Below are 123,023 nucleotides of genomic sequence, written 5' to 3' on the forward strand. Positions count from 1 at the left end.
GACCCGGGCTGGTGGGACCAACTTGGGCTGGTGGGACCGACCCGGGCTGGTGGGACCGACCCGGGCTGGTGGGACTGACCCGGGCTTGCGAGACCGCGTGCACCTCGCTGGGCAGCAGGGCTCGGCGGGATTCTGCTCCATGCTTACCCGCTCCTTGAGCCTCCTTTCCAGCTCCTGCAGGTGGTCCGTTCTCAAAATTGGTCTTTTTTTTAACTGTTTAGCTGCTTTTGCGGCTCCAGGATTTTATGGATGGAAAGCTGAAAGTAATTAGTGCCCCTCCCCCGCTTCCTGTTGGGAAAAGGAAGAAAAAAGCACACACAAGAGCAAACCCAAAACTTCCTGCCCTGCTTAATAATCAAGTAATGAGTCCAACTCGGCTGGGAAAGTCAGTTTATACTGGGCGAGCTCTTAATTAAAGAAGGGCCGAGCAGCAGCTCTGCTCACTTTTACAGCCACACACATCTTCCTGCTCCGTAACAGCCCCTGGGAGAGGCACAGGGAGCCGGGCGCCAGCGGGCTGGAGGGGGGATGAGTGCTGGGGGGCACACGCTTTTATTCCCTGGTTAAAAGCAATGCCCCGGAGATGGCACCAAGAAAATGCGGGGGAGAGAACGACAAAACCCCAGCCCCCAAGGGAGGCATGTGGCAAGACTGTGGTGTCCCTGAAGCACCCCAGATTTGGAGGTGGCTGGGAAGGTGCAAGGCAGGTGTTTTGGGGCACTGGGATGGTTTCATTATGGAAATCCGAGAGGCAGGTACCTGGGGCATCCCGGAGCACCTGTCCCTCGGTCCCCTCACAACTGTGGGCACGCAGGGGACAGCCCCACCTGCACTGGTAGAAGGGCTCTGCAGAATGTGCCACCTCCACTGCCCCCCACCCACATCAGGTCACCCATCTGGAGGCTTGGCTCACTGAGGTGCCATCCCCAGGGAGGCTCGGGAGCCCAGCAAGAGCTGGAGGCACCCCCACCGCCCCAGTGGAGCAATCCCCTATGCTGCAGCATGGACCTGCTCCCCAGGGAGTGCTGGGGGCCACGGCCAGGCTCTGGGAGCTCCAGTAGCCCCACGGGGAAGCCAGCACCCACCCAGGCAGGCTGGGAAGGATGCGGGGCCAGGGAGATCCACTGCACGCCAGCCCCCCACCAGCCCACATCACCACACAGCTGCCCCTTGCCCAGCCCCAACCCTTCGGCAGGAACTGACTCAGCCTGCCTTTTCCGACTTTTCCTCCTCGGAGAGGCTCTGCAGATCCCCTCACCCTTCACCTGCAGCCAGGAGCGCAGGGTGGGAGCTTGAGAGCTGAGCCCAGCACCCCAGTCCCCACAACTCACTGCTGCACATTCCCCCTAAGCACCCACAAAACCCTACTATAAATTAACCATTTTATTGAATATCAATAAACTGTATATAATTATATAAAAAGTTTCATCAGTACAAAATTGTGGCACAAAAATATAAATACCAGTGTACCTTTGAAATGTAAACATCCTCTTTGTAATGATTCCATGAAAAACAATGTCCAAAGAAAGATGCATTCAGGAGGCACCTGTCAATACCCATAAATAGGGCTTTTGGCACACACCTGTCGATGGGCAGCCTTGGGACAGGCCACCATTGTATCAGCTGACAAGTGCCTGCTATTAGTCACAGCTCTCTTGAAAAGCAGTTGTTAAGAGTCATATTAACAGGTGCTTGAGTGCATAGCTGCTCTGTAAACAGGGTTGGTGTTTGAAATGGCTACCCATGCCTTTTATGGACACTGTTAATCTCGCAGGCATTGCAAATTGTCATTGTGCTGGGGAGAAGCAGCTGCTTCACAACTACTGGGATACTGTATTATTGCATAGTTACACCTTCTACAGGCGGCATATATACACTCGGGGTTGGGGGTGTGTGTGTTAACATTTTGTCCTTCATTACAAAAATATTGGTTCTTAAAAGTTACCAAGTGGTTACGGTAAAAAAAAAAACAAAAAACAAAACAACAAAAACCAAACAACGTAAAAAAAAACCCCAACCCCCCCCAAGCTACATGGTCACAATGTTTGATAGGAGCGGTGGGGCCGGGGTGCAGGTCCAGCCCTGCAAGGTGCCGAGTGCCTCCGGCAAGGGGGTGCACCTGCTGAGGGGCTGTGGCAGCAGCGGGTCAGGCTCAGGGCTGCGGCGCCCGAGCCTCACACACTCGCTTTGCACCGGGGTCCAATCCTGCACCCTCAGACGCTGGGCTCGGAGAAGGATCAGGCCTTCACATTGCACAGGAGGCACCGAACAAGGAGTGTGAGGGCCTTGAGGGCCAGAGTAGCTGGGTCCAGCCCGGTGCACACTGCGATGGTGATGGAGGAAACTAACTCCTACAGAAACTAGTTATAATATAGGTATTGGCGAGGTGAGAGGCCGGGGGGCGTGGGGTCCTCAGCGAGAGCCGGAGCAGCCCGTCTCCTCGTGCTTGTGGAGCAGCGACATACGGGAGAAAGTCCGGGAGCAGGTTTTGCATTGGTACTTCTTTACATCTGAATGGGTCTGCAGGTGGGCTCGGAGATTAGAGCGGTCAGCAAAGGCCCGGTTGCAGTGTGTACAGGAAAAGGGCTTTTCACCTATGGGACAAAGAGAAACGCTCCCAATTAACCAGTGCATCAACACATAGGGAATATCAAAGAAAGAGCCATTCATTAGCCTAAGTTTGTGAAGAACACAGTGAAAAGAAGTGCTGGCTGTTATTGTTTGGAGGGAAAGCCGGGAGAGGTCTGTACAGCATTCACTTTGGGGAAAGCGCGGACTTGGGAATTTCCTACTCCCAGAAAAGCCTCCCCGGTGAACCACAGAAAATTAATGCTGGAAACATCTGCGAGCAGCAATGCAGTCGCACATACAAACGAAGACATGATACTCATCTCCTGCCTGGAGCCAAAGCGAAGCGTTTGCAGAGAGGCAGGAAAGCCAAGCACTATGTGTTAATTATATCATAGCAGGCAGCGGCTGAAAGGCGCCAGCGCCAGGGTGAGTATAGCTATTTCCTAACCCCGCGCTCCCCCTTCTCCTGCCCGGCTCGCACTGAAAAGCCTGGCCAGGGTGAATTCCTCCCAGAAAGCCTCTGTTGGAGGAAACAAATGCGTATGCTCAATTTGGAAAGCACAATTAAGTCTTCCCAGCTTCCTTCAGCCATCATCTTTAGTACGTTAAGAGGGTGTGAAATCAGTGCCAAGTAACAATTACACTATCCCCGCAGCCCCACAAAGGATGCTCAGGAGATTCATTGTACGGGCGGCCGTGGCAGCAGGGTGGGCTGCAGCTGCGGCACCCGGACCCGCATCAACAGGTGCGGGGGGTGGCCGGCCCCGCACCCCCAGCACCTGCCCAGAGGCCATGCCGAGCCTTGCTGTGGTGCATCCCGGCAGCGAGTGAGCCCTGAGCTGGGCTCATCGCTGCCGAGTGGGGCGGTGGGTTGGAGGCCACGGTGGTGGGCAGCCGGGTCTGGACAGCCTGGCTGGGAGCCCTCAGTGTGGGCAGAGAGGGATGCTTTGGGCATCAGGGAGTGCTGCGGCTGTCTCATAGCCCCAGTTTATGAAACTGGGGTGAAGTGTGCGCCGTCACACTGTGGCCCTGGGGCTGGCTCACGGGCAGACACAGCACTAACAGCAGCGGCACAGATTTCCGAGCAGAGCCTTGACCCTGTGCTCGGTTCCAGCCAAGAGGATATTTAAAGGACATTTTAGAGAGATGTGCCAAGGGGGTTTGGGAAGCTCTTATCTTCCCAGATAACACCCGGCCTGCCCATTCGCTGGGGGCCTCGGAGCTGGGAAGCGGGAGGCGATAAGGGAGGGAGGGAGAGGGGCGAGAGCCGGCATTACCGGTGTGCGTCCGGATGTGGCCCTGCAGCAGCCAGGGCCGGGAGAAGGCCTTGCCACACATCTTGCAGACGCAGGGCAGCGTGTGGCTCCGGATGTGCATCTTGAGAGCCCCCAGGCTCACGTACTCCTTCTCGCAGTACTTGCAGCTGAAGGATTTCCTGGCCTGGGCGTCGCAGTGCAATTGCTTGTGCTTGGAGAGCCCGGCGAAGGTGGAGTAAGCCTTGGCACACTGGGCGCAGCGGAAGCGCTCGGCGGCGGCGGGGGCCGAGGCTGGGCTGGGGGGCCCCGAGCTCTTGCCTTCATCCTCCTCGCTGGAGAGCGCGGTCAGGTCCAGGGCGGGGGTCGTGCCGCCTGCCGCCTCGCTGCCCGGGCCGCCCGGGAAGAGGCTGGAGAGCAGCCCCGCATCCCACACCAGCGGTGGGTAGTAGGCGCCGGGGCCGAGCACCTCGGGCGGGGGGATGACGGGCAGCGGGCACGTCTCGTACAGCAGCGGGGCGGCCAGCACTGCGGGAGGCGGCGGCACTCAGCGGGGGCCCGATGCTCCCCGTGGGAACGGGGGCGAGGGGGCCCTGACCCAACCCCACGGGGCTCCGCAGGGCTGCAGGGTGCCCGGCCCAGCCCACCCCCGGGGGACTCCGCACCACCTTGGGGCAACGGGACCCGACCCCAAGCCACTCCGTGGGAGCCCCACGCTCCACCCGGGGCCGGAGGGGCAAAGGGACCCCAGCCCGTCCCGGGGCAAAGGAGACCCGAGCCCACACCGCGGGGGCCCGGCGCCCCTGCCCACGCTGCTGCGAGGGATGGGGCGAAGGGGACCGCGCCCCTTCCCACCCCCATCACGGGGGAGCCCGGCGTCTCCGCCCGCCCCGAGGTACCAGGGCCGGCTCCCCATCGCGGGACACGGGAGAGCCCTCACCCCGTCTCTACCCGGGACACACAAAACCGAGAAACACCCCCCGCGAGAAGTCCGCCACCCACTCGCTGCCGCGTGGGGACACCGGGACCCCCGCACCGCCCCACGTGCGCGGCCCGTCCCGCCGCGCCCCGCCACGCACCGGCCTGGCTCTCCAGCTCGCTGTAGTTGGGCTTCTTGCTGGCCGAGAAGTGCTTCTTCACCAGGAACGAGCGCGGCATCTTGCAGCCCCGGTGCCGCCGCCCGCTGCGGGGCCGCCGCGCCGCCGCGCCCGCTAATATGGGCCCGGGTCCGGGGGGGCGGCGCGGGGGCGGGGCGGGCGGCGCGGGGCGGCCCCCGGGTCCCGCAGCCAATGGGCCGGGCGGGGCGGGGGCCCGGCAGGTGCCGGCCCCGCTCCCGGGGGTGCCCCCGGGGCTGCGCTCCGGCGGGGCGGCCCCGCTGCCCGCCCGGTGCCCGCGCCGCTGGCGGTGCTGCCGGCGCTGATGGTGGCTTCCTTCCCTCCGGAGCGCTCCCCGTGCCGCGCTGCGGCGGGAGGCAGGGCAAGGAGCCGTGCGACTGACCCGCGGCCCCGGTGGCCGGGCCGGGCCGGCCTGCAGCAGCGGGGCTGGGGGAAGACGCCGTGCCGGGGGGCATGGCCGGGCCCCCCACGCGTGGCGGCCGCGGGGGATGCGGTGCGGGTCAGCACAAACCTGCGCCGCTGCCGCAGGGACGGGTGGGACGCAGCCCGGCGCAGGGAACACGCTTCGCCCCGGGTTATTAATCTTCTGAGGAGAGGCGATGGCTTGCGAGGAGCGGGAGGGATGCAGCACAGCCCTTGCTGACTCCTTCCCCCAGGCAGCGGCCAGAAGCACCTGCCCAGACAGGCTTCTCCCTTCTGCTGGGCAGGTTGCAGGCAGCGCAGCCTCCCCCACCAAGCTGCCCTCTGGTTTTCTTCCCTCCTGCCTTCCCCTGACTCCCCGCGGGCACGGCAGTGTGGGTCGAAGAGCCCCAATGGGTCACACGCTCCCTTTGGCTTCCCGCTCCCCCGGGGACACGCACCCATGGAAGGTGCCCAGGCTTTGCTACCAGGTGTTTGGGGCGCAGTGGGCAAAGCTGGAGCGGTCCGGTCCTCCTCCCTCGAAAGCCCACCCTGGGCTTCCAGCTCGCCCCATCCCTCCCGCTCATGTGGGGATTTCCCTGCTGGAAGGGCTCAGGGCATGGGTCCAGCCACCTGCTGTAGGAGCGGTGCTCAGCTCCAGGCCAAGACAGCTGCCGGCGGCTGCTGGAGGAGGAGGAATGGGACCTGCTGGGAATGCCTCCTCGCTCTCAGCCAGTGTCTGGCTCTGCCAGCTGAAAAGGGGCCCGTGATGCTGGGCCACTCGTGACTCAGCCGTCACACACCACTCGCCAGCCCTTGCTGACCACACGTTACTGTTTAGCCACAACCCACATGAAATGCAGAAGTGGGGAGCAAAGCTTTCCACCGGTACAGCTGCAGCACAGGGGGCTGAGCTCACTGTCAGTCTTTCCTCAGGGCAGGAACAGCTTGGAAAGCTTGTCCTCCTAGCCACACGCAGTCCTGCGGACACAAGACACATTTTCAAACTCTTCCCCTGCGGCCACGAGCTCTGGAGCTGGATCCATCCCTCCTTTGCTGCAGTCGCCTGTAGCTTTCAGCAGGTGTTTATCTGACCTGGGTCAGCCTGAAGGTCAGGGGAAAATGTGCTCCTGAAGGCCTTGGGGGATGCTAATCTCAGAGGCCAGGTCCACCCCATTTCTCACAGGGGTCCAGAGGTGCAGCACCCCGCAGTGCAGGGGGAAGGAGCCTGGGTGCTACCGCAGGTGCCTCCCCGGGCCCCTCATCTGTGCCCCCCCGCACTCCTCCACCTGCCACGGATGTGGTTACGCTGGGGACACTTGTACGAGGAACCCAACTAGGCAGTTTTCTTTCAAGAAGCAAAGCCTGCTCCTCTCTCCTTTCTGAAATGTTAATAATCAGATCTGTTCCAACCACCACGCGTGGAAAAAACCTGCATGTGCTAGAGGAAAAACTGAGATCAAGGGGAGAAAGCAACCTGACCTCCTGTGCTGGTGAGCCAGAGTGCTACGGGATGGAGAGCAGGAGACCAGAGGCAAGGGGAAGCTCAGCAATGATTCACAGGCTGGAAATGGCAGTGGCTTCTAGCCGTCCCACCCTGCACCAGCGCACTGGGCTCTGGCAGCAGCTGAGCCACGGGTGCTCAGAGCTGCCCTGCCACCTGCCCGTGGCACAGATCCACTCCCAGGCCCACAGGGGCTGGCCCAGGGAGCTCACAGGCACACTCTATCCACCTCCAGAGCGCAAATCCGCCGCAAATTCTTTTTACCTTTCTCGGCCCCATGGCTACATGAAACATCTCAAATATCCTGCCACAGAACAAAGCTCCTGCTGCCAAGGGGGACTGGGATGGAGCGAAGAGAAGTTCTGGCCACGAGGTGTGGGAATGAGGTGTGCACCCTCACTGCAAGACTGGAGAAGCTGCGTGAAACCCACCGCTGGCCCCTGAGCCCTGTGGAGGAGGAGGAGGACCAGCACCGGGCCGGGAGGTTCTCTCCAAAATGCAAGACCTCCCTCTGCTGTCGGCTCACACCGTGCCTGCCACCGCTCCAGCCACTGGGGTTTATTCCCCCTACGCTCAAGTTATGGAAGGGAACTGGTTGCATGGGGGCACTAAAACAGCTCCCAGAAGCTCCACTGGGTTATTTTTTTTAAGTCCAGTGTCTGAGTCCTAGGTAAAGACCGAACAAATGCAAGGACTAGAAGACAGACCCAAGCCTGCAGCAACCACGCTTATTTTCACTACGTGTTGAATATTTTCCGGAGTTTTGGGGAAGGAGCAGGGAAGGAAAAGGAAGTTTTCTTAGTGGTTTCAACAGTCCTCATTTCTATTACCAGGAGAGTAATGTAGTTTACTCATAAAAAATTGAGGTGCTTTTGAAGAATGAAGCACGGACCAACGCAGCTGTGACGTGAAGCATGTGACAAGTGCATGTTCCCTACAACTGCCTGACAGGGGCTGTAGGCAGGTGAGGGTCAGTCTCACCTCCCAGGTAACAACCGAGAGGACAAGAGGCAATGGCTTCAAGTTGTGCCACAGGAGGTTTAGACTGGCCGTTAGGAAAAATGTCTTCACTGAAAGGGTGGTCCAGCATTGGAACAGGCTGCCCAGGGAGGTGGTGGAGTCACCATCCCTGGAGGTGTTTAAGAAACATAAATGCAGTGCTTAGGGACATGGGTTAGTGGTGGACTTGGCAGTGCTGGGTTAATGGCTGGACTTGATGATCTTAAAGGTCTTTTCCAACCTAAATGATTCTATGAAGCTCTGCATTAGAAGAACAAACAAAACCCCAACCCCAAAACAAGCGAATGCCTTGTTGTCACTCTTAGTTTATTTAAACCAAAGAAAAGCTTTAGGACTGTGAGCCCATCCCTCATCTGCTTTTCTGTGACAGTATAGCCTTGGTACTGCATGAGACGTTAATCCTTCTTATGCTAGTCTTACCAGTGACCATCCAGTATAGCTGGCCAAAGGCCTCAATGCAAATTCGCTGTGCCTTTGCCAATCAGGTGACATGAGGACCCAGAATATACCATTAATGTTCCATTACAGATGGGATCCTTTACCTCATCCCCCCCCGCAGCGTAAGGAAACTGGGGTGTGTGTAGCATGTGGCGTTACTGCTGTAATTCCAGATGAAGCAATGCTTTTGTGTTAGGTAATTAAAGCTGACAACAATTTATCAGACCTATTAGGCTTAATCTTTAACTAGAGACAGATTAATTTAAAAAACAGTTCAACTGCAAGCTTGTCTCTTCCCACTCTGTCCCTCTCCCTCTGAGCTAATTGTCCTCCTAAGGCTGACTCCTCGTGCCAGACACGGAGAATTTCACAGGTCTGAGGTGGCCCAATTACATTATCACCAACAATGGGCACTTGGGATCTGCTGTGGCTACAGTATCAGCTGCTGACAAGGTGCGAGCAGCTCTGGCAGAGTCCTCCACTCTTCTGCAGTAACATTCCACTGGATTTAGAAGCCCAGACTAGCTTGTTCCATAATAAGGTTTTTTTTCATCATGAGTTTCTGCATACAAAGGAGATGAATCAAGCCTATACACAGAACACATTCACCTCTCAACAGAATGTCTTTTTAAATCAACCGGCAAGTATCCGTAAGACATACCACAGCATGTGTAAACACCTTTGCTTTTGTTAAATTGACGAAGTCAGCAGCACAGAGACACAAAACTTTTCAGCAGCTAGAGTAAGTGGAAGCCTATGGCTGGGTTTACCTCCCAAGTGGTTCTAAGGATGCTCTCCGCAGCATAGAAAGCAGTGCTGCGAACCCCACTGTTACTGGGGTAGCAGGTGCCGGAACACGGCTTCTTATTCATACACTGACATAATTAAAGTTAAAGTAGAATTAGCATGCGTTTTCCAGTCAGTATTTTTGGCCTATACCTTCTATCAAGTTCTTCCAAGTAATCAATTGATGCAGATCAAACCCAAGTTGTACAGTCCAGGGGCAGGTCTGTGCAGCTAGGGTACTCTGCACAAGCGTTTTCTGACCAGCCATCGCTGCAAGCCAGCCTTCACCTCCTCATTTGAAGCTACCTAAACGGAGGACGACACAAAGGTATAAACATCCCAAATTTCACAGCTAGAAGAGTTAAAAGCTAAGGGGGCTTTACAGATTTCAACAGAAAAGCCCTGCTGGATAGTCGCACTTCCAGGACTTAGTAAGCAACTCTAGGGTGGTTTGTTTCTGAGGCATGTAAAAGTATTCAGGCACCAGACCGCACCTGCAGTATTCTGGCCAGCTCTAGCAGAGCTCAATCTGAACTTAATCTGAACTATTTTTTCATAACCTGCATGGGTCCACTGTTTGAAAGATTATAAACGAAGTTGCAACTAATCCGTACAGAATATTTAATGGAAGCCAGAAGTTCAAGTCCCTGCAGCTGCTCCCTGCAGCGCCCCACAGCCAGCAAGAAGTGTTTTTAAGGAGGCGCTGAAATGAAATATACAGACCATGAGGAAGAAATGACAGGAGTTGACATGAAGATAGGATTTTATAAATTAAATGACCTTTATTTGTAGTTGTCTTCAAAATTCAAGAACATGACAAAGTAATTGCTCGGAAGCTTCTAACTGCTTTTTAAAACATTTTATCAGAATTGCATGGAAGTGCACTTAGAATAGGAGCAGAAATCTAGAGAGTCAATGGGTATCACCCAAACTGTGTTCTAGCCAGAACCCAGAAATCCCCATCCAACCACTAATACATTTTAATGACTTTGCAGATCGAGCATTAAAAATAATCAAACCCAAACACAGTACTTCTTCCACAGTACCATGAGATTTCCTTCTCCCGCCCGCCCCACCCCAAGGCTGAGCTTCCAGTCACCAAGCAGACACTTGAGGATGAGTCTGTAACAGCCCATACCAAGTTGGGGAAAACATACTAAAACCAAGTTCAACTTCAACGTTAGAGGTCTGGCTGACATAACGGGGCATGTTTCATTGTTTTAAGTATAAGGCTATGCTGCAGTCTGCCGAGTGCAGTGATACTAAGTTTACTGCTCAAATATATTAATTAGTATTCAATTCTGTGGCGGTGCAGGTCCACTGCTCCAATTAATCATGCTTAAATTAGACTAGACATCTCAACACTACTGTGATTTACAAGTTCTGTTCAGATGTCTTAGATCATTAGATCTCAGCATCTTGACTGTGCAGTTAATGAGAATGTTAAACTGAAAAGGAATCTCTATAGTAAAGGCATAGACTTGAATACAGAGTATCCATTTACCACGTGCTGGAATTGTCATCCTGCTTTCTTGGTTATATTTTACTTCTCCTTTGAAAGCTATACCTGCGTACTATACACATAATATTATATGGAAAACAATCTAAGTACGGCTTCAGCTACTTTAGCAATATTTAAATGAAGAACAGGAATTCAAAATAGCTGTTCAAATCTGTAACGCAGAAACTATGCAAGTGCTATGAATTATTGGTTAGTTTTGCTACCAGGTTGCCTTGAGAGATGGGAAAACTAGGAATATATATATATACGAAAATTTTAGTTCAAATAGAAAGCAGAGGTATTGAAAAAAACTTCTGAATTCCCCTATCAGCATAAGGCTTAAAATCACTAGAAAATCAGTTTCAAAAACACCAGTTCAATCATAAAGCCAGCAAATACAATTCATATTTGCTAAAATAGTTTAAAAATGATGCATTTTAACTAAGACCAACATTAAAGTTTATTTTCCAGGCTAGAAATTACGGAAGAAAGTAATAATCATGCATAGAAGTAAAATATTTTGAACTAGTTGCTTACACAGGTGCAAAGATTGGCTAAGGAAGTTTGTAGTTTGAAGACTCATACTGAAGACATGTTTTCCATATAGTTGAGACGCTGCCTATAAGAATTTAAACACTGGGAAACATCATGAAATCACAGGCATTATAGGTCACTTTAAATGAGAGCTGGTCTGACAATTACGGTTAGCACCTAGAGGTCTCACTAAAGGAAAACAGCTACAAATACACCTCTCATACTATCATTTAAGATATGTAACTGAGATAGGGAAGATATAGTTATTAACTAGTTCAGGACATTCCATTTGGAATGTTTTTAAGACAGTCAAATGAACACAACTGCAGTAGAAACCAAGAAATAGGTATAAGTAAACAGATTTGTCTCCTCCATGTTGATCTACAATCAAGCTGTGTGTTGAAGCAAGTAAGAAAATCAGGCTGACAGGGTTAAACGGCATAGAGCATGTTAACAAAAGATTAAGTGGTACAGAAATACCAAACCAGGATTTGAAACCAAGATAGGGATTAAAGTATTCCGTATTTCAGGATGCCTGAGTTAATCTTGGGATGTACAGGGAGACATGCGAGGATGCTGGGCATTTCCCCCTCATGGAAGCTTGGTTTTACAGTTAATCTTCTAGTTGGTTCATTTATCCCGTAAGGAACGCATCAAAACCTGTGCCATCATATCATCTTCATCAGCATCATAATCCTATGGACAAAGAGTACAGAAATTCCTTTACTGCAACAGCCGTGCTGGTTAATACAACACCAGATAAGAACAGAAAAAAAGCTGTTTTTTCTCTTGACTTGCCAATAATCTAATTTCTCTCACGATACTATCTGCATGGATGAGATGTCACAGTAGTGGCTAAGTAAAAAATGTTGGGCTTTTAAGAATCATCAGGATGTATTCCAAAGGTGAGGAAACACATACCACAAAAGTATCATACGAAAAGCGATGTCGCCTTTGAAGGTGCTCCATGAAGTTAGCACTCCTGTAATTTGGATCTCCCCATGGCATTGAGGCACAAATTGGGCAAACCTTCAAGAAAAACCCAAAAAAGCCAATTAAGCCCCAGTGGTTAAGTGCTTTAACATTTACAGTAGGAAGTGCAGGACAGAGACAGTATGGAAGACTGAAATTTGAGGTTTATGACAACTAGTATTCTATATGCAAAATTATGTCAGATATTTTGCTGGGACACTTAATACAAAAGCCTCAAATAACCCTCAATAATTTTGTCTTAGGTCTCTGAAACGGAAAGGCTTAGCCTTCTCCCTACATTCTGAGAATCAGAATTCACTACAGCTGTTTGCTTTACAAAAGTTCAGCCTTTATTTCTCAGTAACAGAAAAGTTTTCTTGATCTCCTTTGTAAAGATCACTTCACTCCAAGAGGAAAAAGTAACTTTTTTCTAAATAATTTGGAATTCAAAAAACCTTCTAGAAAAATGGAAGTTTCAAATACAGCTCCATGTTGCACAATTCCTCTTACACGAAGAGGGAGTATCAGCAGATAAAGATTACTAGAGTGATATACTATTTTTTGCAAGCATTTTTCCCAATGGTTTATATTATCTTCTTGCTGAAAATAGCAGAGGAGAAAATTAAATGTCTTTTTTCAAATTATATTTTATTAATTTGATGTTTGTTACTGTGCATAATTAACTTTCAATGTCTACCATTTTTCAAATATGAAAGAAGGATGTGACCTAGCTGCAATAGGAATAAACTAGTCACCTCCAGAGAACGTATCGAAAACCAACATCAAAATTATGTAAAAGTTAAATGCATGAACAGCTGTCATTGTTTAATCCCAGCTGGCAACTAAGCACCACACAGCAACTCGCTCACTCTCCTTGCCCTAGCGGAATTGGGGAGAGAAGACTAAGAGCAAAAAAACTTGTGGGTTGCTATAAAGACGATTTAATGGGACAGAAAAGAAAGAAAATAATAATAATAATGATAAAAGAATTAGAATATACAAAGCAAGTGATGCACAATGCAGTTGCTCACCACTCACCAACTGATGCCCAGCCAGTTCCTGAGCAGCGGCCCCCGGCCAGCTTTCCCCCCCAGTTTATATACTGACCATGACGTCATATGGTACGGAACATCCCTTTGGCCAGTTTGGGTCAGCTGTCCTGGCTGTGTCCCCTCCCAGCTTCTTGTGCCCCCCAGCCTCCTCGCTGGCAGGGCACGAGAAGCTGAAAAATCCTTGACTTAGTATAAACACTGCTTAGCAACAACTAAAAATATCAGTGCGTTATCAACATTACTCTCATCCAAAATCCAAAACACAGCACTGTACCAGCTACTAGGAAGAAAATTCACTCTATCCCAGCCAAAACCAGGACAACAGCATTCCCACATTTGACTTCAACAGGAATAATTATAAATATGTACTTAACTTCAAGAGTAAGTCTCTAATTCATTGTTTCAAAGGGATTTAAGACTAGACTTCATTGCAATTCTTGCACCAAGACTTTTTATTACCACTTGTTTTGCATCCATGCTGTGCAATGTTTTGCAGTGTTCAACTAGTCCTTCTTGATCAAAGTTTTTCTCGCTGCAGTAGGGACAAGGAAAGGTAAAGCGATTTGGGAAGTTCCTGGTTGGGGGGAGAAAAGAGATTACTTATTGTAAGAAAGTTAAAAGTAAAAACTTTAGGATTCAATACTTGAAAGTTGTCTTACTAGCTCTTAAGAATATAAATTACTCAAAGCAATAATCTTATTCTATGCAATTAAGACAGGCTAATTTTAACCCTCAACTTGTAATCCCTAACAATATTTTAAGTAACTCTGAATATCATCCATATTTACACAGAAAGATAGTTCTGTAAATGTTATGAGTGTAATTTATCACTACTTTTTAAATGCACAGGATAACACCCAGTGCACTACAATGCAGATGAATGCACTACAGTCAATGCTGACTTCCCTTCATTATCAGTTACTAAAATCAAGAGCCAGAAAGAAAGGTTTTATTTAAAAAATAGTTACTTTTACCGAGTACCCTGATCTTAAAGACGTCTTGTGCATACTTGCCTGTGCACAGTCATTTGCAGGATTAAGGCTTAGTTTTTAATTATGTGAAAGGATTAAAACAATTAACACACAAACTGAACAAAGAGGTAAAGCCTGCTTTTACTTAATTTTTTTTTGTGTGTGACACAAAAAAGGACAAGTATTTCCAGAGAAGAGCTAGTTACCTGGTGTTGTGAAGTGGTTCTTTAGTTACGGCTTTCACACCTTCCATTATATAATTCTGGTACTTTGAACAAGAAGCTGCATGGCTACGCATCTTTGAGAGATACATCTGCACCGGCAACAATTGCATAGCAAGGTTAATTTAAACTATTTGCAGTTACTTCCACATTTTTAAGCAGAAGCAGTAAAAAAGTAAAACAGAGCACATTTCTGCAGACAGTGTTAAAGCAGGAAAACCCAAACACTTCAGCTGGCAAGGCAGAAAGCTTTGAGATTATAGATTAGTTAACCCGTAATTTTGCTGCCTGTAATATTTTACAAATACAACACTGTTCAGAAAAGCTCACTTTTCTTAACCTATACTATAGTACAAAAAAAAAGAAACCTTTGGGTAAAGCTAGTTTACCTAGTCACTGAGGAGAAGAGACAGTGTATGGAAAATAATTTGGCTTTTAGTAAAGATTTTGGTGGAGACTGATTGCTAATTTACAATAAGGAAATCTGTAATTCAAGGCCCTACAGTTTCCTGTCTGCTAGAATGAAGATACTACCCAAAAATAAAAAGTGAAATTAAGTGTAATGCTACCCCCCCTTCGTGTGTCTAACTATCCTTTTCTTGTTGTTTTGCCATCTGCTGATATGTTCTTTGCATTCAATTAATGCTAAGAAGCTCAACTTTACAAAGAGAAAGATAGTATCTGTATGGCATCCTTCCTGTTACTCAACATGCAGGACACTAACAAACAATAAGTCTATGGAATATAGCACCCATATAAGACAACTTTGACTCATAACTATTTCAAATGAAGCAAATAAATTTCTATTTAAGAGCCAAGAGATCGCTATCTAAAACCCACATCCACTGTTTCATTACAATGTTCCTCCCACAGAGACATGCTCACAGAAGCAGCTTCAGAAGCAATATTTTGCTATAATTTTAAAATCAGTATCTTTCATTTGAAATTCACTTTCTGAACAGGTACCAATAAAAACCTGTGGCAAAAATGTCAACACTTGGGTGCTACTTATATAAATTAGCACTTATCAGAACAAACATTTTGACCTGATGCTGCAGAAAGCTGAAGAGCAAGCACTTTATTTCCCTCTAAGCAGTATGGCTGAGCAGGCACACTTCATGCACTTAGTTTCCAAATACTTTCATACTTTTTTATTGCAGCCATTGCAAGTGGTTTCTGTTGTTTCAATTTGCTTTTCCAAGTCCAGAGCTCTGCTACCAGGTGACAGGGTACTGCGGCAGACCCCACAAACCGGCTTTTTCGGCTTAAGACATTCCTGCAGGCACGGAGTGCAAAAGCTAGGATGCGAGAAAAACAGTGGGTGGTGAGAACAGCCCCGCTGGACACACAGCGTAACCATCCAGAGCCCTTCCAATTCTTCTGCCCTAAGCAATAAAGGAGTCTCAAGAAATTATATCTAATACAAGAGCAGCCTGTTGACATTTGTGCATGAAGGGAGGAGTCTAGCTCATCATGCTCGGTGTTCTTAGCTTTTGGACAGCGCTCTGCTCCCTTGGTTTGCACACCCTCCAGAAGGGAAAGATACTGAAAGTGAAAGAATATTAGGTTTTTCCCCTGCCGATTAGGGTTGGTTGGGTTTTTTTCCCCCTTTCGTTTTTCAGGAAAGCTCCAGGCCACCGGTATGGCGCTGCTGAAAAGCGGAAGGGCCCGCGGGGGCCCCCTCTCCTCAGGCAGCGCCGATTCATCCCCCGGCCCCCAGCGGGATCCAGCCCGGCCGCACAACCAGCAGCCCTGCCTACCTCGCCCCCGGAGTGGAGAAAGGGGAGCTCTAGGGGTAACCGAGCCATGGCCCCTCACCAAGGCCTCGCTGCCCCCGCCGAGGAAGCCGCCTGCGGGCCCAGGCCTAGGTCCAGCTGCCCTCCCACCGAGGGCTCCAGGGCCCCAAACCACCGCCACCGCAGGCCCGGCCTGGCCCCGCCCCGCGCCGCCAGCAGTCGCTCACACGTGTCCGCAGGGCACCCGCACCGGGCTCTCGTACACCTCCAGGCACACGGGGCAGGTGAAACGTGACAGCGGGTCGTGCCGCCGCTCCGGGGACCGGGAGGAGCCACCGCCACCGGCCACCGCCATCTTCCCGCCGCCGCGCCCCGCCCCGCCCCGCCCGCCAACGGGGGAGCGGCCCGTGCGCAGGCGCAGCACCGCCCCAGGGCGTGTCCGCACTGTGGGCGTGGCTTCCCGCTGGTGGGTGGCCTGGCGCTGCCGCGCCCCGGGGCGCCAACCCGTCTGCCCGCGGAGCTGGCACAGTGCTGCCCGGCGGGACCGGGCGACGGGCATGGGAACGGAAGGGTTTCACCGGCAGCCCAGCGCCATGGCGGCAGCGGGCGGGGGGGTGCCTGGCGGCGGGCTAACGCCAAGCCCGGTCCGTGCCCAGCCGCCGCAGTGCTGGCCGGGGTGCCCCGCCGGCGGCGGGACGCAGCGCTGTCCTCTCCCTCGTTTGCTTCTAGGGCTGTTCTGGCTTTAGAAAAACTACTGACTTTTCAAGGAAGTAGCCACACGGCCCCTCACCGTCGTTTCTAACGCAGCACACAAGCTATCGATAGGAGAGCAAAGATTTAACGATCGATCTTTGTTACTGCCGGTGCATAGCACGTCCCCCAGGCACGGCCGCTCCGTGCCCCGGTTACGCTCCTTGCCCCGCAGGCCGGCTGGCAGGCTCCTCGTGCGCTTCGCCCCCAGGCTCCAGCCGGCAGCGGGGCCTTCCTGGCGCTGGGGCGCCACCGGGCCCAGCCCCCGGCCCCAGCCGTGCGCAGCTCCTGGGGCAGGAGCTAGCCGAATCCCGCCGCAGCCCAGCGCGCTCCCGCTCCCGAACGCACACGCCGCCTCCACGCTCCCACACGGAGCCGCCGCGGCCGCGCGTGGGACGGGGCAGCGCAGAGCAGGCCCGCGGGGCAGGAGGGGCCCGGGTGCTGCCCGCCCTGGCTGCCCTCGCACCAAGCGATCCTGGCAGTCGCGGCCCGCGCCTCTTCCTCCCCGCCCGCCCCACGGGCCCGCGGCTCAGCCCCAGTGGTCCGGCCCGGGAGCTGGGTCCAGCCCGGGGGCGGCTCAGCCCCGCAGCCGGGCGGGCCCTGAGGAGGCCGCCCCGCCCCACCGACGTCACGCGGCGGAAGTGCATCCCAACGGCAGGAGGCGGTGCCCCGCCCACGCCATCTACTTCCGGGGCGCCGCTGTCAGCCGCCCCTCCCGCTGGCCGCCGGCAGCCCCCGGGCTGGTGCCGGGAGGCCGAGCTGTGAGGGCGGGCGTGCTGCGCCGCTGGGCAGCCGGCAGCTCTTCCGGGGGGGGGTGGGGTGGCCCCTACTGGGACGTCGCGGGAGCGTGTGAGGGGCCGAGGGGTCCGCGGTCCGTATCCGGGTCACCGGGCGCTTCCGGCAGAGCGGCGGCGGGTCCCGGGCGGCAGGCGCGGCCTGGCGCGGAGCGGTGAGGGACGGGCTCGGCCGGCGCGGGGGGGGGCTCTGCCCGGCCGGGTCCCCCGGCGCAGTGCTGGCCGCTGAGGGCCCGGGGTGGTGGGTTGCCGGGGCGGGGCGACGGGCGCTGCGCCTCTCTGCGGCGGGGCGCTGGGGGCAGCCCCGGCGGGGCCGGCTCGGGGTGCCGTGGCCGGTGAGTGCCGCTGGCGCTGGGGAAGCGCAGGCGGCTCTCGGGGCCGTGCCTGCGGCTCCTGGCAGCGGCTGGCCCCCTCCCGCTCTCCCAGCCGGACCGGGCGTCTCTGCAACAAGTGTCTGTGGGAGAACCAGGGTGCGGAGCGGCTCGGAGCCGGTTTGCGTTGGCGTGTCGTTTGCTGCCTCCCCCTCGGCTCACGGGCTGGATTTCCCCGGCCGTGCGGGGTGCTCTCGGGCTATTAAATAGCCTTTGTCGTCGGGATAATTTCCTTTTCAAGTCTTTGGTGCAAGCCTGACGTTTCTGGTCTCCTTGGCGTGGGGCAGGGGAAGGCTGTACCTGCCCGGTGTTCCTCCCCTGCTTCCATAAAGGCTTTTGCATGACAGTGCCCTGCCAGGCAGCCCCGGGTGGGCAGAGTGGTTGGTTCCCTCAGCGGAGGTTTTGACCCAGGAGGTGGACAGAAACGTTTTCTTGTCTTACCAGCAAAAACTGGACTCTGATCAGAACTATTCATGCATCTCCAATGAAATCACGAGGGTTTTGGTCAGTCATTTGCAGCAAAACGGCCTTGTTCCATCTGTTCTATCAGCCAGTGTGCTTCTTAAAACTATATTTATCTGTACCTGCTCGCATGCTGAGGTTTTTCTTGAGCCTTGTAACCATGGTTGTTAGCTGTTCGGAGCCTGCCTGGTACTGGATGGGCTGCCTGGGGCAGGGATGTTTTGCTTCTGGAAGATCTGGTGCAGAGGAGCAGCTCAGTGAAGGCTTGCTGGGGTGCTTGCTTTGTCGTGTTTTGCTTTTTGGCTGTGTGAACTCTGCTTTGTGTACAAACTGCAAGTCAAAATCAGAGTTAGCAGTGGCTTTGCAGTGTCACAGTCCGCAGGGCTTTGATGAAGGACTTTTCTTTCATTTGGGGACTTTCCTAATCCTGACGTCTCATATGTGTAACCAAGCACTTTTGTTTAGTAGTTATTAACAGTGGGGGTGGAAGAACTGTAATACATAATCCTTGTCAGCACAGGATCATTCCCTGTCCTGGGGGTGTATAACTGATGTGCCAGACAAAGATCCTTCTCTGAAATTGTCTTGTGGAGCTCTTCTTGCTGAGGAACAGACGTTTTGTTGTCTTTGTCCGCAGACTTAATCTTGCACAACTTAAGGAGGAAAGATCTTGGGAAGAGAGAGGGGTTCACTCCTGTCCCTTATGCTCAGATGTTAATTTAGAACTCTGCACTTCCTGTGATTCACAGCTTGTCTCTTGACATCAGTGCAAATTCTGATCGTGGGGAAACTGGGAACAGCGTGCCTTTGAGCAGAAATTGAACTGCTAGTTAACTTTTCCCACTTGGTGTTGCTATTAAGCACACCCTTTCATCAAGTATTATTAACTGCTAGGCTGTTGATTGTTTGTTTGTTTGTTTTCCTGGCCTATTGGTTGTTGGTTTGTAGTGGTGGGTATTTTTGTGGTCCCCCTCCCATGTATTTTGTATTATGGCTCCTTTCATTCAGTTAATTTTGCTCTTAACAGTGATTTTAACTGGAGTGTGTGGGGGCATTGATCAGTATTCTAGCAGCTGAAATTAGTATTGGGTGGAAAGTCTTTTCTAAAGAGCCGTTTCAGACTGACTACAGCCAAAGCAGTACATTGATTTCTCCTGCCTCCCCTCCACTTGATTCACAGTTGGGAAGTCCGTAAGGGCTGGATTGTGTTTTTACTTAAAAAACCAAAGCGCATTGTGTGCTTTTTGATCACAAGCTCCTCGGGCAGAGAGGATGGAAATGGAGTCTGTTGGCCTGTTAATTACCTTGGGTTTGGTAAAGTAGCATTAGAAGCTTCTTTTGTCACCAGCTTTTTCTATGAGCTCAGTGAAGTGAAAATGTAGAGCAGTATATACATAAAAACAGCTATCCCCGCAAACAAAAGTGTACATGATGTAAAAACAGAAATTATTTTGCTCTGTTCTAATAAAGCAGCTAAAAATGGCAGGTGTAGCTTTTTTCTGAAATGATGAAAATCTTCTTTGCAGCTGCCAGCATTCAGCTGAAACTTTGGCTGTAGTTTGCAGCAATCAGGGAAGTGTGTTCTCTGTGAGACGGCTGCAGAGCTCTCCCAGCACAGTGATGGCCTGGGTGTGCCATCAGGTGTAATGTGAGTGGCAGTCAAAAGCCTAGAAAATGTTAGAAATAGAAAGGCAAAGTAAATTAATTTGCTCAGTCTAGGGGCAGTCCTGTGCCACTAGAGGAAAAAAAATAAAAGTAGATGCTTTCCCAAGTTGAGTGAAGTAAAACTTCTTTGTTTTTAAAATCTTTATTTCGTTGTGCAGGGAAAAAGAATTAGAATAATGTTTGTGCTAAGTTGTTTGATCTGAAAGGGCAAAATAAAATGCGGAGGAGAGACCCTAAAAACTCATGCTTCTCCTTTCATTTTTTTTGTTGTGAGTTACTTTTGCCTTGATTCCTTGAGCCAAGGAACACTCAGTCTGAGCTTGAGCCTGCCCCAGGTTTATTGTATCAAACTCTCAGTGCCTTCCTCGATGTGGGTTTGTTATGCTGTTTTACGTGGATAACTGGAAGAGGAATTCAGAATGACAGTGAAAAGCAGGACAGCAGCACTTCTGTAGGCTCTTGTTCTTTTTCGGAAACCTAAAGAGGCTGTTCTGGGAGCTGGTGTTCTGTGAACCATTTCGTAGAATCCTGTGAAGGAGATAGATGCTGTGGACATCTGGGATTTATGCAACTGTGATGACTTGTCTTTGTTTTCAATTTTTATTCCAGAAGAGTTGCCATTACTGAAGATTCTTAATGCCAGATAATCAACCTGCGGCTGAATAACCATGAAAGAGACGAGGTAGCTGCCCAAGTGTGAGACAAAAACTGATTTCAATGGATACAAAATATAAAGACGATTTATTTAGGAAATATGTACAGTTCCATGAATGCAAACTGAATGCTTCTGACAACAAGCAGCGTCCTATTAATGATGAGTATTTGCGAGTGGCAGCGGCAGCCTTACTTTGCCTTCCCAAAATTGATCCGTTTTATAGATTCCGGTTGATAAAATTTTATGAGATGGCTGAAAACTCACTGAGATCTGTGAAATCCTCAAGTTTACATTCTCTCCATAATGCATTCGGCATGCTCGAGACAGTTGGAATTAATCTCTTTCTTTACCCCTGGAAAAAGGAGTTCAGAAATATTAAGGTAAGACACTTCGTGTGGCCATAGAGAGAGCATGATTTATTTTTCTTTGTTTTAATACATTTCATGCATTTCCTTTAAAGACTTCTTTTTTCCACCTATTAGCATGGTTGTATATCTTTGTCTACATACAGCTGGTAAACAGAAGTCATAGGAACATTTCTATGTAAAATAAGTGAAGTTTGTGCTGGTGAGAGTATCCGGAGAACAGAAGTATGAATACCGTCAGCATTTATAATTTGACCATAAAGTAGAGAAAGAGCCTATTTAAGGTTCTTGTTCAGCCTACCCTGCTGCAGTGTCTTAATTTCTACTTGGAGATGCTTTCACTAGGGTTGAGCGGTCAAGTTGTGTTTAAGCTCACTCAAAGTTTGATTTTTGTCTTGCAACAGCTATTAATGGAGCACAGGTGCTAACAACCATTGCATGCTTTAGAGTGGATGCTTTGCTGAGGTTCCCACACGTTGTATGATGATGGTAAAGGAACTTCTCTGAAGGAATTGTTTCCAGAATCTCTTACCTGTTTTTTGGTTCTCAATTAACAAAGTTTTGATTTTAATGTACTTTCAAATTATTTACCTGCAAGGATCTCAGAGGGAAAAGTAGGAACTTATATATTGCTCAGCTTGGGTGCTGGAAGCCAGATAATGGGTTCTCTGCTGTTGATTTCTCTATTTTATCTTTTACTTGTTCTTATATGCTAATACAAAATCACTGCAGTGTTTCAGTAATGAATGCAGCAGATGACCTACAAGAATAGTTTTGAGACTTGAAAGCTGGATAAAAACACTGCTGGTATAGGTGTCTGAAGTCACTTGCAGGTTGTGTGCACCAGTGATGGGTATTTTTGTTGGTTTTTTTTTCTTAAAGAGACAGTATTTCACTATTTAGCAGAGTATTTGAACGTTATTAGAACATTTGAGAGTTCTCCCAACACCCCAAGGGGGAAATTAGCTTCTTTCAAGATCCCTCCATAAATCTTTGTGCTTAAGTTCTGCCCTTTGAAATGCTGGCTGATCCACCAAGGATATCTCTTGACGCACTGCTGATACTGACTTTGGTTAAGTACTATGGATCCAGTACCTGCTCTGTACAGAGATGGGATGGGCAGGCTATTCTTGTCTGCAATCCAAACCAGTTTGAACTAGCTTAAGAACATATCTCGGGTATGCCACGTGAGAAGGATAAACTCCTATCTTTGTTTTCGGGGCTTTTTTAGTGGAAGTTCTTGACCTAATATAAAATTAAATAAAACGGATGTTTGAAACTGTATGGTAATGGTACACAAAAACCATACACACCTCAAGTGTATTTAAAGCTGGACTGAAGAGGACTTTGGTACTCCCGCAGTAATTCTGAGTTCCTGTTATCTCTAGCAAGCCCCTTGTCCAGGGGCAATACATGAAATCTCTGCCTTTTTACCTTCCATAGTAGACTTGCTTGTACACGCATAAAAGTTAATGCCAGTGTACAGCATAGTGGATTTAAATCAACAGGGAGGACATTATGCTAATCAGCATCTCAATTTGAATGAAAACTCTCCTACTTTGAATTTGCCTCGTGAGGAATTTCCATCTGCTGAACAGGAGGGATGCAGAAATGGAGTCGTCTTGCCATAGGAGTTGCATGTGTTCACTGTTGTTATTATTCTATTTAATTATATATTATCTGTCAATTATCTGAGCATCTAGTCCACCACTGAATTTGTAACCTAGTTTTCCTTTTATTCCCCCCTCCCTCCCCTTAGACCTACACTGGACCCTTTGTTTATTATGTAAAGTCTGCTCTAACTGAAGATGACGTAAGGCAGATTTTGAACTACATGGGCTATGTCCAAGAACTGGGAACAATGTATAAGCTCAAAGAGCAGGTTGAAGCCATTCAAGTGAAAATGGTTTCATTTGAACTCTTTTTGGCCAAAGTGGAATGTGAGCAGCTTCTTGAAATTCACTTGCAAGTGAAGGATAAAGGTTATTCAGAGATTGATGTCATAAATGAACGAAAAAATAGCAATGAAGATGTTAGAGGCTGCTCAGAGGCCATGAAACGGCGTGTAGAGTGCAAAGAAAACTTAAACACTTCCATGGCACGAATGGTACTGCAGAAATCGGCTAGTGAAAGGGCCTCTAAAGATTATTTCAAGCCAAAGGTGAGCAAGCCTTCTAAATCAGTGGACACATATGATAATTATTGGGAAAGTAAGAAGCCACCTTTGATGAGCTCACTGAGTCTCAGGAAAGAACCAATTTTAGTTGATGCAGAAGATGACATTAAAGATGAAATTATCCGTCCATCACCCTCTCTTCTGACAATGTCAAGCTCCCCACATGGGTGTTCAGATGAATTCTTGCCAACTTCATCTCATCACAATGGCATGCTAAGAACAAATGTCCCTTACAGCTCCTATTTTTCTGCTCAAGAGGACTTAGATTTATATACTGATCCTGATTCTAGAAGTATGTTAAATTTTAAAAGACAAGAAGCTATTAAGCCTGATGTATGGCTGTTAAAAAACGATGCCAACCCTGTTTACCACAAACGCACCCACCTAGCCAAAGAGACAGCTTCCCTCAAGTGCCAAAACTGTGGTGTACCTTGTGGCACTTCTGTTTGCCAAAAGTGTGACAATCTGTTCAACTCTAGGCAGGACTACCCAGCAGTGAAACAGAGCGCCTATTCAATCAAACCACTTCCAAATGATGGCTTGTCTCCTGCGTCTGCTTTAAGGGAGAAATCTCAGTACACGTCACAGACTCAGAGTCAAGAGAGAGCTGCTCAATTCAGTTCAAAATCCAAACCTTCAGGCACCTCGCGCTGTGGCTTTTGTAACCGATCCGGAGCTGCAAACACTTGCACGTTTTGCTCAAAAGTCTCATGTGACACTTGCCTCAATGCTTACTATTACGATCCCTGCTGTAGAAAAAGCGAGCTTCACAGATTCATGCCTAACAATCAGTTAAACTATAAATCGTCCCAGTTGTCCCATGTAGTTTATAGATAAGCTCGATTAGTCGGTTTTGGAGGGGAAAGAAAGGGGGAGGGGAAAGGGCTATCCTAACTAATGTTCTGACACCACTGATAAGAAAATACACTGACCTCTTACCAAATCGACACGTCCAAATATTTGGAACCATGGTTCAGTGATCAGGTGCCAGTTCTTGATTTTTGTGGCTTCACAGATGCTGCAGATACATTAGATTTCATGCTGCTATAATTTAGGTAACTCCTAAATGATCATTACTTTTCAATTTAAATGGGGGAGAAGAGCACATTTTTCTTTAAAACTTGGCAGCTGTTGTATTTTAGAAAAGTGACATCACACCTTTCTATTACATTGCAGTCATCTCCTTGCCCAAATAAAACCATGCAAGGCTTGAAAATTAAGTCTGAAAATTAAGATTCTCATTTTCTATGAGCAATGAAGCTACTGCCAATTTTTGATAAAGTATGACTTCAAAATGTGCAAGAAATATGTGAATGGCTTCTTTTGCCAACAAGGACTATTTTTTGAAGTGTGTCTGCATTTCTTGCTCTCCAAAATGCAAACACCACAGCATCTCTTCCTTTCATCTTCATGTTTCTTCCTTCTCCCCTTATCTCCCAGTTGTTTATCTCAAGCTTATATAATCTGAATCTGGGTAATACGTGCTTTATTTTCTGGTGTTGCCAATATCATCCTACTGGTTTTTACTGTATGGTATTTTAAAAAGGTGAACCTGTATTCATGTCATTTAAATTATGCCTAGGGTGTCGTCCTTTCAGATGAGTACAGATTTTCTTTACTTTGTGTTGCACATGTATTAAGTACTGTTCTTTGTACTGTAAATAGGTAATTTGGAAACAGTTTATTTTTAATAAATATTTAATATGTTGAGTTCTTAAAAGTGGTATAATCATTATAACTATGAAGTCTCTCTGGGTTATTTGTTCAGGTGACTTTTTGTTTTTCCTTGTACTGTATTTCATAGCTTATTATAATCACTGTGGTAGACTGATATTCTTGGCTCTGATCAATTTTTGGTTTTTATCTGACTTCTTTTTTTTCCCCGCCCCCCCCCCCCCCCCCCCCCCGATAAGGCTACCATTAGTCTAAGTGGAGTCTTGTCTAAGAATTGCAGGATTTTGGTTCTCGGTGCATGCTTTTCCTTTGTGGTTATGGAAATTGTAAGTATAAATGTTATGCTTGCTTCCAAATTCACTGCAAAATCTGTAGTGTAGTCCAGCAAGTAAAGCACTGGCCTGGTTAAAAATCAGAGCTCATTTGTGACTCCTGTTAAAGTAAACCCATCAGTTATGGATGTGAATCAGATAATAATATTTATCTGTATTACTGTAGCACGTAGGAACCCTAGCTGACAACCAGGACTCCGTTGTGCTAGGCTCTGTACAGTTTGACCCCCAAACAACACATGATTATGAATAGTCTTTAGATTTTTATGAAAAGGAAACCCACAAGAATCCTTCTAACTTCCTTATTCCAACTAGCTAGTTAGAACAAAGTATCAGGCAACCTAATCTGACGTGCAGAATTAAATGTGTTTAAAATATCTGTAAAGAATTCTAGCTGAGATGTGAACTATGTAGTCCACTTTGCACTAAAATTATTCACTTAGGGGTTTTTTAAACACTGTTAGAGTCTAGGCTTCTAAACTTAAATGTCCGTTGATCCCTGTGTGATCGAAACATGCATGAATGATCATCGTTCGTCTTACATTTTTTGGGTGGGGGGAGGGCTTGAGGTAGGTAGAGGGGAAACTATATAGGCTAATGTTGTAAAATAGCTAAAATAATTTTAGCCATAAATGGGTGTCGGAAGTATTACGGAAATAAGATGAAACCAGAGTCTTACAGAGGGCTGAGAACAATAAGTTACTGTACAGTTTGCACTAAGAAACAAAGTGAATGGCGTGTTTAGCAATCAGGGAAATTTCTGAATCAAGCGACTGCAACTGAACATAATGTTATAGGCAAGTCTTGCCTTGCTGACCCTGAAGGTTGGGGTGAATATTGTTTAGGTGAATGATTTTAAGGTTTTCAAAATCTTGTATGTTTTTTATAAATATATATATATATAAATATGACACAAATGTAGATACATTATGTATATAGTGAAGAATTTAAAAACAATTTTACTATTAAAATACAGTCTAAGGGTGGTTTTCTTTTCGGTGGTTATTTTGTTTTTGTTCATCTTCTGAAGTGTCATGCCTGTTTGGCTGCTATACAGTGTATCTTCTAGTTCACTAGTTCAATTTCCATATGGCTACTCACACTACAGTGAATAACTAAAACTGTGATGCCACGTAATTTTTACGGTGAACATAGCAGGGACTATACTTGCTTTGAAAACGAAAAGTCCTGTGTATATATGTCATGGAATACTGTAGTACAAAACTGTGTTGAATTGAAGTGATACCATGCTCTATTTTTGTGTATCTTACTGTATGAAGTTGCTGTGATTGATACAGTAAAATATATGCTAATTTAAAATGCAGGTGTTTTGCATCTGATTTGTTTAAATCAATTTGTTTTGAAGGAATTGAAAAATAAAGAGGCCTTTAAGAAAAGGCTTAACTCTTTTCTTAAAGTTGAGTGCATGTAGCTGTCTGTTTCACAACTGCGTTTTGCATGCAGAAATGAGTTTAGTGCACAAAGGTAGTCTTGGGGGCAAAATGGGTAAGAGTGTATGTATCATGAGCCTCAGCTTTATGAAATCGGCTGTGCTGCTTGCAGAATGCAGAGCTTTTTACAAAAAGGTTTATTTTCAAGTCTAAGCAGCATGACTCAGTTTGTTCGGTAAGAGCATGTAAGCCAATATGTCAGCAATCTGCAGCAGACAGACTAACGTGGGGTGGAGAGCAGGTTTCATGTGCAATGTGAAGCTAACCTACATTGATTTTCAGCCTTGACTCTTGATATATGCGCTTTTTCTAACCAGCTTCCTGATGTAAGCCGCATCTCACAGAAGTTGTGTGATACTACTGATGTACTTCTTGGCACTTGAGTTAGGCCTTCTGGCTCCTTTTTCATCCTGCTAGCTCTGGAGCAGGATAATCTCAAGTTCCAAACTAGATGGTTTTGTTTGTTTGTTTGTTCCTTGTGTTAAAGCATGTCAGGTGAACGCTTAAATGCCTGAAGTGGCATTTCTGCAAGCCCTCTAATCCTATGAACTGTTGAGGTTACTGAAGTATCAGGGATGATCATAAAAATCTGGCTCAAGGTAACTAAAATATTCTTGCAGCAAATCTTATCTTACATCAGCACAAGAAGCATAGCGGTGTATTTCTGGTACATATAAAATAAGACTTCATACTGTCCTACTGTCTTGACATCTCAGATTACAGACCTGTATGTGTGTCTGCCATGTCTTTTGCTCTCAGCAGAAGTTCAAAGGTTCAGTACACTGTCAAGCAGTTCGGATTTGATGGTTTGAACTGACAGCTCCTTACATTTATTTTTTTTCTGGAAGATTCTGTGGATTATTGGATTATAGGTGTTTAGTACGTGTTGCTAATTTTGCTATAGAATCTTTTTAGGGGAAAAGGTTCACCTTTCCAGTATTTGTTTAGAAACAGGAGCTAATCTGAGCATGGTGATAGTTGATATGTTGCCAGAGTGAGGAAAAAAAGCAGGAGGTGACTGCAAGTTAAGGTAACGTGTTGATGTACCTGGTTTGGCTCCAGTTTAGTTAGTTCTCTGAAATCAGTGGGAGTTAATTAGGACTCTTAGCATGGCCATTACTGTGGTATCAAAGCAGCAACTGAGTTGGGCTACGAATGTTCCTGTTATTTGTGAAGGGTGTTCCATGCTTCTGAAAAGCACGGGATGTGGTCATGTTTGTCTAAAGATTGTAAGCGTGTAAATGTCATAGGGCTCATGTACAAAATCAAGTAAAATTGGACATTGCAGCTACTTTCAATTACTTTTTTTTTTCTACAGTTGATCATATTCTCCTAGAAAATGTTTTCTGTAACTTGCCAGTTTGAAAATGTAGGGGCAGGGAATCAGTAACTAAGTAGCTTTCTGGTTTTGTACTCCTACACCCCTGCTGTGAAAAACAAACTCTGAGGGCAACCTTTTGCTTTGAGCCACCGTGTGAAAATGAACAGACTAGTGCATCAGATCTTCTTAGACAGTGCCTAGAGGAAGGCAAAAGGTTGGAATATGTGATACGGCAGCAGCTCTTTAAAATCCTGCAGACATGCCACATAATTGAAGCTCTTCCATCTGAGGAGAGGTGTAGGAGAGCCAGAGAGCAGCTGCTTTGTTTGACAGGCTTGCTGTACAGATTTCAATGTGCTAATGTGTGGAAAGCAAGGCTGTTCCTTGCAGCACTGAAAGCTCTCTGCGTTGAAAATACCTTCGCCTATCTTTTTATACTGTCTAGTGGGGTCCTTGGTTTGGACCAGAATCTAGAGCCCTGCGACAAGGTAACCGGTGTGGCACTAGAGCTGGACGGTGAGCTGATGGGCAGGCCCCTGCAGCCAGACTCTGTGCCGGTCAGAAAAGGCAATTATAACACCAGGCTGTCCACGCGGAGCTGTGGGGATGTTTGACCTGTAACCAGGAATTTACAACACGTAGCAGTGCCCAAAGTGGAGCAATCCTTATAATTCCTTGTTTTCCCCCTCTTGCGCTGCTTTTGCTGCTTTCACAGGGTGAAACAGGGTATGAGAGCTCAGTCATTGCTATGAGTTGTTGCTTTTTTGGAAACAGCTGCTTTGCTGCCCTGACCTCTGCAAAAGAAAGGATCTCATCTCCTTAGGAGTCCCTGCAAGCAGGGGAGACCCTGCCATGCTCAGGGACGGTGGGTGCTGCCAGTTGGTTTCTGCCATTTTGTAAGGCAGAGTTGCTCCAAGCTTTTTCAAATGCATGCAAAATGCTTCCCTTATCTGGGCCATGCTGCCGCGGATCCCTTCTGGGAGAACTGGGTTTGCTGTTCCCTTGCCCAGAGGAACCAGCAGGCTCAGAGGCTGTGATTACTGCTGGTCTGCCACTACAATCAGCTGCTTCTCCTCCCAGTCCTCCCTCAGCTGGCAGCAGTGGGTCTGGCTTTCCACTGCAGTAGCAGAAGCAAAGGGGCTATGGAAATCTTCCTGACACCCATCAGCTTCCTGTGTTGCCTGTGCTTAAAGCCAGGCATGGACTTCTACTGAACTTGGAAAGGCTTTGTGCAGAAAAGAAGTGGGCAGGTGGAAATGTTCCAGATAAAAATGAAACAACCCTGCTCTGATTTTTTTCTCCTCTTTTTTTTTCTTTTTTTTTTTCCCCACCTTAGCATCAAGAAGAAATTTCTCTTCCAGTGTTCAGAGTTTGGGAGGCACTGAAGTCATATTGCAGGGAACTTCAGATGAGGTTAGAGGTTGTTGTAATTACTGATACTTCTTACTTGTGGGATCCTTTCTTAGGGCTGCAGATCCTGAGTATAAGTGGTGGTGGTCCTAATACTGCTGTTCAGGCTGGGCTCTCTCGTAGCAGTTACCACTTTGAGATGGGGGTGTGAAATACCTTCTGGCTTGGGTAATACCACCCATTTGTTTTTCCTCTCTTATACTGGACTTTTAGTTAATTCTGAATTGTGCAGTTCACTGCATTGAAGACAATGTCAAAGCTCCAAGTAGCTGTAAGTAGTGCAGGATCAGACCTGCAGTATGTGGCTGACAACTTGCATGTGGCAGCTGCTTCTGCTGTTGTGGGTGTGGGGCTGTCATGCTTCCTGCTTTAGAAATCATTCTTATGATAGTCATACTGTTCTGAGATTTTTTTTTCATCATCAACCTGCTTTAAAAAAAGAAAAAGAAAAATCAACCCACAACTGCTCATCAACTCCTTAGTGAAAAATGTTGCTTTTCCCCAGAGTAAGTAGAATCTGTTTCGTACCTTTGTGTGCAAGGTGCTCTGATTTAACTGCCTTACCCTGAAACTCTCACAGACCAGCTTTCCTAAAGCATGGCCGGTACTGGTAAACCGTCTTCACCGAAGCAGTGATCTTTACACATCTCTCCATCACTGCACATACGTAAATCTGCACTTTACCTTCCAGTTAGGCAAGACTGAGCTTCTGTAGTGACCCAGTTGTGAGTGCTTGCCAGTGGCATCTGTAAACCCCGAATTCTAATAAATGCACTGTTAATCAAAATAAATGCTACCAACCAGCAAGTCTAAAAAGGAGCAGCCTGTTTGCATGTCTTGGTGCACTTATGCTAACTAGCATATTTATGGAGAACCTTCCCACAAGGCAGCTCTGTGATGGAGAGGAGAGGCCTCTTCCTCTCCTGTGTGGTCTGCTGTGTGTGTACCTTGCACCGCCGGGAGCGGTGGGTGTGCATGTGGTCCCACAGCGGGGCCACCGAAGCTGGTAGAAGTTCACTGACTAATAAGAAGAATCTGTGTGGTCCTTAAAGGGTACAGGGGAACCTTGTTAGATACCCACGTTAGCACAGGGTTGGAAGATCTCCTGAAGAGCTGAATCCTGGCATGAAGATTCCCTCTGCGTCCCTAGGAGAAGTATGGCTGGGTGGGAATGCTGAATGCAACCCTTGGGAACAACTACATAACTGTTCCGTGGCAGTTTCTGACGCTGGAAGCCAGCAGACACCTGACAGCACTTTGCCAGCTTGGTTGGAGCATGTAGGTGGGGTTGTCCAGCTCTAAAGTGATGGGGTTTTTGTTTGGCTGGGGTTTTTGGACTTACTTTCCATTACAGCCAAGCATGCAGCGGAGCCTGTAGTTGTTACTGACGTGGCGAGGGTTGTGTGGCCACCCCAGGGAGCTGGTGGAAGGAATCGGCAGAGTGCCAGCGGCGGCTCGCCCTGTGCCTGGCAGCACCAGTGCCCAAGGAGGAGGGCAGCTGTGTGCAGGTTTGCGGGTTGCCTCGGTGGCAGAAGCAGGAGAAGGCAAGGACGTCATCTGCCACATCACCTGTTCAAACCCTGTTTCCTCAGGCTGTGTTTCTGGGGTTAGCTGTAAGCCTTTCTGTCCTGGGGGGTCAGCTCAGCACCGCTGTGGAACACCTCCCCAGGAGCTCGGTTTCCCTTGGGAAGAGCTGGTGGAGGCGGCTCGTTTATCTGTCCTGGGATGTGCGCTGAGGGGAGAGTGCTGTTTCCATCTCTTTTTCCTTTATGCTTGGTTCCTGGCCCTAAAAATGCAAACCTGTTCTACTATCTTTTCATGCAGTATTAAATGAGAAGATATATTCTTATAGCTGTAACAAGCCTGTTTTATAAGCTGGCTTTGGGCCACCTCAGCAGAAATCAGTGGGCTGTATGCATATGCTCTGCCTCTCCTGTTTAGTGGAGAGTGGGGAGAGGGGCTTTATTCCCCACGCTCCGCCTCTCACTCTGGGAGAAGTAGAGCCCCTCTTAGGGTAGCTACCGTTAAATCTTTTGCTATGATTAAATTCTCTTATTCTCAAGCCCTTAAGGAAAGAAGGTTCTGTGAGAGGTATTCCTCATGCCAGGAAGGGGAGAGAGCATGCATGTACGTTTTCTGCTGTGCTGTGAAGTCATGTGCAGCAGCTATAGATGGCACTCTGGTATTGGTTACTGGTGCCTGGTCGGTTTGGTGCTGGGAGGACGGAGCACAGTGAGACACCGTCTTGGGAGAGTAAGATCCATTTGGCCAGCTTCTGAGAGAAGATTTCTGTGTAGCTTCTGCAGCGAACACATGGTGTGAGCAAGGCTATAGTTAAGGGTGGGAAGGGTAGAAATTAAGGAATAAGATGAAGCCTAGTGGTGGAACAGCATCATATTATACAAATACTGTTTCCTGCTATACATATTTTTATAGACAGTGCTTCCACGTAGATGATCTGGCATTTTGGGTCATGTGTTGATAAGGATTTAAGGAAACTTTGTTCCTTAAGGAGATGTTTTATTCAGGGTCTGCCCAGGCTTTCCCTGCCCTAAGAACTGGTGCTGGAGGCCGTGGTGCCCTGCAGTGCCTGTACTGCTGGGGGGTCTGGCTGGCCTGGTGCTGCTCCAGGACGGAGCTGGGGAGGTGTTAGCTGTGCAGAGCATGCAGTGAGGCTCTCTCCCACTCCTAGATCTCCAGTGAGAATTTCTCTCAGGAGAATTTCCTGAGAGCACAAAACTTCTGCATGTAAATCAGTAATGTAAATACAATTCAGAATGGGTGAGTCCTTGGAGGGTAGAAGGAGGTGTTTGCTCTGTGTGTGGCCCTTGTCCTGCTGGGGAGGGTCTGTATCTTTGGAGTTTGTTCAAACTTGAAAGGTGCTTTATGTGCACAGTCAATCTCGGGGATCCCTTTCTATCCCTTTCGTACTCCTGCATTTCAATATTCAGGTAGAGAAGCACTGATTAATTTGAAGTGCATTCTCTGCTCCACAGATCGCTGCCAGGCTCTGTGAAGTCTGCCATGTCCAGGTTTTCAGACCTGCTGTTTGCTTGGACTCTAGTTACTTCTGCCTGTTTCAGGAATCAGTCTGATTCACTTTCCATTGCAACTCACAAAGTCTTGGACTATTTAGAGGCATATCAAAAATTAAAAGGATCTCTTCTAGCAGCCTCAAAGCCTGTGGTGTTTGAATCTTTGATGTGAAGGTTTCTCCTGCTTGGAGAGTAGTTCATTTTAATGCTGTGAAATAGTGCGTGATAACTTTGCTGCTATATAACTACAGTGAGCATTATGGCTGCTTAATAAAATGATGCTCCTGTCTTCCTTTCCTACTGAACTTCCTTTCATAACGAAAGAGGGAAGGTGCAGTATTCAGATACTAGTTACTCACACCTAAAACTTTAGGCACAAATTTTTTTTTAGTGTAGTTCTACTGCCCGCAGCAGGAGCTGAATTCAGTAACTTTCTGATTCAGTGCTCACTGCTTAAAATACAGCCTGTTAAATGTTGCATTAGCCTAGACAGCTTTGGAACCTGGTGTCTGTCTGGGCTTGCTCTGCAGAGAATTTGGTAAGCAGAAGTGGGGTTGAGACATGAAGACGTGGTGTGTAGCCATCATTCTACTTGGGTTGAGCTCAATACAATGGAAAGCTGAGAAAGAAAACAACCTGTTTTCCGTGAAGTCATTTTTGAGATGTGTTAAAACAACTGTAAAGTCTGAAAACATGATTTGGGGAAAAGAAAGATGAGAAATCCTGGGAAGCAACATAAAGCTGCAGAAGTGCAAAACCTACAGGGCTTTGCCATCAAGAACTCTACCTGCTAGGAATGATCAAACCCAAATGTTCCTTGTTGTAGTACAGGCACAGGGTATAATCACTGTATTTTGTTCCTTGTCTTTTCCTGGGTTTGTAGTCTCAGGGCAGGTTGTAGGCATCTTCTGCTACTTTTCAGTGCTTGATTTAAAAATCCTCTTTTTTTCCTTTCATTGTCCTTCCTTCTTCTTTTCAACAGGCTCAAAGCCTGTTGGCAAAATGACTTTTACTGAGCTCAAGTAGCACGCTCACATGTCTTGGGAGTGAATGTAGGTTTGACACTGATTTGATTCTGGTTTTTTTGCCTGCAGCTTATCACTCAAGCTCTCCAATGAAGGACTTTATTTTCTCAGTCAAATATTTTCCATTTGACTAGGTGATAGCTAGGGGCAGTGATTTTCCTGTCAGTGCTCAGCGCTGTGGATTTTCTGTTCGGAAATCGTATGGCCATCTGAGAAGTAGTCTTAAAAACAACCATGCATTTGTTCAGAGTGACAGGATAAAATGAAGTGATGGGGTATTTTTATTTCCGTGGCACTTAAATCTTGTCTTTTTTTCCCCAGCAAAGCTTGAAGTCATAGGGAGGTTCATTCATTGTCAGCAGACACCTTCCCTGTCAAGCTGAAAGTCATGTCCCAGTTTCTCCATTTGTACTCCCTGGAACATGGTGCTTGTGAAAAGCACCAGCTGAGCTGCTGGGAATGTCCGGATTTCACCCACCTCCCTGATGGGCTGTAGCTATAAGTTTTTTTTTTTTCCCCCTGATGCATTAAAGTTATGATACCCCCCGGCAGCTTTGCCCCAGAAGCAGCTTTGTGAAGGAGAGCCTGATTTCCAGTCTGCTTAGTCAACAGTGCTCCCATCACCAGCAAACACAGAGGTTTTTAAGTGGGTTTATGATTAGGGAAAATTGTGTACTAGAAACCTGACTGGGACACCAAACTAGCCTATGTACCGGTCACCATGATGCTGCCTTGTAATCGTGACCGACACAGCTTTATGTTCAAAACAAAGCCTGGCACCACAATGTTTGTGCTGGTTTTATGCTGGTAGAGGACTGCAGAGGAATGAAGCTGGGTTAATTAGCATTGATAATATACAGCTGTGGGCTGGCTTCAGGGGCGGTGGGTTGGCTGACGTAGATAAGGTGCAGCTGTGGCTGGTTCTGTTAAGTGGTTGGGCAGCCGAGGAAGAAAGAGGAGGAAGAAGCAGAGAGAAGAGAGCACCCTGGGTGAGGAGAGAGGAGGAGAAGGCAGCAGAGGGGCTGGCATGAAGAGTGTGCTGGTATGAGATGGTAAAAGACCTTGTTGCAGCCGGCCAGTTTGCGACAGAGGACCACTGATTACAATGTAGTTAAACCTGATCTGTACGACAGGAGAGGAACTGAGGGTACAGAATTAATACTAGATAAAACCACAGGTGTGAAAGGCTCATTAAAAACTGTCAAGCCATGGAGTAAAGAAATGTGGGAAAGAAATTACACCGATGCCAAAGAGCAGTATGAGTAGGAAGATAAGGGGAGAAAGTTACTAGCCTGACAGTCCTTCAGAGGGGAGGAGAAAAAATTGGCTTAAAAATTAAACCTTGATAACGAAGCAGTATCTAATGACTCTACACGCAAAAGTGACTTTTCCTTGAAATACTGGTTTTATATTCTAATGCAGAAAATCTAGGTAGTAGCAAAGGAAACTGAGAGATTTCAAAGGGAATATTAATTAGGAACAATTTGAAAGTCCAGCCAAAGATCTATTTAAATTGATGCATTTCTAATGGAAATTTATCTGCCATGTGTCTTCCTAAAATAAAATAACTTGTTAAGATACTAAATCGGCATGTGTTCGAAGTAGACTTTGAACATGAGAAAATAATAAAACAAAAATTAGAGAAATTCTCTCCGGCGTGTGAAATAGCTGGTCTGGTGAAAGGGCGGGGTGTGGGGCTGGATGGCTTCATGCCAGAGAGCCCGGCGTGCAGCCCTTCCCAGCAGTGCTGCTCCCGGCGCTGGGAAGCCTACAGCAGGGCTCGATAGAAGTTCTCATGTCTTTCCATGATGTTTTGAGCAACAAAATACTGATTCTTTTGCAGCTTGTTAAGAAATGAGCTAGCATAAGGTGTACACTGAGGAGAGTGGTCCCTCGCAGCGTTCTTGTCAGACTAGTAGCTAACTTCCATTTCTTATGGGGAGAGCAATAGGGCTGGGAAAACCACAAGTACATGGCTTTCAAAGAGGACAGGAGATGATATTTGGGGCATCTGTGTGTGATATGGGACTGGGAAGGAAGGATCAGCATTTTTCTCATTAGATGTTTGCCTCTTGCCTTGATTTTACATTAGAACCCTTTGTCAGCCACTAGATGTTGTTCCTTTGGTGTCGCTTAGAGCTGTGTTTGATTTATGCCAATTGAGAATCTAGTCCATAACTCCTAAGGATGAAGCCTTATACACCACTACAGAGGTTGTATTTCTTGTCAGGTCATTTCGCATGTGTGGATCCTTTTAAAAAACCAGATCACACAGATCTCCATGCACTTCCATTTGCGTATGTTGGAATGTGCTTGATTTGTCATATGGCCCTGCAGCATTTGCAAACTGAAGCGTGATGTACAGCATCCTTGTGCAATGGAGACCCAAGCTCCCTTGGGGACCTCTGGAAGAGTTAAAAATATTGAGAAGATACCGAGAAAATTGTTAATGAAATAGAGAGCCTTGTGGAAGAGTTTAGTGAAGTGACAGACCTAAGAGGATTTTCAAATACTACATTTTTCCTTTCCTGGACCACCCCCGAATTCTTGGCACCAGTGCACCTTAGTGCCAGTGGGATTCTGCTCCTGTGTGCATGTATCGAAGGCCGTGAATGGTCTACCAGTGCTCAGTGCACCAGTTCTAATTTGCAAGGCAAATGCGAGACATTCTGAATGTTGATGGATCTGTCTGCACGTTTGCAGAAAATGAGACTTATAGGCCTAATGTGCTCAATTTTTCATAGGAGCTTAAAAGTGTGACAGTCTTTTCAGTTTTGTTGGGAAAAGCAGGTAGGTATGTGGCATAAAGGAGACGCTACAGTCAGAGGACACAAGAAATGGCTGAGCTAGTAAGTGCTCTTTGATCTCAGCACACCTGTTCCCTTTGAGATAGCTTCGTGAAACACACAGACCCTTTGCACCATCCCCACAGCTCAGCCCTCGTCACTGCTGTGAAATAGCCACGAGCTGGAAGAGTTCCCTATGTGCTGCTGTTTAAAGGCAACTGTCAGGTATCCCCTGTTGTGACCAGGGTGACTGCAGTCTCTGCAGATGGTTCTTGGCTGAGCTGAGTGCTTCCTACTTATATGTGGGTTTATACCTTTTGCTTTCCAGGCTTTTGTCTGATCCTAGGAAAGTAACCCAAGGCATGTGCTAACCCCTGGCTCCCGGCCTCAGAGCCTGCTTCAGGACCTTCAGCTTGTTGCTTCACAGATGTTTGTCCCACACCCGTCTCCTTCGGTCTCTTCACTGAAGTTTGACTGCTGAGAAACTATGGCAAGGGGTGAGATGAGCTCTTCATGGCAGGGGAAGGTGGAGAAGGAGCACCCTGGTTACCGTGCTGGCTGTTTCCTCCTGGTGGTGATGATGTCGGGTGGGATCCGGCCCCCAGACTGCTGCTGGGGATGCTTTGCGGTATCCTGTCCGGGGCTGTGGAGCTGAGTGGGCTGGCTTAGAGAGAGAGCCAGGGAGAGGATCTTGGAAGTTAAGGGTTAAACTCTGGCCAGCTGGACTTCAAGTAGCAAGCAACATTCAAAGCACAGCGGACAAGTGGGATGTGAGAAGCCAGAATGTGCAGGCACTGGGAATTGTGGGTGGCACCGAAAAGCCAAATACAAGAACAGAAACATGTATTTTAATATATATTTCCATTACAGTCACAAGCACAAATTGTGAGTGGGGAAGTGCATCTCAAGAGCAACATATGTGTTATCTCATGCCTCCATCTAAGTATACAAGCATGAGATTAATGTCTATTTAACATAAAGCTGAAAGTTTGGTGTACAGATGGTAGGAAGTTGGGCAACAGCACGCATAGCTTGTAGCATAGATCTGTCTTAAATGAATGCCGTCACCTAGCGTTGTTTCTCGCAGAATGTTACCCTTTGAATCTGTCCCTAACCCACTTGCAAAGATGCTGAGCTGCCTCTACAGCACACCAGTACTCAGGAAATTATAGGCCAGTGAGTCTGACCTCAGTTGGGTTAGGTAAGAGTCTAGTGACGAGAACATGAAGCAGTAGGAGAAACAGAAGTTGATAAAAATCAGCCAGTATGGCTAAATCTTGTCAGACAAATGTAGTGGGGTTTCTTCCTCCCCCAGCTTTTAAGGTGATGGTGCAGTGAGCAGAGTTGCATGCAGGAAGCGATGGACATAGACATCAGTGAGACACGACACAGTGAGGCACAGCAGGCTGAGGGTAGGGTTAGCAGGTACAAAATGTGCCTGGCATGCTGCAAAACTCAGTGCATGCAGATTTCACAGCTATGCGCAGACAGGTAATTAGCAGAATCTCGTACCATGCTGTCTGTGAAATAAATACTATTAATGCTGTTTGCAGGTGGGGAGACAAGAGGCCCAGTGAGATGACGTGATTTACCAAAAAGGAGAGCAAAAGAACTGGAAGTAATGCTTTCCAGATTAATTGCATTAGTGTGATGTGCTGTGACTGTTTTGGTACATCCCTGCTCAAGCCAAATAACTGTGGGGTGCTGGGAGAAGGGATGAGGCTTTACAGAGACCCTCACTCTAGTTCAGGCAGGTTTGCTTCAGAATTTTCTTCTGTCTGTTTGTGACGATTGTCTTTATGAATCTCACCAAGCCTATCTTGAAAGCGAACTTAATCTTTCAGTCTGCTGTTACTGAGGTCAAATGTTAGGAGCATGCTTTTAGGGAAGTATCTTTGACTTTGTTGATTATGTTGTAGCTCTGTCTTTTCTAAAGCTTAGGACACTGCCTTATGAAGGCAATTGAAATCAGCACTTTTATTCTCTGCTCTCCATTTGCTCTCTGAAATTAAATGCTCTTGTGGTCTGAGTGAAAGCCAAGAGTGGTAGTATGCAACGCTTCAGCTGCAGCTGGCTGGCTTGGAGACCTCTCAACTGGTGTTCACAAATTTTATGCCAAGTGAGGACAATAATGCTTCACTTTAAATGCCCTCCTCATGCACGGCAGTGGAGCTGGGAAGTGACTTACAAAGTATCTGCTCTGTTTTAGTCCTTTGAGCCCTCTCTGAAGGGGCATAAAACAGCCACTTGAGCAGAATCTGAAGCCTTCTCTTCAGTTCCCCACTTTTTATTTAGTGGATCAGTTCTGTGTTTTCCATTGTATTTAAAATTAGTCTACTTGTAGATCCCTGTTTTTAGCTGAAATTATCCCCAAATTGTCCTTCATGGGCTCTGTTCCTTTGCAAATGATCCTCTTAACTCATCACTGCTTATTTTTATAGACCTTTCCTTGTAATATACGTGATGATTCTGTGAGATACTGATCTATTGCTTACTGAAGACCATAAATTTCTTTCAACGGTTTTTTTTTTGTTGTTGATTGTCCTGAATGAATTTTGCCTGGCAGCTGCCAATATTCCTTTAAAATTTCCTGTGGCAGACCTGACTAAAACATCAGTGTGCTGGTACCTTTGGGGTTTCATACTCCCAGTCGTGGACTAGCAAGTGATGTCAGTGTTATCCATTCTGTTGAGTGCTTACTGGTAAATGGGTTTAATAGTAGGGTTTTCACAAGGGGTTAAATACCAGCTGACGGAGGTTTTATTTCTAATGTAAGGAAGCACAGCTCAGGATTTATACTGACCTAACTCTTCATCTCAGTTACGGCCACCAAAGCTTTGTATCACGCCAAGAGCTGCAGAAAGTTCATGGTCAGTGTTGCATGGAGGAGGTACTAAGGCAGAGTTTCGGTGACTTGCCCGAACTTACAGAACAGTTCAGTAGCAGAGCCTGGAGCTGCTCCTGCAGATGTACGTAGCGAGGTCTGTAGCTTGCTGTGCAACGGGCGGGACAGTACAGAGGCTGGGAGAAATGGGAAAATGGCTTCCCAATACAGGCTGGGGAATGCTGGAAAAAGGGTTTATCCAATAGTTCTGTGGGGGCAATAAATGTTAGTGGGAACGTGATGGAGTGCATCCTCTAACTCTGGGAATTATGAGGGAAATCAATGGCAAGACCATGTTTTCAGTGCCTGTATAGCTTCAGAAATGAAGGCTCCACCTTGGCTTTGGCTGGTGGGCAGTGAAGTGTTGCTCACCATCTGATCTCTGTGGACTTCTGTGCCTTGAAAAACAAACAACTTTTTACTGTCCTTTGAGACAGGATGTTTTAAGGGTGCAATTTGTCTGGAGACTGGGAGAGGTATTTAGGAGCAGGGACTTGCAGAGGTCTACGCCAGCCATATTGCAGTGGGTAGGTCATTAGCTCGCTGCCAGCCTTGGTTTCTTTGTGTCTGATCAATGCGGGCACTTATTTTGGTTGCACCGCAGCATCGGTGTGTGAGTAGGTAAGTAATTGTTCAGAATGCCTTGTTTAGCCTCACATGGCCTTTTTTGCTCATACAAAGTGCTGACAAAGGTGCGAGTCCTCCTAAGGGTTACAGTTTCCTTCAGCTCCCACCTGAAGCTTCTCCGTTAGCTCACACAGATTCGGGCTGCAGTTGTGCTGATGGCTGTGTACAGAGAACATCAAAAAAGGGCAGAAGTGAATCCCTAGCAAGGATGTTGTGCAAGATTCACCCTCTGGTTCTGATACTGCGCAGCGTTGTGCTTTGTACGTGACTGGCAAAGTGGGTAAGTGTGCCCATCTGCACATCAAGACCTTTCTACCCTACCTGTGGCCATTCAGTTGCTGCCCCTCGTGCTCCAAATAGAGCTGTCTCTTAGGGAACTCCCCTTTCTTTAGCTGCTGGTGCTGGCCTGCACGGTGGAGATAGTGTTTGCATCTGGTACTGAGCCTTTTGCTGCCTGCAGATATCCTCGGTATCAGACACAGCTGTTTGGACAGTTCTCTGAGTCATTAATCCAGGCGAGTATTGAGATAGTTTTCTCCCGATTGTCTCTGCACTCCCTTGTCCCGTGAATACATCCACAGACTAATTTTTTATTCAACTCAAGGACGAGGCTCCTTTCAGCTCCCTGACAATGCAGGATGCAGCAGCGTTTGGCTTGGGCAGCGCTGCGCAGCTGGCTGACTCGTATTCCTCGTGACTGCCCCTGTCCTGGGAAAGAGACCCTTTCATGGGGCTGTGCCATTTGTACTCGCTCTCACAAGATTTGTGACTCTGTCCCCTTTCGCACAGGAGTTTGAATTTCCATCTGCTCACATGCTGTAGTGGCCTGCCTGGGCTGCCTGCTCCTGCAGATGTTCACTCTGCCTCCTCGTGCTGTCTCCCCAAGCCTCCTGTTTCACAGGTGAGCAACTGTGGGGCATAACAGCTCTAATTCCTCCTCTCCATCCCATTACCCTGCTGCTCACCTGCTTGGGAGATGATGGAAAGGGCTCATGTCTGAAACACCGTGAAGGGCAAAACCACCCCCAGAGTCTCCATCTTGCCCAACCAACACAAAGTGATTATTCAAGCCTCTCTCTCGTGAATAGTTTTAATATCATGGTTTTTTGAGCAAAATATCCTCAGACCTGTTTTGCCACTTGAGCCCTGTATCCCTGCTCCCTGTCACTTTATTTTTGCCCGTCCCAGCTTGATTATTGATGAGACCAATTTGCAGTATGTCCAGCTTTATTCAGCAGGAACAAACTAGCGTAGAAGAGAGAAAGGTATTCCCATCCTCTTTTGTAGGAGATTGAACAATGTGCTTCCCAATCTCTGCACACGTGTTCTGTCATTGATTCATGTTTCTGCGGACAACTGTCATTTGCATACAAACAACTGTGGTTCTTCCAGGCTTTGCTACACCTCAGACTGCAGCTGGGCTTCATGTTCACGCTATGGGACATGTTCCCAATCTGTATCTGTCACTGCTGCTTAATGAAGAAGCTAAACATAGTCTCTCTTGCAGGCTCTGCTAATGGTGCAATTTTAATTTGCATGTTTCTGACTGGTTTTTTTTTTGTTTAGGGTATGATAACTAAAAATTAAACTTTCAGAACAGATCTCTAGCTAGCGATGCCAACACATTTTGCAGATTTAAATTACGCCTCACGACGTCTCTGCAGTCTGCTTTCTTCTGAGATGGGAAACTGAGGCAAGCAGAGGTGACCAAGGAAACTGAGAGTCCTAATGCTGGAAGCAAATCTATTGCTGCCAGTACAGAGTCACTGGGCACGGTCCGGTTAACATCTCTGTGTGGCAGCCAGGGGCTGGTCTGAGTTACCAAGTTGAAAGCTCTGGAAAATCTAGTTGTAGTGATTTAAGGCAATCCTATCCATGACTGTCTGCTCTGTTTCTCTGCCTGACATGAATGTCACTGCAGCAGGGACTGCAGGAAACAGTGTACTCCTCTACATCAGCCCCTCCAGTCCAAGCCTTGTGTTTCAACAGTTACAAACCTTCCTTTAGCTGAAACACTAGTTCAAGCATGGTAGAACTTCCTATTTCTTGGCTTAGTGCTGAGGGTCTTCTCGTTTCAGAGGTTTCTGTAAAACTTTGTTCCTAGAAGTCATTGGAATGGAAATGAAACGTTTCACTGGACATTCAGATGTACCACTGCTGCCATGGTATGTGCAAATGATGCATATGCACAGTTACCTGCTCCTGACATCCAGGTTCAGCGTGTTAAAATGATGTTAATGTTCAAACTCAATAATTTTATGCTGAGGGGGAATGATATTTTCATGTGCTGCTCAGTTATCTGAGTTCCTAACATTGCTGGATGTTAGTAAGTGTTGTACTTAAGTGTTGCCTCCTTACAGTTTTCTGATAGAAATGCCTGTCCCTTTTTAAAACTGAAATATGTGATCAGAAGCGTTGTGTAGGTTTAAGTTCAAGGTGTAGGCTGCACCTTTCATTGCCTGTAAAGGTCACTCATGTAAGTAGGAATTTGTAAGCAATGTTATCTGCCAGCAATACAAATTTCATGGACATTTTGCCTGGATAATTACCTGTGTGGATGCTGTATTCGGTACTGCCATCGCCAGAGACCTTTAAAGTAGGGGTAACCACATATTTTCATAAAAAGGAAGAGTAACACCACAGCTTAAGACTGAGAAGGCAGAAAATTGTGATTCAGGACTTAGCCTGAGCCAAGGAGATCATTAGAGATTAATTCAGTGCCAATACTAATCAGGAACAGGCCACTTAGGAAGTCCATGGATTTCAGGATAGTCTGTCTCATGATTGACTGCAATGATGTGGAGTCTGTCCTGCCTCTTGGTCCATCAGTGGTGGAAGTGCTCACAGAGGGTACTAGATAACCTCATCTAATTTTAAGATAAAGCATTTGTACCACCAGTGCACTAAAATGCAATAAATTCACAAAGTGCTTCCCAGCTGTGCTGCTGTAGAAATCCTAAATGGAAATCTGAACTCCATCAGCCCTTCACTTCTAAAAACCAAAATAGATAAATACATTAAAAGGACCAATAACCGTTTGGGAATGTTGGGGGTCTGTGCAGTAGAACTGGCACTTGCTGCCTCAGCGATGGATCAATAACAAGGAAAAGCCTAATAGCATTTTTATGTAGCTGAAGCAGCTTGTGGGTGCACGTAGCATATCCACAGAGCTTTCCCTTCACAGGGCAGAAGCCAAAATCTCACCCTTGGTCATTAGGGCAGCCATCACAAACTGGAAGGGCTGCTTGATTCCTTCTCCAAGCAGCCTGTCTGGCTGCAGCTTACTCTCAGACCTGTCACCAGTGCCAACACGACCATCTTGCCATGAGATGCAGACTGGTTTGGCTGTGGGATGGCAGATGTTTGTGCTCACCAGCAGCATCGACCCAAGGAGCTGGCTGGGGCCTCCTGAGCCTGGGCTGAATTCCAGGCTGAGCGTGGAGAATTGCTACGAGTTGCTCACTGAAAACAGTAAGGATGAGGCCCTAGGGGCACTTCGTGGGGATGTAACTCAGGCCTGGTTGAAGGCATCATCCCTGCGTGACAGTGAGTGTTTTACTTTGTTTACGTGGCCTTCGGTGGAGGAAGAGCAAGATATGAACAAGGGTGTAAAAATCTGAGCTTTAGGGGCAAGTTGCCAGGTTCGTGCTGCCTTCTTAGGGACCCTGGCTTAGTTAGATCTGCCTGTGGGCATGGCAGGTGGTCTAGACTTTTGTGTTATTGAGGAAATTAGTGGCTAATTAAAAATTCTTTAGTTAGATTAGTACCAGATGTTTCACAAAGCACTGTTATAAACATCTGTCCAGCTGCCTTAGTAAAATCTAGTTAGATAATGCAGAGTCCTGCTGGTCTTCAGTTTGAGAAAATATACTTGACAAAGTTTTAGTTTTTGGATCAGATCTATGGAAATATTTAAAGATTTATCAGATTAATAGGCCTTTACAATAACTCCAGAAGCACGCTTCTACTTCATGAGTAGAAGTAGTGTCTTTTTAAACACGGCAGCAGCCTCTGAAGATGGATGACAGCTCTCAGTTTGATTGTCAATTATGTGTTTATACTCTATTTGACAGATGATTTTTTCGTGGTGATTTACTCTTCTTCATAATTAGATGTAGCAATTAGAATATCTTAATATATTATGCTGGCATTTTCTTCTAATGGTGCTGTAGCCGGATGGCCTGTCAGACACCTGTTCCACAGCAGAGCAGGCATGCGAATTAACTCTCCGCCACACTGATCTGTTTCTTCTTCTCCTCCACCCCGAATCATTTTAGTCTCCTGGTATCAGGGAACTTCCACTGTTCTCTCAGGATATTCCCTATCCCCAGCTGATGTTTGTTTGTCTTACCTTTATCGAAGTTACTTCCTTACAGATCTGATAAGCTGGCTTGCTATCTTTAGCTGGGCAGCAGCATCCCTCCTCCTTTGCCTCAGAAAACATGCTCTGCCATGTCCCTTTGGTACCTCCAGGAAGGCTTTTCAGATCACCATCAATGCAAAAAAAAATAGCCAGAGAACTGAGCACCCAGCAACACCGGCAGCACTGGCCATGGCCGTGTATCCTCTTGTCCTTGGCTTCTTAAAAACAGCTTTTCCTGCTCGCTATCACAAACCATGTACCGCAGTAAGGACAAGAGTTCCCAGCCAGAGATTGCCGCTGGCATCAGGGTTGATATGCAGAAGAGAGGCATGGCTGGGTGTCTGTTTGCAATGTACAATAATTAGACAAGTAAATTAAGTGTAAAGGCACATCTCTGTAATGAATGCTTGTGTGTCAAAATGCCCTATCTGCGCAGAAAAGGTTATAACATTTGCACGCACAAAGTAGGTGCACAATTATGTAGTTTAAACAACTGAATGCACTGTTGTGCTTACAAATTCTTGCATTTAGTGTCTTCCAGCACAAGGACACAACCACAGGGAACAAAGCCCAAACAGAGCCGAACTAATGGTTCTTAGAGTCTCATCTCCTCCTTATCTCCAACACTATCGGAGTTGTGCTGCTAGCATTTTAATGGGGTGCTCCCAGGAAAGGGTCCCGTATCTGGTGGCGAGCTGGCAGTTTCTAAAAGGCACAGGGATATGGGTTTCAGGTTACTTCTCACCATCTGGGCTTAAGAAATGCTGAGCTGAGGCTGGGCAAGGACACCGTGCTGCAAAGCACCTCTGAGGGGTGGCAGCTGGGCTGCACTGTCCCTTCCTCACCTGGTGCCAAAGTGATACCCCCATCCTCAGCGGGCCAGCTGGGGGGCAGGCGAAGCCAGCCCCATGGGGGGAGAGCTGTGTGCTGAGGGAGCAGAGACCTGCCCGGCAAGGCTGAAAGGCTGAGCAAGCAGCAGTGAATATAGCATTTCTGTATGGTGTAGCTGCAAAACAAGGCGGCTTTTATAGGTCTTTGTCACTGTGTGTAGAGCTGGTGGAAAGCTTTAGGAGGTGAACCGTGTTACTCTCTGCTTGTAACATGACTTGCTGGGTTCCTCTGGACAGGAGGACGTAGCATCTTTACACAAGTGTGTGCATGTGCATTTTCTTCCCCTACCAGCTTCCCTTGGCTGAAGAAGAACCCAGATACCCATTTGGAAGAGCCGTGGTAATTTTATTTTGGTTTTTTGTTTTTTTTTTTTTTCATTTTCAAGTTTGTTGAAAGAAAAAGAGCCCATAAGCTTCATTTCAAAGGTGGAAGCTAGAAAGCTTACCCCTAGGTGTGGAGGCTGGTGGTGTTAACATGGAGCTTCTACCAGCTGCTGCAGTGTCCTGGTGACTGATGGGTGAGCAGGGGAGTTCCCGTGTCCCTGTGCTCACTACTGTTCCCCTCAGTTTTGTGCAATTATGCTGCAATTTCTTAAGCACTTGTGTGTTTAATTACATGAAAAAACTTCTTTGATTTGATTAGTACAGACTTTGAAAAGAATCTGGAGAAAGTATCTTCTAACAGCGAAGCTGTTCTTCTCAGGAGAACACAATTAAATGGGCATTGAGAGACTTAAACCCTGGTCTTTTTTGGAGGCATAGCTGGAACCAAGACCTTAGACCAACAGGTTCTGCTGTACAAAGTTGCCTCACCTGATGCAAATGGGCTGCAGTGGCTTGGGAGCAAAGCCGAGTACTTACAGTCTTGAGATGGAGCTGGAGTCTTCAGGAGGTGGCCAAAGATGAATCAAAACCTTTTGGATAGCCTTCTCCTGTGGCCCACAGGGCAGAGAGGGAGAGACAGAGAAAAAGGAAACAGGATTCCAGTCCCCACGCTGGGATTCATGTTGGTGTTGAAAGGGAGCAGGGCGCTCTGGGTCGCCTGCCTCATCACAGGCTGTGACCTGCTTGGCAAGGCTCTCCCACTTTAGGCTCTCCTGACTGGCAGCCAGAGGTCTTAATTCTGGGACAGGTGACATTGTGTAGGTTTGACATACCTCTCCTGTTGCTTTTGTAATGCCTCCACTGTCCTGTGGTCATGTGCTGTCAATTGGGTCCCTGTTCCTTTTGTGTGTCCCCCAAATTCAAATGTGCATTCTTTCTTTGTTTTGGGTTTTTTTTTTTTTTGGGGGGGGGGTTGTTTGGTTGGGGTTTTTTGGTGTTTTTTTTTGGGGGGGGGGCAGGAAGAGGGAGGAAGAAGGGAGAGCTTAGAAAACAAAATTAGATGCTTAAGATAACAAAGGCTATACCAAAAACTCAAGGATTCACAGCAAAGAATTATGCTTCAGGTCAATTTTCATTTCTAGAGATCAACCTGTTGGTTAAATCCCAGATCAAAAGTACTCCTTTTACAGACACACTCCGTGCCTCGACCATTGCCGTAAAAAAGTGATGTTGAAGGAGCGTGGTAGGTCTGGGTTTAAGTGCAGCTCACTGTGTGCTTGGGCTTGAAGAAAAAAACCTGTTCCATGAACGGCCGACCTTATGAAGTCATTTCCTGCAGGTTTGGTTTTCTGTCCCGTCACCTCTGTAATCCCTGGCTCCTCCATCTCTCTCTCAAAATCTCTCGCAGACAAGAAGGGAGGCAGCAAGCAGGGCTCTGTGGGCACTGCTTGATCAGCCACCTGCCCCATGGCATCTCCACTGAGCTGTCTCACCTCCTCAGCCAGCTCCCGTGGGTCTTTCCTCACTGCACAAAGCAGGTGGGAACTAAATTATCTCCAGGACTTCAATCCCTCTTCCAAATCTGGGTGAGAGCGGCTGACGAATGGAGTGCTGTTGGGGAGGAGTGATATTGCTGAGGAGAGACAGGCTGAGGTGGAGGTCTGTTTCCCAAGGAAACTATGCTGAAAAAATAATGAGATTGTGCAAATGTGCCCACAAAGTTCAGTAACTGTTTGTGGTCCCCATGTGCGGTGTGGTGTGGAGTGGGAAGTGCTGCTGCTCCTGTGTGAGCTTGTGACTCTGCCAAGGACTGCCCGTGTCCCTTGGCATGTCGCTGAACGTCATGCCCCTCAGGTCTATCCCAGGTGAAAGGGAGAAGATGGGGCACATTCCCTGGGGGACGTCGGGGTCTTTGGGTTAACTCTGGCCATGAGGAGGGGACGGCGCAGCAGGGCCTCAAACTTGGCTGAGGCCTTTGTGTTTCTGGAACACAAACAACTAACTTTCCGTTTATAATAATCTCAGTATGTATCTATTTACATAGCTGTTTAATCCACAAACGTTTCTCATGTAGGCTCTCTCCAAAGCACATAGGGTGCGTAAGGCTATTGCTGTGTATTTCTCCAGCTCCAGGGTTCCTTTCTGAAGCAAATTTAAGCAGCCAAATCCAAACTGACCAGCAATCCTGACGATGCCTGGAGCTCCAAAAATGAATACTAGGATTTTTGATATTGGTCCCATGTCTAACTGGCAACCAAGGGAAGGCTCTTGGTGTGGAGAGAATTAACGAAGCACGCAGTTAAGTGATGGTTGTGACTCGTGTTTTGCCAAGCAGAGACAGGTCAAATGATTTGGGTGGAAAACAAAACCCAGCTCCAATTGGCAACAGGCTCCGCACAGCGATCCCCACCTCCTCGTCTCCTCTGTCACTCCAAGCATGTCCTTGGAGCACCTCACAGCACAGCATGGGGCTGTGCCGGGTGGCCAGCCAGATCTTCAGGGAGAGGTGAGTGAAGTACCAGCCTGTCTCCTTTGAGGGGGGATGAGGGGAGGGGAGAGTGAGCCTGGGGATGCAGGGGCTCCAGGGTGCTGCTTTGAACTACTCTCTCTGTGCCTCAGTTTCCCTTGCTATGAGAATAGCGGCTGGGAGGGCTGTGCGGCCGGGGAGGAGGGTGCTGGGGAGCGGGGTGCAGGGAAGGTGGGTGCCCGGGCTGAGCTGGCCGTGCCAGCCCTGCAGCGCAAGGGCTGCCCGGCGGCGGGGACGGCGACCCGCAGCATGCCCTGCCCGGGGGCTGTGCCCAGCGCCGCGGGGCGGGCAGGGCAGGTCCCGGGGCGGGCAGGAGCGGGCAGGGCAGGTCCCGGGGCGGGCAGGGCAGGTCCCGGGGCGGGCAGGTGCGGGCAGGGCAGGTCCCGGGGCGGGCAGGTGCGGGCAGGTGCGGGCAGGGCAGGTCCCGGGGCGGGCAGGACATGTCCCGGGGCGGGCAGAGCCGGGCAGGGGCGGTGCGGGAGCGGAGCGGAGCTGTCCGCGGCCGCCGGTGCTGAGCTGCGGTGCAGCCGCCGCGATTCCGCGGGCGCGGAACCTGACCCGCCCCCCCCCGCGGAGCCGCCGCGGGAGCCCCAGCGAGTTGCTGGCGGGGCAGAGCGGGGCGGGCTGCGCCGGGGGCTCCGCCGGGAGAGGTAAGGGGGGCCCGGCCGCGGGGGGGGGCGCTGCCGCGGGCACCCCGGGAGGGACACGGTGCCGCCGCGCACCCGGGCGTGGGGAGGACAGCGGACCCCGTGCGTGTCCCCAGCGGCAGGAGGGAGGCGACCCCGGGACCCCAGCCCCGTTCGCTGTGTCCCCGGCGGGGTGCTGGAGCGCAGCGCCGGGGCGGTGCGTGTCCCGGGTGGGCACGGGTCCTGGGTGCGAGCTCCGCTCCCCCCCAGGCAGCCTTGAGCGTGCGAGTGATACATCCCACTGGGCACTTTAGGGGAGGTGTGCATGGGACTGCATCGCCTCTCAAAGGGGCTTGCAAGAGTCCGAGGTGGCTACCGGGGTGGCAGAAAGCAGGCTCCTTTTGTCTGTAACCGGCAGGATGGGCAGCCCTGGCGCGGGAGAACTCTGTCATCTACAAAGCGATTTTGGGCAGGGGGCTGAGGGCTGCCTTGCCTTACACTGCAACCTGTCCTTCAGGAGCTGAGCAGTCACTCAGCCGTGCTCTTTTGCTCTTCTACGACTTTTAAGGCTTGCTTTACTCGCTAGGCAGGCAGTGGTGTCTGAGCTTCCCCCATGCTAGGAATTGCAGAAATCGATTCCTGCTATTTACTATTGAAAGAGACTGGAGGTCAGCTGAGTTTCTAGGCTCATCAGGTTTCCTCCTCCTCTTCTCCAAGAAAGGCTCTGGCTTTGTGGCACGTTGGCTGAGGAAAAGCAGCTGTCCAAGTCTGGAGAGGAAAAGGGCAAAACCAACAATCACACAAAATAAAACGCGTGGCTTTTCAGGTAGACATGGTGCATGTGATCAGGCCAGTCCAGCCAGCCATGCCCGTGTCCTCCCAGGTTCCAGACGTGGACATGTGAGGGAGGTTTAGGTTTGATTCTTCTAGCAAACACAAGATTAGGCTCTGGGATGCAGAATACAAGGGTTTCCTGGTAATGTACCTGTGGCAGCAGCTGCCTGGAAAACTTCATCTCATTTTGAAGTCTGATTAAATTGAGGGGAAGGGAGCTTTCACAGTCTGTCTCTTCTTAGAACAGAGTCTGAGCATTGAAGCTTAAATCAAATTCAACAGCAGCTTTGTATGTCCAAAGACTACGTGGCCAGGCAGTTTGATTTTAAAGGGCTGCGTTGTGCTGGCTGGGTAGCCCCCGATGCGACATTCTCGTCTGAAGTCATTCCCAGAGGAGTTACAGTTTTAGTCTTGATGGAGCATAGTCGTGTTTTTGAAATGTTTTTGAACTGGAAGAAAACTCCAGCAGCTGTTCCTGTCAGAAATGAATGTGAATGTGTTTAGTACCTGCAATGATACTTCTGCAGCTTGTGATTTAATACTAAACATGACAGCAGAGAGGGAGGCTTGTGCGAGTCCCCCTCTGTCACACGCTCACCCGAGGGAGCAGCCCAGAGAGAGGGAGGACTTTGGTTTCCAGCACAGAACCGGAATTTGTGAACTGGCAGGGAGGTAGGTTAGTCACTGTCTTGTTTCCACAAGGGTAAAGACCATGGAAGCACCTCCTGGGGCCAGGTGTAAAGGAGCCACACCAGCATCCCCCTCACAGAGTAGCTCAGACAAATGGACCACCTTCTAATTTGTCTGTGGGGGAAAGGCTTTACAAGCCCCCCATGAATGCAGCAGGGCAAAGTCCGAGATTTTTGCTATAGTTTTTATACTGATCCTACCTTCTCTTGCCTGTACGCTGCACATAGCTACAGTATGTCTACAGGATGTAGTTTATGATTTACTTCCAGACGCAAAAATGACTTTCCATATTTCTGTAAAACTGATTTATTGTCCGTGTGTCAATGACATCAGCATATCTATCAGTGCACGTGATGCATTTTTATCGTTTTCTGTATCACAATGAAAGATGCGTGCTTTACAAATAGCTCAAGCACAGCCATAAAAATAAGGCCTATCCGAAGTAATATGTCAGAAATAGAAGTTCCTCTCCCCTGGATTATTGTTATTTGCCAGCTTGATCTCAGAGGACACTTGTAGGTCCCCTGATGTATGGTAGGATGGAGACCTGCCAGGGTTCTGAAAGAAATAAAAGTCCTGCAGGCTTTGCCAGTTCTCTTCTTCCTTTGCTGCGTGTGTGCATGCACGCTGAGGAGCAGGAACAATTCCTTCCAGACTGTTTGTGCTAGGCTTTGCCCTGTCTTGTCACCAGTGCAGCTGTGTGACCAAAGTCCTTCCTTTTTCCCAGGCTCCATGTTCTTAATACACATATACTTTGCTAAAGCATCTCAGAGAGGTGGTGTGTGTGTGCTGTGTTCAGCGTGTCTGCTTCCGAGGGCTCTTGAGGAAGAATAAAATATGGCCTAAGGGAGAACAATGCATTATGAGAATTTCAGGAATGATTTGCTCAGCCCTAAATGAAGGTTGTTTCCAATTAGGTTAATGAAGGACGTCATTCTCATGGCCAGAGTCACTTAGTGTGGTACAGGAAAGTATAAATCACCTGTCCCTCTACATGGACACTCTTTACCCTCCAAAGAGCACAGGAGAGTAAGGGAAATTATTCTTACTAGGCAGAGAAGCATTTAGCATCCAAGGTGCTCTGTGGAGGAGATGAAGCCAGCAGCCCCCTTTCACCACCAGCACTCTGTCCTCCTGCCCACCCATAGCACAAGGGGGGGCTGCCAGTCTCCATCACCTCCGCATCCTCCTCTCCTGCTAGGTTCACTCTCCTCTACACCAGCTTTGCTCCCAGGGTGGGTGACTCCCAGTCCCAATCCTGGGTGCCAGTCTGCAGCCTGGGACACAGCTGCAGCACTCTGACCCCTCGGCTGGGTCTCGCCCAGTTTGCACTGTCACAGGGCTCTTGTTGCCAGGAACCGCACCTCCCTCCCTCGCAATCTCTTGCATATAGGGATGTTCAGAGCAACCGGCATCGTTGAAGGCACTTGTGTGGACAAGTGCTGTAACTAGGGCTGCCCAACAGTGCGTGCATTTGTCCCAAAGGCACAGGCTCATGTCTTAATGCCCATGTCCAAAATGTGCCCGTGGGAGCTCTGCCCATTTTCGATCTGTTTGTGGTTAAGGGGAAAGAAAGAGTCACTTTCTCAAGAAATTTTGAAGAGAAACTTTGAAGCTGATGAGTATGTAGCAAAACCTCCTCCCTCATTCTCTTTCCACATCCACAGTGTCATACTGTGGGTCTAATAACTTGGTGGTTTTCTAATAAATTTAACTTTAGCATCAATTAAAATGCTTTGGCACACAAGGAAGGGAGAGGTGGACTCCTAAGGACATTCATCATAGAAAGCACATTGAGATTGGATTTTCATTAGTTGTGAAATTAAATACTCTGAAGCAGCTTTTTCACCTTGACAATTACGAATATGCATCAGAGTGATGTTCTCACCCAGCCCTGCCTGCTCCTGCATGTGCTGGTGAGGAGGAAAGCCCGTTTCCTCACAAGCCTTTTAGAGGGTGGCCTGAAAAAGGGAGAAGCTGGGCTCCAACCTTTTCTGCGTCCTTGTGATGGAGAAATCTTATCAGGGAACTTTTCTGCAGCATCCAATCAGTTCTGCCTGCACCCTTCAGTTAAAGCCTTAGATCCCGTAGCTGTCTGTCGTCCACCAGCTGCCTTCCACTAAAGCCCAGATTTGCCATTGCTGCTTTTCCTAAGACAGAATGACTCAGAAGATTTTAAACAAAACCTGAACACAAGCCCCATTGATTTTGCTGTTCTTTATGAGTCACTGCATCATATGGTGAGGATTTGAGGCTGAGGACAAGATTCGCACAGGGCAGGTGAAGAAAGGCTGGGAAATGTTTCCCTTTTTCCTGCTAGGGATTTCCAGCACAAGTGTCCAACAAGTCAGGATTGTCAGTGAAAATCTCAAGGGAGAACCTGAGTCTCCACTGGACAGTCAATGAAGGGAGAGGTTCAGCTTGAACCCCGGGTGTGAAAGCACATGGAATGCTTGCAAGGGGCCCACATCGCAGGGTCGGTGCCAGGTATCCAGGAACATCTTTTTGTTGGCACGATTGATCTTGTAAAGGGAGAAAACGCCCATCACAGAGCTACTGTGCTCTCCTCCTATGTGATGTTGTTGTTCCTCTGCAGTCAGGCAGCGTGTAGGTGATGCCCAGAGCCTGGCTGGCACTGGGTGTAAGCTGGCAGGAGCGCAGCAGCCGGGCTGGTTACAGAGGAGGGACAGTTTAAAGCTGCCTGGTGTCACCTCTGTGCTGGTGCCTCTGTCTGGGATTCATGGGCTCCGCTCAGGATTCCTGCCAATTCTATTCCCCAAGCTCCCAGGGAGCAAATGGGAAAGGCCACCCTGGATGGACACCAGCACGTCCCAGTGCCTCAGACGGGCAGACAGGGAGGAGCTTCCCAGGGCTGCAGGTGCCATCAGTCATGCTGAGGACGCAGAGAGGGGACAGTCACCTTCAACATAAACCTGTAAGTGAAAGCCTGAGAGCAGGTGGCGAGCTGAGCAAACTGACTTATCCTGAGATGCTTTTAGTGTGGTGCAGAAAGATCAGGCAGTGAATTGCTTCCCTGGGTATCCAGCACGGGGGAAGGAATGGCGTGCAGCTTCCCAGGTTACTATTAGCTGAGATAAATTCCTGCCTAAACTCTTTTCCCTCTAAGCAGAGCTCAGGGTGGATCTTGGCCCGTTGCTGTTCAGACTCCAACCTTGCGTGCCCTGGTAATTACGTTGTGTAGACATTTACGAGGATGGCCAGGGAGGTTGCACTCTGCCCAGAGCAGCTGGAAAGCCCAGGCAAGCGGAGGGTGGTGACAGTGACTTCTCATAACCTCGTAAGCAGCATCTCTGCTGTGTGGCCACGCTGAGGGGGCTCGGTTCTCTGCACTGTGACCGGGCCAGATGAATAGGGAGAAGGTAGGAGGGGTGTAAAGCAAGCACCTTGTGAATTGTATTTGCTAAGAAAAGCAAATTGATGCAGCTGAACTGTATCATGCAAATGAGGACATTCAAATGTGTTAAAGTGGTCCAAGGCTACACCAGTGCCAAAGCAGAAATGAGAGAGCAATGTCCACCAGCCAGGAAAGCAAAAGGAAGAGCGGATCCGGGGAATAAGCACCTGCAAACCGTGTGCTGGGCTGGCAGCGAGAAGCCCTCCAAGTCAAGTTGCTGCTTTGACACCAGCACTATGTTATTTAAAGTAGGAAGCCTCTAAGATGCAAATATTAATATTTTCTTACACCTTTTAGCAGGCAATTATTAAAAGGTAATGAATATTTAAGGCTGAACATCAAAACTGCATGTACATAAATTCAAGTAATAATGCATGAGAAGTTACCGTACTGTATTTCTATGTACTGGTAACAAGACAGGGGACATTTGATATGTTCAAGTAGCAAACTGCCTGTGTGGCTGCCAGCCTGCCTGGGCAATCACACTGCTGGGCGCTTGTTGCCCTAGGTGCTTGCATATCGAACCCCCAGGGCTACCAGCCTCTTCCTAGCCAGTAGAGAATGGCTGGGGTTTAGTTTCTTAGTAAAGCACGTGCTGTTGTTAAATGAATGCTTTGTTTTGCACAACAAAAGACTAGAAAAGTCCCAGGTGTGGTAGTCATCTCTCTGAAGTGAAAGATTGTGGCAGGATTGTGGCTCTTTTGTACTAGGAAACCCAAATAGGAGTGGTTAGACCCCCTGGCTGTGCATGTTTACCTTCACAGTGTCCATACAGTGCCACAGACTGACTTTCCAGACCCAGGCAGGAGGATGGGGCTTTTCAAAACAATACAGGATCTCTTTCTCATCACCAAAAGCCAACAAATGAGTTGGGGAAGGAGGAAAGTGTGCCACACAGCTTCCTGAGAACCTCTGTCAGTTTAGCAGGACAATGTAAATGGAGCTTAATTTAAAATCACATTTACATCAAGCTGTCCAGCCAGTAACCTGGGCAAAATGTGTCTCAAGGATGAGGGACTCTGCCAGCAGCACAAGGGCTCTGGCCATGTCTGCTAGGGTGAGCGAGCCAAAGCCTGGCTTGCTGTTGCTCCTTCGGTCTTCGGCGCATGGCACCTCTCCCTGCGGAGCACACACTTGTTGGGACTGTTTTGCACAGACCAGTTCTCCTGCTTTCCACTGTCTCTGTTCATAAGGGGAGCAGGAACCACCCAGAGAGGCCAGAAGTTCAACAGGGTGATTTGAGAACCACGGATGAGCATTGCAACTCCCATTAGCTATATTAACCAGCATCCTACCTGGCCTGCAAAGGCAGCTCCATCATATTCATGGTATGTAGGCACTGACCATAAAAATATTAGATTGCTTAACATCAGATGCTTGAGACAGGCTCACTGAAAAGTAGTAAGTGAAACTATGCGAGTTGTAAACATCCCATAGGTTGTGTGCCCACCTAACCCAAGAAAGCCATGACCTTTGTCCATTGGTATTTGGCTGTATGGGCCAATAACACAGAGAATGAAGAACTATTGTCAGGATCTCTTGGCACTTTAACACCAATTATTGTCTTAAAGTACATTTATACTGAAAGCAGATTTACTCGTTACTTCAAGTAATCAGCTCCATCTCTCTGAATGCAGCCTTGGATATGAAGGCGTTTTCACCGGGGTACGGATAACAAGGGTAGTTGCTCTGTTGGTGAAGTCCATGTCAGCAAAACCCGTGGAAAGGCTCCGTGTCCCTGCCTCCTGGCCCACGCGATAGCTCCCAAGCCGCCTCACGGCACTCAGAGGCCAGGTAGGAATCTCTGCTGGGGATGCTGCTGTTACCCACCTCCTCCCCGTAAGGCCAGATCTGTTCCCTGTTCCAGCTCACGGTGTGGCCCTATGAAAACCAGGCACCGGGGCAGGAATCCGCAGCCTGATGCCACTTGTCAGGGTTGGACCATGCCACGGCTGCCCCCAGCTGCCTCCCCCCAGCCCCTGCTCCTTCCCAGGGCACTGGTTTCAGTTCAGGGAGGGACCTTGGGGAAGGAGGCAGGAATACTGCATGCATTAAACATCCCAGCAAGCAAGCTAACAGCTATTGAAACATATAATTAAACCATTATTTTCTCTCACCCCCTCTTTTCTTTTTTCTTCACCTGAACAAAATATTTTCCCATTTACTTGTTATCAGTGAAGGGAGTGAATATACTGAAACACATCTGCTGTTCTGCTAGACTACCCCCTATTAACTCCCTGAGCACTTGGGAACCTTTGACTCAGCTGCACAGAATAACAGGGAAACTAATTAGTTCGATAAAGCTCAATGACTGAGGCACCCTGAGAAAGGGAGTGACTTTTTACTACTGGTTTTTTTTATTTTATTTTATTGTTAATACATGGGTTCACCCTCACGTTCTTCACTGCCTGCACTGCTGGCAGCATGGAGTAGATTTAGTTCCAGCTGAACAAGGAAGGTCCCAGGCAGGAGCAGTGATGATCGGGGTGACAATTCCTTTTTGTCCCAAGCTGTGGGGTCTCCTAGGCTGGGGTTTGGCCAGCAGCTTGTTGCAAGTCCCCTTGTGTGCGTAGGCTCTTCTCAGCACGCACAGTGCGTGTCTCACAGTAGAGGCAATTAATATGCCGCCAGGACGGCACACGAACAGGTCTTGGCCACATAACAAAGAGAGTTTTGGCCAAGTCTTTACGCTGATGTGGACACAGGGACAGGCGGAGGCACGCGAAGGACGGGGCAAGCCTGGAGGAGGGGGGGCTTTGCAGAACACGAGGCCTCCAGCTCCGAGCAGCTGGTCCCCACGGCCAGGCACACAGCGCCTGCTGCGGTCAGCACATGGCTGAGGCAAAGAAAATTTAGATCCAAAGGCTAATCCTAATCAGTAAAATCTGTAATTGAAGAAATGGTAATCACGTGAGATTACCAGCCCGATCCTGTTATCAGCCCCCTGCCCAGCCGGTTAGGTCAGCGCTGCACCAGCGTTAACAAAGCCACCCCTGCAGCGGGGGGCTGGGGGGCTGCACGCTGCTGGCTCCACCATCGTGCAGTGCCAGGAGCGAGGCGCAGAGCTGTCCTCCCCGCGAAGCAAGGAAGCTGAACACTCCTTCATTAGCCAGAATTCACTCTCACTTGTATTTGTGTCTTGCTTTGCAGATGGGAAATGCGTCCGACACCTCAGTGTTCATCTCCACCTTATCGGAGAGAGAAGACCTGATCTTTGGCACACTCTATTTAGTCTTTGGTAAGCAAGGACAGCCTGTTATACCTGTGTCCCTGCCAGAGACATTCAGGCCTTTTGCAGTCACTGATGCTTCCAGAAGTGTGCAGTCATTAGCAGAACAATCAAACTGGCCCTTCCTGTGTCAGCCTTAGGTTACTCAAAAGGATGATCTGGCCAAAGCTTGGGGGCTGCATTCCCCTCTCAGGGGAACTGCAAGTACCACTTAATGTTTTTAAATATTTGGAAAGTTGAACAACGTTTGAGGAACGTGCTGTAACTCCTACCGCAGCCACCCAGCGTGAGATGGATAGGGGCTGTGTTAGCGCTGCCAGCTTCGTGAGTATTGAAGGTATTTAGACCTGAGCGGCCCTTGCTTTCAGCAGAAGATGCTGGTGAATGTCCTGTGATTTGGAGTTAGTGGCACTGAAAAGCCAGCAGGCACAACTGAGGGGCTGGGGTGTGCTCTGAGGTGGCCTAGACCTGCGTGGTGCGGTCCAGAAGTGAATGATGGCCAAAGAAAAGCCTTCCAGTGTTCTGAGCCCTGAGCAAGTTGTCTCCCAATGCTAGAAGAGTTTTGCATGCCTGTGAGGGTGGGGAGCCCAAGGGATGCTCACGCCACTGGCACTACCAGCAGCCCTATAGGCACCTACAGCTCTTCAGAGTTAGTAAAGCTAATGAAATGTACTTAGTACGGATGTGTGACTAGCTCTGTGGGAAAGACGCCTTGTGAGGCTGGGAAGAAGGATAAACATCTCAGTATTCTGCCCTCCAGCAGCTCCAGAGCCTCCAAAGCTCTGGTGTTGACCAGGTCCTGGAATCATGTTCCTGAGGGGAACTTTAGTGTTGGCTGTTCAGCGGCTTTGGAAGCTGATTCTTTCCATGGTATTTAATTTACAGCCTGATTCATTAGGGAGAAACCCTTGTCCTACCCGAGCTGTCCCAAGAGCAGCAAAGATCCTCCTTCTGAGGACACAGAAACCTCTTTTCAATGAAAGCACAAATAGGTAATTTAAAAAAGAGAGAAAGCCCTTGTTACAAAATTTTAATCGCTGCTGCTGTTTTAAATACACTAATAGCAAGCAAAGAGCCTTCTTTTGTTTAGTCTGGATTTTCCTTGATCTTCATAATGCCTTTCTTCTTGTTTATTTTGTTACCATGATATTGGACAACACAGACTCACAGGAGTGACATTGCCAGGAAGAAATTAAAAAGGCGAAGGGGCCCAGCTCCTTGGCCTCACATCAGAAGAGCAATCACACAAAGCTCCTGTTATTTATCTAGCTGGAAGGAAGTGCCCCCCTTGCTCCTTCCAGCTGGAAGAAGTGACTCTGGCCAGATCCTGCACCCGGAGCCCATTGCAGTCTCATCCCATCACTGCACTCCTACCAAACGCCTCTGTAGGATCTCAGGAAGGGGAAGGGATCATATGCAATGTAAAGCAGCTGCAGATGTACTCACAGAGCCCTGCAGGTCCTGTGGGCTCCCCTGGTCAGCCCGCTCCAGAGAGGGAAGCCTGGAAGCCCTTTCCATCCTCTGTAGACATCTCCAGTGTTTGCTTCCAAACATCTCAAGATGATCCTGGCTCCTTTCCCGGCCCCATTACATACAGCACCGTTCCTCTGTCTTCTCCGCAGGAATCATGTCCCTCTCTGGGAACTCGCTGCTCCTGCTGGTGGCCTATCAGAAGAGGTCCATGCTGAAGCCTGCTGAGTTCTTCATCGTCAACCTGGCCATCAGTGATTTGAGCATGACAGTGACGCTCTTCCCCTTGGCCACCTCCTCCTTCTTTGCACACAGGTACCTTGTGGACATGGCTCTGCACCGGCCAACAGCCACGGGTGCAGTTTGAAAACCTTGTCTTGGAATGGGGAGATCCCTGACAGGGGATCACTCTGGGATCACTCCAGAGGTCACTCTGGTGGCACGGGGCACTGTAACCTCGCAGCCAGCCAGCCCACAGCAGGGTGCTTTGCGCTTCCCTGTCCCTTTGGTTCATCACATAGACCTGCTGTAAAAGGGGTTTGGTGGTGGGTTTCCAAAGCAGCACCTGCGCGGTGTGGGCACTGCTGTGGTGTGCACCGGCATGGACCAGGGCAGCTCCCACACCCATGGCTCCATCTGTGCTTGTCACTGGGATGCTCAGGGAACAAATTAGGGCAAGATCATGCCTGTGTTTGCTTGGGCAGTCAGGTGCCGGTATCCATGCAGCCTGTTGCAGCCACCCCGCACACGGCCAGCTTTGCTTCTGGTGTGGGACCAGCAGCTGCAGCTCCACTGCTGGGAAATGCCCAGCCTTCCTCCAGAGCAGGGACCCTGGGGAACACTGGGTCCAGCCGAGTGCCAGGGGCTGTCATCCAGCCGCCCGGCGGGGGGAAGGGCCGGGTTTACCTGCAGGCTTTCCCTTGCAGGTGGCTGTTCAACCAGGCGGTGTGCACCCTCTACGCCTTCTGCGGGGTCTTGTTCGGGCTCTGCAGCCTCACCAGCCTGACAGTGCTCAGCACGGTTTGCTGCCTGAAGGTCTGTTACCCAGCATATGGTAGGTGCTGGGACACGTGTTATCTGATCTATACTTACACCCCTTTCTTTTTAATGGGCCAGATCCACCTCTTCTGGGAAAGCTTTGCCCCAGGGCAACCTATTCCCAGTCAATACACAGAACCATAGAATCGTTTAGGTTGGAAAAGGCTTTTAAGATCATCAAGTCCACCACTAACCCATGTCCCTAAGTGCCACATCTACATGTCTTTTAAACACTTCCAGGGATGGTGACCCCACCACCCCCGTGGCAGCCTGTTCCAATCCTGGCCAGCCCTTTAGGTGAAGAACTCTTTCCCAATATCCAACCTAACCCCCCCTGGTGCAACTTGAGGCTGTTTCCTCTTGTCCCATCGCTTGTTACCTGGGAGAAGAGACTGACCCCCACCTCCCTACAGCCTCCTTTCAGGTAGCTGTAGAGAGTGAGAAGGTCTCCCCTCAGCCTCCTTTTCTCCACCCCCAGTTCCCCCAGCCGCCCCCCATCAGACTGGTGCCCCGGCCCCTTCCCCAGCCCCGTTCCCATCTCTGGACACGCTCCAGCCCCTCCACGTCCCTCCCGCAGCGAGGGGCCCAGAGCCGGACACGGGACTCGCAGTGCAGCCTCACCAGTGCCGAGCACAGCGGGACGATCGCCGCCCTGGTCCTGCTGGCCACACTGCTGGGGACACCAGCCAGGCTGCTGTTGGCCTCTTGGCCACCTGGGCACACTGGGGGCTCCTGCCCAGCCGCTGCCGCCCAGCCCCCCCGGCCCTTTCCCGCCGGGCAGTTCCCAGCCCCCTGCCCCAGCCCGCAGCTGCCGGGGGCTGGTGTGACCCCCCGGCAGGGCCCAGCACTGACCCCCGCTGAACCTCACACCGGTGGCCTCGGCCCCTCGGCCCAGCTGCCCAGCCCCCCCACAGAGCCCCCCACCCCCCAGCAGGCCAGCGCTCCCCCCCAGCTTGGTGGTGTCTGCAAACTGACTGGGGGTGCACTCGATCCCCTCGTCCAGATCATCCATAAAGACATTGAACAGGGCTGGCCCCAGCGCTGAGCCCCGGGGAACATCGCTGGTGCCCAGCACCAGCAGGATGAGACTCCATCCCACACCACGCTTTGGGCTCGGCCGCCCAGCCAGGGCCTCACCCAGCGCAGAGCATCCCCATCCCAGCCATGAGCAGCCGGGTTCTCCAGGAGATGCTGTGGGAGACAGTATCCAAAAGCTTTACTAAAGTCTAGGTAGACACCAGCCACAGCCTTTCCCTCATCCACTAGGCAGGTCTCCTTGTCATAGAAGGAGATTAGGTTCGTCAGGCAGGACCTGCCTTTTATAACCCCATGCTGGCTGGGCCTGACCCCTGGTTGTCCTGCACATGCCACGTGATGGCACCCAGGGTGATCAGCTCCATAACCTTCCCCAGCACCGAGGTTGGGCTGACAGGGCTGTAGTTCCCTGGATCCTCCTTCCAGCCCTTCTTGTAGATGGGCATCACACCTGCTACCTTCCCGTCAGTTGGGACCTCCCCGGTTAGCCAGGACTGGTGACAAATGATGGAGGTTGGCTTGGTGAGCGCTGCCGCCAGCTCCCTCCGTGCCCTCGGGTGGATCCCATCCGGCCCCAGAGACCCGTGTGTGTCTGAGTGGTGTAGCAGGTCGCTGACCATTTCCCCTTGGGTTATGGGGGCTTCATTCTGCTCCTCGTCTCTGCCTTTCAGCTCGGGGCTGGGTACCCAGAGAAAAACTGGTACACTTGTGCCACAAACTCTGAAGGCTTTGATCACTTGTGTATTCACTCCTCTCCACCTGCATGGGGCTACGGAGCCCCAGCACCCTGTGCCCATGCCCTGTGCATGCATCCCAGCTGTCCCCTGCTTCACTCTAGGGCTCAGGAACATCATCCCAAAAAGTGTCAAGGGGCTTGTCCTCCCTCCGTAGAAAACTCCCAGCTGCTGTATCACAGCAGGTTGCAGAATGTTAAATGTCCCGGCACAGACTTGAGCTTAGACTAGAGCAGGCTCTGGGAAGCCACAAGCTCTGACAGTGCAAGAAGAGCTGCTTTTCCTTGTCCCTGGTGGGAGAGCCATAGGCCAAATGTATTTAATTCACCGAAATAATTAATACAAGAGAGCTGGGTTTTCAGTGTTATAGCTCACTTCTGTAGCCCTATTTTCACCTGGACTTCCTCTGCAGAGCTAATGTGAGTGTTTGCAGCTCTAAGCTGGGGCACCAGGTCTTTGTAAAGGACATGCACTGCAGAGAGCACCTGAGCAAGCGAGGGGACGCAGGGATGTCCCCTGTACATTTACAGCTCCTCCTGTTTGTGGTTGCTTCTTTATTTCCTCAGCTCAGCTGCCAACCCTCCATCCAGTGTGTATCTTCAGAATAGAGTTTGGATTAAAGGCCAAGAATAGACATAAAATAAGAAATCAAAGATACTAGTTTGCTTTGCAGAGCAGCACCCCAGGGTACATCCTCACCCCCCGTCCTGTGGCTTGCTGTCTGGCTGTCCCGAGCCTGTGGCTGTTGCCAGCCACCAACACACTTTGTCCCCGGCAGCTCGCAGTGCCTCAAGGACAATGCTGGAGCAGAGTCACCTTGGTTATGTGCCAGCACGACAGCTCTGGAGATCACTAAAAAGGTAGAAGGAAAGATAAAGATAAAAGTTGGCTTTTCAAAGGCAGCCCAGGTACCGGTGGCTTTCCCCGCGCAGGTTCTGCTCGCTGGATTAGCCGGCGCTTGGCAGCCTGGCACCTTGGGCTTATCTCCCCGTGGGTCCCCAGCCCTTTTTCCACGAGGAAATGGCCCATCTCAATGTGCTTTTCATTGCTTAGGGTCAAAGAAAAATGTTACTGCTATGTATGGCTGAAGATTTAGCACTTTAAGCTGAGCTCTTAGAAGAGCAGGGTTTTAGATTTGACAGGGGATGGGTCAAAAAGGAGAAGACACACCTCCCCCAGTGCTTCAGTCTGCCGGCGAGGGAAGGGTCCTTCATGTGGCAGTGTCTGGGGAGGCTTTGCGTGGTCCCTGCCCCATGTCCAGGCTGCTGCAGCCAGCCAGGCTCCCTCCCAGCTGCCCAAGGGCCATGGGTGCAGCCCTGTCCCTGCGGGGCCATGGGTGCAGTGTCCCCTCCCATGCCACCAGCAGCCACGTGGCCTCCCAGCAATTCCTCCCGAAGCTGCGAGAGGCTGCGCTGCTGATCCTGCCATTGCAAACCCTTACGTTTCTCTCGGCTCCGTGCTCTGGCCACTGGCCCAAGGGGACAGGAGGATACCTGTGTGTCCTGGGGCAAGTGTCGGTGTGGCTCTGCCTGCTCCACGGCACCAGCTCCTGCTCTGCTCCGGTGACCCTGTCCATGTCCCAGGGCAGCTGGCTTCGTCCCTGGTGCCTGGAGGTGTGGGTGGCTTGGGGGTCACAAGGCTCTCTCTCTGCTCCCCCTGGCCCATGGGAAGCCATTCTCACCCCAATCCCTCTGCCACAGGCAACAAGTTCTCGCCCTGCCACGCCGGAGTGCTGCTGCTGTGCGTCTGGGCGTACGCCCTGATGTTTGCCACGGCCCCCCTGGCCGAGTGGGGCAGCTATGGCCCCGAGCCCTATGGGACAGCCTGCTGCATCACGTGGAAAGCCTCGAGCAGGGAGGCCACGCTCTACATCCTCGCCCTCTTCATCTTCTGCTACCTTCTCCCCTGCCTCCTCATCCTCGTCTCCTACTCGCTGATCCTCTGGACGGTGCGGGTGTCCCGGAGAGCCGTCAGGCAGCACGTTTCCCCCCAGCGCAGAGCCCGCAGCGTGCACAGCCTGGTCATGAAGGTAGGGGGGGGCTCGGGGCACTGCAGGGTCTCTGGGAACCCCCTGCCCCAGCCCCTGCCCCAGGCAAACGTGGCAGGACCCTTTCTGCCAGGATGTCTGCTGTTCCCAATGAATTCTCCAGGTGTTTGTATCTGTGGGTAATAACACATTTCTCCTTGTTTAAAGCCATCGGGTGGAGGAGTTTTCATTTTAAATTACATTGGAAAAGATCACAAAAGGAGCTTGCATGAGTCATTGTTCCCCAGACTACGAGCTAATACTATAATTTACCAAGGATATGTAAAAAAAAAAAAAAAAAAAAAAGTGGATACCCTTTAAAAAAAGCCACAAACACGAAAGAAAACAGCTTGCAAGCCTGGCCTCGAATGAAACGTTTGTGTCTGCTTTGAGGAAGGGGGTCTGAGCGTGGCCGGTTTCCAGAGCCTCTCGGTCGGTCTGCACGCCAGCACACATTGCTGGAGGGTTTTTAAGTGCTGCCAAAAGGCTTCTGGAGTCCAATGCTGTCCTGGTCCCAGGCGGGTCCCTGGGTGCTTCGTACCCGTCTGCTGTGGTGGGCCGAGGCAGCTCCTGAGTTCCCCAGGTGGGACAGGGTGGGAGTCGCCTGCAGCGAGTGCAGGTTAATGCTGTCACGCTGGGACGTGCTGAGTTGCTGTCCTGATGTCTGACATCCCGATGTTCCAGTGTGATGGGTCCAGAAGCACCTTTCCCTGGGGATGTGAGCAACTGCTCAGGGGCCCACTGTGGTGTGACCCCAAGGGGTCTCAGCATGTGGCTGAGGTGGGGGGAGGGGAGCAGTTAGCATCCCGCGTGTGCCGCAGGAGGCTCAGGGCATTGCTGTCTCCATCGCCTTCTCTTCCAGCTGAGCATTGCCGTGTGCCTGGGGTTTTTGGCTGCCTGGACCCCTTACGCCGTCGTGGCCCTCTGGGCAGTCCTCGGTGACGCCAGCCAGGTGCCAGCACTGGCCTTTGTGCTGTCGGCCGTCTTTGCCAAGTCCTCAACGCTCTACAACCCCCTGGTGTACCTGCTTTTCAAGCCCAACTTCCAGAAGTTCCTCTCCAAGGACGTGGTGCTCCTCCAGGCCATCCGCACCCTCCTCTGCTGCGGCTGCCCGAGCACTGCGCTCCAGCCTTTCCCCTCCTCAGGCTTCGGTGACCATCCTGGAGCCTGCAGAAACTGCAACGATACTTTTGAGTGTTTCAGTAACTACCCCAAGTGCTACAAACTGCCCCAGGCCCCTGGCAGCTCGCCCCGGCGTGCTCCCCTGGCTCTCTTGGCCGATAGAGCTGCTTGCCAGCCGGGGCTGAAGAGGACGGTGCAGGTGATGGTGCTTGTCACACGGAAGAGATCGAGCCTGGGTGCTGCGAGTGTGGCGGGGGAAGCCCTGCCGGCAGGTATCATGAAAGACCTTCTCTGAGCCCAGCCGTGCCCAGCTGTATCCTGCCAGCGCACGGAAAGACAAACCTGGATGCAACATTTCTCTCGCCTACACACCCGATGGGTCCCCGGCATGTTCTGCAGATGAAGCGACGTGAAAATTTGAAAATTCCAGACCAGCCTTGCCTCTCCCTCTGGTCTGGCTCTTGCAACTTTGAGCCTAGTCTTTGCACTTGCAAAACAAACAAACAAAAAAAAGACCCCCGGTGCCTGAAATCAGCCCAGGGTGCAAGCCCTGGGTGCAGTTGCTCCTGCAGTTTGCTCTCTGGGCTCATGGCCTTTGTTTTTCCATCCTGGTGCTCTGATGACCAAGTAGGAACTTGGTTGTCTTAAGAAACAGTGCCTGGCAGGGAGGGCTGGGGGCTGGGGGGCCCCGGGAGCCATCCTGCCTCCAGCACCAGCCCCTGCAGCCCCCACTGACCGTGTCCTTCCCCGCCGGGGAGCGGGACCATGCCGCTCAGCTACCTCACTGGGGATTATGAAGCATTTTTCTGTACCTCTCAAGAGACGACTCTTTGTGCAGGTAGCGTTGCCCCACTCCCTTGATTTGAACACAAACCCACCACCATCCTACAGATCGAAATGGGAGCTTGTCTTTAAGGATTTGGGGTTGGAATAATCCCGGTGCAAGTAATAGCAGTCCCAGGTCATGCTCTCCAGGCAGGGGACGGCAGGTCTGTGGCTGAGCACCATCCCGAGAGGGGCTGTCTCCAGGCAGGGGACGGCAGGTCTGTGGCTGAGCACCATCCCGAGAGGGGCTGTCTCCAGGCAGGGGACGGCAGGTCTGTGGCTGAGCACCATCCCGAGAGGGGCTGTGGCTGCAGGGACAGCTCATGCCACCTGCACTGCTGCACAGGGGAGCAGCTGCCTGGGCAGCTGCGTCCTGCGGGCATTTGGAGATCAGTGTGGGCAGGTCACCCACGGGAATGGTCTGGGATGAGAAGGACCCAGAAGCTGTGAAATGGCCTGATGCAAAGCCATGAACAGAAGACTCCCCACGTTACCCGCTGTGGCAGGCGCAGGGCAGGCTTGCAGGCGTCTCTCCAGAAGCGTGGTGCCCCCACGGTGAAGGTCACCTGGGGCTCAGCTCGAGGGGTCCCCATCCCACCCCTAGCACCGAGCTGCCCTGGGCATGGTGGGAGCTGGTTTTGCTTTGCAGGGGCTGAATAACAGCCGGAGTGCTGAGAGAGGTTGGTTATGTCCCCCCAAAATTACAAGATATATTCAAGATGATGAGAAGAGGTGGGGAACATGCTGCCCTCTGGCACGCAGCCAACCAACTTACTGGTGGGACCGCTTTACATTGTCACTGGTGAACGAACAGAACCACGCCGCAACCCGTCACCAGAGCTGCAGCAGTAAATCATGGCTGTGCTAAAAGGGAATAGCGATCCGCTTTCTGCACCGAGTGCTGGGAAACAGCTGGTGCCCCCAGTGCTGTCACTGGCTGCGATCTGCCTGCCAGCCTCCCTGCCTGCTCTGCCTGCCTGCTCTGCCTGCCTCCCTGCCTGCTCTGCCTGCCAGCCTCCCTGCCAGCCTCCCTGCCAGCCTCCCTGCCTGCTCTGCCTGCCTGCTCTGCCTGCCAGCCTCCCTGCCAGCCTCCCTGCCTGCTCTGCCTGCCAGCCTCCCTGCCAGCCTCCCTGCCAGCCTCCCTGCCTGCTTTGCCTGCCTGCTCTGCCTGCCAGCCTCCCTGCCAGCCTCCCTGCCTGCTCTGCCTGCCTGCTCTGCCTGCCAGCCTCCCCGCCCGTAAGCCGACCCTGAGCTCTCCCTTCTCCCGCTGCTCTCCAGATACAGATACTGCTATTTTTAGCGGTCGCTCCTAGAACCAGGATGGATCACTGCCTTTTCTTAGCACAGCTACGGCAGCCTCCTCCCTTCCAAGGACACACAGCGCTCCGCAGAAGACCCACCAGCTGCAGGGGTGTGCAGAAATGGAGGGGCGGGTGTGCTCCTGGGGGGCGGGCAGCAGATGCCCACCACCAGTCATTTAAGCTGCAAACTTGGTACCGCTGAACCTAGGCATTAAAAACACCAAGGTTTTTGGCCTTGATGTTATGGCCCAATTCTGGCGTAGGTGGCAATGGGGCTGGTGTGAGCTCTGCAGTAGAGGAAGCAGTTGCTGCACACAGGGGCACCCAGTGAAGCAGCGCAGGGTGCTGGGGTGCAGGTGGTGCTGCCCTGGCTTTCCCTGTGTGTGCTGCATAGCTCTCCGGCACACGACAGCATGGCAGTTGAGGCACTTGCTTTTGTCCCTTGGTCATTCCACTTAACCACTTTAACTAGCAGTTCCCTTGTGACAGGAGAGGGTCATCACTGCCTCTGGGGTGCAGTTGCATCTTCCTGGGATGGTTTTGCCCACGTGTGATACCCACAGACGGTTGGGACAGGGCAGGGTTTATGCACAAGAGCCAAGTAATAACGGGGAGGCCGTGCAGGGATTGACTCTTCTGCCTTCGCTCCCTCCTCCTGCTGTGCAACCCCCACCCCCAACCCAAAGATGTGCAATATTTGCAAAATGCTGCAAACAAACAAAGAAAAATCAGGGCAGCCAGTGAAGAGAGGACATTTCCAACACAGGTGCAGGTTTCTAGGAGGGCTGGTCCCCATCTGGCATGGGGCATGGCTGCTCGGCCCCTTGCCCCCCTCCAGCTCGGGCACCACTGCCCGCGCCCCATCCCAGGCACTCCGGCACACAAGAGAATCACACGCACTCGGTGTCTCTGCTGATTTGTCATCATGTTCCAGAAATTGTACATTTCTAAAGTAAATTCATTCATGCAAAATGCATTCGGCTTGGTTCAGTTGGGTGTTAGCTGCGCTCTGGGATGAATGGAAATGCTGCTGCTGTGCCTGCTGCGGCCAGGCTGGGTGCAGTGGTGGGTGCTGGCAGAGACAGGGCATGGCTCAGGGCAGGCAAACCTCGCCTTCCCCAGCAGCCAAGCCCGGGGCAGCAGGGCCCATGGGCTGGGCTGTGCCCCCCAGCTGCCCCCCTGCCCCACCGAACCTGCTGCCCGTTGCCCTGGGCAGAGGGGAGCCTCCAGAGCTGCCCCAGGGCTCATTTCCCCCCGCGAGGACACACGAAGGGCTGCTGCCATCTCCTGGGGGCTCTCGGGCCATGGCCACCCTGGGGTGATGGGCGGCTGAGGATGTGACCCCCGTCAGGCTGGGGGCTGTGAGGGGCTCAGGACATGGCACGGTCCAGCCACTGATGCAGCATCGGGTCCCTGCTTTGCTTACCAGCCCTCCTGGCCTGCTGCTTTGGCCCCTGCTAGCTAGGAAACACTGCCACCCAGAACTCACCTAAAGAGGAAAAAAATACGTATATATCTGCAAATCCCCCAGCTCCTTTATTACTCCAGGAAAACCCCAGATCAGCACCTTCATCTCTAGTTCGGTGTGAGGGTGCCTAACACTGCAAGCATGTAATACTGAGTGTGCTTTAATCCACATTCGTAGGGACACTGGGGCTGCTGGACAGTCCAGACAGCAGCACTGCAGTCACTTAGCAAAACCCTCATCAACGTAATTAACTCCATACACCATGGCCTGGCCAAACAGTAAGTCCAGGGTCCCTCCCCTGGCACAGCCCAGGGCTGCCATAACCTGGGTACCTTCACCCACGCGCCTGGACCTTCCCCTGGGACACGGCACAGCTGGTGCCGATTTAATGAGTGTCCCCAGCTGGGAAGGGGCCATCAGCTGCCATCAATTACCTGAGGACAAGAGCCCCCCCTGCAAGGGCAGCCCCTGCAGTGAGCCTGATGGCTTCGTCCTGCAGGGCTGAGGTAGGGTCTGCGCTGGGGGGTGGGAGGGGGTTTCTCTTTGCCCAGGACAGAAGGGGGTTGGGTCCCTTTATTTTTGGAAGAATAAAACCCCACATCCCAGAGCCCTACGGTCCCGTCGGTGGAGAAAGCCCAGGGGTCATTGCCCTACGCAACCAGGCTGCTACCAAAGTGATTTTATGACGCTGATGGTTGTGAAGTCATGGAAGATTTGCGCCAAGTATAATCCCAGAATGGGCCAACCGCCTTGTGAAACTGGTTATAACTGGCCTCCACCAGCCTGCCTTTGGGAAGGCATCTCTCCTGGAAAAAGGTTTCTTGCTGCAGGTGTTTTGGCTCAGGCTGAGCGGTAACTACATCTTGCTCACATGGAGGTCGATGGAATGCATGTGTCTGCTCTTGCCTCAGCTTCTTCAGCCTCAAGAGGCTGACTGAGCCTGGAATACGATGGCTATTTGAAAACAAAGCCATCGCTGGCGAGAGGCACAAGTGCTCTAACTCAGCCAGAACCGAGTGGGAAAGGCAGCACCCGCAGCACCCACCGCCACGCACCAGACCCACCCCAAGGCACCCCTGGCCCGTTCCCTGCACAGGACCAGGCTCTTGCCCAGCAGTAACACAGCCCCCAGCCCCCCGGCTCAGAGCTGGGGGCCAGGCTGCTGCGGCAGCACCAAAAGCTAAAGAAATCAGCTCTCACAACCAGCAACCACCTCCCAACTCCTGCCGGACTGCAGCACTTCCAGGACACCTTCTCCTTTGTGCCCTACCTTGGGTGGGAGGCAGGCGAGCAATGCACTCCTACCCCTGCCAGGAGAGCCCGAGCCTCGCAGCAGCAGTTTAGGTTTGAAAGAGAATTTAAGGGTGAATTAAAGCAGCCGGTGCATGTCCATGGTCTTCCCGCTTGTCCTGGGGACACGGGCACACGCCTCACAGCAGTGTCATGTCGCACCGACCCTGGCTGTGTGCAGGGCTGGACCCTGGAGCAATGCAGCACCCTGCAGCTGGCCACGGCAAAGCGGCTGTTGTGTGATTTGAGCCTCGGTCTCCATTTACCAAAGGGCTTCACCCGAGGCTGCCCCTTCCCGGCGATCCAGGCCCCGGCCGGGCTGTGTTCTCCAGACCCCAGGCGCACTCTCAGGCCAGGTTTCACAGTGCTCATGGCCAGTAAACCAGGATTTTCACAAACATGAAGCTGAGAGCAAATCTAATTCTTCTACCCCTTCCCTCTCCGCTCCAGCCTGGGCAGCGGGCTCGGCTAAGGGTAGCAGCGGTGGGATTGTGTACAAACGTGAACCTTTTTGGGGAAAAAAAAATCATCTGCCCTTTGAGATTAATTTGTATTAGCACTGGTGCTGTGAACTGGCTCCGCAAGGAGAGCTTCACTTCCAGCAAGGTGAACGGTGCCTGCTGTGCTCCCCTCGGAGCCGCTCTGAGACCCCAGGGACACGCTCTACCCTTCTGCTTGGTTTTCAGTTTGCCACGGACAAAACCTTCCACCAGCTGGAGGTGGCCCATAGCCAGGGCGCATCAACCCAAGCATCCCGGGGGCCCACCGTGAGCTGTGTGCCACCAAAACCGGGGATCACTTGGGGGTCTGAGGGCACAGCAACACACTTGCAGGTGGCAGGGAAACCATGTGTCCTGGGAAAGGAAAAATGGGGAAGAAGGTGTCTGTTGGGGAAAGTCAGCAAAATTACAAATGGATGTGAAAATGAATCATTGATATAATGGTAGAAATTTCTTCCGGTGGTTCCAAACTATGGAGCTTAACGTGTAGTTTGAGGGAAAATGAAATCTTAACTCCAAGTTGTGACAAGCATAGTGGGCGCCTTCTGACGTTTTAGTGCAGTTGCCTTTTAACATTCCTCCGTCTTAATTGCTTCAGAGTGATTTCATTACTTCTGGCTGTGGTGGTGAATTGAATGTATAAACCCCTCCCAGCCGGTGGCTCTTGGTTGTTGTGCTGCTGTTGGCCTCCCCACCAGCAGAACTGGGAGCAGGACCAGTCTCCCCAGTAGCTTCATGCTCTGGCAGGTCCCACACAAGCTCATCCGGCTCCTGCTCATATTAAAGCAGGAATAACTGATGACGTTCCCATCAGCTCAAATCGAAGCTGTCCTTCACCTGCACCACCATTCCAGGTAATGGCCAGCAACCCCTTGCACCCAGGCCCTTGGTACCTCCAAAATCAGTGGTTGCACAAAGCTGTACGCTCCCCTCTGGCGACACCTCCTGTGGCCCCATTCTTCTCAAAGGCTGAGCAGCCCTCAGCTGCGGTCTGTGCCACTGACCTTTAAACGGAGCCCTGTGGGTGGAAACCTCCTCTCTGAGGTGGGTGACCTCACCTTCAGGCTGCACAGCAGCTGGGAAGAGGTGAAGGGTGTTTAACAAACCAAGCCCAGAACCCTGCTCTGCCTTTCCAAATGTGAAGCTCCTCAACAGTAGATAATGACTATTGCTTTTGGTCCTTCTAGGGAGGCTTTTAGATCAGGCTGTAGAAACAGCCCGTAGGTGCTTTTGTGTTTAAAATAAGTGTTTCTTGGTGTGGTTGAGTTAAAAATATCTTCATCATGATGAAACCAAGGCAGGGAAAGCTGGAGGTGTTTACTTGCATTTAGCTGGTGAGTCACAAGCAGGCTGGGGCCGGGGTCTGGCTCTCGGGCACCTGGGGCAGGATGGGGCTCAAAGGCAGCGCACGTTAAACTTAAACCAGACCCTGTGGCGATGACCCGCTTTGCGTGTGCCGGTCCTGCAGCTGTCTCGGGATGCAAGGTGCCCCGGACATGTCACTCTGCGGCAGCCCTGCACAGGGTGGGCGCTTGGGTGCTGTCCCAAGCCTGGTGGCACGACTGTGCTCAGTGCAGCTGCCCTGAGATGGGGGATGCGAAGGAGTGGGGCAGGCGGGGGCATCCCCATCCCCTCCCTGCCTGGCACAGGGGTTGCTGTTAGGCTGGACAAGCTGACCACAGTTTTAGCAGCCCCAAAAATCAAGCAGCTTGGAGGGCCACCCACTGGCTTTGCAAAGGGGATCTTGATTATTGGGTAAATTGAGGCACAGATCAGGCCTGTGAGCTGGCCGTGACCGCATAGCAGAGCGGGTCTGCTGTCCTCTTGAGCAGTGGTGTGAAAACTGGTGAAAGCTCCTGTTGGTTTGGGGAATAGGATGGGCTGGAAGGGGTGGAAAAAAAACTCCTGGGAGGCTCTGAGTTGCCAGAAGCTGGGCTCTGGGCTCCCCCTGCCTCTCCTGTGCACAGCTCCTCAGTCGTCAGGAGAAACAGCCACTGGGTTTGCTGTCTGGCAGAACTTCATGGCTCTGTAATTAGCAACATCTGCACTGTACTTCCTGCTGGCTCCGTATTTGAGAGTGCAAAAATCAAGTTTACCCTTGCACAAATCTGCAGATCGCACCAGGTTAGGATGGGGCTGCTCATACTTTTGGAAAGAGGATTAGAGTTTAATGTCGGTCTGATAAAATAGGAAACTATCTAAAGTAACTGCAAAGCAAGTCAATAAGGAGACATAATTTTTCTTTTCTAAGCATATTACTTTAAGCAAAGTAGTCCAAACTCTGAAATGACTGACACTAAGAAGTCAATGTATTGGTAAATTAATATGAAAGTTGGCCACTATGGTAAAAATTTCTTCCATTGGTTCCAAAATAAGGAAGCTAGCGCATGCACCGAGAGAACAAAGCTCCTACACTTGTCAAAACTTGGGAGTTAGTATTTTCTGAAGTTTTAGAATAGATGCTTTTAAATTAAGCCATCCAAATTTTCACATTAATTGCTTCCAAGTGATTTCATTAATTCTAGCTGTATCAGTTAATTGCTTCAATTTAACATGTAAAATTATTCCCAGCGAACGGCTCGTGGCCAGCAGAGGGCAGGAACCGATCACTTTGCCTTGGTGGCAGTTCCCACGGGGCTGATCTATCGGCACCTACCTCTAATTATTTCTCAGGTGACCTATTTCACCGGAATAACAATAGAAATTAGACGCTATTTTATATTTCATCATGACTAAGGCGTAATAGTAAGCCCAGTGCAATAGCATCTAGATCAACGTACGCCTTCCAGTTCAAGAGAAGCTCCCAGAGACCTTCCAGCCCACTCCTGGGCTTGCACGTTCAACCTGAGAAACCTAGTAAGGCTGATGGATAACTGAAATGTAATTAAGTCTACTGTTGTCTAGAAAGGTGAAGATGAACTCTGACTTTTTTACACAGATCTGCTCCTAAGGATTGTAGAGCAAGGTGCTTTCTGGTCAACACCAGAAGCTGAATTCATGTCCCACCCAGAGTCCCACCAGTGTGTGTTTCAGCTCTGGGATTAGCAGAGAAGTTCTTTGAAGTGATGGAGCAGGGAAAGGGGAGAAGGGAGGCCGGACGTAAGTTGTGTTATTTGGAAAAACTGCTCAGACAACACAGGTTTAGGATTCTAAATACATTCTTGAACTTTTATTCCTCCCAGCAGGTAAGTGGCTGATTAAAAACCTTAGTAGCAAAACCAGACCAAAAATATGTCTCACTTTCAGAAACAAACGTGCACTTGCATGTCAAATTTATGTGCAGAACTACAATTCACATTTCAACAGTGAATATGCAAATGACTAATAAGGAATTTGGGTTGGCAGTGCGAGCAAACTGCTGCATGTGTAACCATGGCAAATGCGCACCTACACACACGGTGTTTGTTGTATGCCGCTTGGAGCAAATGGACTAGGCCACGTAGAGAAAGTGAAATGCTGCTGCTGATTTTGAAACAGTGCAAACAGAAGAGAAAGTTCTTATTAAAAAATGGGACAGCTTAATGAAAGCTGTCTGGCACTTCCCCACCAAGGCGGCTTCAGCCATGTGCAGTATTAACCTTTCTGTACCTGGATTCCATTTTTGCAGGCTCAACGTACACACTGCTTTTGCTTCCACTAGAACTTAAGAATTCCACTAGGGAATTCTGGAGTGTTTGGGACACTTCATGAACTCAGCAAAACAAAAGCTGCTGTTTTCTAAGATTTGAAGCCAAAGTGTCAGCAAGGAGCAACAGCCAATTACAGAAACCCAACTGCAACTGGCTTTAGCCGAAGAAAAAAATACATTAAAACTACAATTTCAAAATGCAGTCCTGTAGTGTGTCATACAATCGCCCACTCTCCCAAACCATGCTATAATCACTTCTGTGGATTAGATACCTCAGTATAAAAAAAAAATAATAGAAATAATTAATTTCTTAAATGACAAACCCACCAGTTTTCAGAGGTGTTTCCTTGTATGTGCAACAGCTGCTTTTTGTCAAGGTATGCATCTTCCCTGGATTCATAATGTGCAAATCCCATAAATTACAGATTTATTCCAGTCTGCTTCCCTTACTAGTGCTGAAACAAATTCACAGTATAAACTGTCAAGACTCTCCATGCTGTGAATGAATATATATATATATATATACGTGTATATAAAGTGCAATTCATTCTGTTTTGCAGAGTCATACAATGGCTCTGTACTTCAGCATACATGTATAGCAGATTTTGTAACAGGAAGAAGACCTCCCTTATTAAACAGTGTCATCGTTTCACGGCAGATGTTTCTGCTGCATGAAATTTGCTATGCTGTGCCATCTGAATGAAAGGCTCTTCATTCAGTCCAGTGTCTGACACTTAATGGGCTTCCATCACTGACCAGTAACATCAAGCACAGCCCGTCTGCGGTTTTATACCTAAACAGGTAGCGTAAGACATGTCTGAAATCAGAAAGTTCCTTCTTAGCTTTCCAGCTTTTGTGCAGTCAGACCCTTGATACTTTAAATCCTCTTTCTAATGCTCAAATGATAAACTCACTGCACTCCTGCCCTGGTCTACTATAGCAGCTCTTGCTCATCATCTTCAGAGCCCGAGGGTCCTTGCCGTACCTCTTCATACCATTTGTTTGTGAGGGTTTTCATCTGTATGCGCCCGTGATGCAAGTCCTAAGGCAAACAGAAACCAGAACAGTTCGTTACATAGCTACAACACTACTTGTTTGTTAGAGCAAAAGAGAAAGACCAGTTTAACATATTCCAAAAGAAATAATCCACTCCTGGTCTTTAAGCATGCAAAGCAACTCTGTTTCCTACCAGAAAATATTTATCAAGTGTTCAGTCAGTAATTTTTTTCCACGGATGATGTTTTTGATGACAGGTATTTTTACCTATTTTTTTATAGACAGTCCTGCTCTGTGGGTTTTAACAATCCTAATGCTGTCTGGATGGCCTGGCTTTGAATCTCACTTCTCTCTACACATTCCCAGAGACAGTGGGAAGCTTGTGACCTGCTTTGGCGATTCACATACTTATTTTTCTAGCCTTTGGTTGCAGTCTGGAAGGCAGCCTGTGCTTTTGGCTACCAACTACGAATCAGATGCTTACTCTGGTTTCTTGATTTCCTTTTGTTTTGCAAAGAATGCCTTTAGCTTTTGTGGGGAAACTGCAGAAAGCATTCTTTTGAAAAGAAAGGTACACAACAAGAGGAAAAATAGTATGTTTGAGCAGGCTAGGAAGATGGAATGTGCACACTTTACACAAAGTTATTACTCTACAGCAAAAATGCTTAATTCTGTGGCAAATTGGAAAACCAGTGAATTACATGGCTAACGAGTCTCAGGTTTCTGATGCGTGGGAGTGAAAATGGCATAGTATTTACACCTCCCGGAGCTACTCAGTGTTAAGTTACATGTTCAGTCAGGTGTCATTTTGCATTTACAGCTTCGAAGTCTTGAAGGCTGCAATGCTGGTGCATATATCCAAGATAAAATCTGCACTCTGCAGAAAAATTGCAGCTCCAGAATCCTCAGGACCACCTATAGTAAAAGGCAGGAACTTTGTGTAACAGCTCATTAAAAACCACATAAGCTGCAGCAGCTTTTTTTAGCAACAGTAGTAACTAGTGACTCCTGATACTCTTTGTGGTACTTTACAGGATTAAAGGCAAGTTCAATAAATCCATACACCTTTAAAAGTTTAATTGTGGTAGCTCTGAGAGATGCTCATTTAGTCCAACCTGCAATTTTACAGTGCAGCTTTTCATTACAGCTGCTCTACATATGCACAAATGATACATTAGATAACTCACTGTTCCTCACGTAGAAGTTGCATGGGTACACTATGAGCCTCGAATGGTGTGGAGTGAAATGACAACCAGGTCTACCACAGTTTCTTCAAGAAAACAAGAAAGACTTACTTCTTGTGTGAGTCTTCTGGTGAAGAAAGGATTTAAATACTTGGCATCAAACCACATAAACCCTTTGAGGTCCTGGCGTTTTATATACTGGGCTTCATACTCCTCCTCTGTGAGCTCTGATAAGTGTTCGGATTCTATGGTATTTCCCTAGAAAGACCACAAATATTGGAACAACATAAGAAATGTGGCAGTCATCCCTCCAGCTTATTTCAGCCCCCTTCTCTGTGTTCTCCCTTCTCATAACCAACTCCTATGCTGGAACAATATGGAAATTATCAGCCCAGCCTACCAGGGCTTATAGCTGTACGGATCAGTCTAGCTGTTGATACCCAGAGCCACTTAGCTTCCCTTTTCATGCTGAAAGGTAAAAGACCTCAAATGTTCCATATTTTGTATTGTTACTATTGCTGAGAGCATATTTCTAGTGTGCAGGCTTTCTCTTGTGAGCTGGACAAAGATTTTATTGAGCAAGCAACACTAATGTCATTGTCTCGCTGAAAACAAGCCCTGTATCGGAACACACCCTATCCCTGTGCTCCTATACACACCTCCCTACATGGACAGAGTAAGATAATTTTGAAGACTGCAAGCTTTTTGAAACCTCATGGCAGGAGGAGTTGTTCTTTAGATCCTACAGAACAATACCCTCCGTATATTGTTTGATGGTTTGTGGAAAAACAGACAAATGCTCTGGGATGACTTATGTACTCCAGCTTTTTGCACATGAGGTTTCAGACTGGCTGTTAAGTTTTCTTTAATACTCCTGCTTAGCCAGAAATTGCGTTAAAATAAAACCCAGGCAGAGGGGTGCTGTTGTTACCACCTTCTCATGGCCTTTGCTTTGACTCTTTCAAAATAATTCCCATCTGCCTTTTATGATTAATTCATGACTCACTGTACTAGCTACTTTCCCTCTGTATATGACTCAATCCTCTCTCATCTGCTTTATGCTTTTTCAGGGGTTACTTTAATCTGTATGGATCAATTTAAAATTAGATCATAATTATAATTAAGATAAAAAGTAAGTTAAGAAACTGTTTCTCCTCCCTTTGTCCAAATAGTTACTCTGTGCTAACACTAACCAAGCTCTGCCTTTGGGATATTTTAAAATTACATTGCTTGGCTTTTTCCACCGCTTTCATTTATCTTTTTTAGAAAATATAATGCACAAGTCTTGGGAAATGTAAAAAGCAAAAATAAAACCCACAAATCAGTGACCCACTGAATAAAAAACCCAAACCAACCATCTTCTCTGTCTTGCTAAGATTAATGTCCTTCTTGTTCCTCTTGCGTGCTTTGGAGTCCTCAATGTCAATCAGTCTGATGAGCGGCATGGTTCCTCCTCCCAGCAGCAAAATTGTGAACAGTACTATGATGATTGTTGTTGTCCCAATGAGCTGCCGCTTCTCTATCGGTTCCAAGCCCAAATGGAGGCTGAGGGCATAGGGAATTGCACCACGTAAGCCTGATCAAAGAGAACAGTAAATCAATGAAGACTGAATCAACAAGCACACTGGTCTACAGCACCCTGATAACTCAACAGGAATTCTCCATCTTTAAAAGATTTTTTACAATCCTGTATTGTGTCTGTTTGTTTATCATTTGTTGCCACCCTAAAATCAATCTGAGCTCTCTGGATACTGTTCAAACTGTGAAGTTGCTAGACCTAGGAAGAAAAGTAGATTCTCTGCAGAAAAGCTTTAGTGGGGATCACCACTGCATAGTCCTCTAGCATAAGCAGGAAAGAGAACACATACACTGCACTTGGGTTTCAGAACAGTGAAAATGTTGAGTTTTGTTCCACAGATGGAAACCCAGTTCTTCCTGGAGTAGCCCACACAATGTAAAAGGTAAAACATTTTTTCCATTTCTCTGCACTTTGAGCTTTAACTTACCACTAAACCACATGATAAACATCATTTTGGGGGTGATTTTATGATCACGGAAAAAGTTGAGTAGGTAGGAAAGTGGGAAAATATTCACTGCTCTACCAAACAGAACAAGTACCTGAAAAACAGAAATAAAAGCAAAAGACTGTTTGATGTGTTACATTCAAGCAGGCCCCGGCTGCACCTGGTTTGCACAGGGTAAGGTGAATATGCTCTTTTCACTCACAAGTCTTGCAAGCAGGCGTGCTGCTAAACTGACATAGAGAAATCCCTCAGCATAGGTCATTGTGGAATTCAACTTTTTAAACATTTTGTCTGATTAACTGAAACTCAACCAGACTTGTCACTGACAGAGACCAGACACCACTTTACTTTTAATAAATAAATGAAACCCAAGAGGCGTTCCAGGGAGACCAAGAATTACTTTGGGTAAAAGTTCTCCTCAGTTCAGCCCCTTTAATCATTCCCTTGGCACAGCAGCTAAAAGGCAGTAAGATATTTCTATTGTCTCCCCATGGACCAGTTCCTCAGAGAAAAAGGCCAGAAGCCAAACAAACAGCATGTAATCCAGTTCCTCAACACTTCCCGGGGTACGCTTAGAAAACATACCATGCACTGAAGTAACATTTTGAGGTGTGTGTGTGTGTGGAGGTACTATTGATTTAATGGCAGACAATTAACAAATACAGTGAAAACTTCAACTCAAATAACAAAGGTTTTCACAATGGCATTGCTTTTAAGCTCCACTACAAACAGACCTCGGTAAGGTAAATATCCTCAAATTAGTCAGCAGGATCCTTGAAGGGCTGTGCTGTTTTCCTTTATGAATCACCCCAAAATTACACAATTTGCATTATACCTGTGAGGGCAATGCAATATAAGGAAGTGTCACACCTTAGATATATATTAGATAAGGAAGCTGGGTGTAATGCAGTGAGAGCAGTTCCCCATGCTGCTACTACTATCTGTAAATTGTAGATAACAATTCTCCCCTTGAACCATGGACTAAAATGTGCCAGTATACATTGCTGTACATGACTGGAAATGGATTCACATTTCCCTCTTTTGACTCTGCAAAACGGAACATACCCTTCATGTCTATGTTAGACAATTATAATAGCAATAGATGTAGGTAACCGCCATGTGAAACAGAAGTCAAAGTGCCACTACATAAAACTACACTGAAATACAGAATGAAAGAAAAAGATTTAAGAATGGAGTCAAAGAATGAGTACACATTGAAGAAGGTTTGAGTAAGGTCTTCCTCTGAAGAAGGCGAGCACAGAGTGAAGAAGTGATACTAAATTGGATTGTGATACTAAATTGAAGGAGTGATGGAATTAATTGGTTTATCTAAACAAACTGCAATGATATACAAGAAATAAAGATTCAAGAGCAGTCTGTAGTCCTGGAGAGATGAAATGGAGCAGAGTTTGATACTCGTTTGCATTGTAGTTTCTACAAACTGCCCCTTCGCGCTAAAGATACGTAAAAACTCAGGATTGTTTTCTGTAAAATAACTTCTAGAATAAAGTGGCCTGTATAATAACCTCTCAACACCTTTTGAGATTTCTTTTATTTTAATAAATCTAATAGGGTCAAAACAAGTCAGGTTGTTTTCCTTCTTTTTAATAATCTTACACAACAGGGCTCCAAAAAAACAGCAAACCAAAATTCGTTAAAGACGACTGATGCATTTGTACACCACAGTGCTGAGAACTAGATGAATAATTTCACGCTAGCTATTAGTGATAGTTAACTTTGTGCAATATATAAAAACATAGAAGTATTTTCATAAAACCAACAAAACATAACAACTATTCTAAAATGTTTTAACTGTAAGGTGTTTCCACCCTCCCAAATACCAAGGTATCTAAAGAAGTATGAAAGTAAATACCTACTATGCACCAGATGACAAAGGACATTTCAAACTTGTGAGGAAAACTAAAAATTGACAGGCCAAGAAATGCAAAAACACACGTTTCTGAAAAAGAGAAATCACATGTTAAATAAGTAATGATATAAAATATTTTTTACTTTTATTATAAGTCACTACATAGGGTACATAAAATACTATTTCCTGAGTTTTGAATGCACAAAGGCCATTAAGCAAAAGGCCAGATTCTTCCACTCCTGCTGTCAGTGGACAGCACCTTAGTCTACGTGTGCAGGCTTTTTTTAGCTGTAAATTACTAATGAGTATGAAACAAAGCTAGCAAAACCTTGTTCTAAAGACTGAGGAATTTTTTACTTGAGGAATATAGGACAAACTGCAGAACACAAGCTACATGAGCAACTCCTAATGACTTCTGTAGCTTTGAATCAGATTCTATACAAAACTGAAATGTCAAGGCACAATCTCATATATTGCAAATTGAACACTACTACGAAATATTAAATGCCTTACATTCTTATAAATGGCAGCAGTTCATTACTTGATTTGTAATAAAATACTGTACTGTATGATCTAACAACCCTAGAAGCGATGTTTGCAAATCTGAAATAGTACCACCACTGCACAGTGACTACAGTAATCCAGACATTTTATTTCCACAGCACCAATCCATTACACCATCAGAGAACTGCAGAGTCAAGATGTTTCGTCAGTTCACTGCTGCCCTAGCAAGGTAGGTTCCTTATCATAAAGGCAGTTAAAAAAAGGACAGTTTTGGACAGACAGTAGCAATACCTGAGTTACTGCAGCATAAGACATTGGTCGTGCTTTGGGTACTGGCCACTTACATTTGCATGTTCACAACCTGCTGCAGACGTGTTTTACAGTCTTTTGAATGAATACGTGCTTTTTTAGCATTTGTAATAGATTAAGACCAAACCTGATGAGCTACTGGTGCTCAGGTAATGAGTGGTTTAGTTTGCAGCAAGGCCGCTCCCTGACCATGTTCCAAATGCATATTCCTGCAAACAATACAGAACGCATTCATGCCATCCCCTAAAACCCAGGGCTATATTAGTAATACAGAAGCATGCCACTTCTTTGAAAGTTTGCTTGTAAAAAGAAACAGAAAGACTATGGGATTCTAAGATGCTTGTATCCCTACTTCCAAAACTAACTTCTCCATTTGTGAAGCTATCATTTTTGCAAGTATCTTCTTATATCCAAAACTGCTTTTAAAAATACCGCTAAAAATCCATCTCCTAAAACTAAAAATTGACCAGAGGAATACAGGAGTCAGAGATCTCATTTGGTTATCAGTCTTGTGGCAAATCCTAGCAGGAGCCTGCAGGATGGGAGAGATTTACTGGATGTTTTATCCAGTATGGCAGGAAAGGTGACTTTTGACTGCCTTCCAGCCTCCACTACTAGGAATTCTTCTCTTGAAGACATGTACTACTGACATAAGCATGGCCTAAAGAAAATTCACACCTCTGCTGCTGCCATCAGAATCACCATTTCAGGCAAATATATGTTTAAACTATTAATATTAGATATTAATATATATTAATATAACCATTAATCTTGGATATGAATAGCAGGTAGAACCTACCACACATGAAAGCAACAGTTCTCAGTGTCTGCTGCATTAAAATCTGTGTCACTGGGGACAAGTTATGGTGTGTGTAGTGAGACATCACGATGCCAGAGAAGAGGATTGCCATGATACCTGGAGATAAAAATGTGACAGTCAACAGAAGACGAATAGCTTGCACTGCAAATATTTGTGTTCATCACCCCTACTAACTCAAAAGCTTACGAAGAAATAAGTGAGCCACTCCAGTATGGTGCACCACATCCACCAATACCATAAAAAGCTAAGAATGAGCAGCACATACAGGTGTACCCCCAATTTTCCATCAATCTGAGAATGAGAAAAGCTATTGACACTTGAGAATTCAGGGCAAAAATTACCTTCATAGGGATCATAGAATCCCAACTGTAAGGAAGGTACAGCCTGATACCTAAGGCCCACAAGGAACGCTACTGTGCAGAATGTCCCTTATCTCCAGCAGAAAGCGTCACTAAAGCATCTGCTGTAAGTTACTACAGAGATGTATCTTGGCTATCCACTATGGGAAAATGCACCAAATTTGCCATTTATAGAGTTCTGTCCCCCTACTGACATGCACAGCTTGGACAGAGGTACAGCAACAGATATCACAGGCCAGAACAGCTACCTCAGATTTCACTGTATTTTGATTTGTGTTAGGGATTTTTCCCATCTACCTTGCTTGCCAGCTCTTGGTTATTTATGGGAAGAATCTGAACTTCACTCTATCTTGCTAACTGCTCAAGACATATCACAGGTGCTGTCAGCTGTTCACTGTTCAGAGGGAGCTGGATATCTTTAAGCATTTCCACGGCTGCTGCATAGACTTACACCTGCAAAGGATGTCATCTGAGATGATGGTTAGGGTTGTGGAAAAATTTAGCAGTCCACTTGAAGAACAACTTCCCTGTGAGGAAATGACTGACCAAAATTGACAGCATAACCCAGACGAAATCAATTGCAATGCAAAACTCGAGAGGACAGGATGACATGTGGGATTATGTCCTCTTTGCCCCAAACAAGCAAGGTTCAAAAGACTAGAAGTATTTGGCTGGAGCTACGTGCCTGGGAGTGGCCCTGAACGCAACTGGAAGGATTAAAATACCTGAGAATACAAGAATCCTTTGTCTGAAACACACAGGTGACCTAAGGTCATTCAAAGTTTGTATTTCTTGAGAAGTCATTCTTGAGGGCATGTCAGCAAATTAAAGAGGTTGTCTTTACAAATAAAATTACAAAGAACCTCTATCATCCTGACAGTAACTAACTAAGAATCTTACTGTAAATTCTTTTTCATTGTATACCAACATACAGATATGTTGGTTATATAATGCAATGACACTGTAATTCTGTAGTATTTTATTATAATTTTATATTAATAAGCAATATAAATTAGAAATAGAAAAGGCCACATTTTGAAACCCTCCAGAATAATCTTCTCACAAGGAAAAACTTGTTTTTACAGCAATACAGATATTTTAACATATCAAACTACTTGCTCAGGTTTCCTATACTATCATTTCCCTACATATGTATTGACCTATACACACATATGGAGTAGTTCTGGATGCAAGTGGGCAGAATGGAATGTTTGCATTAGGATTACGCACCTTCGTTGTGTAACTACCATGATTACAGGTCATATCTTCATACATATTAAAAAAATACAACTCCACTGACAGTGAAGGTATGCTGATATACACTGCTACAGTTCCATTTCAAAACAGTCATATCAGCTCACATTTACTTCTTCAGAAAGTCTGACTTCAAACTTGCAGCTCATTTACAAGAAATCTAGTCCTGCTGCTACTCCTCACAAACTTGTAACATTCTTACACAGTTCAAGTTCTAGAGCAAATATATCTTTTAATGCACTTAAAATTAGAAAAAAGGGAAAAAAGGAAAATCAAGAGCCAAGCAGAGGCTCTAGCTATTTGGATTATAGTAACTCTTACATCCTTTCCTACTTTTCTTTGAGAAATGAGACGGGAAGCTGATTGCCTTTAAAAACCACTTAAATCAGCAAAGATCAGAGACATTGGGCATCCAGCAGAACTGGACCCTGTCTTCATACTTGGTTCCACAGAATGATGGAAGAAGTTCAACTGTAAGCCTCTTCTTGTGGCCTTTAGCAAAACTTCCACCAAGTATTCAGAGATACATATGACACCCAGTGGTCTCAGTTGACTTCCCCAATGGCACTGAAGGACAGGCAGAAATACGGCTACAAGCATAGTGGGCTGGATATGATCCAAGTCAGCTCAGATGTGGCTCAGATCTACAGCATGCAGCTGAAATTTTAATTCTCTGTTAGGCAGAGGTAACCAAGGAGAATACTAGTCTTTATGTTCATTAACTAATGCTTATAAAACTGCAATTACCTTTCCTATACTTTTATAACATGAAGTAGAGAATAAGTGTTTATTTAAAGTATGTCAAAGTTAAAAGTAAAAGCATAGGTTAAATGAGAAAACGTGTGATAAACCAGGGGCCCTCTTAGACGCAAATAATATCTAGTCCTTAAATGTACCAAAGAAACCAGCACCCACTCATTTTGCTACTCACCTGAGAGTGAGATACCTTCTGCAAGTCCATATGGAAGGTAAGCGAAAATAATCATCATCCCAAACTCTAGGGAGGGTGTCTTCCTTAAATCAATATGCTTTAGCACGTACACATGAAAACGTTATGGAAAAAGTAAAAAAAAAAACATTTCAAAGACAAGTTTAAATCTGTGCTATTCCATTACAAAACCAGGATTACGCTTAATGTACTGCATCTACTGAATAGCTACTAAAGCCTGCACATTGGCCTTTGACTCAAGTATGGAAAGATGAATAATTTCTTACGAGGACTGTTTCTTATAGAATCTACTGCTGGTAGAAATTTAACAGAAAGGACAGACCTAAAGACAGAAAAGATCTGCTACTGATGTACCCATACAACACTGACAGCAACACACCAAACTGTTCGGAGCTAGAAGGGCCATTTCCCTACACATTCAGTCTTTGAAATATCTGCCTCAAAACTACTGCAGAAAATCCACAGAGAATCATTAAATAGTAAAGGAGCACTATGAAACAGCAAATGTAAGAGTAAAATAGCTCTCATTTATGTTTTAACAAAAATAATGTCCTTTTGATACTCATAATATTTAAAACTTACTTTACGTTTGTAGTCATAAATGTGGACTCTTGTCAAGGGGCCACAAGTTCGGCTTTGCATCTCATGCATGGTTCTGCAGCACAGTGGCCAAGTACAAGTACATTTTGCGTCAGACATCATTATTTGTCACACTAAGCATGCATGCAATCTCCTCTGCTCAGTCACTAGACTTCTAGCTACTTTCAAATGGATGTGACGGATTTGCAGTAATATTAACAGCGAGGAATATTCCTTCAATCACATCCTTGCCTTAACGCTTAAGATACTCCACCTACCATCTTTGTTAAAATTCACATGCCTGTGACATGGAAGTTCACATTCCTCCTGGGTCATGAACAAGCAACAACCTTCAACGATATTTATTTGATGGCAACTGGTAAAAGATGTCCTTTGCCACACTGAAATTTTGCATGCTTAGGGTAAATCCAATAATTTGAGGCACAAGTAACTGCAATAGGGCAAACAAGCTGCTTTTCTCTTTGTCTTAATATAATTTAGATACCAGTGAAAGAAGTGTTGAACATCTGTCTCCCAGTTTTGTTCGGATGCATGGAATAATTTAAAAGTTCATGGAATCAGGCTAATGAACTAAGACACGGAAGTGTGTCTACATTTAATGAAACACTCTGTTCCTGTTATTTACAAACAAAGTGCTTCACAGTATGTCCCAAATGACATCAATAACTGTTGTACAAACCTAGCACAAAGACAGTATTAATATAAAACAAGCTCTGAAAAGTAACAAAGGTGTCTGACTTACAGCAAACGTCCCTCCTTATCTCAACAGAGAAGCCGCTGGGTTGTTTAGCAACCAATTCATGGTAGTAAAAGAGGCAAAATATAACTCAGAGTAAATCCCAATGGAACAGTATCTATTCAGCTGCCTGAATATGATACATAGGGACAAATGAGCTGGTCTGACTCAGAAGCCCTCAGGAAAAACAGTTCTTTTTTTCCTTTTTAATTAACTGTTTTATGTATGTAAAAAAGGAGCCATATGCTTGTAAAAATGGATCAGTATTGAAATGGAGTAAGATATTTTGAATTCAAAAAACAATTAGCATATTTTATAACACTCCAATGCACATAATATACACTACTATACAGCATTTCCAACATTAATTATGTTCATAAAAAATTTATGCAACTTTTTAATACACATGCATGCACACTAATATAAAACCAAAATGAGCATGAGGAAATCTGCAGCCAACAAAATAACATCTAATAAGAAATAAGCCCTAAGAAATGTTGGAGAAGATGGGAAACTAAAATACTATTCAAATGCTGAATTTCACCAATTTATACATGTGTATCACCAAAATTAAAAAAGGATATTAATGCAGAAATAAGACCAGTAAGTGTGCCCAGTGCTGCAGAGCCAAAGAACATCTTGAGGAAGTATCCCAGTGCCTGTAGAAAGGTTTGCCATCCACTGACATCTGACATATTTTCTCTTGTCAAACCTTCTGCTGTGCTAGATACAATTAACGAATAAATAAAAAGAAACGGTTACAAATTCTAAGACTGGATCCCAAAATTCCAAACGTCTTTTGAGAACAACAAAAAAAAAAAGACTTCCGTTTCTTTGTGGCTACCATTCTTAAAAGGCTTTTACTGTGATACACATAACAAGAGGAATGTCAAAACACATTAAATCAAATCTTAGCGTAATCCCCAAAGGGAAACCTAATTCTGCTAAAAATCTGAAAATCCAGCATTGCTCTGCTGAAGAATCCCCAGAATGGCGTAAATAGGCTATGGTAATGCCCAGTATTACAAAACAATTTTCAGACTCTGAAAAGGAAAACACATTTTGCAGTGGTAAAAACTCAGGGCATGAAAAAGAAAAGAGGTGGATCATGTGATCTTCAGAGAAGAACAAATGAACAGGAAGACCTCTCATCAAATATTTAGGTGTGGATGAGAGGCAAGAAGGTCACTGAAGAAGAACGAAGAAGCTCTCAGGAGGAAAGGGGAGAACTCTCTTTGAATTTCAGCAATGTATTTCATAAAAATTCCATGCAAAGATGACATGGATTCCAACTACTGTTCCTTTTGACTCCTGTTAGCCTTCATCGTCTTCCATAAAAGAACCACAACTGTATTAAAAGCAGTTAGTTCACTGAAAAATGACTAACTTCATTACCTTCTTCGTGTATCTACTTCTATACATTCATAGTCATATCTACTGACCTTAGCAATAACATGAAGATAGACTTTTTATTTTTTTATACTCTTTCAATCCCAAAGAATTATCATGGACAAAGCATAAGTATATGGATGTTTTTCTTCCATATAGTCCCAACATATACATAAACCTATTGCATGGATGTTGAGGTATCATTGCCCTCCCCCCAGCTGAAGGTGACTCTTGGGTACAAGCCAATACCGGAGACACAGCTGTGTATTTGGCAAGCTAAATATTTTTGTGCAAGCCTGAAAGGACACAGGTTGGGTTTCTGTTGACAGGACCCTCAGGTGGAAGAGAGCTGGTCAATGTATGGACTTAGAAAACAATCAGTTATCTGGGGTCAATGAGATAAGACATTCAGGTAGTGGTAATAAGACATCCATTAACTGTCTTCTGCCTGCACAGTTTATGTTATGGACTGCTTTTAACAAAGAAAAATCATACACAATTCAGCTTTACACCAGAAACACATGATTTGCTCCAAATGGAGATGGAAGAATTACTGTATATTTGAACAATTAATTAACAGAACATAGCATGGTTGCTGTTTCCATAAACACGTGTAGTTCCAACACACTTACTTCGTCAAGACAATAGAGACCGCATCATTGAGAATGCTTTCTCCAAAAACCAGCATGTTAAGTACAGGATCCACATTGAGGGCATTGAAAATGGCAATAGTAGCCACAGGGTCAACTGCAGATATTAAAGAGCCAAATGCAAAACTGGGAAAACACAAAAAAACCCAGAAAGCTAGATTAAAGAAAGCTGTGTACCTAGTAAACTTACGTGAACAACTAGTAACAAAGACATTATGTGTTAACAGTTTCTACACAGTGAAAAGTAGTCTTCCCATTCATAAGAACCTGAAGGGACAAAAGGGAAGTTTTTGTTTTTCATTTTCTGATATACCAAAGAGAAAAGTTGTTATCCAGCTGGAGGAGATGTTGGAGAAATAGCTATCAATGTCTTGCTCCAACTAAATAAAAAAATCAGAGGAATGGGAAACGAAAACAACTTTACAGACGCAGCCCAAACCACGTACCATACATGTATAGTGTTACCTGTTCAGGAGTACTAGTCAGGAAGATTTAAAGGGAATTGCTAAAACTCCTTTACTTTGGAATCCAAAAATAGACAATACAGAGGCAATGTGACTGCTCAGCTGTGGCTATGTAAAGTTGAACACTGGAACCAAGTAAGGAAGATTTTTGCTGTTCATGCATATTTTACTTGTTATTTTCTTGCTTGCCACCCAATTTATTTGGTAATCCATTTATTTATGGTTTTTAACAGAAAACTGTTGTATTTGCTATACAATAAACAAACAAACGAAAATCCCAACTAAACGAGGAACAAACAGGTAGGGTGCTGTACTCCTAAAAACTGATTAGATCCTCTGCCAAGTTCTTAAAAAATCTTCATTACTGACACTGAAAAACTCATTCTGTCTTCTAAGAGAAGATTTGGACAAGGAACTTATGCCCCTATCATATATATTAGTAATAGCAACCAAAGTTTGTACATTTTAACTTAATTTAAAAGTTGGTTAAAAAACCCAGCTAGAAAAATCACTAAGCGCAGAATACTATTTGGAAACAAGGGTGTAATAAATAGGGTTTAGAAGTGTTTGATCTGTTTATTACTGTCATACACCATGTTGAATCTAAGTAATGTAAACAATAAGCAGAAGAGCTGGCCAACTACAGTGCATTTCCCATAGACAGTTACCTTGAATAATGCTTCATTTCATTCATGTACACCGTTTTCCCAAGAGCTTACCTGTCTGTCATGTTGAGTTTATAAATTACATCAGCCTGAAAAAATAAGTAAAACATTACAACAAATCACAACCCACTGTGTTTTTCTGCTGTTTCAAAAAATGAAACTATTCATCAAATCCTAAGTTTGCTATCACGAAAAAAAATCACAGTAGTGATGTTAGCCAGTCTAACACTACCCTTCAACAGTGATCTACTCCTACAGTTCTGGTCACCCAAAATCAGGGAAGACCAGATGAAACTGGAAAAGATACAGGTGAGCAGAGTAACTAAGGTATTCAAAGGAATGAAAATCTGAGAGGCAAAGAGGAAAGTATGGATTGTTTGGCCTACCAGAATGAAGTCTGAGAGAAAATGTAATTATCTATGTCTGTAACTAATCAACCAAAGAAGAGAAGCAAAAAAAAAAAAAAAAAAAAAAATTGAGAGAAAAACAAGTAAGTTTAATACTGGAAATTAGAAGGCTCTAGAGAATACAGGTTTTGGAACAGCCTTCTGATAGGAAGATTGAGTAAGTTAAAAAAGTAAAACTCAAGTCTTAATTGCTTTTAACATGGAGCATGCTGTATCTATGGAAGGGATTATACAACATTGCCTCTGTGACAGCAGAGAACTGGACTTTGTGACCCAGGAATTCACTTTCACTATGTTTGCCTGCTCTTGAAAGATGGACTTTCAAAGAGTAAGCAAATAAACTTAAGTGCTTCAAAACTGTTATTCTTACCTGGCCCAGGAAATAAATTCCTCCACCTACAATGAAAGCTGATATTGCAGTGCCAAACACAGAAAACAGAGTGATGGAACCAATGTTCTGGAAAAAATTACCCTGGAACACAATAATAGAGTAAGTAAATTAACGAAAATTATCTGAGGGAAAACTCATGTTTGGGTCTGCATATAAATTAGATTGTGATTCACAACTGGGTTTCCAATAATAAAGCTTTATTACTTTGGTGCCAGGTACCCCAGGACATCCACCCACCCCATTTGCCTGCTCTCCTGAGGGTAACAGCAAATCCCTCTGATACCCAGGACAGGCTGTCAGTCTGGTACACCAACAACAAACCAATGCTCACACCAACAGCAAGATATTCACAGCACTTTGACATATTCCCCACCTGACAGAACTGTAAATTAAGCCATCTATTGAAGACAGGGCATGTGAAAAGGCTTGTAAACTTCCCAGCTGCTAGCCCATCTCTTAGGTTGTGATTCTGTATGAAAAAATCTTCTGTGTTGGTACCAATTCATGATAATGCTGTCACCCACTGCTCACTCCCTTTCTGCAGCACAGCTCAAGCTGAAAGGCAGCACACAGGGAGGACAGACCCGCTTCAGCCAGGACCAGCGCTGTGAGAAATGCCGACGGAAACACAGGCTCTCGGGCAAACAGTGAAAACCCTTGTAAACATTTACCTCCTCTTTAGCTATGGAGTGGCCCCACCTTTCCCACTTCTGATCCTACTCCTTCCCATTTTGCCTCCTCCACATCAGCCCTCGTACAGCTCTGATGAGGTAAGAAACCTCTCCAACCAAGGGAAACAAGCTCTATGTAGTACCTAACACCTTGCCAACATTCAGTTAACAGGAATAAGCTACCTTCCCTGCATTCTGGGTTGAAAAGGCTTAACCATTAGGGAATTGAGGATGCAAAATTTAACATGATGGAATTTTTTGCAATTATTCTAAACTTCATGAAGATTAATTACAAGCAGAATGTGTTCCAAACAAAACCTCAACATGTAAAATGACTGTCTGGCAGGGGCTAACTAACCTTGTGCAATGAATATCCAGATTCAAATATAATAGGTGGAAGCAAAAGCAGAAAAAACATATTTGGACGAAACATTTCTTCTTCCTGCAAAACAAAAATGAAGTATAATTTCAAGGATATCATAATTATTGAAATTACACCTAATCTCTCAGAAGGGAAATTATTTAAAACAAACAAACAAAAATGTTGGAAAATGGAAAGGGCATTAACCTTTCTCCCTTCTTATCACAAAATAAAAGACTGAACAACAGAAAGCTACTCTCCAGGGCTGATATTTCTATTGGAGTTTTTTTATCCAATAATGGAAATCTAGGCATTACTAATTTTAAATTACTGTATCCAAGTAAACTGCACAAAAAAGGGATTGTTTATAGCAAAGGAAAAGACTTTCTGTTTCCACAGAAAAGTATTCCCATTCTATCTCATGGTCTCAAAATCTGTAAGGACTGTCAAGACAGTGGCCTCCCAGTCACTGGTTTGAATATAATCTAGATTAGCTATGACCAAGTACAGTTTCACTAGAAAATTTATCACCCAACAGGCAGAAAACAGATCATGTTAGTACACTTGCAAGTGAACAGGCTCAAGATATACGTTGCTGTTAAGAGTCTGAGGATCGATTCTTCTTGGCAAATGTCATTTATGCCTGTAATTTAATGTTCTGATGTTCTTTTTTACCATCAGAGTGATATAAATGAAGCCTACCATGAAGTAAGATGTTATTTTTTGGTGACCATACTCTTTGACACCTATCTCATCAACTCACTAACACCGCTTTATGGAGTTGTGCCCCCAAACTGGCACTGGCACCTTGTTTTTTCTGCTGGCAGATTAAGCACAGAAGGCAAACCTGGCTGAATGCGCCTCTCGTGCTCTACCCACCAGGCTGCCTCCTGGTCACCAGAGGTCTGAATACAGCAGAACTTGTCACCTTTGTAAGCAGTGATTAATTTGTATAAATCCAGGTTAAACTGCCAATTGACTGTTCTGTTAAAACATCAGCTTTCAAAAAAAAGTACTCATCTCTTTAAAGTCTCGTTCCTGTCTGTACCAGCGATAATCATCTTAAAGGATTTGGGGGACTTAGAAAATAAAACTCATCCTTTATACTGAAATGCTTTAGTCCATTATTCTGCATGCACAATTCCATGTGTCGATGGCTAACACTACCTAGTTTCTGTCAACACAGTAACTGCGCTAGAACAAAAAACCCACATACCTGATTAATTACACTGTTTAAAAGCCCCTGAAAGCAAAGCTGGACAAGGAGGGGAGAAATAATGAAAAGGAAGGACTGCATTTGTGCTGCATTGAAGCAGAGACCAGGAAAGTAAAACATGAAGACTGTAATTATCAGCCATGCTAGCCAGCAAGAAACACCAGCAAGTACAAGGTCCGCCGAAGACTTAATAAGGCACAATTGCAAGAAATTACATTACAAAGTTCTTAGGGCAGGGATATCATCCAAGATTTGCTTTGTACACGTACATAGCCTGCAGTTAAATATTATAATTTTTTCCATATCAGATAAAAAAAGCTCTAGTAAATTTATATTTAAAACCATTTTATAAAGCACATAATAATTATTGATGAAAACATTTAATATCTGAAGTTATGACAGCCTATGTTAAGACCTAAGCTTTAACACAGTGAAAGTAACTTAAATAAGCAAATAATAATGTGATATCTGCAACCCTTTACCTTAGCTGATAACACGAGCAACTGGACACAGCATCTGCAGTGCCTTCCAACATTTGACCAATGCATACCAGAAATATAATTCACTAGCTATGATCAATATTTCCTGTGTTTATAGGATCAGTGCTCAAATCAGAACATACTTCAAGATTCCTTTTTTCTTCCTACAGAGGCAATCTTCTTCAAAGTATTTTATTTAACCAATAAGAAGCTATTTTAAAATGCTGATTTTGTAGTTGTTTAACTGACTTTCAATTGTAAGTCAAATCCAGTTGAAACAAAACAGGAATGAAAAAACACTAACCAGTGCATCATCCACTGTTTCTAATAAATAAATACGTAGAAATTAGGTATTACAACATAACTCTTGAACTATGTAATTGCTTACATAAATGTACACAGAATTAGTGAAGTTAGTTGACAAAGAGTATAATACGTAATTAAAAAGCTACATCTGATTTAAAATCTATGCATTTTAATGCATTTCAACTAAGGAAAAAAAAAAATCTTCCTTTAGGGAAATAACTGCCAAGAACTATAAAGCTGCAAGCTAGGATGAGAATTCACTACTAAGCCAAGTTTTGAATATCTTTGTGGATAAAGATTCCCACAATCTCTCTGGTCACATGTTCCTATGTTTGGTTGCCAGCACTGTTAACATTTTCTTCCTAACGTCTAAATCCATAAAGTACCAGGCACCAGCCTCCTGCACAGAAGCTTTGCTTGCGTTTTCTGCTGGAAATACAGCTCAAATCATGTTTCCATTGTCTTAATCAGCATGAATCATGCTGCTGCTTCAGGCATGCTGGTTTCAGCAGTCTTTCCAAAAGAAGCAAAAGAAGCACCCAGGAAACATGCCATGCTGAACGGATTGCTTTGAGAACTGTCTGTTCTTAGCACCACAATTTGTTCGTTTTAAGTATAAGTAAATAAAACAAGTAAATAACATGAATTTTAGCATAGCTATTCTGAAGAAGTGCTCCTTTTTACCTCTGTGAAATCCATGTCAACATCTTCAGGTAAAACATCTGACTTTACAACCTATGAAAACACACTGTTTTCTATGAAAACACCTACAAAATCAAGGCTAAAAGGAGGAAGAGGACAAAATACCATCAAAAAGTATCCAAGACAAATAACTGAACTGCTGTATTTTTTACTCTAATTGATCCCAAAGATGCTCAGTACCTTCTACCATGTATCTAACAGGAACAGATTTGGTACCGTGAAAAGGATTACTGGGGAAAAAAAAAATACTCTGCAGAAAATGTTTAGCAGGATCAGGACCTCAAATTGGTTGTATTATTATTTTTAAAAACCTGAATTCTGGCATCAAGTATAATGTACCTGATTTTTGGAAATTACATCTAAAGAAACCAATATTTCAGCCTTATTTTAAACATTTAAGGATTTTTCTACAATTAAAAATTCATTGCTTCAAATATACCTTCCAGTTGGCCAGCTTTTGAGCCTCTATGATTTTTATAAAAGCTCCCATAAGGATACCTAGGAGAGAACGAGATAACATTCTGAAATATTCACAAAACACATCACTGTTTCCATTAACTGTTTATCAACTCTTAGTCAAAATAGTTTTAAAAGTGAAAACAAAGCAAAACATAAAGCAGCAAGTCTTTCATTCCTATCACAATTCACAAAAACACAAACTGCTTTTTGGGTCAGATGTATGCCATTTTCCAGTACGTTACATAATTACATAGCTTCCCTACACAACAGATTGTCACTTGGGATATTCAAATCCTGAACACACATATTCAGAGTGCTGTGTTCATTGGTTCATAAAGGTAACAGGTTTACTCAAAAACGCTTCTCATCTAAGCTGCATATTATTAAAATTTCACATTTCATGCTAAAGAATCAGGAAGTTATGAGTTAGATATCTGTGTCATAGCACAAAACCTTCATGTCACTTCGTTATGAGTTAGATATCTGTGTCATAGCACAAAACCTTCATGTCACTTCGTTATGAGTTAGATATCTGTGTCATAGCACAAAACCTTCATGTCACTTCAATGGTATTTGCAGTGCTAACACAGATGAAGTGAAATCGGTCTCCTCCACAGAAGTGAATTCTGTCTCAATGAAATCATAGTGCTTACTGGCAATGAAGTAGGCAACAAATTCTCATCAGGGTGGAGACACTGTCAGAACTATTTCCCAAATGAATTACACACATTTTAAGTCATGTAGAAATACTAATTTGAGTATAGAAGAATTTATCAAGGGTGCTGCAAACTCAATAGTTAAAGGTTATCAGGTTCTTTCCTCCTGTACATATTCAAACAGATAAAGTCATCAAGAAGTAATGAGAAATGTTATTTAGTCAAAGTTCAGATCTGTGTTTCTGCACAGTTGTGTTTTATTATTTACATAACGGAGACTTCATAGTCAAACACTGGGATGTAGACACGAAATACACCGAATGAGAGGTAAAATGTGGCTAAGAAGCTTAAAGTATGCTTTCCTTTAAGTCATGCGTTTTCATTCTCTCATGATGTAGCTATCAAAAGAGTATTACAAACAGCATCACATGGATTACTCCTGATGGATGTGTCATACACACAAAGCCACATAAAAAATATGTGAGAGCACTGGTTCCAGAAGACAGAAATAATTGTTTCATGAAATGGTTTATATAGAAAGGAAGAGCAAAACATTAGTGAGGGAACATCAAAGGTCTGCTGTTCTTTGAAGGAGGGCAGAATGCAGATACAGCCACTCATATGCCATATGAACACTGGTCTCAGCACTAACAGGCAGGCTTTCCATGCTGGGATGGAAGCTGTGTCAGAAGCTGAGAACTACAACATTTCTATTTCTGCAGAGGAGCAACACTGTCTTCAACTGGTACAGGCAGTACTTGTATCATTTAACAAGAAGTTTATGTGGGGAAACAACAAACCACAACAACCAGACTGCATACATCTGAAGGCACAGACTTTAGGAAGTATATACTTCCTGAATGAGCTTGCAGTATTTTTTGAATTAGTATTGAGAGCTCTCACATAGATTTAAAAGAAAAGAGAATCCCTTAACTCACATCTCCTGAAGTGGAAGGGCTCCAGCACAACTTTGTGAAATTGGACCCCCCTGAGTAGGCCAACTACAGCCTGTGGGCTACAAGCTGGGCATCCCTATCCTATGAGCTCACAAGGCTTAAGTAAAAGGCTGGTCTCGACCTCTTTTTTAGAGGAAGAGCTAACCACAAGCTGACCCTAACAACAGTGACACAGACAGATGAGGTCCTTTTATGATATCAAAAGTTAAGCGAACAACAATATAAATTTAAGGCAACAGCAGAGATTACGGGAAAAGGATAATCCTGAATCATACAACTTACACCTTTATATAGCACAAAGCTGCATGTTACACACAACAGTACTACTACACTAAAATTATGCTAAGTCAAGTCATGAAAAGGCTGCACAAAATAATGCATCACCAAGAGGGTTTAATAGCAGCAGAATCAAACTTGGACACTGGTTTTCAAAACCTGTCCCACATATCCTTACAAACTACTCTTCTTTTATTACTAGATTAATGAATGCAGGTTTTGTTCAGCTGGTTCCATATACTTAATCAGGCAGATCAGTTGTGTGATAGGGCTAATTGGAAAGTTAAGTCTGTAAGAGTTAATCTAAGCCTCATTCTTTTGAAAATGCTATAGGAATCTTCTTATTACAACCAGCCTTTATTTTTCTTGAGAACAAGTTAAAACTCGCTAAGAAATCAAAGAGAAAAACTCTTCTGGCAACTGTTTTTACAAAAAAATATTCCAGTAACTTTTAAGAATGAAGACCACAATCCAGAGAATGCACTCCCATCCTGTCCCCTGGGACAGTAACATAACCTAGAAACTGTAAAGTGGAGCTTCCCGAGTAGCTTAGACAATGGAAGGAAAAGCAGTCATGAAAATCGTACTTGTCTTCTCTGCTGCCATTTTTACTAGTCTTCAATAACTTTCTGAGAGTATTTGCTTAATTTACAGGACAAAATAGGACACACCTCACTTCTGGCACGGCTAGCAACACTGGATACTTGAAACTCAAGCTGTGCTCTTGCAGCTGTGTAGATCATTACCAGTAACAGAGGCTCACTGACCAGCAATTAGCTGGCAAGTCCAATAATTATACAGATGCCACACCCTGTCAACAGAGTTGACAGTAGTTTAAATATGACTGAGTCAATACACTAAATAAATAAGACTTAAGTGACACAGGACATCTGTTAGCTGGGTTGCTACTGGGTATAACTCCTGATTTAGTGGAATTGCATTTGCTGGTATCAGCTTGTCTGGTTTGGGAGACAAGACTACAGCGATGCTGCAGTTCAGAACAAAAACCAAACTCTGCAGGTCTCCTATACACCCTCTATGTAAAACCACAAGAGATGCACACAACTGGTACCATCTTACCCATCTTGAGTAGCAGTGACAGCCCCAGCAAGAAAACTTACTAGTTTCATGAACGAGCTTTTGTTGGGACTGACAGAAGCACAGAACATACTAGCACAGCTAAAATCCTTGTCCTACTGCTGAGATGCCAAGAACAAGAAACAGAAAAAGAACGGCTGTGCCTCTGCTGCTCTCTGCAAAGCTCAGCAGGAACAGTGACGTAAGCTTGCCTGACACCTCAGCTCAGCACTGCCCAGTAGTTGGCTTGGGGAAAACCCTAAGAAATTATAGCAAAGAAAATCCAAAACTATGCCAGCAAGAGCAATCAATATACTGCTGCATTTAAAATTGGGGGTTAGGCTTAAATTTAGATTAGCTATTTGCTAACAATGGTAACTAACCTCATTAGAAGCCAAATTAACATCCTTCACCTGGATTTTTGTGTACAAAGATGAAGATATAAAGGGATAGTACAGTCCTTTTGGAATCTTTCAAGACACTGGAAGATATACTACACAAGACATCTCAACTATCCACAGCAATAATGTAAGAAGGGAAGGGAAGTGTGTCAACAGTGAATCAAATGCTGCATGGTTTCTATGGGGATGACACAGTAAGACAGGATGATCTGCAGCAGCTCTGATCTTTCTATGTCATAAGATGGTAGACAGAAACACAAACGCACAAATTTGTGGATGCTGCTCCGATAACGATGAGGTGTGCATGCAATACCCAGGAAATCCATACCAGCACTGACAGATTTACAGGTCTACTTGTTTTTCAACTGCACAGAAATATCGAAACTCAGATAGGGCCTTGCAAGTGAATGTTCCTAAGCTTCAATACTTTCTACTATGCCAGTAATGTGATGTGATCTGCATCAAATTGAGTTCTCTAAAAATTCAGGAAATCACGCCTGCAGGAAAATATGTTTTTCTTTCTGCTAAGTAACAGCTCTAAGATTTTTTCAATCTAACACCCAAGATGCAAGAAGATCCCTGTTTTTCAGAAAGCATAAGGTACTGACAAGCACCAGAAAGCTTACTCCCTCCCATTGAGAAATTGTGTGAAACTACAGTTAAGAAATGAGAGCAGAAGACACCAGCAAAGCCCAGGAGAAAGTACAAAATCTACCTGCTCAACAAGTATTACACTCCCCCATGCTACGTTAGGATTATAGCTTAGCACCTTTCTCTTTGTGTTCTATTTTCAGAATGGCTGTCAGTGAAAGTGTCAGTATTAACAGAAGCAAAATATCACAGATTCTTGTAAACAAGTTACAGAGACAGCTGAAAAACTGTTGCTGGGATTAGTTAGGCCAGGTTCTTTAAACGTTATGTTAAACATTATGTAGAGAAAATAACTGTATTTGGCCCGATTCCCTCCTCATTTACACATTTATACATCAGGAGCAACAGCATACAAATAAATGAAATTACCCTAACATAAAACTACATGATTAGGAATATTCCCAATTTGATTCATATTAAGTAAGCACTTGATCTCCGTTAAGAGTGGTACTCTTATAGCTCATGTCACAGGAAGAGCTCTTGTCATGTTACTGAAGGGATAGTTCAGTATCTGGAAGTCCAGCCAAGTTTTCAGGATGCAATTACAGTCCCCAACTAGATTAAAATCACATACACAGACATCATTCCACCAAAACTAATACAAACACATACGCTATTTCAAAGGGAAGGCCAGAGTCTTGCTGCCAGGGAATGTGGCCATATCTTGTCCAGATGCAAAAATAAGAGGAAGCTGCCTGTAGTGACATCCCTATAGTGCCCGTTATGTATCATTTTACTGGGCTAGCCTCTGCACATATGCTCATTTCTTGATTTCTCCCATGAATCTAATCATACGAATTGGTTGTTTTCTTTGCTGCAGTTTGCCACATCTTTCTAGTGATGGTTAACACATAACAGAGCATTATTTCAAGTACAGGCTACCGAGGGTAGTCTGTAAACAAATTCAATATAAAAATGTCCCAGTTACTCACCTAAAGAAACAACAGCCACACTCTCTGGTAAAAAATGAAGTCTGTATTTTATCAGTAAATGCACCAATATGATGCAGATAGCTGTGAAGGGAAAAAAAAAATCAGATTTAGAAGTGTTAGAAGAGAATAAAATATACTTTTAAGTGGGAATACTAAAATGCACGCAGCAAATCTTACTTCTAATGATTCAGTAGAAACTCACTAATGCAAGTAACCAAATTTTAGTTCAAACCTAATTCTCACTTAAGTACATAAATGGATCTACAAATGACAGAGAATAACTAAAAGCAAATTTTAGGCCTCAAAATTATCTCCTAAAAATACAAGTATTACTACATTTAAAGCCTGATTCAGCTTACAAGAAAACATTCTCTGAGCAGTAGCTGTAAAAAATGAGTTATACAGAATACAGTTTTAATAAAGCTGTTGGTAAACCATTTTGTATTTTTTAACTAAAACGTACATGTACACATGGCCTCAATTAAAATTTCAAAGCAACACTTTCACGTCTGAGTCCCTCTGAGCAAATGGACTTTACCCAAACCGATAATTACAGAATCTGAAAAATTACATTGGAAGGGATCTCTCGAGGTCATCTAGTCCAACTTCCTGCTTAAAGCAGGGCTAACCTGAAATCAAAGAAGGCTTACCAGGGACTTGTCCAGTCAAGTTTGAAAATCTCTGAAGACAGAGAAGTCACAACCTCTGTCAACCCCAGTCCCACTGCTTAAGTCTTATGGTGAAGAATGTTCTTCTCTCCAATCCACATTTCCCTTTTTGCAAGTTGTGACTGGTGCTTCTTGTTTTTTTGTGCACCACAGAAGTGTCTCGCTAAATAGCCTCTGTAACTCCCGTTCACTGGGGCTATGAGGTTGCAGATGGCCAACTGTTCTAACACCCCGGTTCTCATAACAAGCAGCAGCCAAATTCTTATCCAAATCAGCAAGAGACATTTATTGCTGAGCATTGCTAAAAGTTAAACCAGTGAGGGGAAAAGACCAGTGTAGAAAAACACAAAACAGATCTGGCTTGAAGTAAAAAAACAACCAGAATTTAAATCTGATGCAACATTCACTTATTATTTTTAAAAATTCAGTTTTGTACTGTAGTAATGTATTTCACCCAGTAGGGAGAAAGCCTATGTCTCACAACAAGAACAAAGGTTACAGTAATAGGAAAATCCCATCACAGCCTCTGTGCCAATGGTAAAGGCAAATTACAAAGGATGTATAGCAGATCTGGGTACCTTCCGTGGATAATTTTGGAAGACACCATTTGATTTATTTACAACTACTGCAGGCAGGAAATTTATCTAAAAGAATCAAATAATCCTGGGTTATTGAATTCTTAAGAATTTTGATCTAAATATTCCCCATATTGAAAGTACCACAATTCTTCTCCCATTTTAATTTAGCTCAACAAAGGGTCAACCAAAGAAACAACATCTGGCTTGCTTGCCTATAATACACGTATTTCTCTCTATTTGCTAACAAATCATTCTGCAGTGGCCAGGGATATAAGCTGTATTACTGCTTGTTTTGTCAGAAAGCAATTGAAGCTCAAGCAAAGTCAACAGCATTTTACATTCAGGAATCAAATTGTGGCCTGTTAATTGCAGCAGAAACTGTTTTAAACTGTGTACTTGGCAAACCTAGTCACAACTGCAACAGAAATCTTCATTCTCCTTACTCCGTGCCTTGTGTCTGTGACTCTCACCCTATTTCAGCGTGGGCAGCACAGTGCCAGGCCACAATACAACAGTGCATATTTTGAACCTGGGAACGAACTAGCTTCTTGGAACTGCTCTTGGTGATTTGGTTTAACAGCTCCTTCTAGTTCGCTAAAAGCCAGCCACTCAGAGATGGTTTAGAAGAGTGTTTTCAGATTTCAACCTGAAAAGGGGCAAAATGGCCCACAAGTAGTTCTCAGCACTGGCATGGTTTACTGGATCCCACCACCCGTGAACTACTGGGGTCTACAACATGATCTGTATTAACTATATAGTCACAAAGAAGTACAAACCTCATAAATAAAGTATCATTTTTCATTGTCCCACTCTCCGATATGGTGCTAAGGAACGGGATATCACACTAACACCTGCATTCTGCCACTTGCTATCTTGTACACTCGGTTCATAACAACATGGTAAACATTTCATTGACGTGCACGTGGATAGATGGATGGGTTTACAAACTGAGCAAGAACTCATGAAAACCAGTAATATTTGCTCAATTACTGGCATGTAATTTGTTCAGGGACAAAGCTGTGGGTTTGGAGTGATGAGCAGGGATGGTTCCACTCATGAATACTGGCAGGGCTCTCCCACATATTTACCCCACTTCCACTCCACCAATCTTTTAAGATATTGGATCAACCAGTTCTTGAAACACCTGAGTTTACAGTACGATACTTTAATGCACGCAAGCTGGTGTGTTTAAAATGCTGTAGTAGAAACTGCAGCAGTTCAGAAGCTGACTAACAAGCAGCTAAGATATTTGGCTGCTAAGTGCCAAACAGACTATGGGAGCAATAGCTTCATCATGTATCCCAAGCAAAGTTTTTATTCACCTGTCAATCAGTATTATTGAGTTTCATAACATGAAAAATATGGATCTAGTAACGACATCTAGGATTACTGTGTTAAAAGCATTCTATACTGCTCTTTGGGATAGATCCATAAAGGCATCTGGACATGACGGATTTCCAGCGAACTCCAACGCAAGCACAAACATGCCTTCTATTCAACTGATCTAATCACCATCTCCCTTCTAGCAGCTTCTGACTACTTTGGCAATAAACCAAAAAGCAACCATAGCCTAAGAAGTAACTCCCACCACCATAAATATTATGGCAGCCTGGTATACTCTTTAGCTGTTGGTCACCCACTCCTTGTGTAAGACTGCTCAGTTCATATCTGGCAGTGTATCATCTGCTCCAGGCGCTTGTATGTATCAGGAGTACAACAAGGCAACAGACTCAAAAACCCAGTGTTCTGGACAGGCTAAAAGACCATTTGAGTGTCCCTTTAAGGATGAGCACAGTAAAAGCATATAATATAAAAGAAGGGAATTCATAGGTCACATGAATACAGCAGAACAGAGGCAAGACTTTGAAAGTGAATTGGTGTTTGAACAGATAAACAAGCCATAGAAATCTGGGGTCAAAGACTAACTCATGCTACTTCAGGGACTTGAAATTTAGTGCTTGACTCTGACACTACACAGCCATGAACTGATCTGCTTCTGGGTCTATTCCAGTTTAGCCCATTTCAAAGAGCATTTTACAGCTCACAACATCCAGATTTAAGAGTATGGTATACACATTCATTTTTACTATTCCTACACTCTTAAATCAGACATTATAAATGGGAATAACCATGAACAATAAGCTTTCATACTGGCTTTACTTTGTTCAGGGAACTCCCCTGTCCTGAGGGTGATGCTTTTAAGATCCATTAAGTTACCAAAATGGCATAAATAGGCTGGAACACAGCCAAAAAAATCATAGCTCTGTTCTTGCGACTTAAGAATACAATTTTTCCATGAATGGCCCTTTTAAAATCCACGAGACACACGTATTCAGAAACTTTCTTTTAATCTTAGAGGTCTTCTGATCACTGCATTTTGCTTTGGTCTTTCCTTTGTTTCTGTTCAAATTCTAATATGCCACTGACCTCTGGAAAAACATTAACCCTCTTTGAAGACAAGTAGACACTTTAGAAATAAGTAGAAGCCTTCTACTTTTTGCTGCACTTAGTAAGTTATTTATAGGAGGCAAAAAAATCCTTTTTTAAACTCCAATGTCTTGAAGAAGTTTCTGCATTGCTGTCCACTCCATAGCTATTACTTTCTCCATTTGCTACTGGAAAGAATAACCACTTAAAAGACTAGGTGACCCATCTGTCACAAGAAAGTGTCTCTGCGTAGGTTGCTTTGAAGGAACCAAACACACAAATGAGAACAGATGAACCTCAACCCTCCATAAAGTTTTGTTATTCTTACAGTTTTGATTACAGCACTGCTCTAAGCAGATGGTGAGAGATAACTATATTCTATTAAAATAAGATAACAGCCCAGACTTATAGAAAAGCTGGGCATGCATCTGTCATTCAAAATGCCTATAGATGTACAACATTAATACAATTATGGCAATCTGCAGATTATCATACTCTTGTAGGAATGTAAGAAAGTAACGAGAGCCAGAAAAATAGATACTGAACTTTAGTATTTGTGCACGTAAATCTGACTGCCTTCTATTGGTTTATATACCAAAATATCTGAGGGCTGGCCAGAAGTGCTAGAAGTAGTTAAATTGGCATCTATCCAGTACACTGTCCTCAAAGACAGATGCAAACACCATAGAGTATTCTGACAGTGTCTTTTTCATATATGAACATATGCCATGTGTTGATAAAGAAGGCAAAGACAATTAAGCATGTTGTTTGCACATTTGAGACCACAGTGAAAAGGTTTGGAACGGTCTTCAGCCTTCTACAGTTTTGGGAGGTTCAGGCATTTGTATACCCAATTTTCTAAATCCCTGTGCCTATATATTCCACTTCATGGAGAGAAAACCAGAGGATAAATAAATATGATTTAGAAAGCTGGCCTATATCCTTCAGACAGAGTACAATTAACAGAGATTAAAAGACTTTCAGTTCATCATTCACCTAGAACAAGAAGACTAAAAAAAATCGTCATGCCACTAGATTGCTCCTCTTGCTGCGCTTGGACTCCAGTCTGAACTGGAAGGATAGGTTTAGCAGGTGTTGGTACCACCAGTTTGGTAGTAGCAGCCAGCGTAGTGTGGAGGGTGACATTGATGACTTCACGTGTGGCATTTGCGGACCTGTCAGGATAACATAATACATGATTATACTGGATGGGAGCAGCAAGATGAAGACTTAGCCTACCAAAGACACGCACATATGAAATAACTACCAGGTCACAGTGAATTTGTACTGGTGACCAACACGTTAAGAGTGTTTTTTAGAAGTGGTCTCTGATCACAGATAAATACTGGAACTTCAGATTCATGAAGCCGATTATTGCTGAGCTCCTTCACACACCTCAGATACCAAATATTCTGTGCTGCAGCTCGGGGTGCAGGTGAAAGCCAGACTCAAGCGAATGAAGTACCCCGCTCAGCCTGCCGAGTGTAACAAACCTGCTGTGCAGGGACCCCGGGACCGCACTCGCCAGCTCCCACTGCCCCCCCCCCCGCCGCGCAGGGCCGCTCCAGAGCCGGCCTCCCGCTCCCGGGGGCCCGATGCTCCCAGGGCCACCAGGGGCCCGCCCCGCAGCCCCCAGCCCAGGGGCAGGCAGAGCCCACCGGGCTGCCCCGCTACACGGCGAGCCGTCCCGCAGCTGCAGGCGCCGCGCTGAGCGGAGAGGCCGGCACCGAGGGGCTGGGGACGCTGCCCCCCCTTCCCCCCGGAAGCCCCTGCTGAGGGGAAAGGCAAAGGCGCCCCCGTCGGACACACGGCAGCGAGGCCCTGCCCCGGAGACGGCGCCTTCCCGCCAACAGGGCCTGGGGGAAGCAGGCCAACCCCGCCCGCGGCCCACCCGCCACCGCACTCACTCCGCCATCTTGCCGGCCGCCAGCTTAAACCTCCCACCGCGCTCCTGCGGGGCCGCCCCACATGCAGCCACTTCCGGGGCTCCTGGGCGACACTCTGGCGGGCGCGTCCGCAGTCTCTATGGTAGAAGCAGGGCGGGGCGGGAGGGCGCACGCGTGCGCGGGGGCTGCCTGCCGCCGGCCTCCTGCGACGGGCGCGTGATCGGGGGCGGGAGGGGGGACGTCACGTGGGAGCGGGGCGGCTGCGCGCGCGGCGGGAGGCGAGAGGGGTTGGGCGCGTGGTGGCGGCGCGTCGTCGTGCGCGGAGCGGTGGCGGTGTGTCCTGCCGCCCGGCCCCTCTGCCGCCATCGGCCCGCGGCCTCTGCTGCCTCTGCTGCCATCGCCTCGCGGCCTCGGCTACCTCGGCCGCCATCGGCCCGCGGCCTCTGCTGCCTCTGCCGCCTCTGCCGCCATCGCCTCGCGGCCTCTGCTGCCGCTGCCGCCATCGCCCCGTGGCCTCGGCTACCTCAGCCGCTATCGGCCCGCGGCCTCTGCTACCTCTGCCGCTATCACCCTGTGGCTTCTGGCCCCTCAGCTGCCATCCCCCATGGCCTCTGGTCCCTGAACCATAACCCAGCAGCCCTGGTCCCTCAGCCATCACAGCCTGGGTGCTGTGTCCCTCAGCTACCTTTGCCCTGTGGCGGCTGGTCCCTCAGCCATCACAGCCTGGTGCCATGTCCCTCAGCCACCATCGCCCAGTTCCTGGTTCCTCAGCCATTGCTGCTTGGCACCATGTCCTTCAGAGCTGCCACCACCCAGCAGCTTATTCTCCCTCAGTCACCCTGGCCTTGCACCTTGTCCTGCAGTTGTCTGGTGGCTCCTCCTGCTTTGGCCAGGACTGCCCAGCAGCTCCGTGTTCCTCAGCCACAGTCGTCCAGTAGCTGCTTGTCCCTCAGTCGTTGTTACCTGACAGCTCCTTCCCCAGCACTATTGCCCAGCTGCTTTCCCCTCAGCTGCCATCACTCAGCCGCAACTTGTCCCTCAACTGTCATTGCCTGGTGGCTCCTTGTCCCTCCACCACCATCACCCAAGCTCATACGTAACCCCTTGTGCTTAAATGGAGACTGAGGTCAGGATGGCGTAGGGTTATTGGAGAGGGTCTGCTGAAACCTGGGCATAAAGACTGCAAAAGTGTGCCGAAGTATCACGTCAAAGTATTCTGCCTAAAAGCAGGAAATTGGTCCTGACTTTTTTAAACAAGACACGATCAACGTGCAGCTCCTCTAACCCTTTCCCACTGCCTGAGCAGACCTGGGCAGCTGATCCGTGGTCGGCTTTCACTGCTCAATCACAGACTGAAAACCTAGCCTTACAGCAAAAAGGAAGCGTCAAATCAGCATTTATCCGGTTACCATCAAACTGAAATAGAAAGCCAGTGCCTCAAAATCAGTGTCAAAGTGCTCTTGAGTTAAAATATCGTCGAGTTGTCAGCCTTACTCAGTGTGAGTTTCAAATGCCGTCCTCTGGCACAGGCTGCCGCTCTGACTCGGGTCTCTGAGATCTCCCGCAAATCCATTCTGGAAATGGAAAAAAACCCCTGGAAAATGGGGCTGATTAGCAACTCCAAGCTTATAAAGCCAGCCATGGACACACATCCAGTCTGTGAAACTCTGAGATGCTGGGATGGTGGGCACTATGGAAACAAACAGTATAATGTCATTACATGCCTTTTCTGTTCATTGCTGGTTTGACTTCTTCAGGGCAAAAAAAGGGGACTGTACAGCAGACATACTGGTTTGTATAGCTCAGGTCATTTTGAAGGCCCTTTAGAGTATCAGCTGTGCACTTAAATCAAAACGAAATTTTAGATTTATGGCACAGACACACTGTCACTCATGTGATCCGTTTACATGAAAGTGAAAGCCGCTCAAATAGGTGTGAACATGCATGAGTTTTTTAAAACAGTGAGATTTGGGCAGCAGCTGGTTTTATCTGTTCCACAGGCAGGGCAAAGCTGGAGAATGTCTGGTTTCCTGTAGTGAGATTGAACCCACACCTCCTTCTTTGCTCTCATCTTCTGATGTGGTTTTGTGGTGACCTACTTAGATAGCCTTACTACAGTTACAACCAAATTTTTTTTTTCCACGCTGGCTAATTTCCGACAATCTGCAGTTTGCTAATCCCTAACTGCTTTAACTCATTCTCTCCATCCCAGTAGTGTTTGGTACAATTTAGAGAGTGTGACTTCAGCTTAGCACATGTGATGTGGCGCACTTAAAGCTTACTGATGTCAGTGAAAAACGAGAGTGGAGCTTTGCAAAGTGGTGCATTTGGACATTGCCCATTTGGAAACTAGGGGCGACTGCAGCCCTCCAACACATCTTAAGCTCAGGCACTTCTGCTTCTTTGATCTCTGTTTTCATGATGCTCTGAGGTGGAGATTTTGAACAACAACTTCATCTATAAATAATGAAGCTTGATCCAGAATGTGTTACACTTAAATGGATGAAACACAGGAAATTTCCTGTGAATGCTATCTTCCTTTTTTGTGCAAAAATTAAAATTCAAAGTTTGCCAAGACTTGGCCAATTTCAGTGTTTGTGAAGTGCTCCAAATGCCCTGTGTCAAAGCACCGGAGGACTATGGAGGTCAGTCTAGATGGCTGGAAGTTGCTGGTTGCTAAAAGGTGAATTCTCAGTGTTTCCCTTGAGGACATCTCTAAAAAGGAATTGGTCTTCTGCAAATTTGCATGTTTTTAGCTTTTACTAATTTTAGGGTGTTTTCTTTTGCTTTTCTGGGAAGCTCCATGAAAATGCAAGAAGTTAAATTGAAAGGGATTGAGGGAGAACAGGTGGGAACATGGCAGAGAAGGACAGTGGGGGCCAGGGGCATCTTGCCTCCACACATTATGGCTCATGCTCTGGGTCATACGAGAGGAAGAAGCTCCCCTGTTGTGCAGCCCAGTCCTCCTCGCCTGGTTCTTACCCTATCCATCTAGAAATCAGAGAAAAAATAGTTGAGAGCTCCAGTCCAGCCTCCTGCTCACAGTTGGGCCAACTTCAAAGTTAGAGGACGTTGCTCTTGTCCAGATAAATTTTGAAAATCTCTGAGGATGGAGGGTTCCCAGATTCTCTGGGAGACCTCTCCCCATGCTGCACCACTGTCAGGGTGAAGAACTTTTTCCCTGTTGCACAGCTGGAAGCCTCCTTTTTGCCACTTCATAACTGGTGCCTCTTCTGTTGCGCAGCTCTGATAGGAGTCTGCTCCTCCTCCCTGTAGCCCACTTCCTCCATATCTTATAGCTGTGCCTATGCTGCTCTGAGTTAAAAGGAGTAGCTGGGTTTGTCTGCAAGGGCAAAGTTTCTTAAAAGCGAATGGTGGAAGACGTAGAGCCATTGCAGCAGTGCCAGACCAGGAAAAGGGCATGGCTAGAGTCCCGTGTAATCTTCATCTGTTGCAATGGGCTCTTGCAGCTGTCACCAGAGTGATGTTCATTTCTGTACCAGACTGGTGCAGAATAAAGAAAAACTTAAAACTATCTTTCTTAGTCACTCGAGTTTTGCTTGGCGTGAAGAATAGGTCATCTGGCCTAAGAATGAAAGCCAGAAATTTTAGCCGTTTTGCTTTCTGTTTGGTTTTGTGTTGTTTTGGGCTTTTTTGGTTTTGGCCTTGACCTTGGCCTCATTTTTTTGGTTGTTTTTGTTCCTTAAATCATTAAACTGGCATGATCAGGAAACTCCACGCTTGTTTTCTTGTAGCTGTCATGTGCTTTTAGTCTTGAGAGATTGATGTAGAAAAGGGATGACCGCAGATGCAACTCTGCAGGACGTGAGCTGACCTTCTCCTCACTGTGCCTGCTGGCCCTGGCCAAAGGGAAATCACAGATGGGTGTTGGGGGCCATGGGAAGGGTTCAGGAAGGGATGTGGAAGGAAGGAGGACTGAGCCAGGAAAGCAGAGGCCTAGGAACCTAGAGAAATAAAAATCCAGGACTGAACCTCACAAAAGCCAGGATCTGAAGGGGGGGGGGGAAAAAAAAAGAAAAAAAAGAAAAAGGTAAAAGGTAGGAGGAGGACAAGAATCCCAGGGACCCCTGTGGGAGCAGGGAGCATCAGAGCAGCTGGAGGCTGATCAAGGGCTGCTGAGTCAAGCAACTGTGTGAGAACAGAAAGCCACAAGTACCAGGAGGTGCGGTTGGTCAGCTACTGTGAATTGTCACATTTCCACTGAGAGCACACACTGTGGGTGAAGTAACCACAGGTGATATCAAATTATAATGTCTAAAATGTTCTGTATGGAGAGACAGTGATTTTCATGTCTCACCTCTGACTCATCAGCAGGAAATACCACGGCTTGCTTGACCTGTTGTTGCCACTGAGAAGGGGTAAGTCAGACTTACTGCCACCGAGATAACTACTGAACTGAACACCGGTCTAGCATCTCTATACAGATGGTTTTCCAAGGACTTGGTGGCAACAGAAAGTAATCATTTTGGCAGGAGGCCTTTCAGCCTGCTTCTCACTTGTGGTTTTCTGATACACAGCTACTGAGCATCTGTTGATTAATGTGTGCACTGAATGTTTCTTTTAATAGATCCCAGGAATTTCACAGTTGTTTAAGCTCATCTAAGATGATGTGGCTGTAGGTAACATAGTATTTAGTTTTAATTCTTCAATTATACAGAGCAGCCTAAATAGATAGCTATGTGGAACACTGAGGGCAAGCACAGATGAGTAAGTGACCAGCTGTAACCCTGTGCTGGAAATGTAGGGGAAGGTGCTAATTTACAGGCACAGGACTTTGTTCTTTCTTGTAAGTGGAGGCTGTGAGCTCTAAAGAGCAAGGGCATGCCACGCTTACTCTAGGGACCTGGTTTAGCAGATATGGCAGCCTTTGGCCGTGGAGAGCTCTGCATTCACCTTTTGGATTATCTGCAAACACGGTGATCTTAAGCAGGCTGGAGTGACCCTTGATTCAAGTCTTTCTGAAACAGAGACCACTGAACTTCCTCCTGCAGCACTGTTAGGTGGTGGGAGGAGGCTGCCACGTGTAGGTAAGGTAGAAGTGCTTCACCTAAATTTAATGTAGAACTATCCTACAAGTACTTAAATACACCAATCAGCTTCATAGCTTGCTTTTGTAGTAAAAAGAAAATACTTCCTGGGGTGTGGAGAGTGGTTACACTCTAAGCTCACCTGAAGCCAGATTCTGATTTTGGTGTGGTATATGGTATAGGCCAAACAACAAGATGAGCCTGGGATTTCAATGACATAAGACAAAATCAGCAGTATCAACAATACCAAAATCAGGAGTAGTCTTAAAATGTCAGTATCTATAGGCTGCATGTGAGGAAATGCCTATGGCTATGGCACCAAAGTGCCGACAGGGCACTTATTGCTTACAAAAGCCTTGCCTTTTGGGGGCATCTTCATTCCCCAGGATCGGTCCCATCACAGCTCCTGAAGACGTTGGCAGGCTGGGATGTGAATGCTGAGGAGCTGCATTGGCCTGAAAACAATCTGTGCAGTAAGATCATCTCCTCCTACTCCCTTCTCTCAGTTCTCCTGCACTCTGGTATGAGACTGAGAGAGAACTGATGGTACTTTAAAAGAAAGGATGAATGATCTTTGTTATAAGACTCAGGACATTTATTTATTATACAGGCAAAGGTTAAACATGCTGCTAAGAAGGTAGGGAAAGAGTCAGCTGTGTAATTTGCTTGCTTTATTGCTTTTGGGCAGATGGGAAGGATTCTCTTAAGCTGACTGATGAAATGCTGAAAATTGTTTTAAACCCTTCACTATATAGATTTGGCTTTATATCTTCTTAATGTGTCTTGGTATATATAGTGTCTTATTCTCCTGTTCTCTAGATATATGCAGTAGGCATATGCCTGTGTGAATACATATACACACACTTACATATATAAATATAAGCAAATATACATATATATATATATATATATGCAAATTCCAGGCATGAGTTCTCAGCAGATAATGTTTCTCCTGTTGCTTTGGTATTTGTTGTTTGAAACTATTGGATGCATGGATCTAAAAAAGAAACTATTTGTTTGCCTTTCATTTCATGTTTTATCTGCTTCTGACATGCTAAATCTGGAGTGTTTCTAGGAGGAGGCAGTGACAGAGGGAAGCACATCACATGTCTGTAGTCAGTGCCCAGCAAGATGTGATGCTGTGGCCAGTCACCAAAACTTGTGATCCATCTGCAATGAAATGCAAACAAATGGGATCAGCCCTTGGAAACACAGACCCAAAGGGCGCTGGGAAGGGAATGTTCCCAAGGTCACTGTCATGTCACCTGCTGGCACTGCCAGTTAGGTGGCTGAATACACAGGCTGGGGAGACTGAACTCCTCCCTTTCCTTGGACATGGGGGTGGGGTGAGGTGTTCTTTGTTGAGAAGTAATGGCTGACTTCTCCAGCCCTGTTTGCCCTCCAGGAAAATGCAGCCCTCCTGACTCCAACCTCATTTCCTCATTTTTGGTACCAGATCCTTGTTCATGCTGGCTTGTGCCCTGCCACGCACTGACAACTCCGCTGGGTAGGCAGACACAGTCCCCATCCATGGAGCTGGCAGGCTTCCCAGCAGACAGGCTGTGCTGAGTGAATGGTTCAGACCCTGTCAAGTGAGGCCAGGAGGTGCAGCCCAGAGACAGGACATAGAGGAATTGTCCTTCCTCAGCTTTGCTTTTAAACAGCGAATTTTTTTGGACTGAGAGCTCAGGCATTTCATGTGTTTCAGAGCTGGTGCTGTGCTTGTGTGCCATGACTCATCCGAGTCTGCTCTCGCAGCAGTGTGTGATGGGCCTTCTGTCTCAAGACGTGACTCTCCCAGCATGAATGGGTTATGCTTAGTGACAGGCTTCAGCAGGAGGCAGTTGCTATTTTACAAATGCCTAAACTGAGGCACAGAGAGGCTGGAGAAACAGCCCTGAAATGGACAGCAAGTCAACAAGTGAGCTGGGAAGCACATCTCACAGCATCCCCTACCACCTGCCCTCTGACCAATGCTTTATCTGAAGACTCGAAAAGACTGGGGATATCTGGTCCCACTTTTTCACTCTAATCTCCCAGTAAACAGGTTTCTGTTTGTTTACTGGCACAGACAGCTCTCACTAACACCTTTCTTATCTGATGTTTGTGGCCACCACAGGCAGCCAGCCACACAGGCTCACCGTACCACAGGCTGAAGCCCAGCATTATGCAGCGCCATGGCCATGTCCTCTGCCAGGCCCAGGGATGCAGCTGCACTGTGTCAGGCCAGCAGGTCCTGCAGGCCCTGGGCCTTCTTTCCAGCAGTGGCCTCCAAATGCTTCTGCACGGTCAGAAAATGAGGGGAGAAGGCAGTGACAGCAAAGTACCACCCTTTTCCATATCTTCCTGAATGTCTTCCTCAAGTCAATGTAGTTTCTTCTTCAGAGGGCTGTTAAATGCTTAATTTCAAACATGCATTGCAAGTTCAAGCCTCCCACAGCCTGTGACAGGTGTGATTTCTGGAGTGTATCTATTTGGTGCATGTGTATCTATCCCAGAATTTGATGGCATGTTGCATGTGTGCATGTATAGAGGGGATGACAGGGAAAGAAGATGCCAACAGTAGAAACCATCATTTGTAAATTAAGAAAGACAAACAAAATAACCAAGAACGGAAAAATCAATTATGGTCAGACTAGAATTAGAATTTAAAAAACCAACACCTGCCTCTTCTCCTACACAAAGCCAGCAGAGGCTGTAAGCAGAACTCTTGAGAGACAAAGAGCAGGGCAAGCAGATGCAGTCCTGCTCCTGATAGCCTCCAGCTACTCTTCAGCATTTTGAAATTGTGGAAACGTATAGTATCTGCAGCTTCCTCTAGCAGCCAGTCCCCTGTTTGCATCGGGCTGTGAGCAGAACCACCTCCTTTTCTGTTCTGGACCTGGCTGCCCCAGCTTCCTTGGATGTGTGTCCATGCACTGCGAGGGACCATGAGTGTTGTGTCCGCCTTCGCCCTCGGTGGCCATGCAGCAGCTGCTTCCCGGACAGAAGCCATTCATCACCCGGGAGGTGAAACCTGAATACCAGCTGCAGGAAGCTTGGCCTTGCATGTCCTCTGCCTTCCTCTCTCCCACAGCAGTTCTTCACTGCCTGCCCCTCCAATGGGGGTTGTTTGTAATGCTGAATACCTTTTTGCTGAGGGCAGTGTTTAGGTATTCTCTGAATTACATTCTTGTTGGCATAGACATTAAAAATTCTTCCTCCTTCCTTGCTGCAGACTATCCTGAAAGCCCTTCCGGTAGTGGGAATTAACAAATCTTTGTGACAACTCTGATAAACAGACTGTGTTGTTAGCTGGATTACAGTTACTGGTACTAGACCCAAATGAGTCCAAGTATCCGTTGTACTGGTGAGAAGCATCTGCTGTGACATGTCTACAAACAAACGGCAATGGTAAAAGAGAACAACTGTACAAACTGCATTTCTCGCTCGGAGCAGTAGCCTGGAGCTGCTGGGCACTCCCAGGACTTGTCACCTCACGCTTACATGAGCAGCCTGCTCTTGAGCTGCCTCCGATACCTGCCAGCCCTTGCGGGAGGCAGCGCAGGGCCCTTCCAAGAAGGATGCCAATCTTCTCTGCCCTTTGCCAGTAATGGGATGGCATGGCAAAGGCAGCTGGGACACAGGGAGGCACCTGGGGTGGGCACCCCAAAGTGTGATTTAATGACAGCGTGCACACAGATGTCCCACCACCTGGGTGCTTCTGCTCAGTAGCCCTGATGCAGCCAGAGTGCTGTTTAGCAGATTGTTGGGAATCCAAGCAGTAGGACCTAGATATTTTGGTAGGCTCTGTTACCCTGCCCATGGTGCCTCTGCTGGGAGAAGTTTCACAGCTGATATGAGGCAAGTATCCAGTTCAGTATCCAGCAAAGTGATAGCAGAGAGAAAAAACAGTAATCTGAATGTGCTGACTCCTGCTCTAACTAGTAAACCATGTTTTCTCTCATGTCTTCTTTCCATCAGAAGCAGCTGGTGGCGATTTTTATGAGCACTCTTCTGAAGTGTCTCCCTAGAAGAATGTTCTGCTGCTTCTGATATCTCTGTAATCCCTCATCAGGACAGCAATTGGTTTGTTGATAAAACACAGCTCCTGTTCACACCTACTCCACAAATCGCTTTTGATACACAACATGAAGGCCCCATATCATAGAGCAGGGCATCCCTTCCCATGGCTCTGTGGCCTGCCTTGCCCTGGGTAGAGCAACATTGCTTCTGCAGCCAGGAGCAGAGATAGGAGGAGAAGTACAGATTTAAGAGAGTTAAAATGAAAAAGCAACAATAACAGAGATTTATCACTGGCAAGAGTGGTAACCATCTCATAGGAAAGGGGGGAAACATAACAAAAGAAACAGAAAGGCTAAATGGAAGGAAACTTATCTAGCTGTGGTGGGCTGGTAAGCACCCACCCAAGTTGTTCACTCCTCTCCAGTGGGATGGGGGAAAGAATCAGAAGGGCGAAAGTGAGAAAAAACTAGTGGATTGAGACATAATTTAATAAGTGAAGCAAAGCTGCATGAGCAAGCAAAGCAAATTAAGGAATTCATTCACTGCTTACCATCAGCAGGCAGGTGTTCGACCATTCCTAGGGAAGCAAACAGAGGTTACTTGGGAAGACAAACACCATAACCTCAAACATCCCCCTTTCCTCCTCCTGTCCCTGAGTTTTTATTGCTGAGCACAACATCCTATGGCATGGAATACCCCTTTGGTAACTGGGGGTCAGCTGTCCTGGCTGTGTGTCTCCCCCTCAGCTTCTCACCACCCCCAGCCTCCTTGTTGCGAGGGCAGAGTAGGAAAAAGAAAAAAAAAAGCCTTGATGCTGTGCCAGCCCTGCTCAGCAGTAGGTAAAACACTGCGGTGTTATCAGCACTGGTTTAGTCACAGATCCAAAACACAGCACCCGACCAGAGCCTCTGAAGAAAATCCACTCCACCCCAGCCAGACCCCCTCCAGCAGCACTGGAGGAGGAGAGCCTGCTGAAAACAGACCAAGAGCTGAGGGCATGGGAATTGTTTCTTTCCTTGGCAAGGCCATTCTCCTTGGATCCTTTCTTCCCAAGAAGAGCTCAGCTCTGGCAGCCTCCTTTCACCCCCGCAATGACCCTTCTGATAGCTCCATCTGCCCCTTCTCTCTGCCACATCCATCCAGCCTTGGTACACGAATTGAAGGGGGTGCCTCACCCATCGCCACGGTGCTGCTGCCCATGTCTCTCCCTAGCTGTGGGGCGAGATGAAGCTGTAACCCAGCGGCTCCCCCTGCTCTGAAAGCCAAGGGAAAGCCTGAGGGTCAGGCCTTCGGCTGATGCCTCCAATGAATTTCAGAGACACTGCCAGAAAAATGGCTGCATGGTCTCAGAGTTTCAGCTGGGATGTACAACTTCTCACCCCTCTGTCCTAGCAAAGCAGTACTGGCTCAAAGAGATCAGTGCTATTCTAAACCTAGAAATCTGCAGTGCTAGTGAAAATGTTAACAAAAAGTGTTTGTTTAGTTCAAAATACCCTTACAAACTAAACAGCTTAAATCCATGTTGTGTACAATGAACAGCACACTGTAAAAAAAATTTTTTTCTTGGTTTATCTGAGAAAAATATGCCCATGGCAAAGCCAAGTTTGGTTTGTTGTTGTAACTAGGCACCCTTCTTAGCAAACTCGCCTGCTAGCCGCCGTCAGCTGTTGTGAATAACTAATGCAGGTTGCATAAGATGAGAAACTCTGTGAACCTGGCTGAAACCAGCTGTCATGCTGGTAATGCAGGGAGTACCTCTCTTCCCTGTGAATCATGAGGTGGCGATTGTTTAGGGACACATAGCAGTTAGGGCCAGAAGAGCCAGTAGGTCATCGCCACTGGCCGCCTCTCTATCATAGACCACGTAATACAGCTGTAAAACTCTGTAATGAACCTCATAGCTTGTGTTTCAGGAAGGTAGGATGTTGGCTGACACAGAAATTCCACAGAATTACACTTCTTTAACTAGGTGACAGCGAGAAATAAAGAAACTACAACTTCCACTTTTGCTATTACAAAATTAATCCCAGCCTTTAATTGGAATATTTCTGTCTGCAGTTACATCATGTAGTCACTCAGGTTGTTCATAACAAGCAAATATGAGCCCTGGTGTCTTGATTAAATTCCAGGTTAGATGATTGCGTTCTGCTTTGCTACGGTTTCCACCATTCCTGTACCAGCTGGTGATGCTCTGCCTTTCCTGCCCTGCCCTGCCCTGTGATCTGGGGTCATTCTGTGCTGTCAGCAGACCCTGGCATGGGCTTGGGCTGACGTCTTGAGCTCACCAGAGGAAATATCAGCACAGGCTCAGCCTCATCATGGATTGCAGCCCTTGTTCATGTTCTTCAGATGGATACATAGCACACACAGAGCCACATGTGCAAAACCAAACCAATTTGGCTGGCAGTCACGGTGCCACCGCCAAATGGTGCCATGTTGCAGTATCCGGGCTGGCACAGACAACCCCGTCACACCAAAAATGTGGTGTCCATCAGGAAATGCTCTGCCTCTTTCAAGGCCCACCCTGCGATGACTGCCGTCTTTCCCTGTGGGTGAATGGGACCTCTGCCATTCTGTGTGGGGAACCAGGGCTGGTGCCTTTCTTTGTGGCTTTACTGGGCAGATGGTTTGTACACACTTAGCAAATCCATTGCACGCAAAAGGTGCTGATCCATCACACACATGTACGCAGCTGCATAGCACCTCTACAATAAATCTGATCCTTCCAGAAGGTGTTAGTCTTGCAGCAGATTCACTATGTGATGGACAGAATAACGCTGTGCTTCTTCCTGGTTTTTGCTGTGTGTGGCAGCACAGCTGGGGCTGTCGTACAGTGGTGCCAACCAGCTTGCAGATCCCGGACTGCTGTAAATAACTCTTCTCTCCAGGTACAACGTCTAGGCTGAAAAAGAGCATGTATCTTGGGAAATGCAGGCAGGCAGCAAGCTTGCCTAGGGGGATGGCTGCAGTTTGGAAATAAGTCGCTTCCGGGTGCCTGAGGATCCTTGCACTGACGGTATTGAATCAATACCTATTTCACTGCTATAGGCAGGGTCCTGCTTATGTCAACAGCTGATGCTTCAAAGCATTAAGTAATTAGAAAAATGAACTGCCCTGTAGAGTAAGATATGCAGTGGAGTAAAGATCTATTTAAACCAGATTGTTGTGATGGATGCTGTGCAAACCTCGGAGGCCACTCAAGAGATACTTTGCCCTTGAATTCTGTGGAGAAAGAAGGACAAGAGATGTGCACGTGGCACCTCCTGGCCTTGCGTGAAGGTCATCACAGGGATGACTCTGGTGAGTGTTTTCCAGAACCAGTACTGCAAAGACAGTGTGTGAGCAGTGGTGCGGGTGCTGCTTTGTGCAGGTGTGTGCCCTGCCCTTGGTGGCAGCTCAGCTCTTTGACTGCAGCCCTGTACGGTTGAAATCACTCATTTACTTTATTTTGCTCAGTAAGTCAGGCCAATACCCTGGGAATTGGCAAGCTGAGCCCTTGCCCTTGCTTCACGCTGGACTTCTGCGAGCAGCAGCATCTGTAGAGCCCTGCATGCTGGGGGCCTGGGGCGGTTTATAGTTTGCAACCCCATATTCAGAGTCCTGTTATAGCTGTTACAAACAACCCTGCTGGCCCTGAGTTTAACTTTCTGCTCCATGGTAGGGAATTTCTGGTTGTTAATTTTTCAGAGGCACCCAGCACAGCTGAGTAATGCAGGGAAGCAGCCTCAGACTGCCTGAGCGTGGAGGAAGTTACACATTTGGCATTTGAGAAAATGTATGCAAATAGCTTTTCCAAGGCGTTCTCATCATCATCCATGTTGAAAGCAATTAAACCTCCCTCAGAGTGACACTTCTATGCAAAAAACATTATACAGCACGTCGCCAAACTCCAGCACAGCCAAATAAATCATCGGAGGCAACGATTCTGGGCTATGAACTGTTGCTCTCCAGATGAGGTATAAATCAGTTGCAGCAGCAAGAGCAGCAGCTGTTTTTAGAGCTGGTAAAGGTCTCTTTAGCTTGACTTCACCTTTTCTGCTCTTGGTCACGCTCGCTTCTGCAAAGATTTCAGAGTCAGATATTTATAGAGCAACAGCAGGAGTCCCATTGGAAACAGGAACAAAATCAAGCATGACAGAAAATCATTAGGATTTCCTCAGAATAAAATAAATATAGCAAAGGTGCAAATGCTCCTTCGGGGAAAAATAAAAGCATACAGCACAAGTGGTGCCAGCACCAAAAGCAGGCGATAATTAAGCCTAGAGGAGAGGGAACCCGAAAGGGTGGTGTTGATGGTTCTAGCAGATCGCTCGCACGGGCTGAGCTGCTTCCCAAGCCTTGATTCAGCACATGCCTAAGCCGTGCTGAAGTTGGTGACTTTTAAGCAGGTATTTGAGTGCTTTGTTGAATTGCAGGTTACAGGGAAGGGAAGGGGAGCATGGCCACCATGCATGCCTCTCACCCAGCACTGTCACCAATGTGCAGCCCACTATGCAGTGTGTCAGTGTTACCTGCCTCGTGTCAGCACCACAGCAGTGCTCTACACAGGAGAACATCCTGAGTATGGTCCTGCCTGGTACCCACCGCAGTGCAGCCGGCAGGTCCCCCGGAGCTCTGCAGTGGCCATGACCAGGAGCTTTTTCCATGTCTATGTTACAGCTCATCACAGCAAACATTTAGCCAGGCAGTCACCACTTCGGGACTGCTGCAGGAGCAGGGGGCAGCAGGGCCAGCCTTCCAGCCCTATGGTTTTCGTAGGGAATTGAGTGACATGGGGACCTGGAAAACAAATGCCCAAGGTCCTGTTGGCTGTGGAGGGCAAAGCAAGCCACCCCTCATCAGACCAAGCTCAGCAGGAATCACTTTGTGCAACGTTCACCACACTGCTTCTGAGCGACAAACCCCAAAACGAGCCCAACCTTGCTATGATTTTAAAAGAAATGAAAGGCTGCACTTGTTTTAAGAAAGTCCTACAAGCCTTTTCCCTGTACATCAAAGGGCAATGACTACAGAGGCAAAGCCTGGGTAGTCAAGAGGTTCAGCTCTTTGCCTTTTTAATTAAATATTTATTCCACTTAATCAAAATCCAGGCTGGGAAGAAGGTTAAGATGGCTGGAAGCCTTTACACGTTATTCCAGCAAAATATCTAAATATATTCACAGAATTAATTGGGACTCAGCTGTGTGGCTGGAAGCATGAGGAGGCATCCAGAATGGAGCCGTCTCCTAGGGTCACCTGGGTAGTTTGCGCTGGTCAGCGATTGAGTGGAAATGGTTAAAATCCCCTCAGCTGCAGCTCTTGAAGGTAATGGGCATTTTCTGCTGCACAGCAGAATTTATATTCTATATTTAAAACACGGTATTTAACATAGCTGGAAGGTTCTTATTCACCACACAACTGTCTTCCCCGCTTGGGAATCCAATTAAGCTGTTGGCCTTTGCAAGTTACTTTTGCATTATGTAATTATGAGTTAATAGAAAGCAATTTCCTCTGAACTGTTCTTTGTTCCTGGTTGTCCTTGTCCCCAGATTTCTGGAAGGCAGTCACATTTCTACATGGTGTGAAGTCCTGAAATCATTTTTACAGGTGGCTTCAATACAGGCAGAGTTTGATCCCATTTTCTTGCCTCTGCTGTTAGTTTTGAATTCCAGCTGAATGTCTGAATAGTCCAGATGTTTCTTTTCCGTCGCTATCACCTGGCAGGAGTTAGGCAGGGTTTCACCTCTGCCTGCACTGCCCTTTCGTCTGGTTTTTCCCGATGTCCTTACAATCAGACCAGGGAAGAGCAGTATTCTTCCATACCGTCCACAAACAAGGCTGGCCCCAGTGGAGAATTTCCTGGCACCCCCATCTCAACCTCCTGGTGTGCCGAAGATGGCCTGTTTATTTTCTGACTTTTAGACTGTTCAGGCTGTTTGACAGTATTTTAGCCCAGCCATCATCATAACTTTTTGAGAGGGGCTTTGTTAAATGACATTTGAAAATCTGGATAAGGGACTTACACTAAATTATGCAATAATTTTACTTCTTGTCTGCTGAAGTTTCCTTCCTTGTGAAATTTTGGAAAGTACAGCCTGATGTATTCCGTCAACAGAATATTTAGATCCCAAAGGCATTTTATGAGCTTTGCACAAGACCACTTTGACTGGGATAGATCATCAGCCTCCAGAGGTAGGCTGATGCAAACAGAGGCAACGAAATCAATTGAATCTCTGCAAAGTGCCATGACAAGCTTAATATTTTAGCCTACTTTTCTGATGACAGACACCTTCCAAGTGAACATGAAGCTCTGCAAAATAATTTCTGTCGATATTGCCTCCTTTTGGGAGCTATGACACATCTGTTGACTGTGGTAGAATGAGCAGTCCCTATGGTTAGGCACGTGTACAGGTGCTATTAAGATCGGAGCCCTAACAGCCTTGTTAGAAAGTGTAGTGGGTGGCATAATCTGAGAACTGGTCTACAGTAATTCTGCTGGCAAGGAGCACCTTGCAGTGTTCAGTTGAGTTTTTCCATCTTAATAAACAAATATCTGCCTTTGGTTTCCTTTCTGCTACTGCCGACACATTGATGTGAGATAAAACAGCAGCACTCGTGGGTGGCAGTGGTCTTAACAGCCAAAAATGCCAGGGCCACTTAGGTGTGCTCTTATTGCCAAATTAAGTACACACCCTGTTGTGTCTTTTTGAAAAACCTGCTGCATCAATAATTATGTCTATGATCTGGCACACAGCAAACGATATGCTGAGTGAGTATTTATTGCATACTCTGTGTCTGTGGGTGTAAATGTAGAAAATATTTACATTCCTACTGTGCATCCTCTGTATCTTGCTCCTGCTCAAAGCTGGTGATGACACTGCATTGGCTTTAAATGGAGCTGGAGCAAGCCCTGTGTTGCAAAGAGACTTTTAGTAAAAAACAGAGGGAGCACATTGTTTTTGTAAAGCCGAGAGCTGGTCAGCATCTACTCCACCCCAAGTGTCCGTCTCTGAGTGACACAGCTCAGGCTCCCACTTTGCTCACAAACCATCTGGCAGCAGAAACTCCAGGGAAGATCTAAAGCAAACAGCATTGCGGAGCAGCTGGAGGGCTGACATGGTGCAATGCTGACTGTCCTCACCTTTAAGTAGAGGCATTTTCCTAATCACAGGATGGAGTCTATTCTGGAAAGTCTCTACCATTGGGGCTGAAGGTGCCAGAAGCTCTGGAGACTATGACAAAGACTGCAAAACACTAGTGAGGGCTGTGACATCCTTGCTACAATCTGTTATTCGCTGAAGTGGCAGAACAAAGATTATCCTCCCAGATTAGACAGTCCGCGTCAAGCCTTTGCACAAAGTGGCAATAAAAGGTGTGTGGTTGAAGTGGAGCAGCCCTTTAATGACTGTTTCAAACCCAAAACTGAGGATTAGGTTCCCCACAGCAGCTGTTTTACACGGCTGCCTGCTCTGGGGCCAGGTCCTGCGTGTGGCTCTGCTGCTAACCCTGCTGTGCAGCGCTCCCCAGCCCTGCCTGCTCCCCGCTGGCCCTTGGGAGCATGTGACACTGTCCTTCAGAGGTCCGAGACCTTGGGGTACTTACTGGGCAGGTGAGTTTGCTCCTTGCAGGGTGCAGGGCAGCCCCTGGCCATCCTCTCCCATAGTGGCTCCGATGCTCTCGCAGCTGGGCACAGGATCTGGCCCTGCCAGACGTCTGCCCATCCTGGCCATGCCAGTGTTCATCAGGAGTGAGCAATGATAGCTGCCAGGCTGGTCTCCCACACACAGCGCTTGAGCAACTGTGTTGGTGCCACTGTGAATATGCAGCTCCAGCCTCTCCAGACCATGCGTGGTGCAATAGTGCCTGTACCGTCCCTCCAAGCACCGCACTTGCACCGGGGCACCCCCAAGCCATCAAAACAGAGCTCTCCCTCCAGTGATGCAGAATGCCTTTTATGTGGAGACGTGCTTTAAGGGTGCAGCTACATCTTCTTGTGAGCGTAGGTGCGCTGGCAGGACCTGTCCCTGCATTCCTGCTCATGGCCACACAGCAAGAGATCTTACCTTCCCCTTCAGGCTGCTGGCAAAGCTGCTCACACAAGCCCTCCTTAAAGTGTCTCAGGCACCATCCATATGTTAAACTCTGCAGAAAATGGGACTTGGCTTATCCACCTCAGGCTGGGAGGGCTGGAGTAGCAGGTGCAGGCTGGAGCAGGGCAGGCAGAGGAAGGTGGTGGGACCGAGCCAGGACTCCCTGGGCATGAGCCACCCACACGCTCCCTGCAACAGCCCTGCTCAGAAGTGCTCCCACCCCAAAGTCCTCACCTGGCCCTGTGGAATGATCTGAGACTTGTAAATCTCTCTTCCTGTTGTTTTTCATTTTATTTTATTGGAAGAGGGCAAAGGGAGGGAGAATGGCTTTGGCTGATGTTTCTATTCCCTTAGTGGAGAGGCAGGATGGAGAGAAGAGGGAAAGAGGGAGTAAGCAAAAAAAAAAAAGGGGTGGGTGGGGTGGGGAAAGTGAAGCGGGCTGAGTGGGACTGAGCTGAGCCCTGGGAGAGGGAGAGGTGAGGTGAGTCAGAGCCAGGGCAGCAGGGCAGGCATGCCCCAGCATGGCTCCAGGGCTTCCCTGGCTTCACTCCTCCGTGACAGTCCCCATTGCGGCAGCCTGGGCCTGGGAGCGAGTTTCTGGGTGGCTCCTCCAGCAATGTCATTGCTAATTAAATATGTTTAAAAGGTTAGATTATTGGTTGTGACGATGTCTCACCTTTGACGATGTCTGCATCAAACAAATCATAAACCAAGCAAGAAATCTTGAGTTTCCTTGACCAAGGCATCCTTTTAGGAGTTGGATAAAAGGTATTTTGCAAACAGCAGTTCCAGCCACCACTTGGCCGTGCAGTTCTGCTGGAGTATTGTGGGCTCCCAGAAATTAATAGGGCTCAGGGATTAATTTATTTCAGTTAAGGTGGTGATGGAGTGGCAATTCTGGAAAAGAAGAACAAGTACCAGTTTCCTTGTTCCTGAAGTTAATGCAGCTCACACAGCCTCTTCAGGGAAATCCCTGCTTTCCTCCTCAGCCTTCTGGCTCTTGAGGGTCTTCTGCCCTTGAGATCCTTCTGCACCTTGGCACATTAAGAAAATTAATGCCTTACCTTTTAAAGAGAGATTTCTACTTATCCCTGCTCTTTTTTACTTTATCTTTGTTTTTTATCTCCTCTCTCTTCTGAGAACCTATGTCTCTAACAGGAACATGTTTGTCTCCCATTTGTCAAACATGGGAACTGTTTTCTTCATTTGCCCTTACTGCATCCGGGCTGGAAGGGGGGCTAATCCTTCCTGGAATTACTGTGATATACAGCTGTACCTGGAGAATCCTTTATCCCAGCGTCTGGCCCCTGGCTGACATGGGGCTGGCGCTGGGCACCCCCCAGCCCACAGCCAGGCAGTCACCGTCTGGCTGGGTCAGAAGTCTGGATTGAGCAATGCCTCGCTCCCTGCTGGGGAGAGGCTCACCCTGGGGCGCGGAAGCAGTTGGGGACACACTGGACATGTCCCAGCAGACAGTCTGTCCCCATCTCCCACCCCACAGCCTGCCATTACGGGAGGTGCCCCTGCCTTTGCTGCCCACCCTGGGTGGAGGTGGCCAGCCTCTGCCTGCATGCCTGATCCACAGCCCTGCATCCCGCCCTTGGCTGGGAGCCCGGGCTCAGTTTTCTCAGCTCTGGCTGTCGATGAAATACAGAATTACCTCTCCCTCCGGCCTCCCCTGAATGAAGTCTGAGTTGCACTGATCCTGCAATCATAAATGAGGCAAAAATCACAGCTCCATGGGCTGGACTGGGCCCCATCTGCTCTGCAGCTACTTCTGGCTCCCCTGATGGGGGTGGCATTTCTTCCAGTTTTTCATTTTCAGGCATCTCCGTATCTCCTTCCAGCTCCTCCTACACACAACAGAGGAACTGCCCAGAAACATGTGCAAAACTGCTTAATTACTCTTTAACCGACGGGGCTGCTGATTGCTGCTGGTGCTGATCATTGCACTGACCGTGATGGCTTCGCCCCATCTTCACTTCTGCCCATCTGTGCCCATCACCTCCTCCCAGGCTGCGCCTCCTGCGCAGTGTCTGGGGGGCACACAGCACTCATCCGAACAGACCCCTGCTGCCTGGTGGGCTGAGTGTCCTTGCTCTCCTGCGGCTGGGTGTCTCAGGTTCATTACCAGGTGTCCCAGGACCATGGCTGGGTGCCCTGAGCCATTGTCAAGTGTCTTGGGGCCATTGCTGGGTGTTCCAGGCATATGGATGAATGTCCCTGGACCACTGATTGTCCCTGGACCATTGCTGAGTGTCTCAGATCCACTGCAGGGTGTCCCAGGGCCATTGCTGAGGCTCAGGGGCTATTGCTGGGTGTCCCAGGGCCATCAGTGGTACCCCAGGACCATGGCTGGGTGTCCTAATGTCATTGCTGGGTGTCCCAGGACCATTGCTGGGTGTGTCAAGACCATCAGCATGTGTCCCAGGACCAT

At 47.0% G+C, this 123,023-nt stretch overlaps 5 protein-coding genes across 11 annotated transcripts; 2 read left to right on the plus strand and 3 right to left on the minus strand.

Moving 5' to 3' along the window:
* Nucleotides 1–1,365: 1,365 nt before the first annotated feature.
* Nucleotides 1,366–5,172, minus strand: SNAI1 (snail family transcriptional repressor 1). 2 transcript variants are annotated; one of them, XM_055814144.1, is made up of 3 exons: nt 4,904–5,118; nt 3,849–4,352; nt 1,366–2,594 (listed from the first exon to the last, which is right to left on the minus strand). In XM_055814144.1, the coding sequence occupies exons 1-3, from the start codon at nt 4,980–4,982 to the stop codon at nt 2,413–2,415; spliced, it is 765 nt and encodes a 254-aa protein (XP_055670119.1). In that variant the 5' UTR covers nt 4,983–5,118; the 3' UTR covers nt 1,366–2,412. The 2 variants fall into 2 exon arrangements, with proteins under 2 accessions (XP_055670119.1, XP_055670118.1); XM_055814143.1 differs by having other exon boundaries at nt 2,461–4,352; nt 4,904–5,172.
* A 4,671-nt stretch (nt 5,173–9,843) lies between these two features.
* Nucleotides 9,844–16,647, minus strand: RNF114 (ring finger protein 114). Its single transcript, XM_055814145.1, has 6 exons — nt 16,301–16,647; nt 15,485–15,635; nt 14,323–14,429; nt 13,605–13,719; nt 12,043–12,150; nt 9,844–11,817 (listed from the first exon to the last, which is right to left on the minus strand). The coding sequence occupies exons 1-6, from the start codon at nt 16,630–16,632 to the stop codon at nt 11,752–11,754; spliced, it is 879 nt and encodes a 292-aa protein (XP_055670120.1). The 5' UTR covers nt 16,633–16,647; the 3' UTR covers nt 9,844–11,751.
* Nucleotides 16,648–17,509: 862 nt separating this feature from the next.
* On the plus strand, nt 17,510–26,688 carry SPATA2 (spermatogenesis associated 2). Its single transcript, XM_055814022.1, has 3 exons — nt 17,510–17,772; nt 20,725–21,150; nt 22,895–26,688. The coding sequence occupies exons 2-3, from the start codon at nt 20,833–20,835 to the stop codon at nt 24,146–24,148; spliced, it is 1,572 nt and encodes a 523-aa protein (XP_055669997.1). The 5' UTR covers nt 17,510–17,772; nt 20,725–20,832; the 3' UTR covers nt 24,149–26,688.
* On the plus strand, nt 21,017–67,277 carry LOC101917281 (opsin-5-like). 6 transcript variants are annotated; one of them, XM_055814027.1, is made up of 10 exons: nt 34,433–34,601; nt 36,674–40,136; nt 47,561–47,939; nt 55,163–55,319; nt 56,676–56,763; nt 58,377–58,539; nt 59,151–59,278; nt 62,732–63,060; nt 63,920–65,168; nt 65,277–67,277. In XM_055814027.1, the coding sequence occupies exons 5-9, from the start codon at nt 56,676–56,678 to the stop codon at nt 64,472–64,474; spliced, it is 1,263 nt and encodes a 420-aa protein (XP_055670002.1). In that variant the 5' UTR covers nt 34,433–34,601; nt 36,674–40,136; nt 47,561–47,939; nt 55,163–55,319; the 3' UTR covers nt 64,475–65,168; nt 65,277–67,277. The 6 variants fall into 6 exon arrangements, with proteins under 6 accessions (XP_055669998.1, XP_055670002.1, XP_055669999.1 ...); XM_055814024.1 differs by lacking the exon at nt 55,163–55,319 and having other exon boundaries at nt 36,674–36,842; nt 39,982–40,136; XM_055814023.1 differs by lacking the exons at nt 34,433–34,601; nt 55,163–55,319 and adding an exon at nt 21,017–21,150.
* A 5,502-nt stretch (nt 67,278–72,779) lies between these two features.
* Nucleotides 72,780–103,643, minus strand: SLC9A8 (solute carrier family 9 member A8). The gene is made up of 16 exons (XM_055814114.1): nt 103,486–103,643; nt 102,575–102,753; nt 97,906–97,986; nt 92,937–92,995; nt 89,792–89,875; nt 88,742–88,843; nt 88,019–88,053; nt 86,818–86,961; nt 85,381–85,519; nt 83,443–83,548; nt 80,878–80,994; nt 79,273–79,355; nt 77,378–77,489; nt 76,727–76,947; nt 75,483–75,629; nt 72,780–74,233 (listed from the first exon to the last, which is right to left on the minus strand). Exons 1-16 carry the CDS (start codon nt 103,491–103,493, stop codon nt 74,126–74,128), a joined length of 1,725 nt encoding a protein of 574 aa, XP_055670089.1. The 5' UTR covers nt 103,494–103,643; the 3' UTR covers nt 72,780–74,125.
* Between the last annotated feature and the right edge of the window lie 19,380 nt (nt 103,644–123,023).

This window comes from Falco peregrinus, chromosome 9, assembly GCF_023634155.1.
Source record: "Falco peregrinus isolate bFalPer1 chromosome 9, bFalPer1.pri, whole genome shotgun sequence".
In the NCBI taxonomy this organism is placed as follows: Eukaryota; Metazoa; Chordata; class Aves; order Falconiformes; family Falconidae; genus Falco; species Falco peregrinus.

Excerpts from the sequence above, each read along its gene's own strand:
- RNF114 (XM_055814145.1), bottom strand. The coding sequence starts at position 16,632 with ATGCCCGTCGCCCGGTCCCGCCGGGCAGCACTGTGCCAGCTCCGCGGG. Across the intron at positions 12,151-13,604 it reads GCATGGATGCAAAACAAGTG|GTTTGCCCAATTTGTGCCTC; the intron begins GTAATAAAAAGT and ends TTTTTCTTGAAG. Across the intron at positions 11,818-12,042 it reads TTTCGTATGATACTTTTGTG|GATTATGATGCTGATGAAGA; the intron begins GTATGTGTTTCC and ends CTTTGTCCATAG.
- SNAI1 (XM_055814143.1), bottom strand. The coding sequence starts at position 4,982 with ATGCCGCGCTCGTTCCTGGTGAAGAAGCACTTCTCGGCCAGCAAGAAG. Across the intron at positions 4,353-4,903 it reads CGAGCTGGAGAGCCAGGCCG|TGCTGGCCGCCCCGCTGCTG; the intron begins GTGCGTGGCGGG and ends CGCCTCCCGCAG.
- LOC101917281 (XM_055814023.1), top strand. The coding sequence starts at position 47,871 with ATGTCCTTGGAGCACCTCACAGCACAGCATGGGGCTGTGCCGGGTGGC. Across the intron at positions 58,540-59,150 it reads TCCTCCTTCTTTGCACACAG|GTGGCTGTTCAACCAGGCGG; the intron begins GTACCTTGTGGA and ends TTTCCCTTGCAG. Across the intron at positions 59,279-62,731 it reads GGTCTGTTACCCAGCATATG|GCAACAAGTTCTCGCCCTGC; the intron begins GTAGGTGCTGGG and ends CCTCTGCCACAG.
- SPATA2 (XM_055814022.1), top strand. The coding sequence starts at position 20,833 with ATGGATACAAAATATAAAGACGATTTATTTAGGAAATATGTACAGTTC. Across the intron at positions 21,151-22,894 it reads AGGAGTTCAGAAATATTAAG|ACCTACACTGGACCCTTTGT; the intron begins GTAAGACACTTC and ends CCCTCCCCTTAG.
- SLC9A8 (XM_055814114.1), bottom strand. Across the intron at positions 89,876-92,936 it reads AAAAGCTGGCCAACTGGAAG|GAAGAAGAAATGTTTCGTCC; the intron begins GTATATTTGAAG and ends TTTGTTTTGCAG. Across the intron at positions 88,844-89,791 it reads CTGGATATTCATTGCACAAG|GGTAATTTTTTCCAGAACAT; the intron begins GTTAGTTAGCCC and ends ATTGTGTTCCAG.